Source organism: Phaethon aethereus, assembly GCF_964289735.1.
Source record: "Phaethon aethereus genome assembly, chromosome: 3".
Classification (NCBI taxonomy): Eukaryota; Metazoa; Chordata; class Aves; order Phaethontiformes; family Phaethontidae; genus Phaethon; species Phaethon aethereus.
Window position 1 is genome coordinate 56,162,235 of NC_138576.1, and position 120,705 is coordinate 56,282,939.

Below are 120,705 nucleotides of genomic sequence, written 5' to 3' on the forward strand. Positions count from 1 at the left end.
CACTGAATTTTTCCTAGTCTGTACCTTTAAACGCGAAGCGAGAGAATTCTGAACCAATCCTGATAAAGGTATGTATGACTAGAGTCACTCAAGCTCCACCTGCAAAGTAAAACACTATAAAATAGTGTGAAAAGAGCTGGATGTCAGGGAAGACACCATCACTCCTGACTTTTAGGATCTGCCAACAGGCTGACCCTCTCTTCCCCCCCATTAGGACGCCTTTGGGTAAGATTCAAACACTCGGCTATCCCGAGTGTATCCACAGGAATTTTAGGAATCTCTAGAGTTGTTTCATCACCCCATGTGTGTGTAACCCGACCGTAATCAATTTAGTGCACTTGCTTGCAGACAGTGAATTTATCACCGGCAATCCAAAGAACTTTTGCATCTGTTGCTTCAATAAATCGCACTATTGATTGACTCAGCCGTGTGTGTGTTGTCCCTGAACGCAACCGTACCTCTGAGCGCGGCCGTGTGAGTTCAGGAGGTGTCCGGCTGAGTAGGTAGTGTGATATTAGTAGTGCATCCGGACCCGTGAGAGTCCAACGAAAGGGGTTGGGCGCGACCGGACTACTAACGCTGATTTTGGGCATCTGCCCCTTAACGCAACAACCAGTTCTCTTCACTCCCATTAAGCTGAAAAAAAAACCCCCATAAAATATCTCCTGAAGTTCAAATGCATGTATAGAAGTGTGCGCCAGCACCCCATCTCTTATACTAGACTGGCTATTATGGGAAAGCTGAAAGCTGCAGAGCTAAGTACATGATCTCTTTAGTAATCCAGTATCTAAGGATTCTCCCAAACATGAATATTCCAGAGCAGAGTACAATATAAAGGTCAATAATGAGTTAGTTGTTAAATGCAAAAAAAAATACCTTAAAAGGTTCTTTGTGCCAAAACAAGAATATACTTGCCACATAAGATGGGTGTCCAAATTAGTACAATACAGGACTGGGCTTTTGCTTGCTCTCCATCTCCAGCTGAATAGATCTTGCATTAAATATTTCACTAGCAGAAAACTGAATTCTTTCAAATCACAAGAAGATGGGTCTTGAAGCTACATTAAAAAAAAGTACCTGAACACAGGTTTTCCGCATCACAAATGAGTGCTTTTATTCAAAGCCTAGTGTGGCTGCTCCTTTGGCCATATTTCAGAAGAAAGCAGTGCCTTTGCTGCCACCATGCCTGTAGTGCCCTCCTTGGGAAGTATTTTCAGCATGACCTGCTGAAATTTTGTTGTTTATGTTAGGCATCTCAGGAACTGTTTTCAAGAGGGTGTTTTTGGATTTGGGTGCCTACTTTCTGCTGAAATGCACTGCAGGCACCTAAAATCTCATACAAATTTGTCTATAAAGCACAGGTGAATTCTGAAGCAAAAGATGTAATTTAAAAAAAAAATCATTAAGATTTCTATTCTTCCCTTAACATAAAGCTTATTGATGATTTTCTCACCAGTCCTTGTCCTGGTTAAGGGGAGAGGAACTTCTCCCTTAACCAGGCCAAAAAGACTACGAAAATGATTTGGCAGGCTGAAGCCAACCTGCGACCAGGCAGAACGCAGGATGTAGGCAGCGCTCCCCTATGCTCCCACAGGAAATCTGTCGCGCAGGTGCTTTCATACTATGCTTTCTAACATTCACAGGTTGTCCTTCTACCCAGTGTGCAAAGTGCCAATCAACACACAGATATTTGTCTTTATTTTGATTCTGCGCAGAAAAGGGTGCTAGGCATCTAAAGCAGCCAGCACACCCTCAAGGGAGACAAGCCAAGCTTTTATATAATTCTGCTATAAGGAAACACATGCAACAAAAATCATGATAGGCTATAAAAACATACAACAAAGGTTCTTTTACGCATGCTCCAACTATTATTTCACTCATTATACTAAGGTGGTCTTATATTTCCAAACACATTATGCACAAATGGGAGTTAATTTTAGTATTAAAATTAGGCAAGGTAAGGACAGAGCTTTCACTTGATAATTATCCAGCATTGACCAATCCAAGTTATAAATCAGAAAATCAGACAACCAAGCAACTATACAATATAGTTCAAATTCCATACTCTAGGTTTTTTAGGAGCTTTCCACCTCTGTTTCCATGGCTTCAAGACAAAAAGCAAGTTAAGCAGTATAATTTTCTTCCTTTCAACATCACAGGCAGGCTTGACATCCATGCAAAATATAACTCAAAATGCAGCTAAAGGAGGCACAGAACATGAGCCTTTTGACTGTTAACTCAGTGATGAAAACCCTTACACAGGACCGGAGAGACTAGAGTTCAGTCTCCTTCTCCAAACTTTACAGGAAGCAACCTTCAGATGGAAAATAGAACACTGCCCTCTTTCTCTCTACCTTTTCCTGGCCATTAGATAACAAAATCCTAATCTTTTTGTGATCCAATAAATATAAAAATCCTCTCTGTAGGGGAACTAAGGGCAACTGGTAGAACTATGTCAGGAAAGCTGGAGAATACAGCTTGTTCCCACCACAGTCACACCACATGACTAATAATAACTAAGCTCTTGGAAGAGATGAGTGAGTGAGTTTTGACTACATCAGGTGGAGAAGGGAACTGAAACCACTCTCTCCCTTCTGGCATGGTTGCTTATTTCAATAAAAAGCAAACAAAAGAACAAAAACTGTTTGCTTGTTTATGGGAGGATAGGAAGGTGTCATATGTCTTCCAATAAGCATGTTTTAAAAGAAAATGACAAACCATCCTCAGTTCTTAAAAAAAATCACTTATCCTCATAAGTGAGGTTCCTGGCAGTGAATTCAAGCTGACAGTGCCCTGCAAAATGACAAGTAAAACCATGGCTAAGGTTTGCCCATATATTCCATTTGCCTCAGATGTCAGCTATAAGCACCTCTTTGCCTCAGAGGCAAGCTGGCTGTCACCTCAGGTAGCGGTATTTTGGATTGCATTCAGTCCTAAGTCTTCCTGGGCATCAGATAAAGAGCCTAAACTTCTACCTCAGGACTCCGGGTTCCTCTGCAAAGGTGAGTACTTAAAGGTTTGATGGGCCACCCAGGCTCTTAATTGGATCCAACCCTGTAATTTGTTCCATAATAGGATGACCCAGCAGGATTATTTACAGCACAGCATGAAAGCAAATGCCAAAGAAGTGACAATGCAGCAGTATAAAGTTGTTGTATTGATTGTATAAATTGCCTCATTCAACAGCCTTAGGCTGACTATGAATATTTCAGTGTTGTACATCTCTTCAGTTTCACATCTAATGTGTTTCTTCAGTACACAAGTGATGCTTGGGAAAGCCTTCCTCCTTATAAAAAAAATAAGACATGGGTTCCCAAAGAAAGCTCAGCAGCAATCAATTGGAGATTTTAAAATGAACCGAAGCATAATGGAAAACATTTATAAAACCCATCTTCAAAATAGTTCTGTAATAGCCTGATGGGTTCATTCCACTGAATTTAAAGGAGGATATTTTTTTTCAAAATACAATGCCACTACTACCCAAAAAAAAGTTATTGAAAATCCTGTGATACTGAAAGAAAATGAACCTTCAAAATGGCATTGTTCAGACAGCACTGGGATTTTGTTTTGCTACTACTCTGCCCAAACCACCAAGAACTTAACAACAGGTTCCAGGAAAGCTGTGGCAAAGTGCTGCTTTTAATTTTGTGTAATGGTGTCACATAGTTTTGAGAGACAATTACCAGCAAGGACCTTGTTCACAGCTTGTGAATAGGGATGAGACAAGCAGGTGTCCACCAGGGAGGACAGCACACTGGAGGAAGGAGGTCTTGCCTAGTAAACAGGCAAGACGTGTATAACATGCCATCCAGGTGTATAACAGCTGTGAGAGTGTCTCTGCCATCAAGCAGATACCATGGGTGCTAAAACTACTTTTTGAGCTGAAAGGTATTAGTAGCAACCATCTCTGCACAAGGAGAGACAGTGCAATCAGACACTATTATACCACACAGCCAAGTCCCACACATGCTGGAGATAGCCATCTGTAATGGGAAGACAACTTTCCTCATAGACTTTCTGGCTAGGTTTTTTTTCTGTTCTTGGTAAAAATGTTTATATTATATTAGAGAGGTGGTTAGACCTCTCAGAACTTAAACACAAGTATTTGCACATTCAGATCAGCCTGGGGTATGCAATGTACAGAACTATTGGATAGCACGACCATAGACAAACTGACCCAGAGAGAATCGTCTGGAACAAAACATTTTGAACTAACCCCTGTTTAAGGTTTGATTTGTGAGAGATGCTGAGAGCTCAGATTATACATCCCAGTATTCAGAAACCAGCTCTGGAAATGTTTAACTGAAAAATTTCTATCTACCTCTGTCCACAGAATGGGATTGACAATAGACACATAAAATCTTAAAACTTTGGATCACAAGCGTGCTATATAAATACCAACTATTATCATGAGCATGTCTGAAGCTGGCTTGACGCTCTGTGAAGTGAATAGCAGATTACACGTTGCCAAAAAAAACCCTTACAACGGAAACATTCCAACACTGTCAGGTAAAAGAGAAATGCTAGCTTCTTGCCACCTACAGGTGAAACACTAAAATCCTTATGGTCCAGCAGCTAACTACATCTCAGACTCCAGTGTTTGGACAGCAAATTGCCTCAGAACCAGAACTGACATTAAACATGGACAGAATTGGGATTCCAATCTTTGTGCAACTTATGGAATCTCTGCTGGTTTTATTTTAATGTTGAAGCATTTTAAATTTTAAATGTTTCATATTTAATAATCAGTCCACTTGACAAGTCTTTATTTGTTTTTTTATGAAGGATAGCTGAAAGCGCTCCTTTTTTTTTTTCCTAGTCCCATGCCATGCTTCTGCTAATTACCATTGATTAGGAAACAGCTTGCCAATTAACCCTGACAGGGTAATCATCAGTTTGATAGCATTGCATGTCATCCAAAAGGTAGGAAGAATTTATTGTTCTTTTCAGACAATTAGCAAGGGGCTTGCAGGGCTCACAATTGCCTGAAAGCTCCAGAACCGCTGAGGGAAATGATTGAATCAATTAAAACACATGATTGGATGTTTGTAAGTATATTTAGAGCTAGCAAACAAGCTTTTAGCAGTCATGGAGTAGAATCAAAAATTAGTGGGAAGAGAAAGGCTAGCAGGGTGTTTGGGGTTTGTTTGGTTTTGGGTTTTCTTTAAGCTGCTGGAGTTTGTTCTGCTCTAGTCTGTCATTAATATTAGTTAAATATAACTAAAAGCTAGTATTGACTTAAAGCAAAAGCAGCTGGTAAAGAGTAAGACCTAAAATGACTTTCCTTCCAAAGTGGTTAACTTTTCTAAAAGGCAAAGAGGTTGTTATTGCTAATGCTGTAATTGCAATATTGACAATTGGTGGGCAGCAACTCTTCTCTTTTTTTACATTCAGCTGTCCATGTCATGTTGGGCAGAACCTTATCTATGGGCTGGCTTTCCTAGGAGTTCCTGCGCTGATCCTTCTGGTTGTTGGTTATGCCCTGAATAACCAGACTTGGAGGCTGGTTACAGGCAAAAGGTCTCCTCTTCCGGAAAAGACTACACCAAACGGGTTACTGCAATGCAAACTGATCTGCCTTGTCTTGTGCAGTATCACTGGGAGAGCCCTGGTTGCTCCAGTAACGTGGCTAGCAGTCACCCTGATAAATGGCTCATATTATGTCTGTGCCATGAGTGAGTATGTCTCTGTGAATTATTATGGAGCTAATCCCAATGTTACTGCTAGTGAACACAGAAGGATATTGGCTGCATTTCCGTGCAGTCAGTTAGTTCCTCCAGAGCTGATGCGGGCAAGAGATGAAGTGATTCTCCTACTCCGATACCAGTCACAAGTGAGTATCTCATTTCTTCTGTTGCTGGTGGATCTAATGACGAGCACTAGAGATAACTCAGCAGGCAATGTGTTAGAATAAAACAGGACCAGTATCTTCTGCCTTGAGTGCCAAATCTCTGTGTGTTTTGAAGCCTGTTTTCTTTCTGTAAGTGGAACTGAACTTTAGATATATAATTTATTATATCTGGTTGTCCCATTTGTTACATGCTGCTGGAGGATATATTCTTCCTTGCATAGTATCTTGAAAAGTACCATCAAGTAAGACAAATGGAAGTTCAAGAACCAGGAAGGGTATGAAGTTTCTTCATTCAAATATAAGAAATATGTGACTAAGGTGCCCTGGCTGCGAGAGCTCTGTGTGAACCAAACTAAAATATTGGTTTTCAGTGAGCCTCAATTTTAAAAGCTTACATATTGGGTAAATAACAGGGCGAATATTAAGTTTCACTTCAAAGAAAATTGATTTTAAACAGGCTATAAGCTAATATAGGCTAGGAATCAGATGGCTTCTCTGCTACAGACTCACAATAATAGTTGTGTAGGCAAAATCCTTAACAAATTATACAACAGAACTTGCTTAAACTTGGCAGAAAGAAACAACTTTACTACATGACTACCTGCAGTAGGCAGGGACTGGGTTTGATGGCAACAGACCCTCACCAGGCTTCTACACTGCTAACCTTATTCAGGAAAAGCAAGTGAAGATCATCTTATGGATTTTCTGATGCCCAGAAGCTACCATCATGGGTATTTTCAGCTGTAACGGCTTTTTTTTTTCTTTGTAAGGTGGCAGGCTGGTTTCTGATTGCTGTGGTAGTCATCACTGTCTTCCTGTCTTACTGCCTGGCAAGTTGTTTTTCCCCACTCAGCTTTCTACACTTCAGATACTGGAGCAGTTATGTCCATAATGAGCAGGAGCTCTTTGACGAAGCGACAGACCAGCACTCCAGGGTCTATGCAATGCAGCATGTAAGGAAGTTCTTTGGCTTTGTCCCAGGGAGTGAAAATGTAAAGGAAATCCGTATTCCGTCTCTCAGAGAGTGGCAAGCCATTTCTGGACTGGCCTTTCTAAAACGAGTGGATGAGGAGCACTATGACTACAGCCTCCTCCATGACTGGGCACTCAAGGAGTCTGTAAATGGAAAATACCTGAAGACTGATGAAGACCCTGTGATCAGAACGCAGCTCTGATCGTCCAAGCCTCCACCAACACCTTGCAGAAAAGCAGTAACACATCTAGCTCCACATCAGACCTGAGCTGCACTGGAACTTTCTGATACCTTATTACAGTGATATATAAACTATGTGAGCAAGTACATCCTGTTTGTTAGTGTAGTCCTCTAGCACATGCTTACAGGCACCTTTCCTGATGGCATCTGACTCCTGTGGGATATGATGGTCTACATCTACAATGGGGTGGGCTGTTTTGAGCCGCAGCGCTCTGTCTTCTAATACTTGTGCAAAAAGGATGAATATATACTGGGAGAGAAAGCTATTCCCAAATGCTGCTGCTTTCCTCCTATTAAAAATCCATAAAAATTAATAGCTAGACTTTGATTGGATGCCATGAACCTAAGCTGTTCTGTACAGAGCAGAAGATACACAGCTCTGCCTCAGTGACCCCTACCAGCAATGCCTTATTTCTCCTCTTCCACATCTTTTTTTTTTTTCTGTATTATGTGAGTAAATTGTAAATTGCCTACTGAGAGGCACAGGATGGAAGGGTGCCCCTGTATAAGCAAACACTTTACATGTAGATATTTGAATTCAAACGCATTCTGGCTGAAGGCAGTAGCAAGGTCAGTCTCCCACTCCTTTTAGATATACTTCCAAATCCTTCAGTTGCTTGTGTGCTTCCTTACTGTACAAATAGCAAATCAGGATGGGAAACAGGTCTCACTCTGTGCGGTAAGGTTTGCTTTGCCTGTAAAAAAAAAAAAATCCCTTACAATTTAATTGTACTACTGTGCCCATAAATATTACTGTTATTAAAAAAACTAGTGAATTTAGTGAAAGAAAGCTTAATGTTTTCATGTTAATGCAGTGTGGTATGATGTGATGTTACTGCATCTCCTCTCTAACTTCCTGTGCAGATGTTTCTAACTCTAAGCGGGGGAGGAATGCATATCGTAGTTTTTCCTAATGCTTCCTGTATTGCCTTGCTGTGTACATATGTGCTAGATTTTAGGATCTGCTATTAATAAACAGAGTGAAGTGGAAAAATATAATTTAGTACATCTTACTACAAAATGCAGGATCCGGAAGTGAGTTAAATTGCAGATATTGGTAAATGTGTTTGGTCTTGAAGATTTTAACTTCTAAGCAAAAGCAAGCACTTTAGTGAATGCAAATGAGGTAGTGCTGAATAACTGGACAATGATGCGTACTTTAATTCACTAAAGAAGTTCTTGCACATTCCCACGTGTATATTTCATCTGAATCCTAAATTTTGAGTTAATAGAAGTGCAGTGTTTATATGAACTCCTTAGGGTGCAAAGTATCTCTGTCAGTAAACACAATCTCTAATTTCACTTTAAAATTTTGGGGTTTTTTTATTTAAGATGGAATACTACATGTCATCTGGAATACATGCGTTTGTGTATCTGAAAGTTTTTGGGGGTTAAAAAACCCCTATGCTGATGTCTTTATTCTATGTGGGTTCTTTCCACTTCTTCCCTTGTTTTACACTACCACTATAAAAATGATGCATACCACTATATAAAATTATTTGCAGTTAAGAGTGAGCTGTCAAATTCTTTTAACTTCTTGCTAAACTAACTTTTAAATTAAACTTTGTTTTATGATTTTTGTCCCAGTTACTACTTGCCCTGGTGTTTTTTTAATGTTTGTAAGTTAAAACACTGAGTGGAAGTACTAGCTGTATCTGTCATTGTGAAGTTACCCTGCCAATATACAAATAGACTACCACCCTGTCAGCATGTATTAATCTGCAGTACTAAATACAGCTGTAGTACTATAGGTGATTTGGTGTACTTCCCTCCTCTGCTTCCTGAAACATGTCATGGATCAGTAACGAAAGCACAGCTTTCAAAAGAATTCATGATTACAGAAAAATCAATGAGTTTGTATGGAACAGTCTAACCGTGCCTGCTAAAGCCTGAGTCATCTTACCCAAAATCAATTTAGAAATGCAGTTTGCTCACTTGAGATGAAACTGATTGTCTTTAATGTCCATGGTAAAAGTTTTTCTGGGAACTCTTAGCTTGTAAAATGCACTTGAGGGATAAGTGCTGGCTGTTAGCCCAGGAAATCAATGCACCTTAAAACTGCTCTGTTTGTACTAAATACCCATAGGGGTCTGCTGCCATTTAACCCTCAACAGTCTTAAAATTCATCCTTACAGGTAACCCCCAAATATGGGGGCTCCCAAAATTGCTAGCCTTGATGATTCCTATGTGATGGGACTTCTGAAATCACTGCAAATGTTTCTTGGCAAGTTTGCATGTGCTTTTTAACGCAAATCTGTACCACGGGTTTTTTCCTGCTGCATCAAATAAACTTCCAATTTCAGCCTGAAATGGCATTCTGCTGCCACCATAGCCCCACTATGCTATTCCTGAGCAAGTTTTGAATCCCTTTCAGTCTGATGATCCCTATGAATTTTCAGTGAAAGAATGACAAAGAGTGACCACGTGCCTAACTAACAGCAATGCATTTTTTTACAGTAACTCTTGGAAGTCTCTTCAGGTGGGAGCCTATAGACCTTCAGAAGTCCAAGTAAGAAAGCCTGGCGTCCTCATCTATTCAGACCACTCCTGTTCCCAGTGGTGGGGGGCAGAGCAGGTGCGGTGCAGATGATGCAGACGGGACTTTTCGGGCCTGTCAGGTCCAAGTGGGTAAACACGTCAAGTCCGTTTTGCCTGAACGCTGAACGGCGGCCAGCAAGTACTAGGATTAACTGACCAGAGGGCAGTTAATCACTTGACCCCTCTCTGTGAAGGCAACCGAAAATCGGCAAGGGTAATTATTTGTACCCTCACGACCGCTCTTCGCTCTCTCGCTCAAGCACGGCCTCAAGGGACGCCGCGCGAAGGAGCCAGCACGGGCCGTTTGCCACACGGCCCGCGACCTTCCTCAGGCCAAAGGCATCCACTGCCGATCGAGGGGGACGCGCGCATGGTGCTAGGCATGCCTAGCCGATGCCGGAGCGGAGTGCGCATGCGCGGGCCGGCCGTAAGCGGCGAGGCGGGCGTGGAGGGGCCGGGTCGCTTCGCGGTGCGGGCGGCCCATGGCCGTTGGCGGGGGCGGGCGACGATGACCGACTACAGCGAGGAGCAGCGCAACGAGCTGGAGGCCTTGGAGTCCATCTACCCGGACTCGTTCACGGGTGAGCCGCGGCAGGGCCCGCGCTTCGGTCCGCCGCACGGTTGTGGCGAGCCGGTATGAGGGAGCAGCGGGAGGCCCCACCGGGCGGCAGCCGCCCCCGCGCCGTGCCAGTCCCGGCTTCTGCAGGCGTCTCCTTGCTGGTAGCTGCACGGGTTGAATGTTTTTCGTCTTTTTCTTGGTTTTTCCCTAGGCGGGAAACCCAAAGCGCTCGATGGCGCTTCTCGCCAGGTACGTGTCGGTGTGGGGTTGCTGGCGTGGGCGATGCTCGCCTCAGCGGCGTTTAGCGCCGTGGCACAGCAGCCCAACCTGGGCACCCGTTCCTGCGTCCGGGCCGGAGCTGGGGCTGATGGAAGGATGCCCTTTGGAGAAACCTTTCAAAAGATGCGTCCCTAGATGGAAATTGGGGAGTTGGCTTGTGTGTCGACCAGTTTTCCGTTCTGGTAACAGCTGCTCACAGCCGCGAAGCACGGGGTGTTCTGGGGTACTGATGCAGTTTCCTCTGTAAGCGTGTTGCCAGTATCTGCCTTACTCCATTGCAGATCTATGGTGGGATAAAGGCAAACTTTAATTCCCAGATGCGGTATGTTATATTGCTGAAACGTTCATATGATGGATATGTTGGCTTTTCAGGTTTTCAGGACTTCCTAGGTAGCATCAAGCAATTAAGAGTATCCACCATGCTAGCTAATCCAGCGTGGTTTATGGTGCTTAGTATCCAAAAAATTTGACAATGAAAAAAAAAATCATTGTACATTTTCTGTTCCCTGCCAGCACAGTATCTACTTGGCTCAAAGTCCCACAGTATCTTACTTGGCAGTAACTTCATGACACAGACATTAGTCCAGTACATTTACCTTAATCTGAAAATTTTTTAGGTTCTTCAGGTTTCTATACTTAAAGGTATATGAATTGGTCTCTAGTAGCTGGGGCTGCTGAATCACTGATACTGATATGGAAGTAATGTACTTTCATGTAGTCTCTACTGTGATGCCTACTCTGAGTTGTTGTTCATTCATATAAGGATCTTATGCCTAAAAGAAGAGGGAGGAAAAAAGATGGTGGTGGTAGTAGTAGTACATTAGCAATTAGGCAAAATTCAGCTAATACTGTGAGAGAATATACACTTGATTGGACATAAGTTATAACAGTGATACAGAGCAGTCCTTATTTGAGGATAAGGTCTGCAACCCAGAAGAGGACAACAGGTGGCTCTATAGGGACACACAGGTCTTGCGTTTTCTGTGTTTCTATAAAGCCGCTTGTTGTCTGGCTTCTAGCTGCCTCATTCACACAATTTCATTCTAGTATGTTACTTGGGTAGTATATTCTTGCAGTATTCCTTTTTTGTTTTAAGAAGTGTTTGTTACATTAAGCTGTCCTAAATATAGAAATAGGTGCAGACATACTATAAAAATAGTCCAGGGTCAAGAGTGCAGTGGATGCTTATCACACGTATCTAGCACAATAAATCAAATTAGCTTTGGGAGCTTTCTGCACACATTCCGTGGACTAACGTAAGTAATTTCATGGTAGGTAGGTTTGCACTTTTTGGAAAAGTGAAACTTCCAAAAGAGAAACTTTTTGGTATTGTTGATGTTATGCTCGCACTTAAGGAGCACTCCAAACTTCACATCATATGGGAAATAGCTGTTAATTGGAAAATGTTTATTTGTAGGGTAAAAAGGCCCTTAACAGTGTATGAAGAGCTTCCTTGCTTCATTAGTCCTTGAGAAGTTAAGTTTTAATGATGTGAAGAAGCAGTTGATTTAAGGAATCTCTCTCTTGTCTTTTTTTTTTTTCCCCCCCCTTTGAACAGTATTGTCAGAGAAGCCGACGACTTTCACAATCACTGTGACATCTGAAGCAGGAGAAAATGATGAAAGTAAGTTGATGATGTCTTACACAGAAGCTCCTCCTATATATGTTTAAGCCTAAGTCTTAGCCTGATTCTTGCCAACAACTAGGTATATTTCCACTTATGTCCTCCTAGGGGTCTGGTCCACCAAACATTCCTCAGAAAATGTATTTCAAGGATTCTGGTGTTCTGTGTTTAGTTTACAGAAATGTTGCTCTCACTAGGGCTACTTTCTGACATACTGAATCTCAAATGCTTTGCCAGCCTACCTGGAGAAAGTATGGGTTGTCATCATTCCCATAGTTGCTTACAGCCATGTTGTGAGGTGATTTTTTTTTTTTCTAGAACTGTATGTATACCAGCCACATGGGAAAGTTGAGTCTGTGTATCGTGAATATGCAGCCCTTAAGGGACAGTTCCAGAGCAAGGAGCTGTGGGTCCCAAATTCCTGTGTATTTGTTGGGTATCAATGGTTGCATGGGCTTGTTCTAAGCAAGCCTTGCTCCGAGTGAGTTTGAGATCTGCTGTTCTGGTTACTGTACCAGAAGGAAGAAACTGGTGCTGTCTCCTTCAGTTTTAAAGGAGCAAGTCCACTCAGAGCAGGTGTCTGTGGTGAAGAGGCTGCTGGGCTTCCAGAACTGTGAGTCTTGAATTGAAGGAAGGCTTCTCCCTTGTATTCTGGCAGGATGCATGAAAGGAACCTGATTCTCTTTTGCTTTGTTTCCGTGTTGCTCTGGTTCTGGGTGGCTTCAGGTTGAGTGCTTTTACCTTAGGTGGTTCTCCTCTTTGCTTATTAACTTCTACTGGACATTGTGTCTTTGTCATATGATTTATGTGGAGACCTGGTATCCAACACAGAGGTTGATACTCCATCCAGGACCACAGAATTTTAAGCATTGGTATGCTGAGATTCTCTCTAGGTCTGTTGTGAGGACTCTTGCTCATTTTCTCCAGCTTTAAGTGGGATATGAGGGAAAAGAAATTACTACTCTAGTACCCACCATACCACAGAAGGTTTTCCAGTCTTTCAAAGGACCTTTCAAACATCAATAGCTTTTAATAGTTTATGTAAGAGTAGACTTCTTCATCTTAATTTCTCAAAACTCTTGCATTATATTTAAATCCGTTCATACAGTTTTGACATCTGTGTAAGATGACTGCTTCTTTTAGACAAGAATATTTAATACTTTAAAATCTTCAGGCTGCTAATGCGATAGAAAAATACAGTTAGAGTTACATAAAGTTATCACTATAAGAATATGTGCTTTTTTTATCTTGTAGCTGTCCAAACAACCCTTAAATTTACCTATAGAGAAAAATATCCTGATGAAAGTCCACTTTATGAAATTGTTTCACAGGAGAATCTTGATGATAATGATGTCATGGACATAATAAAACTACTAGAACAACAGGTAAGGAAAATGGAATATCTCAATTCAGCTTGATATCACTTCACACTTTAGGCAGAATTTCTCTCTCACGTCAGTTGTTCTTTGAGGTGTGTGCTACTGATTTGAAACATATTCCATACAGTAGAGACTAACTTGGAAGTTTGAGTTTGGTAAATGACATTACTGAGGTAAATTATGTTAATGAGGTAAAATACAGGGCAAATTCAGTGTGCACAGGTACAATAATGAAATGGAAGTGCTCTAGGGCTTTCCCTCTTTTGCAGTTCTAGCTAAGGTAAATTTGTTTAAATGTACATATAGTATTTATTGAAGTAAGTTACTTGAATTTTTTTTTAAGATTAAAGAATGCTACACTGATTCTTGATTCTTTTTAATAACATAACTATTTGGGTGGGGTCTCTTCAACTTGTGGGATCAGTGAGAGTGTGTTGTGAAGGAATGAGAAGGAACTGCTTCTTTGGTTTCAGGAATTTTTGACAAGTCCTCCCTGCCTTAAAATTGCCGTAATATGTTCAGTAGACATTCTTTCTTATCAGTTTACTTCATATAAACTTCCTCCCATCAACTGATATGTTTTGCTTTTCCTGGGAAACTGTCCCACTTCAAAGGGGCATGTAATGGGATTAAGGAATAAGCCATTTCAGGAGAGGAGAGCTTCTGAGTGACTGTTGTCTCTTATGATTTATGACATTGAAATCTTGGAGTTATATTCCTACTATAGTTTTTGTTTTATTAATGAAAAAGCCTTCCAGTTGTCTACAGTATGTTGACAACCTGAACACAGGAGTTTTGCTGTGCACCCGATTGAGGGTAACTTTAACTGGATTAACTGACCAATTGACTTGAATTCTACAGTGAGCTTCTGGGACTGGTGCAGAGTGCCTCAGCTGTGTTTTCTGCATTTGCACAGCATACTGTTTTCTAAACATACTTATGCATTCAGCTTCTGAAGGTTTGAGGTTCTGCTTCTGTTTGAAGTTGCCTTCTTTGTGTTGTAGGCAGAAGAAAATTTAGGAATGGTAATGATCTTCACTCTAGTCTCAGCAGTACAGGACAAATTAAATGAAATAGTGGATCAAATAAAAACACGAAGAGAAGAGGAAAAGAAACAGAAAGAAAGAGAAGCAGAAGAAGAAGAGAAAGTATGTAAAATAATGTTTTCAAATAAAAATTTCCAGCTTTTTTTAAATGTCTGGGTTTGATGCAGGAACAATTCTTGGTTTGCAGTGGGAGAGGAACATCTACCCCAAAGCTGATATGATGAAACTTAAGGACTAGAAGATTCCTTAGTGCATTTAATTGATATCCCCCCCACCATTTTCTAATGCAGTCTTTTCAGAGATGTATTGGATGTTCACAATCCCTTCTAGCATTACTTCCTAAGGCAGGAGCAGGGATTTTTCCCAAATAAAATCAAAGTTGCTGTGGCCAGTTTTTTGTGTGAAGAGGCAAGAGGAGTTTGGGAGCAAAAAAGACTAGAATACAGCATGCTGCACACAGGCTGCATCATCTGATGAAGTCTCTTCCTTGGTAGACTGAGTGGGTAGGGTGGAAGCAGTGGGACCTGTCTTCAAGACTGGTTTGTCCTCCCTGCACGTGTCCTTTCTACCAGCCACTGTGGAATAGTTCTTCCATTCATGGAGTGTGCTGTGGTAAGTCCAACTACTGAGTCTTCACTTTCTTCCTCAGGAATATCTAGAGGCTGATGGACTTGGAAGGTTTGGTATTTCTGGAAATGGCAGAAAAATAGCTGGAAAAGAAGAACCCTTTTTTCTGTCTCAACAAGATAGAGGGGTTAATGTATTTTGACAGAAAGTATTTCAGTGTAGATTGCACTTAAAAGTTGATAAGAAGTGCTGCCTACTTATGGATAACCTGTATTAGTGGTGTGTTGCCAACTATTGCGCTGTAGGTCCATAATTAGTACGCTGGGTTTTTCCATAAGCATTTCCACCTCAGCACAGCTCTCTGAAGGGAGAGTCCCGTGACAAAAAACGGTAAGAATATGTTCTTTGTATATTCTCAGGGTTAGGGTTAATTTCTTGGAATACTTCACAGCAAGCAGTGCTTCTGGAATGTTGTAATTTAAATAATTAAGAGAATGCTCATCTTCACTCATAGCTTTGCAAGTTGTGTTTGCAGCCTTGTTTTCTCTTCTTTCAGCAACGTTTTCATGGCACTCCTGTTACCATTGAGAATTTCCTAAATTGGAAGGCAAAGTTTGATGCAGAACTCCTGGAAATAAAAAGAAAAAAAATGAAAGAAGAAGAACAAGCAGGCAAAAATAAATTAAGCGGTATGATTTAAAATTGGTCGTGAAGCTGTTGCAATTTTACTGGACTATAATGACAAGCCTAAAAGTAATTTTTACACCCAAAGATGATGGTAGTAAATAAACTCTTAATGCAGTATTTGATTATTGTCCTCCATGTTGCATGAAGTCTTTCTACGTGCTGATTTTGGGATAAATACAAAGCTAATAGATTCAGGATTTCTACTGGAGTCATTAAGGTTCCCAAACTGTGTGTTTAAGCTCCTTAGGTTTTGTGCCAGACCGTATACCACCTGGAGCTGCTGCTGACAAGCGTTGTTCTGGCAGAGGTAGTTGGGGTTTGTTAAGCAACAGAAAGAATCTACATCAGACAGTTTATTGATGTGGCCTCTATTGCACTGGATTGTACAGTGACTTCAGATTATTCAAGTGCATGTGGGAGTTTGGAATGCTGTCACTGCACTGAAGCAACGCAGAGGCTGGCTGCTGCATATGATAAGCTTATGATGACTAGTGAGAATGTCTCTTACAATTTATGATACTGAAATCTTGGAGTTGTATTCCTACTATAGTTTTTGTTTTATTCATGAAAAAGCCTTCCAGATGTCTACAATATGTTGATAACCTGAACACAGGAGTTTCGCTGCGCACCCAGTTGGGGGTAACTTTAACTTTAATTGGGGGTAACATGTAGGAGCTGGTGATTTGTGTGTAGATCCAAGTTGCTTTGCAAACAGGGAGGATGTATGGAAAAAGTTGGAGGAGGCAGCTAATTTCCTTTCCAGTTCCCACAGAGGTTTTCTTGTGGAATGCAAGATGGGGACTAATACCATAATGACTGAGCAAAGACTGTGGGGCAGTACAGTGTAAATTTGTGCCCCCCCCTCCCCCCTTATTAAAGCCTTAAAGTAACTATAAGAAACAGTGACCCATTTCACATGTAAGAGGAGGAAGCCTGTTGGCTTGGAAGAATTCTGGATGAGTAGTCAAAAAATCAGAATGGGGAACTTGTAGAAATGAGCACTTTAAAAAAAAAAAAAAAAACTGCTCAAATTGGTTAATTTAAAAAACCTAAGATACATGTGCTAACTATTGTTGACTTTGATAGTTATTTCAGAATTCTACTTGCTTATATGTAATTTCTTAATTTTTTTTTATTTCTAGGGAAACAGCTGTTTGAAATGGATCACAACCTTGACACCTCTGACATTCAGTTCTTGGAGGAAGGTAAAATCCTGCTTGTTTCCACAACTGAAAGACAGTGGCTTAAAATAGGTTAAAATTCCTAAGTAAAATCTGTATTATACTTCTGCCTTAACATCTTACCTCAGTATCCCTTTTACGTTGGAACAACTTTGAGACATACTGTTTTGCAGATTTAATGGAAATAACTTTTAACTTCTTTCAAAAACAAACACACACAACATTTTCAAGACCCTAAAGCATGTTTATTTGCAGTTTTGAGCTTGAGTGGATCTAATTTCTGTTGCTTCTATTCAAGTGTTTGGACTGGAAGCAAAGCCAAAACCAAAACAAAAAAAACCCACAACCAAACCTTGCTTTTTCTTTTTTTTTAATTCTAATAGCCAGCCTTCTTACCCCTGATTTCAGTCACAGATCTTGAAGTTCTCTCTTCGCTGTGAACCTCAACACCAATACTAAACATCTTGTGGGTCAAATTAAATGCTATTTGCCTCTGTGCAACCCAGTTCTTCGTTGTGGTTTTGTGCAGGTTTGTCTATTATCTTACTGAAAAAATTGACCTAGTTTCAGCTGAAAATTTTGTATGCCTGTGCCAAAAGGTGTTAAACTTGGAAAATCCGTTGGAGTTAAATCTACTCACAGTCACATATCTACTTAATTTTCTGTACTGCCTTTTAGTATCTTAGTTTAAAAGATTTTTGAGTTAAGGCAATTCTTTAATGTAGCTGCATTATCTACTGGTATTGCAAAACACATGCAGAGGAGGGTCCAGAATTTTCTCTGCGAGGTAAAAATTTACAAAAAAAAACCCCCAAAAAACGTTGTTTATGAACATCAGTGAGTATAAACTTGAAATGGCAGTCATGAGGGAGTTGAGTTTCTTTTAGTTAAAGGGCATATTTTAACCTTGTTTTCCTCCAGAATGCCTGAAGTGAAGATGGATTGTCAATAGAACGTTTGGCTATCTCAAGGGAGGAACAGACCTCTATATTTGGGCTCTGTGCTCAAATGACTTGGAATTAATGTGTTGACTTTTAGTCCTGTTGCTATAGGTTTTTAAAAACTCCTGTTCCTATTGCTGCTTGCATTCTATCATAAATGCAACAGGTTACTAACCGCAATTTAATATTACAGTACCATGTAATAATACTAATTTTCACAGCTTAAATGGGATAATGGCATTATCTTTTAGCTGGAAACGGTTATAAAGGCGCTTTCAAATCCAGTGAAAGAACAGAACCTTATTCAGTGGCCAGAAGATGTCACTGTTCATACACACAAATACAATAGCAATAGTCCTCAAGTTTTATCCTTAGGTCAGCAGCATCTCTTTCAGAAGAAAATGTGAAAGCATGCAAAGCTTCATCTTGCTTTTAAAATTTAAATCTGTAGACAAATGCGCGTATGTAGGCATATAAATGGTGTGTAAAGGGTTTTTTATGAACCCTGTGTGTTTCTGTGGCTATAATAGTTGTAAATATTCCAGCTGCGGGGTCCTGAGTTCCTGCTTTGACAGTACCTGGGAGAAAGGATCTCTGCTTCTGGCAACTGTAAATGTTAATTTCATTCTCCCAATGGATTCTGAGGTCCTGTGTGACCTTTCTCTTGATTGGGTTTTGAGGGGAAAAAAGCTTCACTTTAGCTGTAAAAAGATAAAATGTGGTGTTTCCTTTTCCATATCTATTTGATAAAAAGCCAAGTAAGTTAACAGCTATCTACATTAAAGAATTAATATGAGAAAATGTTGTGTCTTTTGTTGTCCAGGTACTGTTTTTCTGCTTGCTTGAAAATAAATTATTTTTCTGTTCTTTGCAGCTGGAAACAGCGTGGAGGTTGATGAATCTTTATTCCAAGAAATGGATGATTTAGAGTTGGAGGATGAAGAGGATGACCCTGACTACAACCCTGTTAATTTAGATAGTGATTAGACTTTTTTGAACTGGCTCGGTCATCAGTATGGACATATGTAAGGAGAGAGGGGCAGGCAGGAAAGCCACAGCATCTGTGGTTTTAGTAATGTGTATTGGTTTTGCTTTTTTCTTTTTTCCAAAGAAAAACACCAAAATATTTTGATTCCAGGAGAATGGTCTTCTGATGACTTTCATCGTAAATAAATTTACCTTAATATTTCAGATGAAAACTTTGAGGAATATCGATCTGTCTGGAAATGCTATTCTGTTTTCTCTTTCTTCCCACTTCTGTAACTGTCCTTTGAAGACATGTGACAACAAGCAAGATGGAAAGATGTTATAGCAAGCGCTATACACACCTGCATCTGAAGGCAGAGCAGCTGTTCTGCTATCTTCCACCTAGGATATACATGGGCAGCTTTGGTAAATAAAAGGGATCACATACTATGCAGGTTTTTTTTTTTCTTCTGTGGAATTTTCTAACACTTCAAGTAATGTTCAGTTCTGGTGCCTCAACTTATCAGTTATAGGTAGGCAGCACTAATCACCTTTTAATAAGGCATAGCCTTATTAAAGTTTAATGGAAACTATTTCCATACTACTAGAGTAAAATCTTTCACTGTAGTTGAGGATAATAGTTTCAAAATTACTAGTTCAAGTCTGTAGGAAAAATCAATGAGATGAAGTCCTCCTAAAAACTTCGGTTAATTTGTTCAGAGAGGTTGGGTTTTTTCATTTTTAACTTGTGCATCAATGAGTTCCCATGGGGTGGGGGGGAAACACCACCCTAGGAAAATTAGTTTGCTTTTGGCAACAGACCATGTTGAAACACTGTCAGTGGACTGAAGGTTACAGTACCAGGGTTTACAGAGTGCTTACAGGTTTGACTGTAATGGGTGGTGTTTTAGAAGCGTCTTCTTGGCAGCCCATAAAGGTTAGCACAACATACAGTAAATCTACACATCAACTTGAGGATGTTAACCATTCTGCAGAGTTGCTTATGGAGCTAACGGCTTGATGTTAGGCTCTTCTTCCCTTCCCACCTCCAAAACCCCAAAACACTGTGAATGACCTGTGGTGTTTAAACATTCTGTGTTTGAGACTGCATCAGCTAGAAGGATGATGCTGTGGGTGAAGCTTTCAAAAGAGCTCTCCAAATAGAGAACTGCCAGGCACCTCAATGATTAAACACTGTGTGCTGAATTTTAAAATACTGTTAGCAGACTGCCTTAACTGTGTCACCTTCAACCTTTGAAGTGGATTGCACTACAGTATCACAGTGCTTAGAGGAATATAAATTTATGAACTTTAATGTTTGGAAATTCCATATTCAAAATGAGAAATTTAATTCCAGGAATAATTTAATGGTGTATAAGATTCTCTGCTCATACTGTTCAAGAACATCTGTTTAGGATGATCTCCTTTAATATGTTTCAATAATCTTTTCTTTTTGTATTCAAGATGAGTGAGTTTCTAGTAGATAGAAATAAATGTTCAAGTAGCCTGTAAATACTTTTATAAATTAACCATGTGCCTTTGTTCCTACTGTCCTCTATTTGATCTTTTTAATTTTGGCTACTAAGAACTCTAGACAAGCATCTGGGTTTCAATGATAATGTTGTACATTTCAAAGCAATAATCAGGATCTGTGTTCCAGCAGAATTACCAAATAGATTAAAAAATTTTGAGTTAATGTGATATTAAATCTGACTTTTCCAAAGATATGGTTGGATTGAAAGCTTCATAGTGACTACATCCAGCTTCTCTTCAGCACTGAACTTAATTTACTTCTGGTATGTCTCAATTCAGCTGCATAAAAAATATTTAACTCATAAGGCTGCTTTCCATTTTCAGCTATGCATGTTTAAAACTGGCATTTTTTTTCAGAAGAGGAGTGAATTAGTTCTCTTTAAATCTGGACTGAATCCAAGAATGCTGTGTAGTCTGTGCAAAATGTGGTAACCTGAGAAAATTTTCCAAGTGAGTCACTGATAAGAATCATCTACATATCAAAAAAGGTTTCTTCTTAATGGTATTTCTAGATTAATGAGATTTTCCTAGTCTGTTTTCACACTAACATATTTATTGGTTTTCATGCAGAGGATGTATAGCTTAAAAATGTTAAAAAGATGTCAAACAAGTCAAAATGTGTTTTCACTGTTGCATCTTATATTTCAAAGCAGAGGATCTAATAAGGGTTGAAGTGACAAAAAATTTGCTTAAAGTCTGTTCCTCCAAGCCTTTGGAACAAGTTTCAGTGACTTGATCTGAACTTCAGATTTGTTTAGCTTTGTTAGCAATTGACATCTGTGAAATAAAAGGGAATGTGACTGAGAGGAACTCAGCTATGTTTGTGTGTTTCAGTTTGCTGAAATGGACTGAGGTAAGGGGTTTTTTGGTGGAAGAAGTTTAGGTGAGGTATTTAAAGTTTACTTTATGCACTTTGGATTAGATTGAGGTCTAATTCATATTAGTTAATAAAATTCCATCGATAAACTTTGATGGAATTTTAGTAATTCAAAATCATGGTGCTGACAACCTTGCTTGTATCTTGCTTTTATCTCCAAGTCCGAAGCTTACACTGTGAGGCATGTAGAGAGATTATTATGAACTGCAACACTGCACTGAGACCAGAGCTAATTTAGTTTTGAGCATGCTGAACTTTTTAAATAGTTGGTGCTTCAGCTCTATTAAAATTCAGAGGATGGTGCCCACCACATCAAGATGCTGTAGGAGTACAATCTAGGGCATGCTGCAAAGCCTAGGATTTTGCATCCAAATTATGATTGCATTATGATCTGCTTTAAAGCAAACAAAACCTAAGGATGGTATACTGCTCGCTCTTTTTTTTTTACCTTTTTTTCTTTTTCCAGTTGGTCAGTGGCTAGTGTATTTTGGCCAAAAAATGGGGAGCTTGAAGTACAATCCCTGTGGGGAGAATCATAGAGTTGTAGAATACCAGCTTGGAAGGGACCTCAGGGATCATCTGGTCCAACCTTTCTTGGCAAAAGCATGGTCTAGACAAATGTCCAGCTTCTTAAGTGTCCAATGTTGGGGAATCCACCACTTCCCTGTGGAGATTATTCCAATGGCTGTCAGTTGTCATTGTGAAAACTTTTTCTCTTGTGTCCAATCAGAACCTCGCAGGAGTAACTTGTATCCATTTACCCCATGTCTTTTCCATGTGACTCTTTGTAAAAATGGAGTCTTCATCTTCTTCATAGCCACCCTTTAAATACTGGAAGATGGTGATAAGGTCTCCCCTAAGCCTTCTTAAGACTGAACAAACCCAGTTCTCTCAGCCTTTTTCCGTATGGCAGGCTGCCCAGTCCTTTCATCATCTTGTGGCCCTTCTCTAGACTGTCTCCAGCCCGTCCACATCTTTTTTGTATAGCAGGGACCAAAACTGAACACAGTATTCCAGGTGTGGCCTGACAAGTGATAATGATGCCCTTGTTGATGCAACCCAGCGTGCTGTTGGCTTTCTTTGCCACAGCTGCTCACTGGTCACTCATATTGAGCTTCCTGTCCACCAGGATCCCCAGGTCCCTTTCCAGAGCTGGGCTGTCCTTGACTACTTAGCAACAACTCAAAACCTCAGCATGTTATCAACATTTTCTCCTCACAAATCCAAAACACAGCCTCACATCAGCTTCTATGAAGAAATTTAACCCCGTCCCAGCTGAAACCAGGACAAAGAGTGAGGTGATGCCATTGGGCTGCAATGTGCATACAGTGTAGTTTGAGGTTTATGTGGCTTCTATTACTATGCTGGGACTTCCTGTCATTGGAAAAAGAGTAAAGATCAAGGTCATACTTGTAATCAGTTCTGTTTGTACTTAGGGCAATCTCAGCAAAAGGCCTGCATTAGGCATCTGGCTTTGAACTAGTTTTACCTTTGCTGTGGCCAGGGTAAATATGTAAAAGTGGAAAAGGTCACTGGTCCACTTGTGGGAAGGGAAAACTCAGAGGTCAGGGGTTGCAGTGGTTACACAAGTCACAGAAGGGGTTTTTTTGTAACTCATTTTCTTGGTATCGGGGATGCAAAGTTCCAGAAGGAAAGATAGTCTGGCTGTACTGTTGAAGGACATGGAAATATTCTTCTTGTAGGCTAATTATATGAGGTCACCTTTGCCTAATAGAAGCTAACAGCATGCTGTGCATGAAATAATTTTGTCCAGGAAAAAAGCAGGTACAATGTATCGGGAGGCTAAAATGGATTGAAAATGAGTGGACTGAAAATGAGAGAACGAGCTGGTCCCTTGAGATCAGTGATAGAAGTAAACGAACAAAAAAACCAGTATGTGAACTGGAAGGATTTTTTACATTTTTCAAAGAGTTTATGGGAAAGACAAGGTTGTTCTATGTCAAATCAAAATGATTATTTAAAATGTTTTTGAAATTAGAAGTCATATCCTGCTGTGGCTGCTTGGTAGGTTGATTCAATAGCAACCAAAAGCAGTCACCATAGTTTGATCATGTAGACATCATAGCAGGAAGCAGCGATGAGGGTCCAAAACCTGCCTTCCCTGGCAGGGAAGTGCAGTCGGTATCTGAAAAAAAGGTGGAAAAAAATGTTTCCTTCTCAGATCATATCCTTTCCCTCAGCCCTCCTGACTGAGGCTGTGCTGAAAGGGACAGAAGATTCTTCAAGGGGAAAAAAATGCTAGAGATATATCAGAGATTTAACAGTGGGTACTTGGGGAGGAGAGGAACTACAGCTCTAGTTTGTGAGTAGTTTTCATGGATAGAGTTGAAAAATATGCAGGAGCTGGACTTCCCATTATAAGCAACATGGAAGGCATTACTGTCTATAAAGGTGAATATTTTATAGACCAGATGCATGTCAGGAGTGGAGTTGTTGAATCTGCAAGTGTTTTTTGAGTTGTTGATAGAAAAAAATATTGAGTTACATCTCTCTGCTTATCTTCTCAGCTTCTGCCATGAGCAAGTCACTGCGTGGAGTTGAATCGTGGACAGGTTAAACCGTGGTAGTGAGTCAATGAATATATGAGGAAGGATGTAGTCATAGATAGCTGGTAGTTTTTTACATCAGTAGCTCTAGCAGATCATCAGGTATGATAGAGTGGACATTCACTTAACTGCTGTGACTATGGCTTGTGTTTTTGCTCAGTATTTCAAGTAGCAAATTGTCAGACATGACCTTGAGAACTGTAAGAGACAATGCAATCAAGTGTTTCAGTCAATAGGCAACACCAGAGAATGCAATATAAGGTCACTTTTTTAGCAAACTGTTAAGTATCCTAGGTGTTTACCAAGGAAATAAGAATTCAAACATACGAAAGCATAACCATACCACGGCTGGTCAATCTTACTTTCAGTCTGGACGTTGAAGGTTCTATCAAAAGAAGACTCATGAAATGCACAAGTGAAACATTTTCCAGAAATTTTTTAGCAACACCTATCTATCCTCGCTTGGTTGTCTACAACTCTGGTATTATTAAAGCCAATGAAAGTAAAAGCAAACATGAAGAAAGGAAGTCAGTTTATTAAGAAAGTTAATTAAAAGACCTTATAAAATTAGAAACAGGAAGCTGGTGGGATTGAATAGCTTCCTCAGACAACTCACATTTTGTGACTGAGTTGTCATCATTATTATTTCTATAACATAGCTGAAAATGGATGTATTTTCTTCTTCCAGAACTTCAGGTATGTCCATCCAGTAAAAACACCAAAGGATGATGAAACTCAGAACCAGTCTACATTTCATTAATATCCCAGCTGAATTTGATGGGCAGGGTCTTCATTTTCTGTTTAAGAACTCTGTCAAACCTTTCACTCTGTGCCATAGTCATGATGTTTTTCCAGTCTCCAACAATGCCTGAGGAAAGAGGCAGCACAGGGAGGTGAGAAGCAGAACGTGCACCTCTCTGAAGCCTGCTGCAGACACTGAGCGCTAGTCTTGGGAAGCAATTCCTGGCTTCCTCAGCATCTCCCTGTCACAGAGGCTCTGTTTGCTCTTTTAAAGACATGCTTCCAAATCTAGGTGCTGTGAATAAAACACAGTGTAGAACTATAATCCTGACTCCTCATAAAGTTATTCAACTCATTTGTTCTGGTGTTCTACTCATTCCTTTGAGGTCAAAAAGGAAATTATTAAAAGCAACACCTCTTGTTTTTCTCTCAGTGCACCACTCTCTTAATCTCTGCAGGTCTTCTCCTACACTGAGCGTTAGGGCACCGTAGCAATGCCTGGGAGCCCAGGGATTCCATGTATGGACTCAGAGGGTTGTTTGTCAAGAAGGTCTGTACTCACACAATTAAGGTGACTCTTGCCTTGAAAAGTAAGAAACAGTAGAAAAAAGTATTATCTTACCCCGGCTTGGTACAACCCTTAAATCCTTTCCTGTATCTGACAGGCCTGTTACAACTTGCATTACAATCAGTAAAACATTACTTTTTTATTATCCTCAGGAAAATATGGTAAAATCACCGGTGCCTTGGCAATAAAACTGCTCTTACAAATTTAATTTGCCACTCTCCCTCTGAAAATGGGGCATTCCAGCTGAGATCAGAAACCCTAGGTTCAGCTCACACCAACGAAGTGTGGGATTAAGCAGTTGTTACATTGGACTGCTTCCACTTTAACTTTTCATAGAAAACTACCCATGTCTTTTGCTATGATGTTATCTGGCAGGTTCTCATAGTTTGCCCTGGGATCTTTTTTCATGTTCTCTTCATGTAGCCTGTTTCACAACACTGTCCAATTCCTCTTCGCTCAGCTTCTTGCCTAGGAAGTTGCAGATCTTCAGTACAGCACTTCTGAGATCCTGCAATAACGTTACTTTGAAGAGTCTTGATGATGCGAAGAACTAAATGCATACAGTACTGGAATACAGGAGTAAAGGACATACATTTGGGTGCAACACTGACCACAATTTTTATGTGAGCATAGTCGTGCTTGCATCAGCTGAATACTGGAGAGCTGTGACGCTGTAGCTCACTGCTGCAGCATGCTCTTGGAGATGGGGACCCAGTCTGCACCTCGCGTTAGACGCCCTGGCAAAGTCACCCCTGGAATCATGCCTGTCACTGTGAAGGCACTCAACCCATGGGGTTTTTGTCAGTCTTGTTGTCCTAGCAAGAGACTCGACCTGAGCAACCCCAGGCTCTGAAGGCTGAGGGACCAGTGCAGTGGCACGTGACGTGGGCTGCGCTGTGGTGGCTGGGGTGCGCTGAGGCTTGCCCACGGGGAGAAAGGCAGTCACCTCGGAGAAACGAGAAGTTGCACAATGGTGTGGGCAGCCACCAAGCAGAAAAATTCTGGTCAGGAGTTTGCGAGCTCCTCAAGTACTTTAAAGCCTGCCTCTTAAGCACTTCTTTCCATTAGTGGAACTGAGCACAACATTCCTGTTGAAGGTACTTGCAAAAGTCTTGTTCTGTTCTATTTCAGAAAGGTTTTTTTGGGGTGGCAGTGAAGGTAACTTCTGTCATATTGGAAAGTGCTTTACCTAATGTTTACTAATTGATAAGACCTTGAACCAATGTGACAAATTACTTCATCCTCTCAGAATTCTCAATTTGAATCTAGTCCATAATGGATTAAGCACTTTCCAATATAAAGTGTAATTATAAAGGGCTGTCTGAATATAGGAGGAAAACATTTTCAATACAATGATACTAACGGACCTCACCTTTTTCATTTCTTCATAGGTACGAAAGAGTATATTGAAAACCTCTGCATGACTGTATCGGCCTGCAACGTCATCCAGCCATTGCCATGAACTGGCAAGTACTTAGCAAGAGAAATGATTAAAACAAAAATTTAAAGAAAATACTATTAACAGCTAGCAACAATAGCTATTTAACAGTAAAATTATCAGTCATTTAGGTCTTTGAAAGTTTTTTTTTAAATAATATTTTTTGATAATTTGAGGGATGCATGCTCACAGTCTTTGTGACAATTCTCCGAGCTAATGTGGCAAATGCCCTTTTGTGTCTAGTAAGCTGAACTAATACCAGCAGAAGCAAACAAGTACTTTATCTTTGCTGTACAGTGTCTATTCTTATGGGTTCAGCTACACTAAGTGCAAAAATTGGTAAGAGATTTTCAGTCATAATGGTTATATTCTAAGTCAGCATCCAGTTCAGATAAAATAAGCAGCTTGCATGTTGTTGGGGAGCAGCAAAGCCATGACTATGCTACTCCCTTTGGACCAACTTTCATCAGAAATGGTGTCAAGCTCAGAGAGCCTCTGCAGCTTTGGATTCAGGTTACAGTATAGCTGAGGATTCTGGTAATTGATATTTATTGATATAATTAATCTCCATTCAGTCTGAGGTCATGGAATAGAATTTGGGCTCCTTAGTCAAAAAGATATCCTACCTTTGCCAGCTAAAAATCTCTCCATAAAAAAGGTCAAAATCTGGTACTTCCTCTAGTGTGGACATGAATTCGGAGAAGACTTAGTAAGAAGCCATAACATACTTAGGGTTCCTGGTAACATAAATAATCTGCAAAACAATAAGAATACTAGTCTCAGAGATATTAAAGGGCTCCATTACCCTGACCATCAGTGCATTTTTCCACACAGGTTGCACTAAAAATGTGTGAAAACAGTTTGAAGGTAACAACCACATTAGGTAAATTCTGGATAACGCAGTGCTGTCAATTTGTTTATAGGTGGTGGTATTTCTGTAGTTGCAGTCAATCTGTGCCTATAGCTCACTCTTTTCACAGGATCAGTGCTCCAGGCTTCAGTGATACTGTTCACTTGTGCAAGCCAGTCAGGTTGCAGTAACAACACTAGAAAATCATTAGGTTGATTCAACTTCACATTTCTGTGTACAGTCACGATGAAATGAAGAAGAATTTATTGTAAATCCCAGCTTTGGTATTGTTGACAGCATCACAGTAATCTGTGACCTCAACTCCCAGCCTGTGGTGCTGGTGCCAGAGGCAGCAAGCAGGCGGATTGTGAATGACATGTAAGAGGGAGCCCTGGCATCTTAAAAGAAGGAGCTGTTATGCACAAGGGTTGCTTTGGCTCCTGCTGACTCCTGACCACACAAGAGCTGCAGCCTCAGACACAGAGCAGGCACCAGCAGTGAGATGGGCAGCCTTCTGCCTCTTGACTGGCAGCACATGCCAGCTTCTACTAAGTTTCTGCTCCTTAACACTTTGTGTCTAACTAGGGAGGGAAAACAGAGCCTGGCATGTCGCCCTTATGAGGCTACAAATGTTTTCAGGGAGAGACAGAAGAATCATGCTCTTGGACTGCCTTTCTAACTGGGCAAAATGACTGCTTTTGATTCCTGCTTAATTGAAATTTTATCTGATTATCTTTAGCAAAACCAAACCCATTATTTCCAAGGTGTATATATATATATATATATATAAGTAAGGATTCCTAAACGCATTGCAGGAAATAATAAATGCCTATAGGGTTCAAAAGCTCTGACCTGAAATCACAGAAAAATTTATTCTATGGTTTGGTACAAAATACAAACAACCTGAGTGACATATTCAAGCAGAGGTGGAAAAGATCCCTGCCCCCCAGCAATATTTTCCTGAAGTCATAACAATTTCCATGTTTTTTCCATGTTTTTTCCATGTGTTTCCAGAGCACATGTGTGCTCTGTGTGATTCTTGGGCAGTTTTCTCATTCTTTGTTGGGCATCATTTAGATTTCAAATCTTCTGCATGTGACCTTTCTCTTCCAAACTTCACTGGTATCGTGAAGAAAACAGTGAGCACATTGCAGTTTCCCATTACACCTGTATCGGTGAAGAAGAAAACAGCAGCACTAAGAGCTTGCCTCCATAGCTCCTGCAGGCAGAGCTCTGCCACAGCCGTCTGCTCACTCAGCCGTGGGAAGACCTACATCAGAAATAAGGATGGAAAGGGCAGAAGTCATTGGGACCCCTATAAGAAAGACCAGCAGAAATACGAGATCCTTTGTCTGGGAGCAAACAATTTGCTGTAAAGCAGCTAAGGCAATTCTCAGTGTGCTGTTAACCAGCACCCCCATGTCCTTCTCCGCTGAGCAGCTCTCTAGCCGCTCTTCCCCAAGCCTGTAGCGTTGCATGGGGTTGTTGTGACCGAAGTCTCGCCCCACCCATATTTTCAGTGTGGGAGACTTTTTTTCAGACTTATCCCTTCACTGGAATCGGATGTTTTCACAAGGGAAAATCAGTGCAAGTCTCTGACCCTGGCAGATCCTCCTGAGATGCACCACTCCTCTCTCTAACAGTGTTGAGGCTGAGAGACTTGGCAAAAGGAAACAGCAGAAATGGGCTTTAGAAGGTCCCTGATCTCCCCACATATACAAAGCAGGTAATATTTATGCTGAGACATGGGGAACTGAAAGAGGAAAAAGGTAGATTTTGGACCAATCCACTGAGGCAAATTGTCATGATTGGTTTTGAGAAAATTGTAAAAATAGTATCACTTACACGTCCTCTTTTGTTTCTCAGGTCTCTTGGAACTAAGTAGTAAAGCAGGTGGGTGACAAAAACACGAGGCAAAGGAAGATCTGCATAAACCTTATTTTTTGTATTGTATTCCATCCATAGGATTCTGCCCATGGTCTCTACATTTGCTGTTCCATTACAGTGGCCTTCATGAATTATTAAGATCAAAATGTCCTGAGTCCACACAGTTCCTAAGAAGGAAACCTTTTTATTTGAACCTTGCTTGATTTTTTTTTTATTTTAGTATATTGTCATAAACAGAACCTCTGCACAGCTATAATGAGTTTCACTTTGTGAATATAAATACAGCCTCACATACTGAAGAAAGCAAACATTGTCTTGGTGACTGTTGAATGCAGAAGGGAAGCACAGTTTTGTTCTGTCCCTGCAGAAAAACCATTGCCAGTAAGTAAACCTTCAGGTCCTTTACACAGTATATTCAACTTCCACACAAATTATGTCTGACCTCACCCTCTTGTGGCAACATGAATTGCCACATCTCTGTGGGCCACGGACCTGAAAATATCTTATACCGAGTAGATCTGGAAAAGACCTTTGCTTCCAGAACTTTTGCAAAGTGTTCTGAGATGTCATGAAACAAACAGCTGATAACACCATGTTTGTAAAGAACAAATGAGCCCCACAAAGCAAATGCCTGTGGCAACAAGCTCTCTAAAGTTCCTTGGGGAAGGTCTGACTCCTGGGTCACAGCTGCTGGCAAGGATGATCTAAAAAGGCAGGACTCTGAAGGTGGCTGACCACCGTGACAGTATGTGTTCATGTGCCAGCTGGTAATGGTGGGAGGCAAATCCTGAATGGTTAGCCTACTTTTGCTTCAGGAATGGGAATGCAGAATTCATCACACTAGTGTCCTGTATTGCTGTGTAGGTAAATAGTATTTCATTATCCATGAAAGGAAGTATATATCATTGACTCACATTCATTCTGATCTCCTGCTTGGTTGTAATTTGGATGCAGCAACCCCCGAACCACCTTCCACGTGAGCCCACGACTCATTCCTGATATCCCACAATCATCTCCGACACTCATGCTCCCAGTCCTGCCAAAACTATGTATGTGTTTTGTGAGGCCCAGGAGGTCAGTTTGGTTTGTGTGTAGCTTGCTCTGAGTATGCCTACAAGACTGAGTCCAAGAACAAGGCAGACCAATTTGGCTGGACACAAGCAGGAACCTTGTGTCAGGCTGTTCAGGCCATGGCTATGCAGGGTTTGTACTTAATGCTACACTGCATATACTCAGAGATGATTCAGGTCTAAAAGCAAAGCTAACAACCCTAGGTACTTCTGCAGTTAGATGGCTGAATAAAGGCAGATTTTTCTCCCCGTTAGAAATAATTCCATTCTTACCTGATTTTAGGCAAGTAGTTATAAATATGTCACTGTCTTTGATTTCAAAATCTTCCAGGAAAGCTACATACTCAAGTGAAGTATTTACCCCAAAATAAAACCCTTTGTATTCAAATAGAAATTTTTTGATGTTTCCATTGTTAATCAGTTGTCCTTATAGGCGAATAACCTGCAATAAGAAAATACAGTTATATATTTTTCTTTGGTTGTCATCTCGCAGAAACAAACAAACAAACAAATGAATAATTCAAACAAAGAATCCAGTTCTGGCAAATTTTAGCAAAAGGCACTTCAGCAAAATTCTGGAAACAATACACTGAAATGTGGCTTTCAGATTTTCACTAGAACATCACTCAGGATACATTTCTAATGAAAAAAAAAGAAAGATGTACAGCAATACCCTTTACTCATATACAAGTGTATGCTACATGCATGTAAAAACTAATTTAACTGAAGGCAGTCTATATAAAAATCATTTGTCAAGATTCCTCCAGGATCTGAGTGACTGTAGAGTTTTCTTTGGGATTTCAGTAGCCCTTCAACAGAGCTAGCTTAACTACCAAGCTCTCATTCTGAATTTTGTGACTGAAACTGTGTTCAGAATGTCTTATTACAATTTCTGCCTCCTTCTACTTATTCTCTGGCTGCCTTTGCCTCTACTTACTCCACGCTGCCTTTGGTGGGAGCGCTGCCCTCGGCCCCGCGCAGCCGAGGACATGGCCTCCCGCTCGGATGCCTCGGAAAGTGCCTGGGGATCTCTGGTGGCGTGGCTGCCCGGGCGGGTGGGTAGGGGAAGGGGTCAGCGGCCACTGCCACGACCAGGGACGCCCGCTGCCCACCCTGCCCCGGGCAGACTGGGCCGGGTTACCTCCAGTGGCCGCGGGAGGACACACGGGCCTCCCTCAGACACGGCAAAGACTGTAGCAGGCCCTGATCTAAACAGCTCCTTGGGCATGCAGAGCTACCAAGTGTTAAGGCAAACATGTGCCTTTGTTTCACGAGATTAACCAGATTTAGTTTCTCCTATTAACACCCGCACTTAGTACCATTAGACAGCAAAAAAATCCTTTGCTTTGAGGGACGCAAAAGCTCAGTTCCACTGCCAAAGACCCGCGGGCAAAGAAATGCGGCTGGATGTCTCTGTCCTGGGACTGCCGACCCCTCTGCTGGCGCTGCCCTCCCTCCAGCCCTGCCGGCGGCGTGGGCCATGGCCAGGGCAGCAAGGGCAACGAGGGCAACGAGGGCAGCGAGGGCAGCGAGGGGAGCCGCCACCGCCTGTGGTGCGGGGCTGCCTGCCTCACCCCACTGCGACGGGCGCTGCCCGCGCCGAGGCCCGTGAGGTGCTCCAGCCTCGTGGCAACGCCTGTGTTTCACTGACTGAAACAACCCCCAACGCACCGGAGCTCTGAAGGGAGAAAGACCCACGTGGGGAAACTAAGGGATCGGTCAGCTTTTAAATTCGAGTTGTGATAACAAAGCTGGGGAAGTCCCAAGAATGCAAAGGTACGGAGAATGAGTGAGAAATGTTACTGATACAGGAGAAAGAGCAAGGAATCTGTGGGAAACAAAAAGGGGACACATTCAGTGCAGAGCATACAGAAACCTTCTTGATCTTGTCCTGTCAAAAACATCAGGTTTTATATCACCTTGGCATAAAGGTCATTGCACTGCTTGTTTCTTACAGAAGTATGAATATACCATGAAAAAAATATACCCTGGGAAAAAAAGCCTTTCCCCGTTTCCTGGAAAGCCTATTAATGATCTAGTGTATATGACAGGAGAAAAAAATAAACATTCAGGTGTGCTTGTACCAGCCAGCTACACATCTCAAAAATCTGCCCCCAAATGCAGACACAAAGGTGTCTTCCAGTTAATCTCCTAAATCTACAGTGACCACACACTTTTAGTCTGCTTAGTTAATTATCTCACAGCTATGACTCCAATTTCTTTGTTGAGCTATACAGAAAAGCCCATGTGAGGCTCCGGTTTCCACAGCAGTCCTGAGATCACAGAATCACAGGGTCATTAAGGTTGGAAAAGACCTTTAAGGTCATCAAGTCCAACCATCAACCCAACACCACCATGCCCACTCAACCATGTCCCCAAGTGCCACGTCTACATGTTTTTTGAACACCTCCAGTGATGGTGACTCCACCACCTCCCTGGGCAGCCTGTTCCAATGTTTGATCACACTCTCAGTAAAGAAGTTTTTCCTAATGTCTAGTCTAAACCTCCCTGGTGCAACTTGAGGCCATTTCCTCTTGTCCTATCGCTAGTTACCTGGGAGAAGACACCAACACCCACCTCACCACAACCCCCTTCCAGGTAGTTGTAGAGAGTGATGAGGTTTGGGCCCCTCACTACAAGAAGGATGTTGAGGTGCTGGAGCATGTCCAGAGAAGGGCAACGAAGATGGTGAGGGGTCTGGAGCACAAGTCTTATGAGGAGCGGCTGAGGGAACTGGGGTTGTTTAGTCTGGAGAAGAGGAGGCTGAGAGGAGACCTTATCGCTCTCTACAACTACCTGAAAGGGGGTTGTGGCGACGAGCGTGTCGGTCTCTTCTCCCAAGTAACTAGTGATAGAACAAGAGGAAATGGCCTCAAGTTGCGCCAGGGGAGGTTTAGATTGAACATTTAAGAATGAGGACAAAACTCTGCATGGTTTTCACTGGTAAGTCTTGCACACTGTGACCCCACTTAGAATATGATCTGTATCATGTAGCCAACAGTCTAGTTAAAGTTGCAGCTCATTGCCTATATTGCACTGTAAGTTTGAGGTGAAAGGTAAAGGAGAAAAAAGCTGTAGCAAAAGCATGGTATGAAATGATATCCCCGCAAGGAAAATTATTTCCTGAAGAGTGCACACAAAAGAAAATTGCAAACTGCAGAGAGCAGAATTCACTCCATAGCCCTGCTTCTGAGGATAGCAAGGGAAGAGATTGGAAAGGTGACAAAAATCCTTGCTTGTTTGTTTATTGTGTCACTACCATGCAATTCTTTTTATCAATTATAGCTTATTTAATTATTCTTCTGTTATAGGTGATTCACATCTTTTGATGAATATATTCTCTTGTCAATACTGCCTAGTTCATGGATGGATCATATCATGGATCGGAGACTGATACAGCCATAGATACAACTTCAAATATCCTCTTCCTTACCCACAAGGAGATTAAGAAGGGGAAGACATAGAATATCACTGCACTTACTTAACATATTGTACCTATTTTTAGTTTGCTCACACAACATAGTATACAAGAGACTGAAATATATGAAGAGATATTGATCTGATTTGCATGAAGTCTGTGTTTTTCAAAGTTTTTTGAAAAAACAAAGATGAGCAACAGTACAAAATTAAAAATCAGGTAGTGACATTTGCAGAAAAATTTTCTGTGGGATTTAGACATGCACTCCTCCTTGCACTCTAACACTTCCACAAGAAGAAGGAGGATGTGAAAACATTCCTCACCACATCTGTCAGCCCACAACCTCCCTTCTTGTTGGTGCAGAAAAGTAGGCATGAGGCACCCAATATGGAGGTAGCTTTTTGTACATTTTCATAGCTATTTGAGCTGCAAATGTGAACCTGCTGTGATTTACAGTATACAAATACATGAGCAAACCCTCTGGCAAAACCAGTTCCTTTATCAGAGCACATCCAAATGGACAGTGCCTTGCACTGAAACTTTTATTTGTCCATTTTGGTTTGCTTTTTGTTTTCTTTTTTCTGTTGGCAGGCTCTGGAGGGTAGAGAAGGGAAGGGAAAAAGCAAGGCTTCAAAAGCTCCTAAATCCACCATTCACATGGAGGAAGAGGAGATTATGCTGGGACAAGGGCTGATAATGCATTCTCTCTAAACAAGTTACAGAAATAACATTCTCTCTTACCTCTCTGCTTTTTCCTGTCCTGGAGCTAACAGGTAAAGCAAGTGCATAGCAAACAACTGAGGTGATGGTCCATGTTATTTAAAATAAACTCCTGCCATAGATTCTTAGCCCTTATTTCCAAGCTTTCTCTTATTTAGAAAATATTAAACTCAAAATATTCTGAGTCCACATAGTCTCTTGAAGGAAAATAAAGGTCTTTGAAGGCTATTTTATGATAGTGTTATTTATTTACAGTGTTATTTATTTACAGAAATTTACCTATTTTATTTAGGTGCAATAGTACCTCATAAACACATCTCTTAACAGCCACCTTTGGTTTCAGATTATCTAAGTCAAAGTACACATTTAAAGGTAAAAAAGTTATAAACTCTTGGAATCATCTGTGCAGCTGGAGAGCATTATATTTTGGTAAACTATGATAGTGCTGCAGATCAGCCATGGCCTCACCTATCATCTGACAAGCATTATATTGCCAGCCTCCACGACAGGGCAAGAGTGACAACTGAGTTTTCCCCCCGGTTCCTCTGTATGCAGCGGTATCGCTGTACATAGTACACAGAACAGGTCACCACATACATATGTACCTCATACATACAATATATTCTGTTTTAAAGCATTTGAAAATACTATTTGATTTAAAGGAGCCTGAAAAATACTGTGGACTGCCATGGACCAGCTGGTGTGATTACACGGCCAGAGCTCAGCGCAGCCCTTGAGGCAGCCAAGGCAGTTGAAGGATTGTATCCAGAGGGTACTACATTATGGTCCTCCCAGTGCTGACCCAAAGGTTGAGCCCGTGTAAAAGACTGAAAAATACGTTGGTTCTTTAGCCATAAGTTGAATTCAAAACTCAACAAAGAGCATAACTCATATTTCCGTTAACTCCTGTCTTCTTCCTAGCAGAAACTGATGAGCTGGTAGGAGAACACATAAAACCAGAACAATACTATTTATAAAATCCTCACCGAGGAAGGGGGAAAACAAAACAATCTTTGTTTTCTGTGGAAAGCTCAGCTCCCCCTTGTTGTGGCTTTGTGAGAAGAGTCTGTGTGCTTTGGGATGGCAGCTGCTGTTACATCCCTGCCCGCCTCTCTCCCACCCTGCGCTCCATCCTCAGGGCTTGCTGGGGAAGCCCCCATCGCGTGCCAGAGGCCGGGCTCTTGCAGTAAAAGTTGCTTTATAGCACTGAGGTGACTCTGGAGAGCAGAGGCATGGGCACTAGACGCTTTTGCTGGCAAGGCGTAGTGTATACCAGTAGACCAAATCACAAGCAGCTGTGAGCAGCTTGATCCCCCTCGCACATGCTCTTCTCTGCAGTGTTGCTGTGAGAAAAACTTAGGGGTCACCAAAATCCACATTTTTCGCTGGGACCTTCAATTAGGAACATGTAATCTATAAATGTCTATCTATAAAGCAATGAGAACTGGAATACTAGAATTGCTAGAATATTACTAGCAAACTAGAATTAGATGACTTGATTTTTTGCTTTAAAATAAAGTTCGCATTGAAGTTTCTCTAAGTTCTTAATATTATAGTATATAAAAAAAGTACTTGGACAAGTCATATATAAGATAAATTGCATGTAAATAGACAAAAAAGAATGAAACATTTTTCCCCCCAAATTTTGAATTTACAGAGAGTTTTGACATTGCTCCCCAGGAGGAAAAAACCACATTTTCAAAATCATGGCAAAACGGCTATAGCTTCTGATGAACCGCAGCGGCAATTTTCACAATAATCACCTGAAGCTTTTCTGAGAGTTAATTTACTCCATGTAAAGAATAAACTGCTTCAGCACTAGATACGTAGCAGACTCAGGAGGCCTTTCAGTAATCAGTTTGTGCTGTCTCATGCAGGTTCGCAAGCAGATTTTCTGTTTTTTCAGAAAATGGTTTGCAGCTGAAAGTGAGCGGCTAGGACCCCCTGCAATGACAAGTGTCTGTGATTTACTTCTGGTTACAAAAGTATACTACTCCTTCCCTTGCCCTACTGCCTGGGAAGAGAAAAGCAGATCAAAGTCCTTCTTGGAATTTCAGGAACACACCGTCAGTTTCTTCACCCAAGCGGTTAAGCAAATATTCAGGGTCTTGCAAATAGATCCAGACAGGGTCCCACTGTTTCACTGAGGCTACTATTTGCAAAGAGAAAAAGCTCAGCCGCTGTGAACCCAGGGGAGTCTGATGATACCAGGCAAGATCCCTGAAGCAGTTGATTTTAGTTAGCGTCGGGCCCAAATGCACTCATTCTCTCTCTCAAGGCAGACTCTCGGTAGCGATTCAGGCTGTTAAGTCCTGGGTCTCACTCATTAGGGTTATTTTTAAATTTTCTTACCCCACTGCTTTCGTTCTAGTGGTGCTCCACTGATGTTTGAAAGTTACCCCATTACCCTGCCCCAGCTGCAATTCCCTGAAAAGGCTGTTGTTTCACAGAATCACTAGGTTGGAAAGGACCTTCAAGATCATCAAGTCCAACCATTAATCCAGCGCCACCGTGTCCCCTAAACCATGTCCTGAAGCGCCACATCCACACGTTTTTTGAACACTTCCAGAGATGGCGACTCCACCACTTCCCTGGGCAGCCTGTTCCAATGCCTGACCACTCTCTCAGTGAAGAAATTTTTCCTAATATCCAGTGTAAACCTCCCCTGGTGCAACTTGAGGCCATTTCCTCTTGTCCTATCACTTGGGAGTGATAGGACTTGTCCTATCACTTACTTGGGAGAAGAGACCGACACGCTCGTCGCCACAACCCCCTTTCAGGTAGCTGTAGAGAGCGGTAAGGTCTCCTCTCAGCCTCCTCTTCTCCAGACTAAACAACCCCGGTTCCCTCAGCCGCTCCTCATAAGACTTGTGCTCCAGACCCCTCACCATCTTCGTTGCCCTTCTCTGGACACGCTCCAGCACCTCAACATCCTTCTTGTAGTGAGGGGCCCAAAACTGAACTGTTTGTTATACCACGATTACCTTGGTCAGTTGGACCTTCACATGGCATTCCTGGAGCCAAGCTGAAACAAGTGAGACGCCAGGAACTTGACCTTAATAAATCTGTAATTAGGCTTGTGTTGCTCTGACTCCCCTAGAGTGCTTGTTAAAAACCAAAACAAAAAACCACCACCCAACACCCCCCAACACCCCCCCCCCCCCCAACAAAACAAAAGACAACAAAATTTATTGGGATCTTGGCATAAGGTCATGCTTACACAAAGGAATCAAATACCTCAAGTGGCCGGTCACTGTCCGGGCAGTGCCAGGACCCATCAGTGCAAAGGCCATTGCAGAGGCACCTTCAGCTGGGTCAAGCAAGACTCCCACTCTTCCACTCACCATCTAGCTGTCCCATGGTGGTTACGTAGGACTCGAACAGCATGTACAAAGAGGTATTTCAAATTTGGCACATTACAGCATTTTACTGAAACACCAGCTTAGTCCCAAGAGCAGTTTGAACACATCAGTGATGTGTTTAGCTGGGGCTGAGCCACAATTCCTGCTACAGTGTCACACTGGTAAAGAACATGCTGGGTCTGGAATTAGCAGAGCCTGAGCCAGGAATAGACTCAGCCCATCACAGGGGAGGGAACAGGGCGGAAAGGATTGAATTATATCCATGTGAGGTTAAATGATCACATGGCTGCAAAACCTCACATGGTGTAAGAACATGTGCCACACAGACCAGGGCTATTGTAGGAGCTGATGGTTGCCCAATGCCCAAGAACTCTGTCCATTGTCAGCCTCTCCGCTGTCCTAAATATTTAACCCTTTCACAGGTTATAGGTCACTCCTACAGAGCTACTGGAATTACTGCATTTTCATAATTAAAATTTTTACTTTCATGCATGTTTCAGAAAAATAATTGGTTTATGGGTTGTTGTATCTTTACATGTTCATGCATTTCATTACTTCCAAAGATTACTAGTTCTTATTGCCAGAGCGTATTAAACACGAGAGAAACAGATTAATACTAAAACTCCTACACCCACATCTAGGCTTCAACATGAAATGGAAGTATCTAAACTCTAGTCACGGTAAATGGATGCCATGGCATCATTCAGCTGCTTAAACAAAGGCATCTAGTGCTATTTACAACACACTCGACCTCCTCTCCCAGCCTCCAGCTGCCCTGCTGGAGGCAGGATTCTTCCATTCAGCCAGAGGAGCATGACTTACAGTCAGTAGGGTGCCTCGAACACCCAAGATACTTGTCCCAGCAGATAGCTCCAGTCTCTTAAAACACACCAGCCCTGCACAACAGAGGCCCTAGCCAACAGCCAGTTCAAATGTCCTTTTAAGATGCCTCCAAGGCCCAGGGGCTATACATTATAAAACACACACAAAAAATAGAAATAAAAGAAGGATGAAATAAACACTTTTTAAAATACTTTATTTTATTTATTGATGGTACAAAAGAAATATTTTCTTCCTATACCCCAATGTATTGTCTTGTGTAGCCCCTAGAGCACATGCATCCCACTTTGGACACCTCTGTCTTAGACCTCACAACCAATGCTAACATGCATAAGCACACACATTCACATTTACAAGTGACACATCTAGAGAAGCCAGCTAACTGAAAAGAAATTCAGTAGTAAACTAATTCCCAGTGGAACAGACTGTATCATATGAAATCACTGACCTGTCTCTGTACTTTGCAAATAGTCACAGAAGAATTTGCTGAGGCATAATAGATATTTGTTGATCAAATTTGATAAGAAATAGATCATTGGGCAGAGTCAGCATAAATGTATTTACAGAGGCACTCCAGTAAAGTAGTTCCACAGTATCTCTATCCACTGCGTACTGACAGTTAACTATGGTGCATAGTTTGCTATGGGATAGTAGGTGTTGCTTTGTAATTTAAGCAACAAAGAAAATGGCAATTTTTCTAGTAAGAAAAGAACCATAATACTCCAGAGTTACAGATTCATCAGGAGGACAGAGTTTTCAAAACTGCAGGTTTACCCTAGTGTTGTGCTTCTCCAGAGCCCCCAAACACTTATGGGGACATAGTTTTAAGACTAGAAAGTGTTAAGTCTGGGTCACAGTCCAGAAGTTTAATGTTTTGCATCCAGTAGATTCCAAAAGAGGTGATAAAGGCATCCTTTAAGGAATCTTCTCTGATGTTAAGACCCGAGAAGCATGGCAGCGAGCCTAAAAAAAAGGTGGGGAGATGGGAATGAGTATAGTTTCATGAATGAAAATACCACTTTAAAGAGCATTTTCCAAATTAGTAGTTTAGTAAGCTTAACAACTATAAGGAGTTCATCTTAATTTAATGGGAGCTTTCAAGACAAAATTCTAAAAAATTGGTATTTTAAAATATAAATCAGATGTTTGAAAAGAGGAAAAAACCAAAACCAAACAAAGCACACACATAAATCCCATACAACACTCTTACTGTAACCTGAATTGTAAAGCTTTTGCCAGTAGGAGAAGAGGATGGCTGTGTTTCATTGCTATTTCTGCCATGTTCAGGACCAGAAAACACGTAAAACAATACCTAATTTCAATATACAGATGTTAAATACCGTTAAGCAGGTGACTCTGTCACCAGTTATTTCAAAGTTTGAATAAAAGTCTGTCCTGATGCTTGAACATGCTGAACAGTGCTGATGAGACACCACAGAATCAGAACGTGGTTCCTCAGAATCAATTTGTTAGCTTAGGAAACAAAAATCACATCTGACATTCAGCTGAAAACTTCCAAGGTCTTAAAAAGTTACAATACCCAAAGTGAAACATGTGGACAGGTTTCATAAAAATGCTGACATAGAAGTTACTCAGAGCTGTGCTTTGAATATATGAAGCTGTAAGTACTTTCAGAAAGCAGAATGTGCTCGTTCTAGCATCCAAGCTGAGGAGACATTGGATGGTTGGGCCTCAGTATCTATGTGCCTTGTTCTTCAACTATCAAAGGCTGACAGACACCACATAGCTTCAAAAAGTTGCAATAAAAGCCCCGAACATAATTTTGGACTATGAATGCTTTGTAAGTACCTTACATGCCCACAATAAGTTACTTAAGAGAAAATATTGTAAGAAAATGAAAAGAAAAAAAAAAAAAGAAGCCAAATTTACCTGTGCAAATGGCTGCAAGCTTCATAAAAGACTTAGTAGTTGTCAGTTACATCAAGGTGGCATGCATTTACATGCAAAACCTTTTTGGTATTGATAGCCTGTGATTACTCAATTCAGAGAATAAGCAGAAAGTAGCAGAGAAGAACAACGAGGAAAGTGAAGATATGAAAATAAATTCACCATATATGCATTTGAGTATTTAAGAGACGCAGTCTCTCTTAAATTTTCTTAAACAGAAACTATTTTCTGAAATACTTACAGCTTTCTCTTCCAATGAGAGTACACCATCTACAGGCACTATCTGGTATTGCTTTTCTTTTAAGCTACCCACAAATTTCCGAAGTAGTCTGAGACTAGTACCATCACTGTTCTGTTTTAGCAGTTTCTGCATTTCTTGGGGAGGACATCCTGGGTCAAACAGTAGTAAACATAAGGTTTTATTCTTCTTCTCTTCTATTCCAACAACAGTACGACTATGACCTAATTTCAAAATAGATTTGCATTACTTTAAGTACACATAAATCCCATTCACTTCATTGTAGCATACTATTTATTTTCAGATCAAGGAAGATGTAAGGAAATTTAGTAAGGTAGTTTTAAGTAAAAAGCAGATGTCAAAAAGTTAGGATCCCAGTCACACCCAGCTCTTCCATCCAATAAAAATACAAACTTTAATGTTGCTCTTATGAAATTAAAAAACCCACCCAAACAGGAAATAAATGCATGCCTTCAATTAAATGAAGAAGGAATGTAAAATGCTGCTCTTAATTGCAGCACATATCAAGAAAGATAGAGAACAGAAAGAAACCAGACTGTTGTGATACTGACCTTGATGTTGCAAGTAGATAGGTGGTTTGGAAGTACACACTACCTTTGCACCACCTTCATTATTTGTAGAATAGTAACGCAAAACCCACTCAAATAAACGAGGGTGTGTACCCGAAGGGCCAGTTGGTTTGTGAAAGTCAATGATTTGACACCTACAGAACATTCAGAATGAAAACAACAATAAAATTTCAAGCAGGTTGTTTGTCAACACAACTTTTTCACCTCTCAGTCCCTTCCTCCAGCACAAAGAATGCTCTGCAAACACAGCAATTCCACACATTAAGTCATCATTGCCACTTTTCTTTTTTTTTAAATACAGGAGTAGGTGACACATAAATATAAAGCAATGCAATATAGACTGTTCGAAACTGGAAGATTTATTCTGTAGCAAAGAAATACTCTACTGTCTTCAGTCTAACAAGAACTTGTGAAGCTTGCAAAAATTAAGATGTTTGACTTTTTGTATAATACATGTACACTAGAGAATCCAGTTAACAGCTTTCAGAATTATGTAAGTGAATAGCTGAAATTCAGGTTCTTCTTGAGAGAAATTAAGTTTTTAATCAATGTTTGATTTTATGCATATATAGCGTAATTTTTCACCAAGTCTCAATTATCTAAGTAGTTACTCAATTTATGTACCCGCGTAAATGGTTACACAGCTTTACGCTATGCTAAATCAGATCTGTTTATAAATTGGTTAAATTTAAAGCCACTAAGGTGGCTTTGTCATCGCATTGTTGGCAGCTGTGACCTTTAAAGATACAGCACATAAAAATAACAACATCATCATAAAACAATATTTACTTTATCCTGAGACTGGTTAACAGTGAATAAATTTCACATGCTCCTATCCACGCTTTGGAACCATGCAATCTGTTGTTGAAGTGAGATGCCCCATGAGGATCAAAGCCTTCTCTCCAGGCATCTTCAATCATGGACTGAATCTTTGGTATACCAGGAATTAGTGTAACATCTGAAACAGAAAAGCTTCTGAATTGTGGTTACAGTTACTGAAATATAGACTATTAATTAAAAGTATTCATCATCTTTTATAAAAGGCAGCTAATGTTACAAAGATGCACCAAAAAAACTAAAGCTAAAATTTCAACCACATCATACCTTGCCAGTATTCACCCCTGATTCTTTCCACACTAAATTGCAGTGGTATAAAAAGCATTTAATAGGTATCATTGACCTAGTAGGCCTTGCTGTGTAAATGAAAACGTAAAACATCAGTCAGTAGATTGTCATCCAAGGCACATGGAACAAACAGAGAGCATTTTGTTTAATACCTCTCAGGCAATCATTATACAAGCTGTTTTGCAACAGTGAGGAAAGGAGCATTTGGAAATTCCTGTAACCGCAACCCCAGCCTCTGTCGCCCAAAGATGAGTGGAAGTGATCTACTCCTGTTGAAAGCCATACATGCCCCACATCTTTGTTTTCGTTCTTATAGTACTTGCACAATGCTTCAATGAGTCCTAAAAGAAGACCAAATATAAAGTTTATCTGTAAAATGAAATACAAAATTTGATAGAAAAAGATTCTTTCCCCAGCTTGTAACAGATACAAGTTAAGACAATTCTAAGTGATTGCTATGTTACCTCTAGAACCCAAATCACAAAACCAGTGGACATTGCACCTACTTCATTTTGATGGTCTTTACTTTGATGAATTTATGTACTATGAAGCTTTCAGAATTCAAGTTATTTTTTCACTGCTGCTACACAATGAATATTGCAAATTAAACAGCCTGGACTACATTACAAACTGTGATATGCACAGGAGCTACTACAATGAAACAGGAAAAGTAATGTTGCTGATAAAGCTTTTCTATGCCACAGCCACCTCCAGTACAACATCCCCTTAAAAATATGGAAATACTTATGCATACTATGTAATCCTTTTATTCTCTCCATATTATTTTTTCTGGAGAAACTAAGATAAGAAAAGGAATGGCACAGAAACTGAGAATTATTGTAAATATTCTTTTAAAATCCACTTGCAGGATTCCAAATCTTCCTTTGTTACATAAAAGAACATGCTTGGAAAAGCTCTCCAATTTGTGTGTGTAAATTCTCAAGGCCCTTTATTGCCATGCTATTATGAAGACAATCATTCCATAGCCATCACAGATTATTTTCTGAATTCCTTTCTGAAGTCTAAATCATTACCAAGAATGAAAACTTTAAATGTATTATTTCCACTCAATACATCTTATAAAAGAAATTTTACTTTACCTGTCAAGAACCAAATGGCTATTTTCTAAGCTAGAACCACTAGCAATGAGCTAAAATCTTTGAACTGTGTTCTTGGCAAGTAGAGACCAGGAAGCCTTTTGAGAGGGACATAGAAATGCACTGGCACTGTATTTTTGTACCAATTATAAAACGTCTCAAAGAAGATGTATCAAGTAAATGTCTACCTCTCCCAGTCCTCTCTTGGACTCTGTAATCAGATGAACACTGTGCTTACCTGGGACCAGCTTACATGATACTACAACTAACTGAAACACAAGATAAAAAGCTACTGTAAATTTTAACAGTTATACTACGTTAGGAACCAATGAGTACCAAGTAGTAAACAAGCATAGACTCAATGACAACCAACTTGTAATAAGACATTTGCTTTGGTACATATTGTATTTAGGCCCTTAACCAGACACCTTGGTTCCAAGGTTCCACAGAAAAAAAGAAAAGGGAAAAAGGGAAACAGACAGGCAGACAACCGGGGAAACAAAGGAGGAAGGGAGGAGGACGAGGAGGAGGGAAAAAAGAAAAAAGTCTTCAGGTTAGAATAAAGATTTCTTTCCTTATTAGTTTAGGACTAAAATGGTATACATTGATCTAGAAAATAAGGATTAGAATTAGGATGTAACCAATAGTAAACATCCAATTATATGCTTTGTTAGAGACAGGCTTGGTCACTACAACCTCAGTCTAAAAAGTACAGTCTTAGTTGTGTAGTTTCAGTATTTTTACCTGAGGTCTTTGTTTTCCCGTCATCTATACCAAAAGCCAAACACTCCATCATGTCAGCTTTTCTCTTGTGATATTCAAAAGGCTGCATCCTTCCTCTATCAACTTCCCTTTCCATATTCTTTAGGAATTGCTGCTTGTAGCCTCCAGAATTATCCAAGCCATACTGTCTCTGTTAGGGATGGAATATGCACGAGTTAAATCACATTTTTTAAATTCACCTTTAGTGATTTTAAGAAGCTGCATCACGATTTTTCAAAGTTACTGATTGTGCAACAGTGGCACATAAAAACTTCAGATTTGTGATATTTTAGAGATGATGGCCAAGCTTCACTCCTAAATAGGAATGTGGGACTAGGAAAGCTACACCTGGAAGAGCAGGCACATCCCTGTGCTCCCTCTTGGGCAGACAGCCATTGGCACAGAGGCAGTCAAAGGTCAGGAGGTAGTGAGAGTGCGAAATGAGCTACCAGGGCCGTCAGGTGGGAGGGAGAGGGAAGCAGGACCTAGCAAGGAAGTGGTTACTGGAGCAGGTGATGGTATCCAGGAAGAGGATAGCCAGGATGCTCAGGGCCTCAGGCAGCCTGCCAGGGAATACGCTCCAGGCTGCGCTGCAAGGCAGAGCACTAGAGCTGGGTGGAGCACAGTATGAGGCAGCAGGCGTGCCAAGGTCCCCGGCAAGAGCAGTACAGCATGCATGGGGAGCGCCTGGCCTCATCCTTAGCCAGCACCACTCAAAGCAATAGAGCCAAGTAGCTCAAGGCAGGCGTGCCCAGCACCTGCGCCAGGATCGGCGTTGCTGAGAGCTTGCGTTTGCCTGCAACCCACTTCTGCACCACCACCTCAACACAGCCTGCCTGACCACACAGGTCTGACCTGGTATGTCCATTCCAGGTCATTACAGTTCCAAGATACTCAGCTTCTAATGGCACAACTGTTCAAAATTTTACCATAAAGAAATATTACTGTACTTGCAGCTTTTTAAATTCTTCCTGCTCTCGCTTCTCTTCTTCTGATCTCTGCCATTTATCTTCTTCAGTCTGGAGTCGCTGAGCCAGTTCTAGATCTCCTATGTTTCCACCTACCCAGGAATAACATTCCAAAGAAAGAACTTGATGAGGAGGTTAACAATGCTTTGATGGATCTGGGCATTAATTTTAGGAGATGCATCCCACGTTATTTTGAGCTATTAGCAACAAACAGTAAACAGGACTGACTGCATTCAGTCTACCAAGACTCAGACTCTTGACTTGGACAAAGTTTATGCAGAGTTACAGAAGCAATTACTTGGCAAACAATGCGTTGTCCTCCTGTACCTCTATTACTAGGAAAACAGCTTTTGTTTACTATATTTCACTTCATTGTCAGCAGGAAGTCCCAGTTTCTTGAATACCACACACTTACTAGCTTCCAGGATCACTGCAATAGCCCATAACAAAGTGAAAAAAGCAATTTTAGGATCAGAGAACTGCATAGGGAATCTCCAGGATTTTATTAGCCATACTAATATATAAAATTAATTTTGATTCCTTTATTGCTATGACTAATGAATCAGGACAAGGATTTAGAGAAAAGAATTGAGAAAAAATTTAAAGTTTTTGTAAGCTATAGATTTTTCAGCTCATCACACTGGAATGTGCCACTCTAAATTCCATGTATATAACCTTCCATAGAGGTAGGAAAAAATATATAATATGGCTGTCTTTTAAACATTTTTTTGCTCTAAGTTTTAGTTTTGGCTAACATATAGTGCTTTTACTTAACAAGCATGCATAGACAAATATGTCTTTTAGTATGTGTAATTAAGTAGAGCACCTGGGCAAGTGATAGGACTTGCTGTTAACTATGTTAACTTTGTTAGGTATGTGTCCAGCTCTCTTTTTAAATAAGGAAATATCTAGTGTAAATTTTGTCTGAGATTCTATACTGCAACATGCAAATACTTGTAAATGCTTTCAAGTATTATCAAGCCTGTATCCTTTCATGTACCTTCTGAAAAGCTTTGTTCCTCTAAGTGTAAATCCACATGTTCTTCAAGAATTTTAATGTTTGTACAGGTAAGACTGCACATCGGACACTCATATAGCTGTTCACCATTTCCTGTGTCTGAAAAAGAAATGCAGTTTCTTAATTAATGCAATTCCTGATTTTTTTGAGAATCACCCCCCCGATACACGGTCTAAGATAAATACATAGTACTGAATTTTCTGTTGCCACTGAAATTCCCTAGTGAAAGGCATTCTAAATAGCTGTTACTTTCTTAACCATTTAAGAATTTGTATCTGAATATCTGAGAATTTTAAGACATATTTTCCTTCTATTAATCAAGTTTTGCCCCATTGAACTAACAGTTCACAATTTGCTATGATAACATTTGTATTAAGAAACGTTTGGTCTGAAATGTTATCTGTCCTGCTAGCAGAAGAACACTTGCTTACAAAACTTTAATGCTTGTGTGATAACACAGAAGTTGGCGGGCAGAAAGAATAAAGTAAAACGTGCTGACGTTCTTTCTTTGGTGGTCTTCCTGCATCTCCTCAAATATTCTTTCTGCAGTTTTAGCATTGTTATTGAAGAGCACCTTATAGAATAGGTAAGGTTCAAAAGGACCTTCTGGAGATCATCTAGTCCCTCAAAGCATGGTCAAATTAAACAGGTTGAGTTACACAGGGCCTTTTCCAGGCAGTTTTCAATTAACTCCAAGGATAGACACTCCACAAGCTCCCCAGACAACTTATTCTAGTGCTTGACCACTCCCACAGTAAAAAAAGAAAAAGTGTTCTTATGTTTAAATGGCATTTTCCGTATTTCAACTTGTGCCCACTACCTGTTGTCCTGTCACTGGACGCCACAGAGAAAAAGCCTGATTACATCTTTATCACCTTCCTTTTGAGTGCCTACATTTAATTTGCATCTTCCTACGTTCACAAAACGCAGGAATTAACGTGATATATTATCTGTTTCTGGAAAGCATTTGCCCAAGCTAAAAGTTCATGACTGGCTGGAGGGAAACTTGATGGTATAATAATCTAAATTCACCAGCAACATTTTGCATAGCTTTATAAACATATAGTTTCCTGAAACATACTATGTACATAAAAAACCAAAACACCCATAATGCAACTATTTTTAAAATAGAAATTGGCATGCAGGCAAGCAAGTTATTTACTCAAGCTCTGCATTACTTGGACCCATAGAAGTAAAATATTACTCTAAAGTGCTAAGATCCGGATTTATTTTTTCAAGAAAAACATAATTTTAATCACAGAATATGCAGCGTCATTGATTATACTGCCACATTCTGCATCCTCATCATTGGTTGTTTTTCTTGTCAGCATACATAGCTTGTTACATCAACAACACTAGTCTTCTAAGAGAATTACCCACTAGCAGAGTTGCCATTACTAAATTTCTGAAATAGCTACCAGCAACTTTGGGCAATTTGTCAGAAAAAAATTCTGACCATGCTTAAAATAAGACACAGTACTCAGATAAAGAACTATTTTCCTTACTCCAACTTCATCCCTCAAAATATCCTTGTGGTCTCCATATCAACGTTTAGTACTCCAGAATACTTCAGTGCTGGATCTTTCCTCAGTCTGTGCTTCAAACTGAAAACTACCTTTCCCTAACGAGTAGTGCATCTTCTGTCAATGATGAGACTCCAAGAGGCAAAGTCAAGCCTTTGCGACCAAACATATGCCGAATAGGTAAAAACCACCTCCCTATCACAGAAAAGCTTGACGATCTGCTTTCATTGATACGGATGGTGTATTTGGGGCATGCAAAACATTGCAGGTTCGTCTGCATTAGTGTTTTTATTTCTACTCCGCAGCAGATTTTCCAAGTGAAGCCCCCATCGTCGACACTCGCTGTCCCTTTCCAAATGACCTCCCTCCACCGTCGCCACCCCTTATCCGCGCCCGCGACCGGTCTCGGAGCTCTCCAGCTGCACCCGCCGTGACGGAAATGCGGCGCCCCTAGGCCGGTGCAGCCTTCCCCGGGCAGTCAGTCCCTGCCATGGGCGGCAAAGCGCCGCAGCGCGGTTCTCCGCTGCCCGCTCGGGCGGCCACGGCCAGCCCCATCCTCCGCGGGCTCCAGGCGCGACGCCCCCCACCACCGCCCCTCACCTGTGTCCAGGGCGCCCAGAAGATGCCCGTGCCGCGCCCCGACGTGCGCCTCCAGCTCTCGCCCCACCGCCTCCCCACAGAAAGGGCACTCGGGCAGCCCCACGGCAAGCTCGCGGCGGCGGCTGCCCGGCGGCCCCGGCGCCGGGTGGGCCGCCTCGATGTGCCGGCGAAGCTCATCATAGCCCGAGACGGCGGCGCCGCAGAACGGGCAGCGGGGCTGGTGGCCCAGGTGCGCGCGCCGCAGATGCCGCCGCACCGCCGCCTCTGAGGACAGCGCCTGCCCGCAGACGTCGCACAGCAGCATCCCGCCGCCAACGGCCGCCTCTTCGGGAAACGGAACCGCTTGCACTTCCGCCCAACGGCCGACCCGCGCCCGCTGCCTGCTGGGAAGCGTCGTTTCCTTGCCCAGGGCGGGTGCCTGCGTGCGCAGAGCCTGCTGGGAATGGAGGGGCCCGCCCCCCAGCCAGTGCGTCGCGCGGCGGGGCGGCGTGCGCCATCTTGAATTGTGAGCCGGTGCTGCGCTCCGGAGCGGAGCGGGATTTTCTTCCTTAGAGGGCGGCGGGCGCTGTGCGTCTCCGTTTCGATGGGTAAGAGTGGAAGAGCGCTAGGAACTGGCGGGTAGGGGTGGGTGCGGGCGGGGCGCGGCGCGGCGCCCCTTGCTGTAAGGCTCCCCGGCGCAGGCTGCTGTCTTGCCTGCTCGGGAGCGGCTGGCAGGAGCGGAGCGTTGCTGCTCATGGCAGCTCGGTCCCCACCAGGTGGGGCGGTCGGTGCTGGGACGGGGTCTTCCCGCGCTGTTCTCCGCCGCTTCCTCAGTCAGAGGGCTGCCGTCCTCCCGCTGCTGCCCTGCCGCTGATGGAGAGGACTTTTCCACTCCCTCTTCAAGAGACGTGGGTGAGGAGCTTCTTTGTGTCTGGGGTAGGTGCCTTCTTGGCCGGGTAGCTGGCAAGGGGACTTGCGGTCTGACCCGGCCCTGCGCCAGGCTCTTAGCCGGTGCGAAGCCTGCGGGCAGCGTCGGGAAGCTGGTGCGGCCTCCGCCGGCGCTGCCAGTCGTGGCGGGGGGGGGGGGGGGGGCGGTGGTACGGCAAGGGGCGGTGTTTAGCGAGCCTTATGTAGGCAGGGAGGAAAAAAGCTTATTAGTAGGGTAGGTCATAGTCTAGGCACAACAAGTGGGCGACATGCAAGATGTGGTGGGTGTAGGGATTTAGTGTTAAAATGAGCGTAGTTTTGCAGAGCAGAAGTGCAGACTTCCTTGGATCTAGATGGAGAAGTTGTGAAGCCTGAACAGATCAGGCACTGCCAGTCTTTTTGCCCTTATGATGTCTGTACCAAAACCCTTGTGGGGGGAATGAAACTATAAATTCATAAGGCTTTCTTTTTGAAAACAGTTTTGATGAGAGCTTCCTTCCAGTTGTGCTTCTGTAACTCTTTATTGAGCTGGTGACCTAAACTGTATTACTTTGAATGCACGCTTCTCTTGTTTGGTTCATTGCTTGGCCTGACAGTTTTATTGGTGCAATTAAATTAGCAAGGCATGAGTGATTAAGGAAGTGATGATGTTCTAGGACTAATTCAGCCAGTAGTGTTGTTGGAAAAATGATCTTCTGAAGCTGTAGCTCAGAAGTGATATGACAATTACTGGAAGATTGCTTTAGATGGTGGCACACTTAGCATTGTGGGCCAGAGATGGCAGTAGTTTACTAAGGTTCTTGTGAAGCTAATGTGTTTGTGTGAAACTGGCCACTGAGTCCTCAGTGTCTTGTTGATGTCAGCCTCAATCTGCGGGCTGTTTTCCTTTCATATCTTGTGTTTATTGCTCAGCAGTCCTTGGTACTGCTGGTATAAAAAAATAAACACTGTCAGCATGGAAGTTGGTAGAGAATTGTGGGCAACTTAAGAGCTGTAGTTCAGATATTCTTAGGTATGTTTTGTTGTTGTGGAAGAATTTCAGACAAGTGAGAGTTCATGTGGAGTCTTAAATCATACTTCTGACAGTTATTTCTCAGATGAAGGCTACAGTTTTAGCTTTAAAAACTAGCACCATGCTATTAACAACCTTTTTAAGTCAGCAGTTTGATCACTTCAGTGGCAGAATCATGTTTTATCACTTTTATCTTTTCATAACTGGTATGCCTGAAAGGACAGGCAGATTCTAACTCTCTAAGCTATCAAGAGCTGTTAATTAGAATGGGTCAATCATTTTGTTAATTTAAAATGGAAAAGAGTACGCTACTGACACTGAATTTGTTTTTCTGCAGGGTTTTTTCTGCATACAGTTTAGAAAGAAATGCAACATAACCTTTAGATCCTGTGTTATGTTTGTGAGATAGACGTCTTAGAAAAATAATAAAGAAACAATGCAGCAGTAATTACTTCAGGTTTTTTTTTTTATTTGTCCTTATTGTTTAATAAATTTGTCTCCTTTATGAGAGAAGGAAGAAAATTCCTTTACTTGCTGACAGAATCGAAATCTAGCAACATAATGTTTTTGCTTTTTGTTTCTCAGTTTGCTTGTAAGACCCATAACTTCATTTATGGGTCTTTTTGCAGTAGGTTATGCCCTTTAATGAAGTATCTGATCCCTGAGAAGATCTGTACTTTAAGCTGCAGTTTAGAAATGCCTGTCTTGGCAAAGATTTTTCTACAGTTTCCACCTTAGAGATTTTTGATGATGAACTGGGTATTGCAAGCAGCTATAGGAACATATAGCTGTTGGTATAGATACTTTTGTAGTACAAGAGATGGCATATTTGTCTTGCAAGGTTTGGCCTTTTGGAGTAATTTTTCTTTTTTTAATAGACAACATGGCAAGCCCAGGTAAAGATAACTTCAGAATGAAAAGCTACAAGAATAATGCACTTAATCCCCAAGAAATGCGCAGACGAAGAGAGGAGGAAGGAATCCAGCTTCGGAAACAGAAGAGGGAAGAACAGGTAAGTATCTTGGTGAGCTGTTAATTGTTAAGTGCTTGTGAAGCTAAATTAAGAGATGCGAAAAGACCTGAGCAGACTCCTCCTGTGGAGCAGAATCCAGAGCACCAGGCTGAGTGTCTGTTTTCTGTGCAGTCTTGGGGAGCACCAGGCACTTCTCAACAGAATCATAAAACAAAAATGTGGTCAGAAGCCCTCTTAAGTCACTAGGGCACACAGAGGCAAGACCTGTGTCTGAAGCTTAATCTTTAATCTAGGTTTAAATATGTAAGACTGGGCTGAAAGGATACTCTTATTTCCAGTTAGGATTAGAAACCTTGCATTCTCTTCTAGAGTTTAGTTGCACTGTTAGAAGGGAGAGGATTATTTTAATTTTTGAAGCCGTACTTCAAATTGCCCAAGAGCTTTTCTACAGTAACTTAGTACAGTGGCTACCAGTTAGTGATCCCTGAACTATTATATGTTGTTATTATTAGTATTAATATAATATTCAAGTTGTCCTCCTTGACTTTTTAATGATCAGAGTACATGGAGCATTGTATTACTTAATGGTTTGTGATAATTCCTTTTCCCAAAATGGTTAGTAGTTTCTTGCCAGGAAAGTAAGGAATGTAGTTTGTTTTTCTGCTTAGTCTGAAGTGGCTGAATTTGTCTCCCACAACCTAGAGAGTGTCCCAGGCACTGATCTACAGCCTTCTCTAAGGTAGGAATGCTTACCCTTCTCCTGGGAAAGTGGTGCTACTGCATGGAAAAAGAATTTAAATTAGTTGGGCCAGAGAGGTAAGAGTAAGAAGTAGTATGATACTGGAGCATTTACCTGTGAATGGGTAACTGCATTGCAGTTCCTGGTGAAAATTTTGTGTCTGTATTTTGTAGTAAATACTCCCTAGACAAATTATGAAAATGCTGGGTGTTTCCTCTCCCATGCTGACTGTTGTAACAATGAGAATACTGTTACGTTCTTGTTGATCTTAATTTATTGGACTGATGTTTTTCATCTCTTCTTGAACTGGGGAGAACAAGTTTATGTAGGGAGATGAGACTGCTTTTGTTCCAAAAGAAATTATAACTGATAGACCATGATCCTAAACAAAAACAGTTTATATGTTTCAACCAAGAGCTTCTGTGTCCTTGTTGAGAGCTAGAAAGAATGGCTGGTCTTCCAAAAGAGGAATGTTGTTTCTCTTTCCTTTGGGGGTTTAAATAGAGTTAAACTTTGTTTATGTCCAGGATTCTGCAGTTGTTCTGTGTCCAGGACTATCCTCAGTACAAAAGTGTGTTGAATAAGGGAGAGAATGCTTTACTTCAGATTCCTATCTGAAATAGGGGTAGATGTAAAGATAGAATTGCTTCTGCAGTCTTGTGCAGGTACAATAGCAGAAGTCTAGGTGTCTATAGACATCTAGAGAACAAAACCTTCAGGATTTAGTAGGAGGCTTCGTTATTATGCTTACAGGTGAAATATTAGTTAATAGAATGAGATTCTAATATTTATTTTTAAAGATACCAATGTAATATTCTTGGAATTGTTAATTATAGTAGTTGTAAGTATAGTGATGAGAAGATGAAAATTTAGGTTTGGTTTCTAAAAGAAAACAGGCTAATGCGAATGTTGTGCTTGTATGCCAGAAAATGAAGAGGTGCTCATTAAGCACTACAGTGCAGGTATGTATTTTCAGTGTAGGCTGTGCATGCAGCCAAGCGATTTTTGGACATAGAGAATGTTTAATGTTGCATAATTTGAACATTCACCTTGAAGCTACACCATTTTTTCTGCAACTATATTAAAATAATGTTTCTGTTTTAATCTTTCAGCAACTGTATATTAAATATAGGTGCTATTTAATTGGCATGCAAAGAAAGTACCCTAGATCTTAGACTTTATGTTGAAGGGAGGAATTGTGTGTGCTGAAACACAAGCATTGGCTCCATATTGATGACTTTAGCCTGTAAACTATAAAATGCTGTTTCCTGCTTAAAAAGAAATGCTAATTACAAAGGCTAAAAGAGTAAAAGTAGAAAGATCTGTATCTTCTTTTTCTAATGTGTGGAAACACTTATGGATCTTTGCTAATTAAAAAGAACTTTAGTTTTTAAATGTGTCTCTGAAGTGTTCCAGTACAGCTTGTTGAAGATACAGTAGTGTTTTTCTCCTTCGTGTTCTTTAAACTTTCATGTAGGAATTCCATTTGTATGGATGAGTAGGCAGGTGAGTAGTTGAAATACTTTCACTGGTATTGGTGAGAGTGTTTCTTCAAGTGTATGTCATCAGTACCTGTTCTATTATAAGTTCTAATGTCTCCCCAAAATTTCTTGTTTAGCTGTTTAAACGCCGAAATGTTTCTCTCCCGGGAAATGAAGAATCTATGGTAGAAAGTCCAATTCAGGATCCTGATGTCAGCTCTACTGTACCTATTCCAGAGGTAATTACTTTAGAGTGTATTTAGAAACCAGGCTGAGTTTCAACTGGGATAGAGTTAATTTTCTTCCTAGCAGCTAGTATAGTGCTGTGTTTTGGATTTAGTTTGAGAATAATGTTGATAATGTACTGATGTTTAGTTGTTGCTACGTAGTGCTTCCACTAAGCCAAGGGCTTTTCAGCTTCTCATGCTCTACCGACTGCAAAGGTGGGGAGTACACAGGAAGCTGGGAGTGGGCACAACCAGGACAGCTGACCTCAGTTGGCCAAAGGGATATTCCATACCATATGACATCATGCTCAGTATATAAACTAGGTGAAAGCTGGGGGGGGCGGGGCACTGCTTGGGGACTGGCTGGGCATCGGTCAGCAGGTGGTGAGCAATTGCATTGTGCAGCACTTGTTTTGTATACTTTTATTTTATTTTGTTTCAGTTATTAAACTGTTCTTACATCAAGCCATGAGTTTTTTCACTTTTACTCTTCCGATCCTCTCCCCCATCCCACCCGGTGGGGAGTGAGCGAGGGGCTGTGTGGTGCTCAGTCGTCAACTAGGGTTAAATCATGACAGTCCTTTTTGATATCTAACGTGGGGCGTGAAGGGTTTGAGATGATAACAGATTAACCAGAACGTATTAAGGAATTTATGTGTGTTAACAGTTGCAGGTCACGATATTGACTCATCTGTTCTCAATATTAGTTTATCTGATCTGCACCATGCTGGTTTTTTTTGCTGTACGTATTAAAGGTTGGTGTTGGTTTTTGCAGTTTGCTGTGCTCTGCAGTGATTAGTGATGTTTTGCCTGGGAGCTTTGTTATTAAAACACTGGCCTTGAGCTTAATCTGGTATTTGAGCTTTGAACTGAACCCATTACTGTATTTTGGGTACCATCTGGAGACAATTAGCAATTATACTTCTTCCTCCAAGAGGTTTTTTGTGGAGGAAATACAGAATGGCACCGTCACTACCTTCTTCTATGATATTTCCTCCTTCGTTACAATAATTTTTCAGTGTCTGGAACATTCTTGGGTAGTTAAAATACTTCTGTTGGTATTTCTTGGCAATAATTGTTTCAGTTTTGTCCAAAGTTAATAAGCAATTTAAGAATACCATCCAGAGACCTGCCCCAAGGCTGGATTGTTATGAATGGCAGGGTGTGTGGGAATAGCATAGGCAAATGTTTAGGGTGGTAGGCACCTCCAGTGTTTTAGAACTTCACCTCTGAACAAGTGCAGAATCCTTAAAAACTAGTAGAACATTTGCAAAAAGTATGCTGTTACCCTAGCAATTCCAGGGAGACACAAATCACTGCAACATGCTGGAGCCTGGCTCATGCCTACTGAGCCCTATTCAACACTATTCAGTGTTGAGAAGAGAAGGTCTCTGGATCTGACCAGAAAACAACGGGCACTGTGGCTGCTCCAACCCCTGCGACAGGCACTGTGATTGGCCCCAAGGCTCTGTGCATCCTTGCCATAGAGTACCTCAGGAGAGGGTATTTCAAGGGCCCAAAAGGGTACCAGTAGGCTTTTGGTATAGCTGCGGTGGGCTTTTGGTATAGCTGCCTTGGAGATGGAGGAAATTAAACAGCTGTCCACCTTGCCCAGTCTCTCAGAAGACCCTTCTGTTATGCGGTTGCTGAGGGTCGAAGAACAACAGGTGCCGATACAGCAGTGCAGCAGCAGCAATATCACACCAACAGAGACTCCCTGATCCCCATCCGTAGGCTGTTGCTTTGGCTGGAGAGCCAAGGAATGATCAGCAAGACTCGCTAACCCTTTAACAGCCCCATACAGCCAGTGCGAAAGTCTGATGGCGAGTGGTCACTACCAGTATACCATCGCAGCCCGAATGAAGTCACATCACCACTGAGTGCTGCCGTTCTGGAAATGCTAGAACTTCAATACTAACTGGCGTCAGAGGCAGCCGAGTGGTACACCACAACTGGTTTCACTAAGGCGTTCTTCTCAATCCCTTTGGCAGCAGAGTGCAGGCCACAGTTTGCTTTCCCTTGGAGGGGTGTCCAGTACACCTGGAACTGACTGCCCCAGGGGTAGAAACACAGCCCTGCCATTTGCCATGGATTGATCCAGGCTGTACTCGAACAGGGTGAAGCTCCAGAACACCTGCATTGTCTGGGGCAACACAGTGGAAGAGGTTTTTGAGAAAAGGAAGAAAATAGTCCAAATCCTTCTTAAAGCTGGTTTTGCCATAAAACAAAGTAAGGTCAGTGGTCCCGAATAGGAAGCCCCAGTTGCCCCGGAATCTTGGAAGTGATCATCGACTGGCCAGAAGGCAAAGATTTCAGAATATCACTGGAGGAAGAGGAGGAGGTGACTGATGCTGAAGTGGCCTCACTGTGTAATAATCTGCCAGAAAATGAGAAGCAATATGCCCTGTTCACTGATGGGTCCTGTCACGTTGTGGGAAAGCATCGGAGGTGGAATGCTGCTGTATGGAGTCCTATAGGACAAGTTGCGGAAACTGCTGAAGGAAATGGTGAATCGAGTCAGTTTGCAGAGGTGAAAGCCATCCAGCTGGCTTTAGATATCGATGAATGAGAATAGCCAATGAACTAAATTGTATGATGTTAGTTGCTATAAGACATTGTATATCATCACTTCTATGGTGGCTATATGCCATTATCAGTGGTATTACAGGATGAATCACACAGATTAATGAAGAATGAATTTTGATGAAAACTGAGCAAAGCGCAGTGATAATGGAAGCAGAACTGGCTTCAGCATGCAACAATACAACACCACACACCATGTCTCCTGTCCTGAAAGACTGTTATGACAGATGGAGCCCAAAGTCATGGACTAAATGAACACAATGAAGATTTTTGTAGGGATGGCCCAGAGACTAAGGGAATGATATCTGTGCATATATATCAAAAGACAGGAAAAGTGATGGTGACTAATTGGAATGTATTAGAAAGTGTGGGACCTGGGCATGACATAGATAGTATAGAATAAGGGGTGGATACTGGTTTTGGTGGAGGTAGAGTTAATTTTCTTCCTAGTAGCTGGTATAGTGCTGTGTTTCGGATTTAGTTTGAGAATAATGTTGATAATGTACTGATGTTTTAGTTGTTGCTAAGTAGCACTTACACTAGCCAAGGACTTTTGAGCTTCTCATGCTCCACTGACTGTGAAGGCGGAGGGTGCACAAGAAGCTGGGAGGGGGCACAGCCAGGACAGCTGACCTTAGCTGGCCAAAGGGATATTCCATACCATATGATGTCATGCTCAGTATATAAACTAGGTGAAAGCTGGTGGGGGGGGCTGCTGCTTGGGTACTGGCTGGGCATCGGTCAGCAGGTGGTGAGCAATTGCATTGTATAGCACTTGTTTTGCATATTCTTTTATCATCGTTATCATTATTACTATTTTCTTTTATTTCAGTTGTTAAACTGTCTCTTATCTCAGCCCACAAGTTTTTTCACTTTTCCTCTTCCATTCTCTTCCCCATTCCACCAGGGGGGATTGAGCAAGCGGCTGTGTGGTGCTCAGTTGCTGGCTGGGGTTAAATCGCAACAGAAAGTTATCTGTTACTGTGCAGAGTACTAAACATAAGAAATCCTCCTTTCATTTTTAGGAAGAAGTTATTACAGTAGATATGGTGCAGATGATTTTCTCCGATGATCCTGATCAGCAGCTCACAGCAACTCAGAGGTTCAGAAAACTGCTATCTAAAGGTATGTAAATGGTGCCTGATTTTTTTTTCGTTCTGTCTGTCTTGTTATTACCAATTTTTGTCATAGAAAGTCAGTTAACCTTTAGTTTTGTTTTACTTTAAAATATAGCTTGCTGAAACTTCTAGTTCTGTTTATAGAGAAACCATGCCACATCTATTCCAACCTAATGGCTAAATACAGAAAGCTTTGTTATTCTAATGTTAAGACTTTCAGACAAAGTAACAAAAGCAAGGATATTTTGATTGAAGTGTCCAGGGCAGTAACTAACTGCACACTAACATTACTTACAGTACTTGTTGCAATGGTTCAATTTCTGATTCTCATTCTGTATTTGAGGGGAGAAAAATTATATAGCTGCCAAAAGAACAAGTTGTAACTTCTTTTTTTTTTTTTGAGACTGTAAGACATGCACTCTTAAATTAATGCAGCTATTTGTATAGCATGATAGGTAGAAGTATGCTTGGTCATTTAAAGTAGTATCTAGTCATAATTGCTCTTCCATTGACCTGAGCTACTGATGGAGGGAATAGTGTTTTGTAATGAGTTACTAACATGCCAATGGATAATAGTATGTGTAACTATTATTATATATAATAGGGTGTTTACTAAATTGTAGCACTTTGTGGAGATGATCCTGCAGTCTTCTAAAGTCAAAAGTTTAGCTCCTTCATTTGAGATTAAAATGATTGAATGCTAAAAATTATGATGAGAACTGAGAATCATATTCATGGTTTGTGTCATACTGAAAGTAATTTATTTGGCCTTTTTTGTTAGACTTACACAAATATGTTTGTTTTTTTCCCCTAGAGCCTAATCCACCTATAGATGAAGTCATACAAAAACCAGGAGTGGTACAGAGATTTGTGAAATTTCTAGAGAGGAATGAGAATTACACTCTGCAAGTGAGTTTGATTGGTGCAAGTGAATTTGGCTGGTACTGATTGGGGGTTTGGAATGGGATTAGAAACAAACAAATAAAAGCTTTGGAAAGCATGTGATTTTTTTGTTTTGTTATAACCAAATTTGATTATTTTTAGCCACAGAAGCTGTAAATTTTGGTTGTCCAAAATGTCTGTTATTGCCATTGAAATTGTGACGTGATTCTTGTGACTTTCATGGTAGTCTTGAGTGTCATGTATTCAGCTGGTCAAATACATGGGTGTTGAAAGTAGAATGTGTTCCAAGAGAGTTTCCAGAGTGGTATATTAAGATCATTAGCATTGATGTGTGAGCAGAATCTGTTTTGTTTGTGTTGACTATTGTAGTACTTTTCAGTTGGAATCTTAGAAGAAAAAAATACAGGAAACTGAAAAGCTTTTATGAAACCCTTTTAGAAAATCTTTGAAAAATACATAACTAATGGTAGGAGTAACTAGTTCTGTCTACTTGTGGTAGCCCAGAAAATGGCCCTTGGGCCTTGTGTACATCATACCAGAAGAATTAACTTAACCTTAATATAGAGTAAACAGAAAAGATTGAACTAGTTAACAGAGATCTGAAATCTTCCTTACAGTTGGTGCTGCAAGCCAAGACCTAAAAATAGTTTAGATACTGAAGGTGCTTATTAAATAGCAATTTTGTCAATGCCAATTATTTTATTGTATGGAAAGTACACTGATAGTAATAATTGCATTTCAGTGGAAAGCGAAGAAAAGTTGGAAAATTAACCTCTGCAACTCTCATGTCAAACTGTTTTTCATTAATTTAAGCTTTAGTGCTGAGTGGTTTAACATGATCGTCTTTGTGCTCCTCAACAGTTTGAAGCAGCTTGGGCTTTGACAAACATAGCATCTGGAACTTTTCTACACACCAAAGTTGTAATTGAAACTGGAGCTGTTCCAATTTTTATTAAGTTGCTTAGTTCAGAACACGAAGATGTACAGGAGCAGGTAACTTTTCTTGGAGTGTTTTATAACTACTTGAATTCATTTATGAAGGTCTTTTTTGGGCTGTGTGTGGTTAGAGAGGTTTTGAGCCCCATTTGCCTACGAGACCATTGGTCTATCTCCAGGAGGATAAAAATTTACCTTCAGTGTATTTTTTCCCGTATGTTTTTTTCCTCTCTGATTCTTTTAGGTTTCTTTGAACCTGTTTTTTTATTTCATGTTATTGAGCAATTTGAAGAAAAAAAGAAAGCACCTCGTTTCTATTGTGGCATTTACAGGTAGATGGGATCTAAAACACCATAATAGAAATAATCTAGTAGAAAACAATGTGGATTTTTTTCCCCTAAGTTATCTTGCAGCTTTATTTCCTATATACTTCTGCTCTTTCATCTTACTACATTACAATCTTCATTAACATTTGTCCCAAACTTTGTTTTGGTTTGGGTTTGGTTTTTTGGGGGTTTTTTGTTTGTTTGGGGTTTGTTTGGGGTTTTTTTGGGGGGGGGGGGGGTGTTTGAGTTTTTTGTTTGAGAGACTGTAATCTACTGGCTTTTATTTAGCATGTTTGAAAGTTTTAGTATAGGGAATGTTCATGACTTAACTTTTTAATTCCTTATATGTTGTTTGCAACTTTGAGCCAGTTTTATTGCATCTATTACATATAGTGAGCAAGTGTAACTATTAATAGAGTGTGTGTATCCTTTTTATTGAAAAGCATATGAATCAACATATTTTCATAACAGAAGACTTTCCTTCAGAGGATGACTTCAAGTGTAGGTAATTGACTTCCTGTGAGTTCACAAAAAATGCAATATAGAAATCAGTCGTCTTCTGAAATTTTGTGTTTGGAATGATATTGGTTTTTTGCTTCTATAGTATTTGCTGTAAAAAATATGTAGATGATCTGTAAAAGTTGATTTGCAAGCATGTATAAATTCACTTGGATGCTTTCCTTTTTAAGGCAGTGTGGGCTCTTGGTAACATTGCTGGTGATAATGCAGAATGCAGAGACTTTGTTTTAAACTGTGGAATATTACCACCCCTCTTGGAGTAAGTATTGTAGATTAATACGATAACTATAGTATACAGGTATAGATAACTGTAAACCTCAACTTAAAATTTATTTTAAAAGAATATAAGCTTTTTGCTAAATTGAGAATGTTTCTTTTTTTATTATATTGCTATGACTCTAGTGTTTTGGATTACCTGAGCTTCATGCATATCTTTAATAGTCCATGAATAGAAGCTTTCCAGTGTTTGTAAAAGGAGATAAGTTATTTCACAGGTATTAAATTTCTGTATTTTGCAGAACTCTGTGTTGTCAGAGTTCTGGATATATAGGATGGGAGAGATGATTTCATTTACGCTTACATTTGTGTGATTCCAACTGGCTGGACAATAAGCTGGTTTCACCACCTTTGTCCAGTAGCTCGAAGCTCTCGTTTTGCTATCTATCCATTTGCTTGTAAAGATGAGCTGGCAGAGTTGTTGTTCTATGAGCTGTGTTCCACCAGAAGATTTCTCTTCACTAAGAATATCATTACAGCATTTACTGTATGCTTACAATAGGATATAAGGTAGCTTCATCACAGGGAAAAAAATGTACACAAATTTTGTTCAATGTATTATTGCTTAAAATAATAAAATGCTTTAAAACATTTGTAAAATAGGTTAAAATAATAGAGGAGAATGTGATCACATTCCTCGAGGATTTAAAGCATTAACAGTTTTAGACATTTTGGTATATATCTGAAAGCGAACGTGGTTTTTTTCAGGTGTTGGATCTTTTGCATTCTATTCAACAAAAACAGTACAGTGTTAATTTTTTTAGAAGATCTTTTAGGTTCTAACTTTTTATGGAACTGTTCTTATGATTATTAATTGCATTATCTGAATGAAACATCAAAGTTAATTCAAGGGAGGGTTGCTTCTCCTAGCCCCTTCTGAGGACCCTCAGAAAAGATGAGTTGTATGATTTTTTTCATATGGAAATTGTTTACTTTACATGGATATACTTGATTTTTGGAATGAGACGTCCACACAAAATAATCCATTCGGATTCGGTTGATTCTAAGAAAATACTTGCAGCATGTAAGCTATGAACAGAAAGAAATTGAAACTAGTGCCCAGCAATAGGATTTCTTTTTCTGATTTGAGGTACTGTTGGTAATAGACATAAAAAGACTCAACTTTTCAATAAGAAATTATTGTTTTTACTATTGTTCTCTCTCTTTGACAGACTGTTAACAAATTCAAATCGTCTTACAACAACTAGAAATGCAGTCTGGGCTCTCTCAAATCTCTGTAGAGGAAAGAACCCTCCTCCAGACTTCAGTAAGGTATAATAAAGCACTCATTTTGAGAAACCAGAAAGCTCCGGAAGGCTTATGTTTATAATATGTTATAATGCACAGAATCTTTGAATCTGGAGATAGACTCAATTTTATCTTTGTAATGTAATCACAGAGTCTTGTCCATCTGTTGTATCTGCAAAAAATCATTTATTTTGACACCTATCAGCAATAAAATTCAATTACTCAAAAACTTGAGATTGTAGTTAGTCAGAAGCAAATAGTCATTCACTGGTATGAAATGATGGACAAATAATACACTCAGCACAAAATCCCTTGAGGCTGTATTTTCTCCAGATCTGTTTTAGAGGATGTGCTTTATGATTGAAGCTTTTTAAAATTTTTCTGTTTATTTTTATTTTATGATTGTGAGTGCATGCTGAAGGAATAAAGTTCTGAGTTTTGTGCTCTGTCAGGTGCACTTAAATTATACTATGATGACAGATGTGATTTGCCTGTATGCTCTCCCCTTCACTTCCTCCTCTCTCCAGTATGTGGTTATAAAGACAGTAACACTGTAGAGGCTAATAAGAGTATTGGCTCCTTATTTTCAGTATGAAATTAATTTCTGGTAAGGTTAATGACATTAAAAGATTAAAAGAACTGAACACTGCATATTCTGGTAGAAGAGACTGAGGTTAAATGATAATTAAAGATAATCTGGAGAGAATTTACATGTCTTGAAGCCTACCTCATGAGGTAGTAATCACTGTCATTGCTACTTAATAAGTGGAGAGATATCAACAAAAAGGGGAGATTTCTGATGTTAATTAGTCAGCCACCTCAATTGCTCTGCCTGAGTTACATTCTTCAGTAGTGTTTTGTTGTGGTAGTAAAAAAAAACCAGGAAGATTTCTTTCTGCTTAAACACTTAAAACTTCAGTGGAAGAAGATGACCTGTAGGCAGCTGCTAATAAGAACAGCTCTTTTGCTTTTTGCCCTTTGCAATTGTACCAGTTGGACACATAAAAGAGGCTCAATTGTGTAACTAAGATAAAGAATTAAGTTCTACAAAGAATATGAAATTCCCAAGCTGTACAGCTGAAACCTGTCAGGTTCCAAGTGGTGTTAAGATGGTCTAGTTCTGTGTGGAACTTGGAAGAGATTAAGGCCAGAGACTACAGTTGCAGTGAGAACTGAGGTCAGCTGTTGCTTGTTTCAGTGAATGTTGAGTCCTTTGTGAATTACTCTGAGTTTCTTTGTGGTAAAGCAAAACATAGGCTATTACATATAATCTCCAGTACTCCTACAAAGATGGCAATATCAAAAAACATTACTAGTTTGAAATTCTGTTCCCTGAGTGACTCAAAAAAGCATCAGTAATTCCTGATCATCTGGTTACCTATAAAAGTGGATGGTTTTTGTTTAAGATGAAAAATTAAATACCTAATACAGTATCTCTAAATAAATAGGCTGTGAATCAGAATTTACCAAATTTGTCAGTTTAAATTTGATACCTAGTTTAATCAGGCGGTGTTCCACTTAGGTCCTAATTCATTAGTGAACTCATGTGCTTTGGCAATAAATAGTTTTGCACCTTTATGCCTTATAGAATGTTCTGTGAAACTTGAAAAATATGAAACAACTAATTTTATGCAATATTTTTCTTTAACCTAGGTTGCTCCTTGCTTAAATGTTTTGTCAAGACTGTTGTTTAGCAGTGACCCGGATGTATTAGCAGATGCTTGCTGGGCCCTCTCTTACCTTTCAGATGGTCCCAATGATAAAATTCAAGCTGTTATCGATTCTGGTGTGTGTCGAAGATTGGTAGAGCTGCTTATGTAAGTCTTCTTTTCACCAAATAAATGTCTTACAGTATTGTTAATATTAAGGAATTCAAATTGACTTGTTTTTTCTCACCTCAAGTTTGAATTTATTTTGTGAGAAGTGACGAACATGAATTTAGTCTGAAACCTTTTAAGTTGCTTGCTAGATTGCTTGGCTCCTGGGATTTTTCCTGAGATTGACAGAGAAAAAAAGTTTTCTCCAAAGTATTCCTTTATATTTTAAAAAATTTAATTATAGAATCATAGATCTTTGGGTTGTAAGGGACCTTTAGATGTCATTTAGTCCAACACCCCTGCAATAAGCAGGGACATCTTCAACTAGATCAGGTTGCTCAGAGTCCCGTCCAGCCTGACCTTGAATGTTTCCAGGGATGGGACATCTACCACCTTGCTGGGCAACCTGTGCCAGGGTTTCACCACCCTCATTGTGAAAAATTTCTTCCTTAAATCTAGTCAAAATCTGCCCTCATTTAGCTGAAAACCATTACCCCTTGTCCTATGGCAACAGGTCCTGCTAAAGTCTGTCTCCATCTTTCTTATCTTTCTTACTCATCCCTTTAAGTACTGGAAGGCTGCAGGAAGGTCTCCCTGGAGCATTCTCTTCTCCAGGCTGAACAACCACAAGCCTCTCAGCCTGTCCTCATAGGAGAGGTGTTTCATCCCTCTGATCATTTTTGTGGCCCTCCTCTGGACCCTCTCCAACAGGTCTATGTCTTTCCTGTGCTGAGGACTCCAGAGCTGGATGCAGGACTCCAGGTGGGGTCTCACCAAGAGTGGAGTAGAGGGGCAGACTCGCCTCCCTCGACCTGCTGGCCACACTATTTGGATGCAGCCGAGGATACCATTGGCCTTCTGAGCTGCAAGCGCACACTGCTGGCTCATGTCCAACTTTTCACCCACCAGTACCCCCAAGTCCTTCTCAGCAGTGCTGCTCTCAATCCCTTCATCCTTCAGCCTGTACTGATACTGGGGGTTGCCCCGACCCAGGTGTAGGACCCTGCACTTGGCCTTGTTGAACCTCCTGAGGTTCACACGGGCCCATTCCTCGAGCTTGTCCAGGTCCATCTGTATAGCATCCCCTATGTAGGATTTCATTTACATGGAGGAATAGAAAAGTGAAGACTGAAGACAAAGCTTGAATTGTAAATTAATTTCTCAGCTTTTTCTTTTAATGTCACCATTGTATTCTGTTTTCTTACCTTTCTAGGAGATGTAGTTGCAATACAGACAGTTCTTGGACTCATGAAGTCCAGACGCAGGCTTGTGTCACTTTTGAACTGTTCCAGTATATTTGGTTTATGGTTCATTATTTTCCTAGAAAGGCAGACTAAATCCCTGTGTTCAGATGGGGACTTCAGAGTAGGTCAGGGATAGTAATTCCCAGCACTGACAGCTCAGCACAGTTCCCTGTGAAAAGCTGTCAGGAGATGGTGAGGTTGCTTTCTTTTCTGTGCATGGTTTAGGACAACTGATTAGATTTCCTTCCCGCACACTTCAGTTGAATGTGGGCTTCATTTACTAGCTTCTAGGGTTATTGGCTTACAAAAGGGGGAAGTTCGTTTATAAAGGGGGGCTGCTAAGTTTTAGTATACAGCTAATAACACCCCTTTTGTTTCTGTGGCTATTGGATGATGCAGGATCCAGTATTGTATTCAATAATACTTGAGTTGGGTGAAATGAATCTGCTGGACAGATAGATTGCTCTAATTTGTGGTGTTCTGTAGAGATGCCCTTTCCTTGAATCAGCAATTCATTTGTGGGATTGCAGTTGTCAAATTTGGCTAAATAGGGGGAAAGGGTAAGAAGTAATGTGGTGTTTTTCATAGCTAAAAATTTAGCACCAGAGATAAACCATTGTACACTGAAAATGCAAAATTATACTTCAAATTTGGTAATATCAAGCAATTTAATGTTTGTCTCCAGGCATAATGATTACAAGGTGGTATCCCCTGCATTAAGAGCAGTTGGAAATATTGTTACTGGGGATGATATCCAAACACAGGTAAGACTAGTTGATTTTAAGGAAAATTAATTGGCGCGACAGAATTTTGTGAAAATTGTGGCAAAATATATGTCCAGTACAGGTATCTGCTTACGTCAGTGAAAGAAGCTCTGTACAAATCTATATTGCTATTTGACAGTTTAGACTGCTATTTTAAACATTAAATTATGCAAGAATGAACACTCTCTTATACCGCTGTGTGTAGTAGATTGCTTCATTCCTGTACGGTGCTTTGACCATTGCTTCCCATGCACAATTAAAATAACTTCATTTTCTTTTTCTCATTCCACCCTGCCCCTCCCCTTTAATGGGTCTTCAATTATTTATTTTTGTTCCCTTTTAAAAGTCTTGAAATACAGTCAAAGTTTTCACTTGTAAGCAACAGTATGTGATAGAACAAATTGCATCAGTAAGACTAAAGATTTTTTTTTTTTTTTTTTGGCAATGGATTTGAGTTTGAAACAATGCAGGAAATACTGAGAGAGGTCCTGCTTTAAAGAAATTGTATCTAAGAGGCTGACAGAACTAGTGTAAAGGGAAAACAAGGAAATAAGTTAATTGCATGATTTGCTATGAGGTCTGTAAGAGAGGATTGTGCTATGGAATTAAATAGAAAAGAGAAATGAACAAATAACTACACAAATTAGATTTACACTTCTTGGTTATTCTCAGTTATTCATATTCTAGCCTTTAGCAGCCTTATTTAGTCTTGCTGTTGTCAGTCTTCTGGTCTGAACTTAATCGAGGGCAGATTCTTTCAAATTGCTGGATTGTCTATTCACACACAACAGCATTGAACACTTTAATTTTGCAGTGTGTTACCTATTTTTGAAGTAATCTGTAAAGTGTTTTTATATATATATATATATATATATATATATTGCGCAAGCCTGCATATCTATGTGTGTGTATTGTACAATCCAATTTTCAGTTCTCAAATTATTTTAGGTGATTCTAAACTGCTCTGCATTACCCTGCCTCTTGCACTTGCTTAGTAGTCCCAAGGAATCTATTCGAAAAGAAGCGTGCTGGACTGTTTCTAATATTACTGCAGGAAACAGAGCTCAGATTCAGGTAAAGCCTGTATATTTGTTACTTGGTTTTGTTTTCGTTTTACTAACTCATGTGCTTTTCCTTCACAAGCAGAAATAAGTAGATGTTACATTGACCCTGCATTATTTGTTTTAATCTTAACTGTCTATAATTTTACCTGAAATGTTTTCTTCTAAATTTTGAAAGATTATTAGAAATAATGTCATTAAATAATACTTTAAAAATAGCTGTCACTATTTATACTAGAGAAACGGATTAATTTCTCTCAAAGGGATTTGGTTGATGCTTATAAAACAAATGAAAGGATACTTAAAATATTCTCTTAGATCTTGTTATTTTTCCCTGCGGGAGCATCATCTACTGGTATATTCTCTGTAATTTTGTTATGCACTGTAATACACATGTTAAAATAATAAGCCCTTTTTCTTTTTTCAAAGTTGAAACAAAACATCTTGCACAAACTAGCCCAGTGAAAAGTGGACAATTTACCAGTTCTACCCATTTGGAAATGTTGAACACTTTGCTTGGATAAAAAACTTGCATGATGTCATCAATACTGAATTATATTCTTGTAGAAACTGCTAAATCCCGACTTGCTGTTCCAGGTGTCTAGAGTTACCTGAAAAAATGTTCTGTTTGACAAAACAGAGTTCTGAATCAGAGTACATGTTTCAATGTGATTTTTTTTCCCCTCTACTTCAATCAGGGATAAAAATGTTACTACTTAATGTCATTTAAAATATATAATACAGTTTCCCATTATAGACAAGATCTTGCTGTGGAGACTTCAAACCTGAATAAAATGGACAAAGTGAAGCTTTTGTTCTGAGGCTTGATCTCCAGTTCAAGGTTTACTGCTTATGCTATATGATTTTTAAATGGGCCTCTTCAGTAAGCAGTATTCTGTCCAAAGCAGTATTCTCTGTCCAAAGACAGAGAAATCAATAAAGAAGATATTCTGATGGCTGCTGTAATGCAATGTTGGAATAGTTCTGAATTTCATTTTAGCATTTCTAGTCAGTGGTGCCTTCTAACAAAACATTGTTTGCTTTGATATCAGCAGGCATCAGTGACTCTAGTAGTGAAAGGTATTAATATTATTTCTCTGTGTATACTCAAGTTTTATTAATTATTATAAAATATTATAATTTTATCTCTTAGGCTGTTATAGATGCAAATATTTTTCCGATATTGATTGAAATTCTTCAAAAAGCTGAATTTCGCACCAGAAAAGAAGCAGCATGGGCCATAACTAATGCGACATCAGGAGGAACCCCTGAGCAGATTAGGTAAGTTTGTATATGTTACTATTTTCTCTGCACGAGTATCTTTTTCTAAGGCATTTTTATTTCTGCAGTTGAACCCTCACAAACATAGCAGCAAAATCTTAAACACACCCGTAATTCCTTGCAACTCTGACACAGGAACTGAACAGGTAGAAGATCAGAAAAATTAGTGAAATATATGCAGTAGACTTGATAACAAATTGACTGATACTGCTTTGTTTCAGTGATACTATACCTAAAGCTTTCACGGGATTATCTTCCAGAGTTGATACTATATTGTCAAACACAATTGGTACAGTTAACGAACAGCTTCAGTGTTTGAAAATGGAAAATTTTGTAAGACTTGTTTAAAAAACTTGTGCAATGGGATTGTATCTCTTTATGGAGAGACGTCAGGAATGTTAGTGGCTTTTTCATATATTTTAAACTTACTATCAGTATTATTTTAAAGTGGATATCTAAACTCCTTTTTCAGAATTGAGTTTGATGAAAATTTTACTGTCAGCAGCTATTTATGTGCTGCAAAGATTGGACTACTTGAATGACTAGAATAAAATATTCTCTTGTTTCCCTGAATACCATCAGCATAGCAATTGGTTTGAATCAGTAATTGATAAATGGATTTAAAAATGACAGTGTATTATTTGGAAGCCAGAATTGAAAGTGATGTATTAACTCTTCCAGCACATTTGGGAGATCTGTTGCAATAAGTGCATGCTGATTTATTTAAAATGTAAACAATCGTGGTTTTCTTATAACCACTAAGTGTTATCAGAGGTAAGGAAATCTTGTTGCTGTTTTTTTGCTATTATTTCGATTGCTTGCATAACAGAACATCTTAAAATTTAGCATATTTTAAGCAAATTTTAATTCAGGATCTTCAAATAATAGATGTGCATGTAATACCATAAAAGTAGTTTCTCATCACAAAATACAGATCTGTTACCTATGTCACAAAATTTTAGCCCTTTTAATGTCTTCAAGGTACTACTGTCTAACTGCAGAATAATTTAAAACCACTAAATAAGCTATATTTAAGCAACCTTTTGATGCTGGCAAACATTACTGTCTTGATTTTACTTGCAAACTAGAAAGAAGGACTCAGATTCTGACTTCCAAAGTTCCTACACAATTTTGTGTGTAATTGGAAAAAGCAATAGGATACTCAGAATCCCGATATCTTTTTTAGTATTTACAATTATGTCCTTCCTTTTACAGTAGGTAATCTTAACGGAGTGCTAGTGGGAACTACATTAGTATACAGCAATGTCCAGTGTTCTTACTTGTCTCTAACATGTTTACTCAATGTTTTTGCCACTACAGAATGCCTGAGAAAAAAACTTACTGCTAAAACTAACTTTTTCTCTTCTATTCAATTAAACCCATCTGAAGATCATAAGTGAAAAGGAGTTGAAGATTCGACTATGAATTCCAAACTCTAGTTAGGAATATGCACATTACATTTTCTCATTAGGATACATTAGAATATTTACTCCATTTCAGACTAAGATTACCTTTGTGTTGTTTTAGAAATCTTTTGTTTCAGCCGCTTCTTTAAGCAAAATTAAGGACCAGTAGTGATAGACAGGAATGTCAGAATAAATGTGCTGGATTATCAGTCCTTCTTTTTCCCCCCATCCCCCTCTGTTTTTTCTACTTTTATAAAGGTATTTGGTGGCACTAGGTTGTACGAAGCCTCTTTGTGACCTCCTGACTGTGATGGATTCAAAAATAGTGCAGGTGGCTTTAAATGGTCTTGAAAATATTCTGCGTCTTGGAGAACAAGAGTCTAAGCAAAATGGAATGGGCATTAATCCTTATTGTGCCCTTATAGAGGAAGCATACGGTAAGAAATTACTTTGTGTAAAATTACATACCTGAACTTCCTTATTTCAGGCTGTAAAAAGCAAAACCATTGTGAACCATCTGTAGGTAAGTTTGGTATTAGAATTTTTACTTCAAGCATAGGTGGACATGAAAGCATCATAAATTAAGTAACATAACATGGTGGGAAAAGCGGTTAAATGCAGAAAACCTGTGGATGTTTGTCTGTGGTCAGTTTATGAAATGTGCCTCTAGAGAAACTTTCTCAGAAATATTTAACACGCATGTGCCCTAGTCTATGGGAGCCATGGTTTGCCAAAGTTTGTCAGCCAATCCTAAATATTGTTTTATCACTTTAATATATAGTCCTGTCTGGTACAGTTTCATTACCAACAGGGATATGAGATCAGAGTTTGTTTTACTTATTCCCAAAGTCAGATCACTTTTTAGCATAGTAAGCATCAGTAATAGCAAAATCAACTTCAGATCATAAAATTAAATAAGTTTGTACTTAATTTGTGAAGGTATTTTGTTCTGTTTCTTCCTTTAAGAGTTGTTGAATTAAAGCACATTTTAAAGACAGTATCAAAACTAAAATGACATTGGCGGAATTTCATGACTAGTTGAAATTAATTATAAACAAAATTAATGTTAAACCTGGCTTATAATGAAGCTGGCATTATTTATGGAGGGTTATCTTTTTGTAGCTCTGAGCTTAAAACAAAATTGGCAGGTATTTGTGTTTCAGAAACTGCTAATAAAATTCTAGTTGACCACATTATATCTGATTAGATTGCACTAACTTTTCTGTAAAGCAGCCTTTAAGTTTGAATTCCCCGTTACTGAGTTTCATTTCTAAAATTAAGTGCATACTTGGAGAACTTATTTTGCAGTCTAACATCTAAGAAGAATAAGTACTGAATACTTTAATGGAATTTATTCTGTTCCAGATTTTGAGTCTATTCATAAGTTCAACTACTGAATGTCTAGGTTTGTGGTTTTGGTTTTTTTTTTCCTTTACCAGTTAAGTGTAGACTGCTAAAGCTGTAGAGTGTAAGCTCAAGTAGGGGAAACAGCTAATTATATCACCCTTGTGCTTTGGCTTTTGTAGTCACCAGAAGGGTTTGTATGAGCTATTCCTAATCCAATTTAAGTGAAAACTGAATTATCTTAAACAGCTAAAAAGGAGTTTTGATTCAGCCTAACTGACCACTGAGCACTTAACCTCTGCTCTGCTTGCAGAATTATGTCCTCTAGCTTGCAAATAATAAGCTGTTGGAAAGACAGGATCTTCAAATCTTAAAATTAAATTTGAAAAAAGACACCAGACTCTTCCCAGTGATGACTCCATAATAGGGGACAGAATTTAAAATTGGAGAAGACTAAAAGAGTGAAAGAAAAGAAGTGTGGATATTGGAAGTTGCTATAGCAAATAGTTTGCTATCCTAATTCCATACAGATTCAATTTCTTTGTAGATACTACAGCCGCCTCCTCCTCCTTAGTTTAATTGATATTCTTTTAGCATAGTTTTAAAACTAGCTTGGACAGCAGAAAATGCTGCAGAAAATGAAGACTAGAAGTACATGGGTTAGGAAATTAAGAATTGATTATATCAAATGAATCAAGATGTCTTGGGATTGCATTTTTTAATCTAGATTTTGAAAATTTTTTGTTTTGAGTTTAGGACTCGATAAAATTGAATTTCTTCAGAGGCATGAAAATCAAGAGATCTACCAAAAGGCTTTTGAACTCATAGAACATTACTTTGGTGTCGAAGAAGAGGACTCCAGTATTGCACCTCAGGTGGATGAAAGTCAGCAGCAGTTTGTGTTTCAACAGCAGGAGGCTCCAATGGAGGGGTTTCAGCTGTAAACTGTTGTGAAGAGGTGCATAAAATGTAAACACTTGCAGGGTTTTGGTTTTGGTTTTTTTTGTTCCCCAGAGGTCTTTTTGTTATGGCCGAAGTTAGAGGAAAAGTTAAACATGTTTTGTAGAAATAGATGAAGCAGCTCATGCACTTTTATATATTGTGTTAGATACAACTGTTCTTTGTTTTGTATTTGTGTTTTTCATTATCTCTTATGTACAGAAAACAACTGTGAGTAATCATGTCTAAAGTAAAGCATTAAGTGTGGTTTAACGGGAACTGTTAAACTAAGACTTGGTAGGATTTTAGGTAGTGGTTCTGAATTTTTCATGTAGTCTCAAACTGCATATCAGCAATACAGTTACTGGCATTTGCATTTTTGGCAGTAGGCTTGACTTGCCCAGTCTCTTATCAAATCTACCTCTTGTATTGAAGCAAAAACATTGCTTCAGAACTAAGGCATGAAATAAAGATGAGCTTGTAAGAAGCTGAATTGGAATGTGAAAAATATTTATTTAAATTGTGAAACTTTATGCATTACTTTACAACACACTGTTGGAATTTATTTATAAAATGTATTTAAAGACATAATAGATATACATATATAATGCTAATTACCTAATATAATATTGAATATATGAAAAAGCTTTTTCTGAATTATGTGGGAAGAGGAGTATTTCAGAGGTTTTGAAATTGGAATCAGCAGGGAGCTTGCTGGTTATTCGATGTTGGCTCTGTAATTAAGGCTGCTAAATGGCATTAAAAGTCAGCCACACATACAGTACTTTGCAGTGGAAGCAGTTGCTGTAGTTACCACAAGAATGCTGTGATTATGAATGACAGAGATGGTGGTTTGCACAAATTGCCAAGCAGATGGTTGACAGCCATCTCCTGTCAAAATGTGGTAACACGACTTTAGTTTGAGAAACATTGCAATGTCTGCCTTTCTAGTACAGCAGCTTCTTAGAAGTTTAGACAATAGGTGGTTTTGGTTTGGTTTTGGGGTTTTTTTGACCAAATACGCTACCACCACTTGAATTGGTCTTTAAGTTAACTAACTCGGTTTTCTTTTGGTAAGACAATAGAAATACTGCAGTGAAGACTGAATAGTGAATCACTCCTTTCCAGTTGAAGGAAAAGTTGGTTGTACTGTAAATAGCATTAAGTATGTGGACACCAAAACTAACTAGAAGTTATTGTCATCTAAATATTTAGGCTAGAGCCTAATATTACAATATACAATATACAGTGTTTGCTGTTAAACATTAAAAGAAATAGAATTCTAACACTTACATTAACAATTTTGAATACAGAAAAATGTATGCTCTGCTTCGACTTAAATTATAAGTAGTGTTTCTGGTGTATTAGTACTATATCTCATTTGGAGAAATTAATACTTCGGGTTAACTCTGAAGTATGATTATTTTTTTATTACCTGTAATTAATGTATTAACATCAAACTCCTGGGTTAAGTGAAATCTTTGACATATGAGAGCATTTCATGCTTCATAAAAAGCTGCAATTTAAACTTCAAATTACTTATCCCATGGCACTGTGCTTGTCACTAAACAATATTTCAATGCACTGAAAAATACAGGTTAAAGGTGGTATCATTTACAGTACCATTTCATATTTAGAATTTTTTTTTTACATGCAAGTTAAGATCCTAAGATGTTTCACTTTGATGTTACAGCAATATATACTATAATGTAATTGAACGTGGGACTTGAAGTGAATTTTCTAAGACTAATGGTCAGTTTTGACTAAGATGTAACTGGGAGGGAAGAAACCTCTTTTTGAAGTCTTTTTAGCAGAAGGTAGAAATGTAAGAAGTGTATATAGGAGTGCTGTTACTTTATGAACTCTGAATAATGAGATATTTTAGCAAATGACACTTTAAACCTAGATTTGTACAGCATACAACAGTTTTGAATAGTGTGATAATACTGAGTACAGCTGCCAAACTTTCATATAATGTTAGACGATTGTATTTGTGCCCTTTTTACTCTCATAGTTTTAGGTTTTCATATACTGACCTTCCTTCTCCTCCTACCCCACCCGCATCTGTTCAAAGTACAGGGTAACAATCATGGAAATCTATCAGGATTACCAGTAAATGCTGAATTTCAGTGTTCTTCTAGTGTAAGAAAATTATTCAGGTAACAGGGTATTCCATTGTTTCTAACAACCTTGTTTTGATAACATAACCAGCTGTGCCTGCTTTTTATTTGGAGAACCCTGTAAAAACTGCATTTATAAGCCTCTCTAAACCAAATCTGAACTATAAAAATCTTGATTAAAAGACTTGAAAATGAAGAAAAGAGGGGACATTTAAAGTATTATATTTGTTTTGAAAGAATGTCTTCAGTTTTGTGGATATATTAATCTATATGTGTGAACAGTTAGTGACTGCACTTTATGCATTTAGATAAACTATATTTCATGCCTCTGATACATTTAAATGTAGTGGTTTAAAAGGGAACTAAAATTGATGGACTTTGTCTAATGAAGATCATTATTTAAACTCAACATTTGGTTTACCCTAAAATTCTTTAAAAAATAATAATGAAAATTCTTCTTTAAAAGATATACAGGATAGCCTTTCCTATTTTATCACTGGTTTACATCACACTTTATTAAAAGCACACAAATGAACAAAATAAAACCAGAGATGATGACTTAAGGTCAGCTCTGGTGTGGTCATTTGCAGGCAGGGGCATGAATACGATGATATTGCTTAAACAGATGAAACCAGTGTGGAGGGAAAAAAATAACTGAGAGAAGAAAGTCTGTTTAAGTTTGGTATTTTTTATGGAATCTGAAGTGCCCCATCAGTTACGAAGTCTGTTTAAAAATACAGGGTTTGGGTTTCTGTGGTTTTTGTTTTATTTAAAAGGGTACCATTTGTTCTGCTTAAATGTGAATACTAACTAGCTAACCTATGCAACTATGCAAAGCATAAAATTTTTTTTGTTTTTAGTTCCCTACTCTTGATACACTGAATCATATCTAATTTTTTCATCATTGCACTTTTGTCTGAGGACTGGTTCATACAGCTTTTTAATTTTCTAATGTTTGCTTTAAACACTGTTGCTAGCAGCAATCAGAAAATAATAATAATATTGGCACAGAAATAAGTTAGCTGTAGAACAAGTTTGCAACTGGAAAATATTTATTGTTGGGTCTGTCTTAAAAAAAAAAAAGATGCACTATTGTCTTTCCTCCACGGTTAGTTCTCAGTTGGTTTAAATTTATTAAATTGTACAACTGAGGATTTTTGTAACATGTCTGCCAATTGATATGTAAAGTTTAACTGTGACTTCAAGAGTTCACTGAAATCTGGAATGAGAAATTTCAGTTACTTATGGCACAATATTTTCATATAATGTGTGGAAACTAAAATACCTTACACTAACTTCAGATAGTAATAGTGCATCTTTAAATCCAGGCCAAAGGCCCATTACTGTAACAGAACGCATATGACTAGTATGCAATATTATGGAATGTTAAATCTCCAAATACCATACAGAAACCAATAAAACCTATTTTACAGATGTTTATTGTATTTATTTAGTGGTTTGATAAGTGTGGCTTCTTAAACTAGAAAACACAAATGCCCTTTTGAATACACTGAGGCAAATGAATAAGAACTGGCTGATCTGTGCACTGTAAAACTATGCACTGTCACCAGACAGAAAGCTTTTTGGGTTTAAATATGTTTTGTAAATACAAAAACATATACCTGTATGATAATCACAGTCCTGTCTTTGCCTGCAAAACTGATCACTTCTTTGGGAACTCCCATGGAGTACAAACTCCATGGAAAGGGCTTGAGAATTTGTGGGATTTACCAGGGCCATTTCCCCTCCCCTCACTTCTCCAAACCTTCTCTTCTCAGCATGTAAGATTTGTGATATTCTGGCTGATTACAGTTTGTTCTTTTTTCAGAATTGCAAAAGTGAATTGCGTAGGTCTCCTGATTTTTGCAGCTTTCGTACCTTCATTACTGCTTGGTCTTTACTGCATTTAACCTTTCATTGAAAATTAGAGCTAGTTTTTCTGTAAGGAACTCAGCTGTGTAACAGCTCAAGAAAGTTTAAGACAGATAGTGGAAACTTGGCTCCCCCCATACCTGACATTCGTAGGAAACTACCTCGTCTCCTTTTGAAATTAATGACCGTTTTAACTTATGTGCAAAACATTCTAATTTTAATAATTTGCAACCAGTACACTGAGTATCTCTAATAAGAGACCCTCCATTTCTTTTTGTGACCCTGTAACTACCCGTGTGTGCAATACTACAGTTTTCCATTTATTGCCAAAATTCACTAATCCCTCTCAGCAACAGTCAGTTTTGCTCCTGCAAGGACATTTGGCATTTCATATTAAGTTACTTCGTCTTCGACTCCGCTGCTAGCGCGGCTTCTTGCCGCCACTTGGCCTTCTTTGCCAGGTTCCAGCTTGTTAAGGACTCATGACGTGCGGCAGCCTGCAGAAGCAAAACACCCACTTAGGAGTAGTGCAGTGAGAGTAGCGATGCACCTTCTTGGGGAAAGCTCCCAGGAACGGCAGCTACTTCCATGCCAGGGGTGAGAGGCACATAGCTAAGCTAAAACTAGGATAGGTGTAAGCTGCTGCTTTTTAGGTTTGTCTGCTTTTCACAGAATTCCATCATTTTAAAGTATGCTACATAATGACTAGCTAGCGCTGTACTCACCTTTTTAGCTGAGGCAATCACGGCAAAGCAGGCAACAATTGAGAGTCCAATCATGATGTAACAAGCTTTAACTCGAGCTTTGTTTCTTGCCCTGTCTAGCATCTCCGGCCTGCAATTAAAGTTACTGAATTGAATCATTACAAAACTGTGAAGTCGTTCTTCAAAGCATCATAGACACAACATGTTATTGAAAAATAAAAATAGAATTAGCTCCTAAAGCAAGCACCTTCAGATTGCCATGACTGGTTTTGTACCACCCAAGAACTTTGCATTTTCTGACCCTAATCCTTTCCCAGTAGAAAAGCCAACATTTAATGGATTTAAGCTGATTTTTTTCTTTTAAGCTAAAAAAAAAAAATCCCAAACCTGCTCCTGCAATAAATATTTGCAGTTAAATACTTGGGGTAAATACACCAGAAATCATACCTTAACTTCTATTTAAACATAGTGAAATTGAAGGGATATATCGATTTTTTTAAACAGATGGAGAAGTAGATGTTATGTCAGCCAGATGCGGTAAAAGCAAGCTCCTTTTATTAAAAATTAACTTTACAAATTAATTACTGTCATATCTAACCTGTTTAGATGGCTGTATACTGTAGGCTAGAGGCTTTACATACTTGGATAGGTGATTAAAACTGTGTGTTTTAAGTTACCAGTTATGCTGGTACGGCTCCAACTCCCACCCTCCTCCCCCACGAGAAGGCTGCATGCCCCTGTGAACCAGCAGTACAGGAAAGCTCCGTATCGCTGAAAATGTCTCAAAACTTTCAGCAAAGTCTTCCTGGGTCAGGCTCCGTACTTGGGAGTACAGTTTTTAAGATGCAATTACAATGCAGGCAGTGCAGTATTTTCCTTTCATCAATCACATGGGAATGCTTTATATATATATGAAGATAGATGTTCATAAGATACAGAATATAAACATACATTCTATATAGTTATCACAGAATCATTAAGGTTGGAAAAGACCTCTAAGATCATCAAGTCCAACCATCAACCCAACACTACCATGCCCACTAAACCATGTCCCCAAATGCCACGTCTACACGTTTTCTGAACACTTCCAGAGATGGTGACTCCACCACCTCCCTGGGCAGCCTGTTCCAATGCTTGACCACTCTCTCCGTAAAGAAATTTTTCCTAATATCCAATCTAAACCTCCCCTGGTGCAACTTGAGGCCATTCCCCCTCGTTCTATCACTAGTTACCTGGGAGAAATGACCAACACCCACTTCACCACAACCTTTCAGGTAGTTGTAGAGAGCGATAAGGTCTCCCCTCAGCCTCTTCTCCAGTCTAAACAACCCTAGTTCCCTCAGCCGCTCCTCATAAGACTTGTTCTCCAGACCCCTGACCAGCTTCATTGCCCTTTAGTTGCATAAAGAACTGATTTTATCTTACGAGGGAAGATCTCATAATGATCTCTCTCCCCCAAAACACCTTCAGCTTTACTTTAAAGAGGTTGATAAGTGGTGGGATGGGCCAGAGCTGGAGTTTTGGTAGTGGAAGTTCTGCCCATGGAAGCACGTACCAAGGCTGAGGGCTGCAGTGCTTCTCTTGAAGGCTTTAATGCAACAGAAGCAGGCGAGCCTGATGAGTGGCCATGCCCTGCTGCCCCCTTCCCTGCCCACGCGCCCCTGTCATCCACGCCGCACTTCTTGCGGATGACTGACAGTGCCTGCAGTTCTGATTAACTGCTTTTGTTTGGTACAATGGTAAATATACATCATCTTTAAAACAAACCACACATCAGACTAAGCACATAAAATCATTAATCCACTAATCCATTTGTAACAACAAAAGCAAAACCCTAAATGTCATTAGTCTGGCTTATTAGCCTAATCGTATTTCACAGTGCACTAATTGAAACTCTTCTGAAGCAGATTTTCACTTTCCCCCTGCTTTCTGCCTCTGCTTTAAGAAAAACAGACCTGATTATGTTCTCCCCTAATTGCACATTAGGGCCTTTGCTACTCAATTCTTCATCAAGATTCTGGTTAAACCTCTGCTGAAGTCGGTAACAGCTGTTTTGTTAAAAAAAAAAAAACCCACAACCAACCTTGAATAAGGACTGCAGATTTGACCCTTAGTAGAATCTATCTTCAGCAGCTAGATTGTGTTCACAGGTAACAGTATCTTGCAATTCTTTTATTTTTTTAATAGTTAAAGCAGTGACACAATTCAGCTTCAAAGTCTCACAATTAACTTCTTTTAGTATCTTACTGTTTATGATCTTACAGCTCTAAACAGACTTTGCTCACCCAGAAAGCACAAAGCAGTGACACGCACTTGGCAGGCCAACTACTGCAGGGAAATGAGCAACTGGTGTGCGTGCGTGTGTACGGAGAACAGCAAACGTCACCCCCCGATGACTCAAATAGCTTTTAGAGTTCCTGAGACATGTCTGAACCTTCATCTAGGGGAAGATGGTGGGACTAGCACAGTGCAAGAGACGTGGGACAATGGCAAGCCACTGACAAGCTTTCCAGGAACCATCAAGTGAAACTGTCAGGAACCAACGGGAACAGGCAGAGGATGTACCTGTTGCTCGACACAGCTCTGCACACTGCGTACCCTCAACCTACCACCCAAGACAGGGACACACTGTGATGATAAAAAGTGGTGTCCTGGAGAGAGAGGTCTAACATGCTATCGAGCAGCCTAAGAAAAAGGCAGCAACTGGCATTACAGGGGTTGCGTGTGTTCGGTCAGGGACTCCTTTGGGGGATGTTAACTTTGAGCGAGTCAGGGAGCTACAGAATCGGCGTGGTTTGAGTGGGAAGGGACCTTCAAAGATCAGCTAGTCCGGTGGGTCAACAAGAATGGGAAGCTAAGGCTATGTCAAGTACTCAGTTTTCCTTAGTGGGGGATGTTTCTCTCATAACCTCCGTCTCTATTTTTCCTCAAATTCTATAATAAATCATAATTTGTTGGATGCACTCACTCGGCTCCCTTAGATCTGTTTGTGGGAGATATAAACAGAAAATACTGTTTACCAATAACATCATTCTCTGCACATTAGGAATAAGCAAAATAAACAAGCCAGTACAAAAATGTAACCAAGGCTATCTACTCAGATGGATCCAGTTCTTAATCCCAGGCTCTAGGGACCCCCGTAAGGAACATTTTTTCATCTTAACCTCTAACCAAGGACAGGAAATTCTTTTGCCCTCTAATTAGTTTCCAAGTTTTCAGCGTTGAAAAACTGGCTGGTTCAAACTCTGTGGAAAAGCTTTAAATCAGGATCACGCCACTGCTTTCCCTTCAGCTCCATGTTCCCCTTGGACAAGAGCAGTGCACTTACGGGATCCTCGGAGGAATCTCTGCTTCTGTCTTGAAACGTCCAGTCCAGAGGAGGATTTTTTTGTCAAATTTTGAAGGTTTGTAACTTGCAACCACCTTGTGAGCCTGCTCAGCTTAAAGATTGGAAAACAACCACTTCGTCAAAGCATGCACTAAGAGTGAATGATGGGTGGAAGGGGAAAACCCCTGCCCCGCCTGGTCCATGGAAGGTAACGCAGGGATTCCCTGTCTCCGCCACGCAGAGTTATCTCCACGCCGCCTCCTGCGCACCCCCGCGCGCACTGAGAGTCTCTGCAGGTCTGGCCCGACCTCCCCGCAGCCTGCGGCCGTGGGTAACCCACGCCAGCGGGAGCGCGCCTGGGACCCCCGGCGCTGCCGTGCCACCCGCGGGCGGCGGTGCGGGCCCGGCCGCCGAGAGCCCCAGCCCCGCTCCGCCGTGGGACCCCGCCGCCGCCAAACACCCCGCAGCCTCGAAACGCTGCCGGTGCCGCCGAGCCAGCCCCCCTCTGGCCGCCGCCGCCCCGCTCCCCGGCTGCGCCCCTTACCGCGAGTGGTGCCCGGGCTCCGGGCGGGCTCCCCGCCGGCGGCGGCGGCTCCCCGCGGCGCGGGCAGGCGGAGCGGCGCGGCGGGCAGGAGCCGCCCCGGGCGGAGGCGCGTCGGAAGCATGGCGAGGAGCAGCGGGACCCTCTGCCTCGGCGGGAGCGGCGGCGGGAGCGGCAGCGGCACCGGTACCGGCCCCGGCTCCGCCCGCCCCCCGCCTCCAGCCGCGCCCGGAGGCCAGGCCCGGCCAGGCGGGGCGAGCAGGGCCGGCCCTCCCGCGGAGCAGGCTGCGCACCTGCCGCCCTGGCGGACCGCGTCTCCGGCCCCGAAACCTCGGCGTTAAAGTCAAGACTCGGTGGCAGAAACAGCCGCGGTGGGGCAGCCCGAGGGCTCGGCGGGGGCCCCGTAACACAGACCTGCCTACGTCCCTGCTTCGGGCTGTTCTCCGCTTCCAGCGGCTGCCGACGTCCCCATCCCCATCACACGCTTTTCGGTTTACTTCAACTGAAAAACTTTTTTTTTTTCCTTTCACATCTTGGATAGAGTAAACCTTTATTAACAACAACAACAAAAAATCAGTACAAACATACCCTTGAAAGAAATAATTCATAGAATCACAGAATCATTAAGATTGGAAAGGACCTATAAGATCATCGAGTCCAGCCATCAACCCAACACCACCAAGCCCACTAAGCCATGTCCCGAAGTGCCACGTCTACACATTTTTTGAACACCTCCAGTGATGGTGACTCCACCACCTCCCTGGGCAGCCTGTTCCAATGCTTGACCACTCTCTCAGTAATAAAGAAAATTTTCCTAATATCCAATCTAAACCTTCCCTGGTGCAATACAGAAAATATTTATTTAGAATACGTGTTTAGTAAGCAACAGCCCCTGCCAGCACGATAGCAGGGCCAGTGTAACACAGAGCCTCATCAGAAGGATGTCTGATGCACTGAACAGCAGAGGAGTTTACGTCCGTCAACCAGGGCCAGAAGGCCTGCAGATGAACAGAGGAAGCCCCGGTCCCCTGGGATGGATCACTGCTCAGCAGCAGCCAAAGCCCCCAGCTCAACATGACAACACGAATGACGAGTCTTGAATCGTTTGTAGCCAAAACCTCCAGTTATTTATTTTCAACAGCAGAGCCAGAGGTAAGCAGCTTTTGCTGAAAGTAAATTGTTGAGTAGAGGAAATCAGAAATTTGTCACCAAAGTGAGTTCTAGCACTCTTGATATTATAAGTTGGTATTTTTAATGTTGTTTGGACAACATTTCATTCTGAAAAGATAGTCAAAAAAGCACTTTCTTTTCAGTAAGTAGTCCCATGTGGATGTTTTCTTGTTCACACATGTAGAGTTTCCATTCCAAAATCATTGAAGTAACAAAATGTCCTTCTTATTGGTAAAACATCAAAGCCATTCCAATCCATTTAACGCATACCAACTTAAAAAAAAAAAAAATTAAACAATCAATCTTCCCACATTCTATTTCAGAAGCAAAATTTCTGTTTGCAAATGAGCCGTTCTCTAAACAGAAGAACACAGCTCCCTGAATCAAAGCTCCACACCAGCTTTCCCATGTCCTTCTAAAAACAGCAAAAAGGAAGAGCATGCACCTCTTTGCACACACACACTCCCTTCTTGAGCAGCTCTGCCCTCTTTCAGAACATTGTTGGGCAGATGAAGACACAGCAATGGAAATGACCTAGAGGGTGATACCGGGGTTATAGTCTGCCCATAGCCCCATTGCTTCGCCTTCTTCCTGCTCAAAGAGAGCAGTGTGGCGTCAAGCAGTGCTCCTTGTCACGGGAGGCACAGCTGGGATGGGGGAGTAAGAGTCAGCACATCTGGGCTTGGCTGCTCATATGTTGGGCGCAGCATCCCAAATGCTGCTATTAGATGCTAGTCACACTGGTAACCCACACATTTAGAGTCATTGTAGTTCCAACGGCAGAGCTGCTGGGAGGAAGCCTGGAGCTCACATAAGCAGTTCCCAGCACTCGCCAGAGAACTGCTCTGAAGATTATGGGCAGCTGAAAGGCCTCTGCACAGCTGGAGCTACCGACATCTTATGGGAATTACAACCTGGAGGAGAGGACTTGAAAAACATGGTGGCCACCACAGTCTTAATTCTCCCTAAAGATATTGTACTCTGTGTCATAGTGGCTTCAGAATGCATTATTTAGCATTATGAACAATGAATGACATAGAACCCCCAAAGGTTAAATAGCGGTTACATCCAGAGCAGCCTCCCGCTGACCTCAATGAATGGCATTTTCACGCTTGGCTTCTCTGTGGACAGCACTGCATTTGGGGACATTTGTCCTCTCTCTTGCTCTCAGAGATGGAAAATGTGCAGGGGGACACATACATATGTTAGCATTTTGGGAAGTGGTGTCCAAAGGGGATCTTTCCAAAGTAAGTGAGCAGAGCGTGCTCTGAGCCAGAAAGAGGAGCCGACCCCTTCGGCCCCGCACGGTCTGACCCACGGGCTGTGGCTCTGGAGGGCCCGTGCCGAGACTTCGCTATGACTTGGGAAGGTGACTCCTGCTCCGTGCTCTAGGGAGGAAAATCTGTTTCAGGCTTGTTTACTGTCCCCGTGCCTGGTAACAGGAATGGTCAGATTGCTGGAATACTTACTGTTCCGCGCGGGGGAACGTGCGCAAATGCTCCCTTTAGCATCATGAACCCCTATTTTTAGCTTTTTTTACCCTCTGTATAGGGTAGCACAATCCCTTTAAGTTCTGCCTACGTATGATCACTTCCTGCTTGCAGACAAGGTATTTAAAAACATATGTAAGGCAGCTTGGTATAGCATCTCTTTTTTTCTGCCAAGTCCCGCTAGCAAATCTGTTACATCTTCTCAGCTCCACCATTGACTGTGCTTTATGCCAAAGACCTGAGTAGCTGGAGATGCAGACATAGCATGCAGGACGCCTTTGAAATGCTGCCATATGTGATGCCTTTCTTTAAAGATACCTTCATATTGGTTGTAGAGACCTTGTAGAGACCTTCATATTGCTATTGTCATGCCCTGTTCCTCAGGACACTTTCCTCATTGTCCTGTAGGGGAATGCCCTACCATATTGGGCTTTCAACCTAAAGGACATTTATAAGCAGCAGACTGAGATCTACTGGGTGGAAACACTGCACAGGTGCATATATTGCTGCTGTTCAAGGCCAAATGGGGAAAGGTAAGGACATTAAGTAAGCAAACTCAATTTTAAGTAACAATATGGTTTGAATCATCCCCATCGTCTTTAAGACATTACATGCTCAACGCTTTTGAAAACAATAAACACAGGTACAATGTTCAAGCCAAATTAACTCTTCTAACCAGCTTAGTGCTGACAGTCATTATGCAAGCTTTGCTTTTCTCTTTTGGGGAGCGACTTTTTGCTGCATTGGTAGCCAAATTGCAGGAATTTTAATGTTATTGTACATAATTTCATATTCAGAACAGTATTCATAACAACTGAAGTATGAACAACATTCATCATGTAAATACACGTGTATAAACTTTCATTTTTCCAATCAGCTACAGAATTTAGATAATTAGTCAAGTATGCATGCAAATTGCACCCTTGCCATTCAAATTGCTTTTAAAACATCTTCACAGATACATATTACATGTACAGTCTACACATCAAAGTAATTTCATTGCCTGTGTCCATTGTTGAAATGTGACCTATTTTAACAAAAGATGAGTAGAAAAATCATATAGCTATGGGTTACAACATATAAATAGAAATGTTAGGAAAAAAGATATATTGTACATAATAATAATACAATGTCTGTGTAACACTAAATTTATTTTGGCCTGCCACAACATCCAATTATTCCAGATCTAAACAGAAGCACGGATGAAACTCAAGGAATTTAGTGTTATTTCACAGTAATATGGCACAGAAGTTTCTATGATCCAGACCACAGGCTTTATGAACATAGAAAAATATTCTTCACTGTCCTGAACTGGCAGCATAGCTCTGCTGTTTAAGGTTTGAAAAAGCTCTGTGGTACCGTTGTCCCAACAGAAAAATTCCTCCTTCTCTGAACGTGCCTTTTTCCTCTCGTACAGAAGGCAGAGCATAGATATGTTCATGGAGCTACAGAGCAGAGACTCATCCAGTGCAGCTCGTATCAGTTCATTCTTGTGCTATTTCCACGTGTTGGCATGGGGCCTTGACATTTTCTTGATGAAAATCAGATTTTAAAATGCATATCAAAAAAGCTAAAATTCCCAGAATGCGCTCACACTGATCCAGGTCATTACATTATTTAGGCTGATGAGAGGAATCAGTTAGTGTTTGTAAGTTTTGACAACACACATTGACATCACATCTTCAATTAAGCAGATAACTGGGGACAAACATAGCGAGTCCTCTCTCCTCGTGCATCAGAAGGAGGTGCATGGGGTGATCAGTATGTCTCCTCTGAGTATGGGGAAAAAAAGGAGATGAACATACATATAACTACAGAGCTCCAGAGAAATTCTTTAATTTTTATATAGACCTGTCTCTAGTTCATTCGCTATCATCCTGGTAAATACAAGGAACTTCAACAGTTACTGCAGCACTCATCGGGAATAAGGTGTGCAGTTTTGGGGAGTAAAAAAAAAGAATTCACTGATACCAGGTGAAAAGGGTAACTTTTGGATGTTCAGGAGAATGGAAAGTTTATCTTAAAAGTGGAGACTGAAGGACTGGGCTTGTTTATCGTAGCAAACAAAGGTTGGGAGAGGGTTCTATTTGATCTGTAAAACAGAGCCAGGCAAGGAGAAGAGCTCCTTAAACAATTGGGCATCAAAGACACAAAAAAAAGTGAGGTAAACCCATATGTTCCTGCCTACGTGTCTGGGAGAACTAATAATTTCCTGATGCTTTGGGGAAGTGAGATGGCAGAAGAGGTTCCCGCAGGTCTACGTCAGCGGGCCGGGTCAGTGGGAAGGGAGCTGCACCTCATGGTGCCCGCGGGAGCAGGGCTGCACTCTGTGAGCAAGGAGAGCCTTGCAAATCTGGTAATGGATAACTGCTTAAGTACCAGAAGAGAAGGCATTTTGTGTGGCCTGCTCTCTTTGGGGATGCCAAGAAGAAAGAGACCTGAAAGAGAAATGGCTCTCTAAGATGGTTTTTTGTCTTCTAGTACTTTAACGCTGCCCAGTCATATGCTCGAGAGTCTTTTCCTGGCCATAGTCCTTGCGGAATTTTTAGGAGGAATTTTCCCTTTTATTAATCTCTGCTCAGGCAGTTGGAAATGGCAGTTTCCATTCACAGAGTTTTTCTCAGGTTTACACGAGTCCGAGATAGTAGCTCGGGAGCTGGAAGACTTTGAATCCAAAGAAATCTGACTAACAGCAACACTGCCTGCGCTCTTGGAGGAATACGTGTAAATCATTTTGAGGAAGGCAGATTTTGTGTTTGTTTCTTGCTTGTAAATGATGATATAGCACTTTGGAAGGAAAGTGCAGCAGAGGATTCCATAATTGGAAATTAAAACAACGATGATTTCTACCGCCGGCAGGTATTTGCCAAAAGTAGTTGCATAGACAGGGATAAATACAATCCATGCTATAAAATAAATTAGCATACCAAAGGTGATGAATTTAGCTTCATTGTAGTTCTCTGGTAACTTCCTACCTTTAAAGGCAAATATGAAGCAAATGAAGGCTAGGGCAGCAATGTAGCCCAACATAATCCCAAAAGCCACAATAGAGCCCTCATTGCACTCCAGAATTATTGCTCTTGGGATTGAGAAATTTTGCTTTACGGAAGGCGTCCTAAATATTAGCCAGAAGGTGCAAATGATAACTTGAATCCCAGTGCAGGTGACCACGGTGGGAACAGGTTTATATACGCATTTCAGGAAATTCTGCAGCTTGGGATCAAAGCTGAAGGCTAGTAAAATTTTTAGCGACTTTATTAAAATACATGAAATGCAGAGTGAAAAACTTATGCCGAAGAGGGCTTGCCTGCTTTTACACTTGAATTCTGTGGGTTCATCTACGAAGAAGATGGTGCTTAGAAAAATTAAGAAGTGGCTGAAGAGAATAATATAGCAGACGGTTAGACCCCCGGATGCCTTTACAACCGGTGTGTTCAAGTTTCTAGTAAATATTACACTAATCGACAAAACCAACACGACCCCAAAAGCAGAGAGGAGGAGGAGGAAAATAGCAAACCAGTCAGTCCAGGCGAGGAAATGGATTGTCTTTCTGTAGCACGTGGTACTGTTGACGGGAGCCCAGTAGGTTTTGTTGTTACATCGGTAGCAGTAATCCATGTCTGAAAGCAGAAAGGGGAAGATAACTTCGAAACCCGGAGTAAATAAACTGCGAAGTGGATTTTCGAGGCTTGAGATACAGGAGGAATGCGGGAGGGGGACGGACAGGGCTGATTGCTTCCGACTGTTGCTGCCGCCGTCCAGGCGGAGGAGCTGCAGGGTTGCGGTGACAGCGGTGGCTGCGGTGGGGTGGCAGTGGTTGCTGTGGTGACTGTGGGGGCAGTGGAGGCAGTGGTGGCAGTGGTGGCAGTGGTGGCTGTGGTGACTGTGGGGGCAGTGGTGGCAGTGGGGGCAGTGGTGGCAGTAGTGGTTGTGGTGGCAGTGGTGGCAGTGGGGGCTGTGGGGGCTGTGGGGGCTGTGAGGGCTGTGGGAGCAGTGGTGGCATCACCGGCAGTGGTGGCAGTGGTGGCTGTGGTGGTAGTGGTGGCGGTGGTGGCAGTGGTGGCAGCGGTGACTGTGGTGGCAGTGGTGTCATCGCTGGCAGCAGTGACTGTGGTGGCTGTGGTGGCAGTGGTGGCGGTGATGGCAGTGGTGGCATTGCTGGCAGTGGTGGCAGTGATGGCTGTGGTGGCAGTGGTGTCATCACTGGCAGCGGTGACTGTGGTGGCTGTGGTGGCAGCAGGAGCAAAGGAGGAATGCCTGCCGGCTGGGAGCAGGGGCTGCCTGCAGGCAGGGCAGGGAGGGGGCAGGGAGAATGAGCAGGGTCCTAAAACCACCTTGGTCATCGCTGACTGGCGATACGTAACCTGGCCGGAGCACTGGACAGGCAAACTTTAAGGGAAACCTGAACCAGGACTTGAGAGTAAATCAATTCTCTTGCAGAAATTGGAGCTATGTTTCTTTCGTTTTCCTATTTTGACAAGAAAAAAACCCAACTTTGTCTTTACAGATAGCTTTTGAAATAGGGCAGCAAGAATAAACATTGCTTTGGATTATACTTTGAAAGGTTACTTTGGCTTTAATATTCCTATGCTCTGATATGGAGAAATTTCACAATTATTTGAATTAAAAAGATAAAATTTAATTTCCTTCTGCTTTCAGGATATTAAAAGTACACGGTACCACAAATTTCTTAATTCCATCTCTCTCGTCCATATTCAATTTTCTCCTTTAAAAACTTTTGCTCAAACCTAGAAATAAACTAGCGGTAAAGTACACATCAGATTTGGTACTAGAAAATGTTGCTGTACAGTTATACCAAACTTTGCGGTACTCCCTGGTAAGACAAAAATATGCTGGTAAGCGAAATACACAACCCTTGAACTTCATAGACTCATAGAGCAGTTTGGGCTGGAAAGGACCTTCAAAAATCATCTCGTCCAACCCCCCAGCAAGGAGCAGGGACATCTTCCACTAGGCCAGGTTGCTCAAAGCCCCATCCAACCTGGCCTTGAGCACTTCCAGGGATGTGGCATCCACAGCTTCTCTGGGCAACCTGTGCCAGTGCCTCACCACCCTCACTGTGAAAAATTTCTTCCTTGCTGGACTGGGCATACTGCAGAAAGACAGGGAAGCAAGGCTCTGTTTTGACAAGAGTCAGTCTCACTCTTAAGTCAGCCAGACTTTCCATCCTGACAGAGGATAATCCTGGTCAACTGGAAAGCCTAACTGCTTTACATTTGGTCTTCCAAAAAGCATTTTAACCAAGTATTATAGGCTGAACACTCGTACTGGGGAAACTGAGCATAAACAAATATTTAAATCCCATTCCAAAGTTATACCCAAGGTTGCCAAGGCACATTATACCCAGCCAAAACAATTGTATTGATGTCTAATAAACCTTTATTTGGATCACAATTCCTTACCTGTTTGATTGCTGTAATGGTTTTCTGGGCAGTAAACACACTCATAGCAGCATGTGTGTGGACTTTCTGTAACCTTTTTCATCTGTCCTGGCCTGCAGTGCTGGGAGCATGTTGATTGAACCTTCTGCAGTTTGCAGAGAACAAAAAAAATCAACTCAGGCCCAACTGATTACTAAGAATTATTAAAATAACCTCCAGTGATTCTGCAATTTGCACTCTTTTTTTCATATCTAATGAATTTTAAGGGAATCTGAAAGCTATGCTGAAAAAAGGCATTGTAGGCTCCATCTTTCTTGTGTCTTCTCCACACAGTCAACAAATGACAGGACGGGGCACTATCTACCTGATAATTTTATTTTTTGGCCCTGAATGGCAGTCAGTGGATCCAGCTTTGAACCTGAGATTTAGACTGCTGAGGATCAGCTCCAAAGAAAGCCTGGAAGTATATGATGGGGGATTCGAGTGGACTGCTTCACAAGTGAGATCCTGAAACCCTGCTTGGCTGCTCTGAGTCCGGTGGAGACAGCTTGGCGCAAGGGACACACCTCAGTGGGTGCTTTGCACTGCAGCTCCAACGTTCCCGACCCTTGGCAGCTCGTCCCTGAGTTCTGAAGCACGACTCTGGGGGTGTGATCAGAGCTTTTGCTTGAGGTCTGAGTTTAGGTCCTCCTTCCAAAGACAATTTTTTGTAAGATGGAGAAGCAGTCCTGAGGGCCACTACTATTTCTTCTTCCTCCAGGGTGGTGCTCACAAGGAGATGGAGACATTTCCTTGCCATCCTGGGCAGTGCCATAAAGAGGGACAAGGTTTAAGGTTTTCTTCTGTCCTCAGTCTTTTCTACCACCTGAGACTCGAATCCAGCCCACCTAGCACGCAGCCTCTCCCCGTTCCGTTAGTGGTGAAGGCTTTGCAGCACAGAGCTGCACAATGAACCACGACCTTCACCCATGCACAGATGACAGATTGTCCAGCTGGAACTGGCCGGGGCCACCCACTAGTTCTGTCTGCACCACCACCAAGGCTCCAGGTGGTGCCACCTATCTCAGCCTCCTGTAGTCATGCTGACCCCAGCTCTAACAGGAGCAATAGTCAATAAAACTTTTTTTTTAAACAGTGAAGTCAACAGAGATGAGTCTTCATGTACAAAATAAATGGTGGTGTTACATAAGAGAGGGGGCTTTTACACACAGTAATTTTTTATTTTAAAACCCCTTTTCAAGATTCTGGAATAGCATCCTTAGGACAGACATAACTTCTGATTTGCTCATCTTAGGAAACTTTCTGGGTGTATTCTGGAGAAATAACTCGAATCACTGAGCCTGCTTACAGGCTAACGTGCTTTTCAGGGTGCATGAAGGTGGTCGAATAAACCCGGAGAGGATTCTTTGCTCTAAAAGGAGAACATGAAACTGCAAGAGAGATTTCTAGCTGACACATACTTCAGTTGCAAATACTGGAGGGACAAGAAAACATATGAAGCAAATTTCACATGTTATGTCAACAAATTAAAAGTTACCTTTAAATCCAGAAATTCCTTTTTTTTCTCCTCATCCTCAAAGATAAAGTCACCCTTCTCTGGGTCATATTCTGCCATGGTGGTGATTTCCATGTGGCCATCAATTTCTTTCCAAAGTAGTACATCATAACTGGTGCTCATATCTCCAGTGGAGTCAAACTTGATTTCTTTATCATCATCAATGACTGTAACTTTTTTAAGTTCTTCAAGGAGCTGAACATAAGTATAAGGAATGATAACAGACATCAATACCATGTCAGTGTGATAAATTCAATAGTTTAACATCTGTATGATAATATCAAGTTAAAAAGAAATGTTGTTTTTTAGGAGTAAAAGAAATCTTAAAATTAAAAGTCATCTTTATAACAGTTTAATCTGACATTCTACACAGAATTACATTATTCAGACAACCCTATTGACCTTAAAAATCTATCAATTAAAACATCATAATTTCTTAACTCTATGCCATGTGTACAAATACTCATGTCAGTATTTTTTACCTTGGAAATTTTGGTACAATCATGGGACAGAAAAGACTTTTTGCTTGCAAGAAATAAAGGCATTTTGGAAATATTTTGTAACTTCTTGTAAAGAACAACCATGAATGTTGTTGCTGTTGTTTCTTTACTTTCACCAGAGTCGATATGGACAACATTTGCTTCCAGAGTAACCTCCCCCAGCACGTCTGGAAATACCTACTCTAACGTTGTTCTCAGCTTTGAGTCTGACTGATATCGTGTATTGCAAGGTGAGACTCAGAAGGGTTAAGTGAATGTGCCAGTTTGCTCAGGTGAAGTGATCAGTGGCACAACGGAAGCAAACAGCTAGGCCATCTTTCATAGACTGTGGGAAGTATCAGAACAAGCACGCTTGGATAGGGCGACTGTCCAGCTTCATCTTGCAACCCATTCTGTTCAACAGAGTGAAATTCCTCTCTCCCTCGTCACAAACAGCCAGATCAAAAAGTTCTGCGTGAATCTAGAAAAGGACAGGTTAAGGCACTCCCAGTTCATGGGGAGACCATAGAAGGACTTTCATTAGCCACTGTGGTTCTTATTTGAAGTAAAGGCTTTATCCCTTTGCAGGTCTAACAATTTTTGGCAACAGGTATTAGTTAACAAGAAAAAACCCTAAGGTTTTGGTGAATTTGACTGCCTTTTGAAAAGCATGCTCTTACACGGAATACATCTTGAGCTTCAGACAGAAGGGGCTAATAATTAGCAACATTTTGATTTAATTGATGGTTATTTTTGCAAAGACAAAATAACACCAATGCCTCTGTCATTTCTCTTTATATGGAGATGTGTGTTATGGATTAGTAGTTACATCCTAAGCTTTGTGTACATATATCCATTTTTGCGGGGTTTAAATTTAGTGTAGAGGAAATATATTATGAAAACAGCATAGGGTGAATAACTATTTCTTTCAGTTTTCTTCATGAGTTCTTAGACTCTTAATAGGACTTTTAATTTGGGTGGTTTGGGATTTAATTCAGCAATGATGTAAATGCAGCTCCATAAAGTTGCATCCCCTGTAGAGCAGGCCTAAATTTTTCCCATGTGCATTAACAAATTGATGTAAGAGTCTGATTGTTACTGGGTTTTTTTTGAATCCCCTATCTTGGTTGACCTGCCCTGACCTAGGATAAGAGGTCAGAGCAAGTCAGAGTGCATCAGTGGTTGGTTGACTTTTAAATGAACTTTGTTTAATCCTCTGAGTAAAAGTGTGTAAAAGTGAATACTCCTGAGCAGGTTCTTGGGTAAAAGGTCAGGCCAGGCTTACTTTTATGCTTTTTGCTCTTCTTTTTTTGCCCAGTAGAGTTTGATAACAAGTACCTCACTCATCTTGACAATTGTGTCTAACTTTCCTACCAGTCACCTCTGTATAAATCAAGATCAAACAAAGGAATAGCCTGTTGCATTTTTACTTTCAAGTAAAGATTCATTATAGAGGAAAATACAGAGACAATGACGAGAGAGGAAAATTGAAACTCTTTCATGAATGCTCCCCTCCTGTAATACCCCATCTCACAAGAGCACTCATTGCTGTGTTTTACAGTGGTTTGCAGCAACAGGACCAACCACTAGTAGCTGAATAGCTGGTAAATCCACTGTAGATTGACTATACATTTTATTCTATCCCACATGAGTAGCTAGCAAGAGGTTTCAGCAAGAAGCCTACAGACTGGAGCCTTCATCCAAGATGGTGCCTACTCTGGGTGCTCTTTGAAGGTGATGGGCAAAGTGTTGGGGTAGCTGATGAAACCCAACAGCTGAAGATCCCTTCTGCACTTGTGGAGTCACATGTTCACAGCCATTGCTATTGTACCCATGAAGGAGGAGATGGTGGGTATGCAGTTACTCACAATCAGTTAGCTACCTGTATGTGAAATGCAATAATCATTATCTACAGCAGAACACAGACATGGCTTAGCACCAGGAGCTTCTGTGTCTACATGAGCCAAAAAAGGGGAGACAAAACTGGATTCTGGTTGTCAGCACTGCAGCAGTTAGATACTGCTGCTCTAGCACATAGTCTGTGATTTCAGTTGGTGAAGAAAGGCAGGAACAGGAATAAAAAAAGGACCGAGCTAGTAAATCCAGGAATGTGGGAGCAAAAATGAGATGAAAGTTTTGCCGAGAGAATGAAACCTGAAAGAATTAACATCATACCTCCCAGGGAGTGAAGGCAGAGGGATCCTTGCAGTTTCTGTCTTTGCATTGCACTTTAATGGCGTGAGCAATGGCATAGACTGCAAGTATAGTACTGTGGATAAATCCTGGTTCAATGTTAGCATTCAAAAAATCATGTCTCCAGATCTGATGTGCATTTTCAACATTTTGCAGTAGATCATCTTGGGACTGGTTTGAAATACATGTTTGAAAATCGTGGTATTCCAGGTGTGCACAGACTGACAAAAGCATAATATATTCATGTAAAAACTTGTTGTTGTCAGTGGGCTTTTCATGAAGGTTTCTCAGAAAGTCTTGGAATGTGGAGATGTCTCCACTTTTAAACCCAAATCCCACAATGGTCCCCAGCTGTCTGATATTGGGAATCGTACTGATTTTGACTGCAGCCGACCAGTTATCACTTGCAATCCAGATTTTATTTACATTCCTCTCAATTGCCTTCTTAAATAGTTTGAGCACATGGAATTGTCTCATAAAAACAACAATAACATTTACTCTGGTTTCCTTGACAATCTTCTCAATTGCGTGATCAACTTTGGTGTGAAAGGTGTTGTCAGAGAGATAGGCAGGCAGCATTTCTTTAAAAGCTATGCAAACGTTGTTTGACATGGCCTGGACCCCAAAGCTCTCCAGAGCAAACCGCCCATTGTCATCATCAGTGGCTATTACTCCAATCCAATTCCACCCAGACTCACAGATCAAGTGGGCCATTGCTCTTGTCTGATGGAAATCACTGGGGACAGTCCTGAAGAAAGAAGGAAACCGGATTTTGTCACTGAGGATTTCAGCTGATGATGCAGGACTCACCTAGGGAGAGCGAACAATTCAGTTACTGAAGAGGTCTCCTGCAAAGGATGCCAAGAGATCCAAAACTGCCATGATTGCGCTTTCATCCAGCCTGCCCCAGGGCTTCCTCCTCCTGTGAGTGAGCATCAACGCGGTGCAGCCAAATGGGGCAGGTTCCCTCACCCTGCTGCTCAGATGCAGACTCATGCCCAGTACCAGTTCCACCATTTTCATCCTCATCCACATAATTAATTCAGTGAAGGCGGAGAATAAAACCTTTCAAAATGGATATGGCAATTATGCTGGTATAAGGATTTTGGTTTACTCTGTTAAGATACCATCAACGTGCTATTCAAAACAGTATTTAAAACATTGGGAGCATTAAATATTCTTTGATTTATTATTCAAATTCCTAGTACCCTTACATTTTGCAGTATTTTTCTATTGCTAAGTATGTTAGTATGGTTCACCCACATATATATTTTCTCTCCAAGATTTAAGTACTGTATTTTAAAAGGATCATTAATTCTGTCAGAGGAACCTCCCAGAAAAAAAAACAACCACCAATACTACAGAATGCTATGATTCTTTCATATAAAACCTTTATATAAATCTTCACAAGAACACCTGTTTCTTGTGAATGTATCTAGGAAAACGTAAGTGGAACATTGTTATTTAAATCTCTCCAGTTTTAATCCTTTTCTATTTGTTTGTAGGAACTTTTTTCCTACACTTATATTTCCTACATGGCTTGACAGTTCTTAAAAAATAAATCTGAGCTTTCCAAAATGACAGTCCCCTGTCTGGAGGGGATACCACATCTTACTGATGTCAGAAGATTACAGATGCTGTTGATGAGAAAAATCTGCTGGATCACCTTTTCCATCTCTACGTCCCAATGCAGATTTGCTTCATCACTTGCCTTTTGATTATGTTCAAGTGTGGCACCTTAATTTTCATACTTCTTCTCATACTGAAGAGAAGATTTAGTTAGAAGTTAGAAATTACATTTAGTTCAGATTTTATGTCTTTCCCACGTGTTTGGTTACCATGTTGCTACTTTGCAGTGAGGTAATTTACGCCAAGTTCCCAAACCCAATGTGCAACACAGGGTGGTGTGGAAGTGGATCCCCTTTTTCCTTGTTGGTCCTGGCCTTGACCCCAATTCTTTTACAGTGGTGAAAGTAGAAATGTAAGCACTGGCCTAAGTGCAAGTGTGTGACTATATGAGTCCTAGAGAGGTCAGAAGTAGAGGAGGATATTTTGGGAGGGACCAGTGTGGATCTAGAGAGTTGTATTCCCTCTTTTGTACAACTGCTTGAAGAGTAACAGGAGTAAAACTGTGTTTTAGAGCAATATTCCTCACTTCCCCATCCATGGTTATAATCAACTCCGGAATCTAATCTCTCTCAGGCAGGAGAGAATTTCCAAATTTCTGGCCAAGTTTGATTTTGTCTTTTTTTTTTTTTTTTTTTCAGCTTGAGAATGGGTATTGTCATATTCACAACCCGCCAGACTAGACGTGGCAGGTGTAACTTTGTTGCCTGAACGAAGTCCTTGAGTGTCATCCAAAGTACCCTGGACAAACTGGCCCAGCCATGCAGGACTCACTGATGGCACTGCCAGGCCGGCAAGAGCCCAGCATCATCCTGAAATAGCACTCGGACTCATGTGCCTCGGGAATATGAAATAGTCCTTACTGCCTTTGTTTAGGCAAATGAATCAAGCCCTCTGCTTGGAGTTGAATCACACCCCTCCTGATGTCCTTAGGCTGAGCCAAATCCTGCCCTGCAGCAAACATGTGGCTTTTGCAATCCCTATGGTCCGAGCCACATCTTTATTCTAAGCGTGGTAAATTTGACCCTCTGTCCAAAATCAAAATAAAACCCTCAAAACTACCTGTGGGATTAGTTGCAAAGCCAACAGCCTTGAAACTGCCATCGACACCTCGGAGTAGCTGGCTCCAGTGACTGCCTTAATTCTCGGGATGTAGTCTGAGTAGTTACACTTGAACTCTACAACATCCTCAGAAGAATTGTATTTAGACAGAAACCTCAGAGCAGATGCCATGGCTTTTGTAACTTCTGCACACGTGTCATAGATTTCGTAGCCCAGAGTAACTCCAGATAACAGCGTTGAATTGTTGATCGTTTCAATAGCATGTATCATTGCAAGTGTCTGAAGAAAAATTTGAATTTCAAAGCTGTCGGGAAAAACAGAAGTTTTATTTTAGAAAAACGTTGCTGGGAACAAGGCCAAAGCAAAGTCTGTTTTGAGCATATCCCTTAGAACTTGACAACTACTGAAGAAAATGATGGATGGTATGTTTTGTGTGATTTGCTTGTGTTTTAGTGTACAAAAGATTAGAAATCATACATTTTTGTCTCACCTAAGTAGGAGATTAAGCAAAATAAAAACAAAATTGAAAAGATACCTGAATAAAAATGATCTTTGGAAAAAAACAGGTACTAAACACCAAAGTTTCATGGTACATGAAAAATTGCAAGTGATATCTTCAGGAAGCATCTGTCAAAGTCAGTGGGACTGTTTCAGTTTACTCCATCTGCCCAACAAGCTTTTTAAAAATTTATTTACTTTCACCAAAAGCACAAAACGGGGAAAAGAAAGGACTAAATATTTAAGAATAGAAGAAAATATTTCAGAGGTTGAGGTCTTCTAGCGATTGCATCCATGTTCCTAAAATCCTCTATAAACCCGATGAAGTTAGTACAGCTATTCTCATATCTCCATGGATATTATAGCAGATGCTTAATCAGAACTGTGCTGGCACAAAATGTCTGCAATACAACTAACCCTCCTCTCAGGCAAGCTTCTCTGATGTTTACAAATCTTGCAAAGCAAATTAAATTTCAAATAGACCTAAGACAATTTATAACTCTGTAGAAAAACAATGGAAGACTGTTGAAATTGTCAATTTTGTCATCATTTTGAAATAAATCCAGATGGATACCTGCATGTCCATCCGATTATTAGATACAGACGCGGGATTAAGTTGCAAGTAAAATTCAAATAAAATTTGAGGATTTGCACCTGTCATAAAATTAAAGAAAATGAACATTTGGAATGCCTGGGCTTCGGAAACCTTCACTATATACTTTAAATGAAGTCCTTTACCAGGTTTCCTCTGCATTCTTTCCAGAAAAATGGATGTTTTAAGCACAGTAGGATTTGGAGCCAACAAAATAAATATTCTGATGCACAGTCTGAACCTGAATGCATACATGACATGGTGTTTATATGTAGTCTACCCTCTAAAAAAATGCCACAATTATAATAAAAAGTGAAATAATTACAGTAATTACAGCAATAATTACGATCTAGACGGCAAGGTACTATCATAGATTACAACTGAGCTGCCCTGTGAGGTGGGGGACATACTTTAATATGTCCTTAGGCAAAATGGAACAGTCTGCCCGTGTTCAAATCATGTAGGTCAACTTCATAACAAATAATGAACAACTGCACAGCAGAGTACTTCAGACATAGAGCAACAAATTAGCATTTACACAGAGATTAAATGATTGTTCAGCACAATCCTCCAGAGCTATTAGATTGCATATGAAGACTGAAATAAGATCAAACGCTCATTCCCTTCCTCAGGCAGCCACAGTATATTTTACTGTAACTTAGCCATACTTTGTCATTCTGTATTAATTTACATGCAATTTCTGTGATGTCCAAGGTCTTTTTAAAGACCAAGAAATGCAAAAGAAACAGATTTCGTTGATCTTAATATAACAAGTACATGCCTGATGTCAGTGATGCCTTCTTTGCTACAAAGGTAATTCCCAGTATTACTCACCCAGCGCAATTCTGAATTACTGGCTTGATGGGGTATTCTTCTGGATGCAGCATTTCGCTATGAACCGCAAACAAGCCTCCAATAACAATGTCCCCTGGAGAACTGGCACCCACGAAGTCATCGGTATTCTGGCAAGAGAAAGCGATATCAGTGCCGATCACAAAGCAGGGGATCAAAAAGCTAACGAAGGCCATGTTTCTGCTTCACTTGCTGCCTGCCAGCTTTCAGTCGACTAGGTGAGCTGCAGGGCCAGCGAGGGCTCCTGGGTCACCTACAAACAGCAGCAAAGCAGAAGGGCTGCACTCAGAGGTTAGTCACACTTCACAAGGTGCTTGTGTTTGCTTCGCTCTCCGAGGCTATTTTATCGAAGGTACTAAAGCAACGCTGTCACGTGAAGAAGAAAACATGAGGGTGCAGGGGTGTGAGAGTGAAGAGGGAGGAAGACAAATGAGTTTAAAAGGAAATGTTGGCCATAAAATCTGTTCTGCTGTGCTCAAAGTTTATTATACCTTATCTGAAACACATGACAAATATTTTGGTATAAATTTGGGCTTGTCTTGAATACTTTCCAACTGAGTGCAGGGTGAGAAGCAATCGTGTAATATGGTGGTGATATTGCTGCGACCGTATTTTAAGGGTGTGGTCCAAAGAGTGCTGAAAAAAGACCCCCTTGACACAGTGGGCTTTAGACCAGACTCGTCCAAAGACCCCACACCAAAACCATCATAAGACTGCTTTTCTCTTAACCCTTTTCTTATAATTTTTTTAATCTTTGTATAAAAATGGTTTGGATAAGCTAACGTTCATGGTTCTGATGCACACACAGCTCCTAGTGACTTCAGTGGGCTTTGGATCAGGTCCTGCGTTTGTAGGATAGACCATGTCTGCTGCTGGTTAATCTGATAAACCCAGGACAGCAGGACAACATAACACTAGACCTATTTTTTTGACAGGATGGAGGCACACTCTCTTCCCCCTCTGATGGAGGACACCAGCACACGAGCAGCAGCAGCTCCTGTGCTGTGGGACAACTGGGAAGTAGCTGTTCTTGGTGCCACCATTCCCCTCAGATTTGCAGGAATGGCATGCTGTGCCAGAAGGGAACTGGAGGAAAAGAGAAGCGGAGGCTGGACTCTCAGCTTTCATAAACTCCAACCATAAACACTCAAGTGAACCTCTTTAGGACAGAAACATGACGGATGCTACTAAACAATACCAACTTACATAAGAGACACAGATTTGACAATAATCCCTTTCTGTTCTTGACATTGACTTATTCTCTGTTTTCTTATAATGGCTTCTTCAGATTTTGCTTCTTTTGGTAGTATGCCAAAACACTCCCAGAAGAATGAGGTCAGTTATAGTGTTTATTGTGGATGATTGTACTGTTAAAAAAGCTGGGTTTTACAGAGAAAATTTGAATCAAGGACTGTTTTCTGGTAAACAAGAGAAATGGGATTTCCATTACATATTCTTTCTGATGAGCATAAGGCATACCATATAAATTATTGGCATTACTACACTTTGCCTTTTTTTCTCACTAGTATCTTCATAGTTAGAGTATCCATTTACAACTGAGATATTTCTTGCAAATGCAACAGACATATTACTTGCAAATACACTTAAAGTGGAAGATTGGAGCTAGTCATTTCTTTAAGCAAGCCACAAGAATATTTAGTCATATGCTTCTAGTATAAAACATAACTTTTAAGTACCTAACACTAAATATTGCATTAGAGATTCAACGGAAATACAGTGCTGATAATTCAAAACTGTAAATTTGTAATAATTTATGATTAGAAGCAGAAGAGAAACTCTACTCTGGCCAGTCTTTATAAAGCTATTAATTTCTATAGAAGAGGACTTTACCTACAAACAAAAATTCTTCCTTGGTCACTCTGGAAAGTGGAAGTTGACAAAATAAACATCACATATAATTGGTGCATAATTTCATGTCATGTATAAAAACACCACAAAATGAGGTATGCTTCAAATTCAACTACATTGAGTTTACATCACAGTATGGAGTATTTTCACAGGGAGGGGTTTTTACTGTTATTGTTTGTTTTCAAGACCTGTATCTCATAATTACTGCTAGTGATGAGAAGTATTTACAAGCATTACTGAGATAGCACAGTCCAACCTAGTACTGCAGAATTAGCTGGAAATGTTTGCAAATACCCTTTTTCATTGACACTTAAATACCAATAGAAATAAGTGTATAGTACAAAATGTTCTTTGCTTAAAATTTAGTGAGGTATTATTGTAACATTGCTGGACTTTCACAGTTGTCTTCATAGGAGTATTTCCTGGCAGGCAGAATCAAGCCAAAGATTCAGGGGAAGTCTTGAAGTACCATCCTCTCTAGAAAGCAGCCTTTAATGGACTGTGCAAAGGCAGCAAACTGGACCTACGAACTCCGGAGCTACTCTGAGAGCCACACATGAATTCTTAGAGGCTTTGGAGGATCAGGTGGGAGACAGAGGTACTCTGGCAGTATCTCTGTATGCGCCAAAGTTATCTGCTGCTTGAATACTATGGCTACTTCTTCCACCTGGGCTTCAGCTTCTTGGTAAGGACCAGAATAGGTGGGTTTTGGAAGACAGCCTTGGAAAGCTCAGCACTAATCCTGCAGGTTACTTCTTGTAAATTTACAGTTAATAAGTTTTTGGCAACAGTGCCACACCTATTGAAAAGCTCCACAATCCAAAATGTGTGAAAGAAGCCAAGGCAACTTTGGATATTCTCACTGTTATTCAAAAGAGTGGGATATCCCCTCCTCGCTCAGGACAGGACCTACCCTGACACAAGGGAGATTGCCCTGTTTGGAGAACCTGGTAGCATTCATTCCCTGTCTTTTGCAGGGAAGCTGGTGCTTGTGTAAGTTAAGAGTGACCATCTCTTCTCAGATTATTCCTGGGAAAGACATGAGCCACAAAGAAAGGAAGTTGAGCCATGAGCTGAGTGGCTTGTTCCCAGTTCTAGCACTGACTTCTTGTCCCTGATCTGCACAGACTTCTGCCACGATTTGGCAACCCTAGGCAGTTGTTCACAGTCAGGTTTCTGAAAGCCTCCTTCTCTCTCTGAAATGAAGTAGTGCCAAAATGCCTTCAAACTCTAGATGTAACCTTCTTCTGAATGATCTAATACCTGCAAAGTAGAGAATAATATTACCTTTACCTCCAGATCATAAACTCTTTACAATAACTAACATCCTTCACTCATGGTGAGCCCCCAGATTGTATAGGGTATTTTGATACAAGTAATAAATAAATAACAGCAAGACAGAAGAAAACAAGCTAAACTAAGCTAAGTCCAAGTATAAATCAGTGCTGCAATAGAGGAACATGCCTTATTCATGTTTTACTGTAAAGAAGCTGTGTGTTTTGCCATCAGCCTTCATGTTTTGCCTTGTATGAGATTATCTGTTTTTAAAAATACTACTTTTCACATAACAGCCTGGCAGTACTGTAAAATGCTGTGGTTGCAGAAGCCTTAAGCTGCCAGGGAGCTGTTCAGTAGAAATGCCTGTGTCTGCTGCCATCTCCCTTCCACTCAAGAGCAGATAGGGTATCCCCTTGCTTTGGCCAGCAAGCCACCTCTTGGTTTGCCTTTGTTTTGGGGCAGCAACCAGCATGCTTGAAAGGCTCCCAGGTAGCCCATAGAATGCTCCCCCAAAGAATCATAGAATCTTTGGGTTGGAAGGGACCTTTAAAGATCAAGTCCAAGCCCCCTGCAGTGAGCAGGGAGATCTTCAACTAGATCATGGTATTACTGAAGTCCATGGGAGCTGCTGTGCGTCACAACCGAGGCTGAAAGGCCAGTTGAAGGCTAATCTACTGAAAAGAAACCAGAGAGTCAAAGTGTGAAGCTCAGTATATATTGCCTATGAGTAGAGTTTGGAAATACTTCAAAAAACAGAAATACCTAGGAAAACACCTGAGGAATTGCTCTCCAAAATCACAATTAAAAAACCCTATGCAATTGGAAACAACCATTGTTTCCAGCAGGGAATCCATTACAAATGAGTACGCTAACATCTTCCAGGCCAGTACGAAGGAATTGTCCCTTGTGAAATAATTTTATTTTCCATGCAATGTTTATGGAGCCATTTCCTTACAGTAAGATAGGCTGCATGTATAGTAATAAAGACAGTAGATAGTGCTGAGGCCAAAACATTAAGATGAGTAAATATCGGTTGGGATTGCCAGCTTACTCAGTTACTTTTAAGGCAGTTTAAACAATGGAGGAAAAAAAATAGAAGCAGTATTGCATTACTTAATTTTAACTATCTTTTAAAAATTCTTCTATTTACTGGGACCCTACATAGCTTAAAATTAAATATTAAAATTAAAGAATGGGAAGGAGAATACCCATTATTTTGATTTGTGGTCTGTTATTAAAAAAAAAAACAACTTAAAAACACGTCAACAGTGAAATGGAATTTGGATGGAAGCCAAGTGGTCACATTAATTCCTGAGAAACAAATTAACTCAATTTTCAGGTTCATTGGGTTTGTCCTCTGGAGTGTGTCAGCTGAGCTGCATGATGGGGAGGATAAATTCTGTTTTTCTCTATCAGGTCACCATATTATAAAATGTCTCCTGATGTTGTCTGAAAGTTGAATTTTCCCCTGATGCAAAGGGCCTTTTTGGAGTACTTCTGGTAGAAAACTGAAATTCTGGAACATCTGCCTATAGGAGGGCTGTTGACAATGCCTTCAGCCTCCTGCCTGGACTGTCAGGGCAGTTCTGGGGAGCCCCACAGTAAGATCTTTTTCAGAAAGAAATTTTAGTTTTAGCCAATAGCTGGTGTTGTGCACGTTCAGTGCCCCTCTGCTGTTTATGCTACAATGGAGCTATAAGAAATTAAAATAGAGTTGTGAAGGGGAGAATACATCTGATTTCTTTTTTTTCCTTTAGTTCAGAGCAGAGGTTTTTGTTTCATGTATCTTATCTGATATTTTAATATACTTAGATTAAACTTCAAGTCAAATATAATTTTGAAATGAAAGATCAAATGGATTTGACTTTTCTGATGTTGAAGACAGGTATTTTTAGCCATTCCAAAATTGAATTTGTCTATAACGAACTGGGCTTTTTTTCCAAATAATTTAGCAAGGCTGCTCCTACCCCACCCGATAGTCAGCTATCGGGATGGAGTCAGGATGGATGCAGGAGAATTTTGCATAAAAGCCAGCATAACCCAGTTGATCAAGATGCTATTTTCAGAATTCTTCATCAGGTTTTATTTCTCTGCTTTGTTACATCTCCCTTTCTCTTAATTGGAAAACAAGTGAGCAAAAATGTCATTCATCTATTGACTATGCAAACATTTGGGCCCAACCTGTAGTAAAAGGGCCACCCGGAGGGAAAGAAAACCTCTAGCCTAGATATCTGGGCTTCCCCCTGAGAGGCTGGAGGCTGGGGGTCCAGCCCTTCTGCTCCCAGTCCTATACTGAGACCTTTGCTACATAAAGGAGGGGACTCAAGTCCTTCTGCTCCCAGTGCCCTCTCCTCATTTTAATGTCATTGATGATTTGTTTGAGAAAGTCCTTCTAGCCTGAGCGTTAGGAACCCTCCTCAGAGAGCCAGTGTATTCAGAAGCTGCCTTGGGTGTATTGCCTTATGTATTTGGCACATTCTGGAAATGCCTGTCTGCAAGAAAATCAGGCTGGAGATCATCTCACATGAAAATATCAATGGCAAGCAGGTATGAAGTTGATGCCAAACCTCTCAGCTTTATTAATACTGAACACACCTTAAAATAGGATTAGGCTAACAGGGATTTTGAGTTTAAAAATATACATTGTTACAGTTTTTAGACATGTTTAAATGACTGGGGGGAATCTAAGGGTCTTAGTTTTGGATATAGACTGTTAAAGGAACAGCTAGCTACCTAAATCCAAATAGCTGTCTTGGTGACCCTGTGCTTATTCTCATTGAATCTCTTTTGTAAATAGTACATAGGGATTTTTTAACTCTTACAGTACTTGTCCCACATAAACTCCTTTAAAAATACGAGCACTTTGCTTCAGTGGTTTTGGAGCTGAAACAGAAATGATAATATTAAACAGTAATTAGAGTAAGAGAAATGAAAAAACTTCAATTTTGGGAGCAGGGACTGAGAGTCAGATGGACCCCACTCTTAAGGGAATGCCTTCATCACTAGAAGACATCACAGAAACGCTTGCTTTCTGTCTGGCCCAAACCTTCAATTAGTCTTTGCAAATAGTGTAGGAAAGAATGAGAACTCATTTGCTTCCCTTCCTCAGCATACTTTATCACACTTTTGGAAAACATGGGTATAAATCGCTTCAGCTATAAGAGAAAATTGAATCCATGTGTCCCAAATGTGCTGGCTGACAGGATCTAGAACGGGACGTGCAGGGAAAGGGATGGTTTTCACTTGCCCTGATTTCATATGAGTCCCCGTCTTGTCACTGTCTTGAAACCACATATCGGAGCAAGTATGTATGTGTTTTTCCTTCTCCCTGAGCACTGAGTTATTGGACACAGATAAAGATAATTCGGGGTTGGACTAGATACTCTCCAGAGGTCCTTTCCAACTTCAACTACTGTCTGATTCTGTGATAATGCTACTTCCAGCAGTGTTTTGTGGGAGGGCTGGTGTCCATAGGTGCCAAACTGTAGACGATCTGAACGGTATTTGAGGCTCCTCTCAGTACTGGCTAGTGTAGGCTCAGCCAGCTGGTCTCAGTGGGACCCTGGTTTTGGGAACCTCAATCTCCTTCAGTTCATACAGGAGGTAAGCTGTTAGGAGATCCTTACCCAGCTGAAAAGGGGCTCTGCAGGCAAGGGCCAAGATTCCTGAAGCTAGATAGGTTTTTTGCCTTAGTTAACGCAATTCTTGTTTGATGCTTAAATACATTTAACATTGACTCAAACTTTTTCAACTCTAAGACTCCAGCTCTCAACTTATTTTGTCATTTTTTGGAGAATTGATTCAAGGTTGTCATTGTCACCCTTATTCTGGACTTCTTAAATTTATTTTGGTTTTCTTTTGAGATCTTAAAAGATCTCAGCTCCCCTTACAAGTTTTAACTGATTGTGTTCTAAAAGTAAACATACACCTGCAAAGAGAATACAGGCAGAACAGGTGACAGTCATAAAAATTCCTCTCAGATAAGGAAAAGAAACCCAAACAGCAAATCTGCAGGAGTCACTCTGGAGATTGACTTCAATTTTCAGAGTTAAAGACTGAGGAAAAAAAAAAGTTCCACAAATTAAAACCCTTGGAAAATGTTCCTGCTAAAAAGTTCACTCTTAAAATCTTGTGGAATAGCATATCACTCCACATACTTCCTACAGAATATTTTTCAGTTGGTTAAAGAAAGTTTACACGCACAAAAATACTACACTTTGTCTAATGAGAAAATAGGAAACAAGACTTTGCTTCAAGTCATTTGTGCTCCCTGCAAGAAATTGTCTTTGAAGACATAGCACAAGAATGGATAAAGTCGTTAATCTGCAGTTACATCCCCAAGCATTCTGCTTATCAACATCTTTAAGAAATACACTACAAAGTAGTTAATAGTACATAAAACCATGACTGATCTTAAGTTTGGTATTAAGTCTCTGCAATCACCTAACCTTTAGAGTTTAGAGTGGTAGAACAACTATCATTACCTTTATTAATTGGAAGAAGAAACAAATTATGTCAGCAGCTATCCAAAAGACAGCAAGAATTAACTAGAATCAAGTAGGGACAGAAAGAAAAAGGCATTAGTTTATGTGAATTTTTCAGCTTTTTGTTTTACATCTCTCCAGAATACATTTTCAGGCATTCAATTTCCTGCAATATTCAGGTACTCCCATTGCGACCTATGTCGATGAAATGGTTATTCACAGAATCACAGAATCACAGAATCACTAGGTTGGAAAGGACCTTTAAGATCATCAAGTCCAACCATTAATCCAGAACCACCATGTCCCCTAAACCATGTCCTGAAGCGCCACATCCACACATTTTTTGAACACTTCCAGGGATGGTGACTCCACCACCTCCCTGGGCAGCCTGTTCCAATGCCTGACCACCCTCTCAGTGAAGAAATTTTTCCTAATATCCAATCTAAACCTCCCCTGGCGCAACTTGAGGCCATTTCCTCTTGTCCTATCACTAGTTACTTGGGAGAAGAGACCAACACCCTCATCGCCACAACCCCCTTCCAGGTAGTTGTAGAGAGCGATAAGGTCTCCCCTCAGCCTCCTCTTCTCCAGACTAAACAACCCCAGTTCCCTCAGCCGCTCCTCATAAGACTTGTGCTCCAGACCCCTCACCAGCTTCGTTGCCCTTCTCTGGACACGCTCCAGCACCTCAACATCCTTCTTGTAGTGAGGGGCCCAAAACTGAACACAGTATTCAAGGTGCGGCCTCACCAGTGCCGAGTACAGGGGCACAATCACTTCCCTACTCCTGCTGGCCACACTATTCCTGATACAGGCCAGGACGCTGTTGGCCTTCTTGGCCACCTGGGCACACTGCCGGCTCATATTCAGCCGGCTGTCAACCAGCACCCCCAGGTCCCTTTCCGCCGGGCTGCTCTCCAGCCACTCCTCCCCAAGCCTGTAGCATTGCATGGGGTTGTTGTGGCCAAAGTGCAGGACCCTGCACTTGGCCTTATTAAACCTCATACAGTTGGCCTCTGCCCATCGATCCAGCCTGTCCAGATCCCTCTGCAGAGCCCTCCTACCCTCCAGCAGATCAACACTCCCACCCAGCTTGGTGTCATCTGCAAACTTACTGAGGGAGCACTCAATTCCCTCATCCAGATCATCTATAAAGATATTGAACAAGACTGGTCCCAGAACCGAGCCCTGGGGAACACCACTCGTGACCGGCCGCCAGCCGGATTTAACGCCATTCACCACAACTCTCTGGGCTCGGCCATCCAGCCAGTTCCTCACCCAGCGAAGAGTAAACCCGTCTAAGCCACGAGCCGCCAGTTTCTCCAGGAGAATGGTGTGGGAGACGCTGTCAAAGGCTTTACTAAAGTCCAGGTAGACAACGTCCACAGCCTTTCCCTCATCCACTAGGCGGGTCACCTGGTCATAGAAGGAGATCAGGTTGGTCAAGCAGGACCTGCCTTTCATGAATCCATGCTGGCTGGGCCTGATCCTTTGGCTGTTCTGCACTGCAAGACAGAAAAGCAATGAAGTTTTATTTGAAAAAGGAAAAGAAAGTTAGCATTTTCCTAGAGGTATATTTAAACATCTGTATTTTAAAAAATTTTCTTCATTTACCAGTGTTTTCTGTCAGACAGACCCACTTTAAAATCTGAAAGGATAAGCATAAAACCTCATACTACTTAGTTGCTCAAAAGATTTCCTTTGTTTTAACAGCAAAAGGGTTTTATATCAGCTTTATAATCCAGAGGGGCATAAAGAAAAAAGAGTTTCAGGAGTTTGAGGCCAGTGCCGGTAGTTTTCCCATCTGTTTTGTTTTTTTTTTTTAAATTCAGTATGGTTTCCTTCTTTTCACACATCAACTTGTTTACGTGTATTTCCATCGCTCGCTGGGGTAGTCGTGTTTTCACTTTATTCTTAGCAATAAGAAAAATCGTATTTGTGAGGCACCTCAGAAAGCCAAAACATAAACTTAAAAAGGTCTTGATTTAAAGGAAACTACATCTGTGATTTCATAACCAATAGCTGCCAAAGTTGTACTATGAACTAATAATAACTTTAATATCCAAACTTGTTTAAATCCTTCATCTACCTCAAATACTTTGAAATGCAGATATTACTGTCTTTAAAACTACAGAATAAACGTTCTTGTTTACATGGATGCAGAATTCTTTAACATATATTTATCTTAGAGGTTGTATGTGGGCAGCAGATTCATAGACTCATAGAATGGTTTGGGCTGGAAAGGACCTTTGAAGATCATCTAGTCCAACCCCCCTGCCATGGCCCGGGACACCTTCCACTAGACCAGGTTGCTCAAGGCCTCATCCAACCTGGCCTTGAGCACTTCCAGGGATGGGGCGTCCACAACTTCTCTGGGAAACCCATTCCAGTGTTTCACCACCCTCATTGTAAAAGATTTCTTCCATATATCCAATCTAAATTTACCCTCTTTCAGTTTAAAGCCATTGCCCCATGTCCTGTCACTACAGACCTTAGTAAACAGTCTTTATCTATCTTTCTTGTAAGCCCCCTTCATATATTGAAAGGGAGCAAAAATGTTCTCGTTGTTCTTGAGACAATAGTTTGTTTTTAAAAGGTAATGTCATTATTTCCACATACAAACATTTATAAATCATCAACCAGGCACAATAAAAAGATGATGATGATGATGATGATGATGATGATGATGATGATGATGACGACGACGACGACGACGACGACGATGACGACGGTAGGTAGCATTTCCATTAGTTCTCATTAGAGTCTGTGGATATATCTATAGGTTAATGAAAGGTGATTCAAAATTACGTGATTCCAAGAAGTGAGGCAGTAAAAGAAAGGTCTTTGCAGAGACAGCACATCTAACCCTATCTCATTAGTGAGAAATTAGGAAACAGAAAATTAAATTCTTTTCTGGATTACCCCAGAGTAATTCACAGATTAATTCTGCAGAGCTATTTTGGCTACACTAGACTCATCTGTACTCTCCAGGACTGAACCATGACAGATCTCCAGGTTAACTATGAGACTATCACATTTAGGAATTCACCAACATAACTTCAAATTCAAAACACAGTGCAATTTGTTAACTGCCAAGGTCTTTGAAGACAGTATTTTTAATATATGGCAATGTAACATATGCATTGCATTATTAAGATATAAATGTTAATGGAAGAACAAAAGAAAATAAATGGAAATAGCTCATCTGCAAGGAATACCAGCTTTGTATATGTATCCAAGTAGCAAGCAAAAGCAAGCAACTAGAACAAGGAAAACAATTACACAACTATTTTGTCACGAGTATGACTGTCTGTTACATTATAGTATTCCCGACATATCATTCAGTATATGTGCATCAGAGTCCCTTACCCCTCTCTTCCTCTGTCCTTGCACAAATCATGTATTTTGACCACAGTCTAATGTTCAATGCTCACTGGCAGACTGATTTAAAACATAAAGTAGTAGAGCAGTAGACAATGAGATGTCAAGTTTGAATGCCTGTGAGACTGCCTTGTTGTATTTAAATATTCCAAGACTACAATAATTGCACCGTTATTGTTTCTCTTGTACAAAAAACCCAAATCCAAAAGAACAACAAAAAATTCAACTAAAATCACAAATGAATCTTCTTAGTAGTAATTATTATACAGCCTTTATTTTGATACCTAAATGACTAGTCCACTGTTAAATGACAAACAAAACAAATCCTCGTCCCTACCCATACTGACAAGAAGTGCTTTAAGAACTAAATGGACTTGTTCATGACAGAACTCTTTTAAATAGTGCAGCCTCTGAAGGGAGGCAAAATTGAGGAGATGGATGAACCAGTGAACTTGATCTAATTTATTCCTAATTGCCCAACATGACACTAGATACCACCGAGCCGATGATTGTTGTAACACCTACCCTACTTCCTACCAACAACAGCAAAACTCCTTCATAATAGGATAAGAAAAAGGAGCACTTATCTTGAGGCTGTTCACCTCTGGACAGTGACAGAGTAGTGTAATTCTCCATAGCAGCTTTGCACAGAAAATCCCAAACTCTGGCCCCCAGAGGTTGCCCATAGTTACGCTTCTCTAGACTTGGAGTCATCCTGCATTTTCTGGCATAGTAACCACACAATAATCAGAAAATACAAATTGAAGAGAGATTAAAAATTAAAGGGTATCTATTCAAACAAATATTCACTTTAAAAATAATCTTATTCTGTGAGATAAGGAAAGAGGATAAAAGGAAAACATCTCTGGTTCGTGTTCACTAATTGGAAAATCATGTTTCAGAAGATTTAACACAGATGCAACGTCACTGCCAACCCTTCTCCTAACAACTTTTGCATATAAATACAGAGCTTCCTCTATGCTCACATTACAGATAATATCCTTGTTTGAAGACTAACTACAGAAATTTTAAAAGTACTTCTTCAAACTGCCTTTCCAGGACTATAATTTATAGAGGACTTGAGGAAGTTGCTGCTCTTTCAGTAGCCAGTAATGTGCCTGTTGTGAGCTATGTAAAAATACCAGAGAAAAAAAATCATATTTAAATGCATATGTAGGTGTTCAACAAAAGTTTCATATGTGAATTTTAGAGTCAGAATTGTTTAATCCCATCAGTCCAACACAAAATGTTTTCAAGAAACATAATCTCCAGAGTTTCTCATAATGAATTTTGTTCCCATGAGAAGTCTCCTGTTCTCAGCAGCTCTCACTCTTATTCAATCTGTTTTATTTATGTTATTTCCCATTTGTAAGCAGTGCGTGTCCAAGTGCCTTGTTTTTAATGGAATGTAGCAGTAGTATTTGATTGGAATTTAGATAAACAAGCATACAAATCCATGTCTGTTTTCTGTAAGTTTATATGCATACACATGAAAAGTTAAAAATATAGCTAGATAAATACCTGGTCTTTGTTACCAAGTCTTATCATTTTTCACCCCAAAATAGAAAGCATTATGGGATCAACGAAGTTCTTTATGGGATTTCCCTTACTGTTGAAATAAAAGTATTATGAGATAAACTTTTGTGGAGTCCTTACAAAGAATAGTAGGAGCCTTGCAAGGAAAAGTCAGAAAAAAATATGCCTATAAAAAATTAAGAACTTCTTTGTCCTGTGCAAGATAATTGTAATGGCCCTTTTCATACATATCAGCATGTACCATTGCTTGTAATACTTCAGCAGGTTGAGGCTATAAGCATATATAGCGTACTAGGCACTACGCAGAATAACAAACAGTTCGTCCCCCAAAATATTTGCAAGCTAACTGAACCCAAGGAACCATTTAACTTTGTTTTACAGACGGAGCAGGTGACTTTTCCAAGGGCAAATCAGACATGCTGGAAGCAAGCTATAAGACCTGTCTCTCACAGCACCCTTTAGCAGGTACCATCATCACAACCCACCCACCACCTCAGTACGCCCCGAACTCGAGCACACGTTAGGTTCACGTTGCAGCGGGATGTACTGCTAAATTCTGCACAAATGTCCTGTTGCTTGTTCTGTTGATAAGAGACACAGCAAAGACCTTTCTGCTGTTTTCAAAATATGTAGCAGGTCGAACAGGTGGTGTTGAAGGTGTTCTGGGTGAAGGAAAGGACTAGCTGAGGCTGGCTGGGGCTGAGGAGACACTCAGCCTCCTTTGGCTTGGTGTGTTAAGCGGCATAAGAAATAAGCAGGTCCATATTTAACACCAGTGGTTTGGAAAGCACCTTGCCCACCAGGAACCTGAACCATTACTGAACCTATCTAGTATCCCTCTACCAAACAACCGGTACCAACGCAGACCTCTCGGTCCTCTGCAGCACACGAGGCTTCATGTTGCACCTTCGCCAAGGCACGGCTGGGTTTCTGGCCACTCTCCCAGGAATCCTAAGGATCTTGTCTTTGGCCAGTATTTACGCTCAGCTGCTCTGAAAGCAACGTGACCACTTTGTGGTTGGAGATAAGAGATCTTAGACAATAAGCAACATCACTTCTCTGACACGTGTATCAGACTCCATTTTCCTCCTGAGCAGATTCCAGAATCTGTTACTGGCAAGAACCTGTGCTGTCACTGAGAGCACAATACTTCTGTGACTGTGTACATGCGACAAACTGAACTTTTATCTATCGTTTACTTAGCAAATAAGGACCTAATCAACAGCCCATTGAGGGCATGGGGCAGAATACTATTGCCTTTGGATCAGGCATTGAACTGCTCTGACATTGTCTGTCATTAAGTATAACTGTTGTGGTTTAACCCGGCAGGCAGCTAAATAACACGCAGCCACTCGCTCACTCCCCTGCAGTGGGATGGGGGAGAGAATCAGAAAAAAAGGTAAAACTTCTGGGTTGAGATAAAGACAGTTTAATAGGACAGAAAAGGAAGGGAAAATAATAATAGTGATAAAAGAATATACAAAACAAGTGCTGCACAATGCAATTGTTCATCACCCCTGACGGATGCCCAGCCAGTCCCCGAGCAGTGGCCCTCCGGCCAGCTTTCCCCTGGTTTATACACTGAACATGACGTCATATGGCATGGAATATCCTGTGACCAGTTGAGGTCAGCTGCCCTGGCTCTGTCCCCTCCCAGCTTCTTGTGCCCCGCAGGCCTTGCTGGCAGGGCAGTACGAGAAGCTGAAAAGTCCTTGACTTAGTGTAAGCCCTGCTCAGCAACAACCAAAACATCAGTGTGTTCTCATCCTAAATCCAAAACACAGCACTATACCAGCTACTAGGAAGAAAGTAAACTCTATCCCAGATGAAACCAGGTTAATAATATATATTAAAAATGCTTTTAAAAATATTGTCCAAATATACTATGCAGAAAAACATCCTAATCTTTTCTTCTGTCCCAGAATTTAAAAATAACTGGCTATAATATATCAGTTTCTGGTAAGCACCATTGTGTCAGTGACAATCAGGGACAGGTGACTGCAAACACTTGGTTCCTAACCTTCAAAAACTCTTGCTGGAATTGTTATAACGCAGAGACCAGCGAGTACATGAATCTCTCTCTGACCAGGAAACAGATTCGAAGCCTGATTCCTGCAACTCAATACAGAGTATACGCTACAAAAGGGACTGTGCAAAAGGGCAAGCAGCAGTTTTGTTTCCAGATTAATCGAGAATCCAGAGTAGAGGTATTTTATTATTGCATGTTTGCGCAGATATGGGTGCTAGGTGGTATTCCACAAAGCTAGCACACCACCAAGAAATTACCACCCATGATATGCACGGGCAGTTCACCAGACCTGACAGCTTATTGCTGCTGGACTGAGGAGATCTTGCTCCCCTCCATTCTCACATGCCCTCCTCCTCCTCTGTCCTACCCCATTCTCCTTTGCTTTCCCTCAGTCCCGGCTGTACCATCCCACCCACATTCTGGCTCTCATCACACTGCCTGGCTGATTTAACTCATTGAAATGTCAGAAAGCTGTTAATCGTTTTTTCCTGGTCTTGTTTTCTGTTACTTCAGTGAATTAAACTGACACAGAAGTGCCTGACAAGTGCTGAAGCGGGCACAAGGATAGCAGCCGGAGTGCCTGGCCAGGAATAGAGAGACAGGGAAGGGGAAAACAACCTGTTTTCAGCAATGCTGAGCTGTCTGTGAAATGCAGCACTCTGGGGAGCTGTAACCAAGTGGTGGTAGAGCCTTTAGGACGCTTTACGTAGAGAGAATAGTCGCTTGACTTTACTAGTTTGCTTGTGTTAGCGCCTATGTAGCAGTTATTTGCAGATAGGCTAGGTATACAGGGACAAGTGTTGCTAATAGAGCTGTTTGGAGTATCTGCAGAAACTCTCAAAACCACTTCGACAAGGGTGAACATATTCTCTAACCTCAGCTCTATTCTTGGATCATTCAGAGGGAAACCGGAGATGTTTGTATAACTGCCCAGTGAAAAACTCGGCTGCCCTCCTTACTTTTCTTTTGCTGGCTGCTGCCCACCAAAGCACAGTGCAAATACATGAATAGTGAAGTGGCTGTTCAGTCTGCAAGCTTGTAGGAGCACGTACTTATATGAATACAAACATCTTCTCCCAATTTGGCAAAGGATAAAAGAATACATACTGAAAAATGATGTTTTAAAATCAAGATAAGCAACCTGAGATAACTGCCCAACACCAACTTGAGAGAGAGGTAAGCATGGGAAATTTTTACTTCCATGTAGCTACTTAAGGTCAGGCCTGCAGTTTACCTTGACCTCCCACGGACTGTAGAGTCTCCCTGTGTTTGTAGCGACTGGAGACATGTGAACTGTGAGCGGGTTAGTGTAATAAATATATAACGTTAGCTTATTTATTTTGAAGTTTGCTTTTCAGGGAGAAGAACGGAAGTGTCCACTTCTATACAAAACAGAATGGTTTTTCATTTAAATATCTAAGAGCAGGAAATAAGTAAAATATCCGAATCTACAGAGACAGACAGACATGTCTGGCATTATCAGCTGGAGACAGAGCAGGAAATACATTATTAAACATCACCATCTACTGGATGCCAGCATTTGTTCCCTACAAAGGGAACCCTAAGCTTCTGTGGTGAATTAACTTGTCAGACAAGCCTCTACTTTCATGGGTCTGACACTGCTCATACAGTTATTGGCAGGCCAAGGTTTGTGGACCTTTTCAGCACCAGGTTGGGAAAAGGTTTTCAGCATTATGAAAACAATCACAAAAAGTTCTGGGTGATACAATACTGACTGTGAAATTGTTAATAGGCAACAATGGGAACTTAAAAAAAAGAAGGTGAGGGTAGTCAGGCATGGGGACAGTAGCATCCTTTGGGTAATCAGCTTGTTTACCTGCAGTAGGTTTGTGTAGACGCACGCACACACAGGCATAGCATGGAGCTGCACGGTTGTCCCCGTGGGTAGCACATGCTGACTGCAGTTCCATAGTTCTGAACATTGTCTGCTCACTCTCTTGGCTGCATGGATAAATATTCAACTGTATCTGTGTGATTTGTCCAGCACTGGGACCGGCAGCGGGGCTCACAGAGCTTGCTGAGGGCAAAAGGCACCAGTGCAGGTTGCACTCCCCTGCTGCAGCTGCTGGGCTGGCCCTGCTGGGCAGGGAAGGGTGCTCCTTCCCTTCTGCACTGAGGACAGAAGCCCCTGGCCCCACAGTTAGGGATGCTCCCCCTTTGTGTCTCTACCCATTTCCTTTTTTATTCAAACTTCAGAGGAGTCACGGCACTGTGCGGCAGCAAGGGATCCCCCCCCTGCCGCCAGAACTAAATTAATTCTTGAGAGGAATTATTTTGAAAACATTGTTGAGGTATAAACACTTTGGGAAGGGCTCAGGAAAAAGCTGCAATAAATGTACAAAGGCAAAGAAATTTTTCTTACAGTGGGTGATGAACTTAAGCCATCATTACAATCAGTTTATCAAAAGGAATGATTGGATAACTATTTGAAACAATACACCTAAAATTATGGAAGATCCTTCAATGCTTTGACCCTTTAATTCATAGATAGATATTTCCCTAAAGAAATTTATGTGATTAAAACTTCTTTGTGGTTATATCCTTTCAAAAGGTATTGGCAGTGACAGGGCTAACTGCACAGGGGCTTTCAGCTTAGTGCACTGATTTTTTTTTTTCTCAAGAGCAAAATGCTCACAAAAAGTAAATACTGAAATATGACAAGGACCAAAAAAAAAAAAATGGGAAAGCTGTCTTGTTTGAAGTGTTGAAAGTTAAAACTGTTCCTTGTAATGAGTCACAGGAAATGAGAAATGGAACTTCGGAAAGAGCTGAGTTCATGCTACGTCAAGACAGAGAGAAGGACAAAGACTGATCATAATGAGAAATTACTTTATTATTTCCTTGTGGAATACTGGTATGTACCACATTGTACTGTTGTTGTGTTGTCAGCATATTTGGAAAGAAAGAGGTGTTAGAGTCTACCGAATAGTCCTGACATCAACACTGTATCAGAACTTCTATGTCGTTCACTTGTCTGGGAAGGGTATGAAGTGAAAGAGTTTCCAACACTTAGGTAAACATCATGAAATACACAAGAACAGATCAGTAACAAATCGTATTTCTATTGCTGCATTTATCTTCCATCCCTTTTTCAGTTCAACACACACAGTATCCCTCAAGCAAATTGCTGTTACTGGCAGGTCAGACTGACGTAAGTAAAGCTGAAAACATTTTGTTTCAATGTGCTCTGCTGGCAACAAGAAAAAGGAACATTGCAGCAAGGTGACATAGTGCAATACCCAAGTGCCAATATAAAAGGTGTTTCCCACATAAATTATGAACAATAATTCTACTGTGCTGCAGAGCACATGTATCTGAGCATTTACTCCAGGATACAGAACAGAATCTGTAGAATTTTGGTGGGATTACATTGTTACAAAATTCACCTAAAACTAAGCAAAACTTCCTAAGCTCTCAGTACAGACAAGGAAGAGAAACAGATTTGCAAGAGGATGATTTGCTTCAGTGGGTAATGTGCATGGTATAAGTTATCCCTGGGAGACACCTTTTCTTCTCTGCTGACTGTAAAGGGAGACGGAAGTGGCCAGATCAGACTCAGAAAACTAAATCTGAGGCAAAGTTAAACAAGATGTATCCTAGGCTTCCTGTCCAGGGACAAATACCATAACTGCAATTAACATAGATATATAAGTGCAATTTTTTAATAGGAAAATAATAGATATATACGTGGATATATATTTTAACCATTCCACTTCGTAATTTAGATTTCACTCAGTAATAAGTACTATTGATAGGATCTGAATTCTCAATGGACACCCCACCAAATGACGATAAAAATTCCTAGGCACTAGTAGTGCTGTCATGTCCGTGGTACTTCTGGCTCCAGCTAACCCAGCTCTGCATCTGCTCCCTCCCTTCTGTATCCCAAAGGCTGAGATCATATACAAAATCACAGAATCATAGAATCATAGAATAATTTGGGTTGGAAGGAACCATTAAAGGTCATCTAGTCCAACTCCGCTGCAATAAGCAGGGACATCTTCAACTAGACCAGGTTGCTCAGAGCCCCTGGAATGTTTCCAGGGATGGGGCATTTACCACCTCTCTGGGCAACCTGTGCCAGGGTTTCACCACCCTCATTGTGAAAAATTTCTTCCTTGTATCTAGTCGAAATCTGCCCTCTTTTAGCTTGAAACCATTACTCCTTGTCCTATGACAACAGGCCCTACTGTTGCAGGGACCTCAGGCTGCTCTCAATCCATTCATCCCCCAGCCTGTACTGATACTGAGGGTTGCCCCAACTCAGGTGCAGGACCCTGCACTTGGCCTTGTTGAACCTCATGAGGTTCACACGGGCCCATTCCTTGAGCTTGTCGAGGTCCCTCTGGATGGCATCCTGTCCCTCAAGCGTGCCAATGTCACCACTCAGCTTGATGTCATCTGCAAATTTGCTGAGGGTGCACTCGATCCCACTATGTAATTGATGAAGATATTAAAGAGTACTGGTCCCAGTACGGACCCCTGAGGGACACTGCTCATCACCAGTCTCCATCTGGACATTAAGCCATTGACCATTACTGTCTGGATGTGAGCATCCAACCAATTCCTCATCTACTCAACAGTCTACCCATCAAACCCATCTCTCTCCAATTTAGAGAGAAGGATGTTGTGGGGGACCGTGCCAAAGGCCTTTCAAGAGTCCTGATAGACAACATCAGTAGCTCTTCCCTTGTCCACTGATGTGGTCACTCCATCATATAAAGGCCACTAGGTTGATCAGGCAAGACTTGTCCTTGGTGAAGGCATGCTGGCTCTCTCGAATTGCCCCCCTATCCTCCATGTGCCTTAGCATAGCTTCTAGGAGGATCTGCTCCATGATCTTCCCAGGCACAGAGGTGGGTCTTGGGTGGACTGTCCACTCCAACAGCAGGGGGTTCAAACGGTGGGTAGGATTGCCCACCTGCCTTAGCTTTTTGTGTCCCTCCTTTGCTCCAGGAAAGAGGTAGAGCACACAGAGCTGCCACTCACAGAGGGTGTGTGGATCTCAAAAGAGGCTTGAGCTAGGGAGAGGTTGTGTGCTGGAACAGTCAGTCTCTTAATCCTGGGAACAGAAGAGGATGAGGAGGTCTCAGTGCCCTCTGGCTCACTTTATTCTGCAGCCTGTACCAAACGATAATGTCACCAAAAGCTCAAGTGTAGAGTTAATGATGAGAAAAGGAAAATGATACCCCAGGCCAACACAAACCACCCTGAGCCTTCCTGGCCTCATCTCCAAACAGTTCAGCAGTGCACAGTACTGTTTGAGTCTAGCGTCAGGAAACGTTTCTTGCTTTGCAGAAACCAGCCTCCTGACTGGCAGCCGTGTTCCCAGCTTCCTGGGAAACTTGAAACCTGCCTCTTTTCAACTGTGGCAGCACATGTTCGAAACACCAATGAAAATCAGATTTAGCCTTTGGGAAAGGCTCTTCTTTCTTATGACATTACTAGCTTAAACATCTCTTTTCTTTTAGGCAAAATATGAAATATCATGCTTTAAAATTACTGTTTCTTTGACTCCTAAGACACCTATAGAACTTTTACCTGTAATCAGTTGAAATACAGGGATATTCTCCCCATCTGCTGCATTATTTGTTAGATGCCGCTGTGCTGATTTGTGCACGGTGCAGGGAGAAAAGCAGTCCCTGCCACAGGAACATTAGTCCAAGAGTCCATTTTTCTAAGCACATTGAGGCTGTAGAAGGGCAATAACTTAAAACTTGAGTTAGAACCTGAAAATTTGTTTCTAGCATGGAATCCATTTTGAAAATTTTGGGTTTGCAACTCAGAGATGTTTGCTAAAAAGGACTCAGAGCACTTTTCCAGCCATGATACTAGCCTTGGAAGAGAGCACAAGAATAAGAATGCTAAGTGATAGTGAAAGCAGTATGTTTTGTTTATATGATGTATGACCCTTCCATTGGGATGAATGTTTCTGAGATTACATCAAACAACAGAAAACTAGGAATTAACTCTTTGAAGTAAAAAGAGTGTGCTAGTTATTTTGGAAGAGACCTTTTCAGTTGTCTCAGACCAACACCTTCAATAGGCAAGTGTGAGAACTTCTCACATTTAAGGTCCAGTAAACAGAAGATGGAATCGTGATGGTTTGCTTATGCTGGAATAGGTACTTCAGAATGCATTAGTGAGGCAAAGGCTCTACGGACGTCAGGCAAATAAAAAAACAATAGCAAAGGTGTCACTGAAGGCAATGTTGAAGTGTGGCTCAACAGACTGGTAAACAGACTTGAAAATGGAAGCAATGTGGTACAAAGAGAATGGTAGGGACTGGGTGGAAGCAGGAATGGTCTGAAAGAAGGTAATGAGGGTGAACTAAATAAGACAGAAAATGAAGACCGAAGCTAGGGCAACTGTTTTAGTTCCAAGAGTGTGAAGGTATCATGATTTTTAAGGAAGTTATAAAGAAAATTGTGAAATGGCAAAGAAAATTACTTGAGACTGCAAACCTCCAAACAACTCCCTGGGCTTTTGGCTGGGTTTGGCAGTCCATGTTGGGAGTTCCACGGTGCCAGTAAAATACCACAGATGTACCATGCAGGTACGAGAAATATGACATTTAAAACTATTCTGAGAACTCCCTGACAGCGAAGCATGACATGGTGCCTGCTGAACAGGTATACTCTGAGGAATGGAAAAGAAATCTTCCATGGTAATACAAAAAGGCAAAAATAAGTTCAAGCAAAGAGAAAGAATAAGTTGAAAAGAGTTGGGAGGTGGGAGCAACACTGAAAGACACAAGGAGAGGAAAGAAACAGGTACAGTCAATTTAGTCATACTGGTTTGGTTTTAGTTATGGAATGACAGAGAATCAGAGAGGAGACATGGTAACAGATGCCAAATAGTGAAAAAGGGATGAAAATAGAACAAGATTAACCATGTTCTCAGAGAGAAAAAAGAAGCAATGGACATGAGATGAGGGGAGATTGTTTGATACTAATAAACATTTTTCATTGACAAATGATCTGGGTATGATGTGACCCTCCATCACCGGAGATCTTTAAAAACAATTGAGACGAACAGTTTTGGGAATCATATAGGTATAAATGATACCTGTCTGTAATCCTGCCTTGTTTCCACTGGAAGGGATGGGATGTACAAGATGATCTCTATCAATCCAACAAGCCTTTCAGCACTCTAATCCACGACTGTGAAAATGAGACTGAATGAGAGAAGAAGCAAAATTTCAGGAATGTCAGCAGGAAGAAGTGGCAGAGAGTAAGATACTGAGCTTGAAGACTGTATGTCCATGATGCCAAGCAGACCTACAGCACCAGTATCAACAGGAGGGACAGGGCCATGAGGAGAAGAGTTGTAGGCTGGCTCAGCTGAGCAGCCGTCCCTGTGACTTTGTAAACAGGCAGCACCAACCTCCAAAATATAGAAGAATATTTTCTATAAAGCAAAAGGATTTGGCTGTTTTATTACTGCACGAGTGAAGAGTTCAAACACCACAATTTCCCTTTGCTTGCCAGGATTAATCTTTCCATCCTGTAAATTACTTTAATTGCCGATGATTTCATATAGAACCTTTGTAAAACAATTTGAGTTTATTAAAGAGCACTGTCTGTCCCCTGTCAGAGGAAAATATTTTATATTTAATTTTAAATATTACATGTTACTTATTAAAAAAATCCCTTACTTCTATTAATTATAGAACAGATATGTTTGCTCATATATTGGCACTGGATGATGTATCTGTTCTCATGCATGCTGCAAACATTGTGTGTTTACTTAGGAGCACTCGCCTATCCACTTTTTTTTCTTTATTACTGCAAACATAAGCTTAGTTTTACACAAAGCTGGTAACACCATGAAACAATCTTTCACTGGCTTTGAAAGAACAAGTAGGGCATGGTTTGTATGTGCCAGGAAAGGTTACTGGGTCCAAGGAGAACTTCTGTTTACTGAAAAAGCTCTTAAAATCATAATCAGTTTTAGGTAAAGCTAATTAAATCAGTGCCTGGCCCACAGAAGGGACAGGAAGGGACTACAAATGGTTGTTGCCCCAGGGTGGAAACCAGCTGGTCCCTTGACTGGACCCCTCATTCAGTTAAACCCTGTGCTGACGATGGCTAGAATTCATTAGCGTCACTGAGGATATTCTGACATCATAGCAAAAGGAGAATCCTGCAACAAATAACTACATTTAGTTCCATATTACCAAAAAGATAACTGCACGTTGGATTTTGCTCACAAGACATTCAACACAACAATTACTAACTGGGAGGTTTTATTATACTGATCCTTGTGGGCCAAATTCTGAAGTACTCGGGTCAGCCAAAAGTCACAGAGAAGTCAGAGGGTCAAATGCAATTTTACTGCGACCTCAGAACAAAGCTGTTGAAACCAGAAGCTGAACTGTCTCAGCAACTTATGCTAAGAAGTGATGCACTGACAAAGTCATGTATGGACAAAGTCATGTGTAGCATCACATATGAAGTAAGAAGGGGACATGGGAACAGTGAAGAAATGTTTGAATAGAGGAACCAGTGAGGAAGGCAATATTTATGCAGTTAAGGGAAGAGCTGTAAGTAGAAGCAGCAGAAAGTTCAGGCTAAATGCCATTTTTGACTCTGGGACTCTCTCACAGGTAATCCTCATTTCAGAAGTCTGTCATTCATATTTAGGATGCGGGTTTGGGTCATTTGACAGACACAGGCACACCTGGAGTTTTGTTAAATACAGATGCAATAGCTGATAGCTGGTCTGATAATGCATTTGTGCAGGAGTGGAAGTGATCATACTCTGCTGCTTTGCACTGCTGCTGGGATCAATGACTTGAGGTGCAACAGAAGATTGGAAGAGAGCAATAGGAAGAACAGCTCTTCACAAGCTTTGTGTCTGTGACAGCCCAACACTACAACACTACTTCATGGCTGGAAGGATGCCTCTCACATTCCTCTGATAGAGCATTGCAGGGCTGCTGGCTGCCACGAACCACACTACAGTTTCCCAGCCCTTATCTGGAAGG

The 120,705-nt window shown here is 40.8% G+C and overlaps 7 protein-coding genes across 8 annotated transcripts; 3 read left to right on the top strand and 4 right to left on the bottom strand.

Annotated features, from left to right (window-relative positions):
- Positions 1-5,275: 5,275 nt before the first annotated feature.
- Positions 5,276-7,026, top strand: CALHM4 (calcium homeostasis modulator family member 4; the record flags this gene model as incomplete). The annotated part of the gene is made up of 2 exons (XM_081997423.1): positions 5,276-5,833; positions 6,622-7,026. 2 exons carry the CDS (start codon positions 5,276-5,278, stop codon positions 7,024-7,026), a joined length of 963 nt encoding a protein of 320 aa, XP_081853549.1.
- A 3,084-nt stretch (positions 7,027-10,110) lies between these two features.
- RWDD1 (RWD domain containing 1) lies at positions 10,111-19,050 on the top strand (the record flags this gene model as incomplete). The annotated part of the gene is made up of 7 exons (XM_081998261.1): positions 10,111-10,183; positions 11,999-12,064; positions 13,319-13,449; positions 14,448-14,591; positions 15,613-15,745; positions 16,886-16,948; positions 18,740-19,050. 7 exons carry the CDS (start codon positions 10,111-10,113, stop codon positions 18,850-18,852), a joined length of 723 nt encoding a protein of 240 aa, XP_081854387.1. The 3' UTR covers positions 18,853-19,050.
- Positions 19,051-24,554: 5,504 nt separating this feature from the next.
- On the bottom strand, positions 24,555-37,860 carry LOC309404145 (amine sulfotransferase-like; the record flags this gene model as incomplete). Its single annotated transcript, XM_081998528.1, is given in 11 exon segments — positions 24,555-24,676; positions 25,445-25,450; positions 25,453-25,534; positions 25,536-25,625; positions 26,490-26,590; positions 27,182-27,209; positions 27,211-27,261; positions 27,265-27,309; positions 29,251-29,459; positions 30,636-30,788; positions 37,845-37,860. Coding segments are annotated over 11 exon segments (903 nt in total).
- A 1,757-nt stretch (positions 37,861-39,617) lies between these two features.
- ZUP1 (zinc finger containing ubiquitin peptidase 1) lies at positions 39,618-48,835 on the bottom strand (the record flags this gene model as incomplete). Of its 2 annotated transcripts, XM_081997882.1 has the most annotated exons (9): positions 39,618-39,665; positions 40,852-41,072; positions 41,421-41,572; positions 42,228-42,396; positions 42,716-42,904; positions 44,405-44,573; positions 45,373-45,482; positions 46,391-46,507; positions 48,532-48,835. In XM_081997882.1, 9 exons carry the CDS (start codon positions 48,833-48,835, stop codon positions 39,618-39,620), a joined length of 1,479 nt encoding a protein of 492 aa, XP_081854008.1. The 2 variants fall into 2 exon arrangements, with proteins under 2 accessions (XP_081854008.1, XP_081854007.1); XM_081997881.1 differs by lacking the exon at positions 39,618-39,665 and having other exon boundaries at positions 40,038-41,072.
- Positions 48,836-50,842: 2,007 nt separating this feature from the next.
- KPNA5 (karyopherin subunit alpha 5) lies at positions 50,843-71,639 on the top strand (the record flags this gene model as incomplete). Its single annotated transcript, XM_081998455.1, has 13 exons — positions 50,843-51,461; positions 53,780-53,881; positions 57,478-57,577; positions 58,385-58,479; positions 59,335-59,466; positions 60,425-60,513; positions 61,703-61,802; positions 63,432-63,595; positions 65,525-65,603; positions 66,552-66,677; positions 67,818-67,945; positions 69,610-69,788; positions 71,452-71,639. Exons 1-13 carry the CDS (start codon positions 51,270-51,272, stop codon positions 71,637-71,639), a joined length of 1,674 nt encoding a protein of 557 aa, XP_081854581.1. The 5' UTR covers positions 50,843-51,269.
- Positions 71,640-76,024: 4,385 nt separating this feature from the next.
- On the bottom strand, positions 76,025-80,886 carry FAM162B (family with sequence similarity 162 member B; the record flags this gene model as incomplete). The annotated part of the gene is made up of 4 exons (XM_081997461.1): positions 80,203-80,886; positions 79,659-79,770; positions 76,352-76,460; positions 76,025-76,123 (listed from the first exon to the last, which is right to left on the bottom strand). The coding sequence occupies exons 1-4, from the start codon at positions 80,321-80,323 to the stop codon at positions 76,025-76,027; spliced, it is 441 nt and encodes a 146-aa protein (XP_081853587.1). The 5' UTR covers positions 80,324-80,886.
- Positions 80,887-85,358: 4,472 nt separating this feature from the next.
- Positions 85,359-97,411, bottom strand: GPRC6A (G protein-coupled receptor class C group 6 member A; the record flags this gene model as incomplete). The annotated part of the gene is made up of 6 exons (XM_081997427.1): positions 97,101-97,411; positions 95,177-95,480; positions 92,471-93,298; positions 89,799-90,011; positions 88,283-88,406; positions 85,359-86,479 (listed from the first exon to the last, which is right to left on the bottom strand). The coding sequence occupies exons 1-6, from the start codon at positions 97,292-97,294 to the stop codon at positions 85,359-85,361; spliced, it is 2,784 nt and encodes a 927-aa protein (XP_081853553.1). The 5' UTR covers positions 97,295-97,411.
- Between the last annotated feature and the right edge of the window lie 23,294 nt (positions 97,412-120,705).